The sequence below is a fragment of the Stegostoma tigrinum genome, unplaced genomic scaffold (genome assembly GCF_030684315.1).
Source record: "Stegostoma tigrinum isolate sSteTig4 unplaced genomic scaffold, sSteTig4.hap1 scaffold_55, whole genome shotgun sequence".
Classification (NCBI taxonomy): domain Eukaryota; kingdom Metazoa; phylum Chordata; class Chondrichthyes; order Orectolobiformes; family Stegostomatidae; genus Stegostoma; species Stegostoma tigrinum.
This window is the reverse complement of record NW_026728483.1, coordinates 629,628-751,523: the sequence shown is the minus strand read 5'-3', so window position 1 is coordinate 751,523 and position 121,896 is coordinate 629,628. Positions and strand designations below refer to the sequence as shown.

At 45.1% G+C, this 121,896-nt stretch overlaps 1 protein-coding gene and 1 long non-coding RNA gene across 5 annotated transcripts; both read left to right on the top strand.

The window, feature by feature from the left end:
* The first annotated feature begins 205 nt into the window (after window positions 1-205).
* On the top strand, window positions 206-56,817 carry LOC132208863 (utrophin-like). 4 transcript variants are annotated; one of them, XM_059644176.1, is made up of 5 exons: window positions 206-357; window positions 4,064-4,175; window positions 43,079-43,280; window positions 45,318-45,436; window positions 52,362-52,519. In XM_059644176.1, coding segments are annotated over exons 2-5 (330 nt in total). In that variant the 5' UTR covers window positions 206-357; window positions 4,064-4,174; the 3' UTR covers window positions 52,370-52,519. The 4 variants fall into 4 exon arrangements, 1 of the variants encoding a protein (XP_059500159.1); XR_009444967.1 differs by lacking the exons at window positions 206-357; window positions 4,064-4,175; window positions 45,318-45,436 and adding exons at window positions 20,109-20,413; window positions 22,080-22,208; window positions 56,665-56,817 and having other exon boundaries at window positions 52,362-52,447; XR_009444968.1 differs by lacking the exons at window positions 206-357; window positions 4,064-4,175; window positions 45,318-45,436; window positions 52,362-52,519 and adding exons at window positions 20,128-20,413; window positions 22,080-22,208; window positions 56,665-56,817.
* Window positions 56,818-58,437: 1,620 nt separating this feature from the next.
* LOC132208864 (uncharacterized) lies at window positions 58,438-115,196 on the top strand. Its single transcript, XR_009444969.1, has 3 exons — window positions 58,438-58,531; window positions 69,977-70,245; window positions 115,035-115,196. It is a non-coding gene; the product is annotated as an uncharacterized LOC132208864 (long non-coding RNA).
* The last annotated feature ends 6,700 nt before the right edge of the window (window positions 115,197-121,896 follow it).

The following is a 121,896-nucleotide window of genomic DNA, read 5'->3' as shown; positions in this document are numbered from 1 at the left end:
CATTGTCCATTGTTGTAAACAAACAGAAGTTTTTGTTTCCACAGTTGTTTGCAAATAGCCAATCAAGATCATAAAATAATGTTTTAAGATAATTTACAAAGCAAGGCAATTGAGGAAGATGTATTGGATGTATTGAACTCTCAACTACCTCTCTTAAGTTTAGGAATATCAATATTTTTCTTCTGAATAACTTTTGCAGATCTCTTCAAACAAGTAGCTGAACCCACAGATTTATGTGACCAACGAAGCCTGAGCCTTTTGCTTCACAATGCAGTCCAGATCCCTCGGCAGCTCGGTGAGGTACCTTCATTTGGAGGCAGAAACATTGAACCAAGTGTCTGCAGTTGCTTCCAACATGTAAGTGTGCTCTGCGCCAATTCAATAGGTCAAGCGGGTCTACTTGCCAGTGTGAATTTTGTGCTCATTTTTGGTTTGAATTAGTTCCAGAGGCCAACATGTACCACGACTAATCCAAGGCTATCATGTTTATAAATAGTCAATGTTTTTATTAAATTAATGATTAAAAACAATGTCAGAAACCCCAGTGATAGTGTATTAGATATCACTGAGGATAGCGGATGTAAACTTGACATAATAAGTCATGCAGCTGATCTTTTATTTCCCTCTCGGGCCAGAACAAAAACAGAGATTGATATTAAACACTTTGTAGAGTGGGTGAGATTGGAGCCTCGATCCATGGTCTGGCTGCCTGTTCTACACCATGTGGCAGCTGCTGAAACTGCAAAACATCAGGCGAAGTGTAACATCTGCAAAGAGTACCCATTCGTAGGTTTCAGGTGAGATGTGCAAACCAGCAGAAAGTTAGTGGGAGTTAGTTTTTAAAGAAAGCTTTAACTTTAGATGTTCTATTAGAAACTCGATCAGTCAACAACACAACTGAAATCATCAAAAATCCCAACAAACTCATGGACCAGAGAAGTAATTAGGACAAATTAAGTATCAACTTCTTTAACTTAATTTTTTGTGAGAGGTGAGTGCTGCATGCTTTTGGTATTTTGTTCACCGTTGCATTGATCACAGACACTGTGGCTCAGAATGGATTGTGACTTGACTTCCGGTTGGTTCTGTAATTTGCAATTATTGAGAATTTACAGAAAGGCCTTTTTATTAGTCCTGTAATCAGTGTGTGTGCATCCTATGAAAGTGATTGCTGTGTTGTTGCTAAATGATCGATAAAACTTCTTGTCCATAATTAGTAAATTAAATTGCATATTTGGACAGGATTTCTAAGGGGTAAATTGACCCTTTTCAGTTAACTATTCTCCTACATTTCTAAGATTGGCCATCTTGGAGAAGGTGCGTGTTACTGCCATTGATCTGATCAAACAACTCCCTGTCTAAGAAGAACTGGAGTGAGACCCCAACTGTGGATGAAACTATGACTGCCATAACTAAGTAAAGAGCAACAGCGACCCGGAGTCAATTGAATTCCATCTGAAGCTTGAGGAATGGTGGCCTAACTCTGAAGGCCAAGATCTGTTAGCTTTTCATGGACTATGAGGAACAGGGCAGGATTTCACAAAATCTTTAAGATGCCATATCTTATACAAAACTGAAGGAGAAATGTCAGATTGCTCAAAGAACCATGGGATCACCAGCCTTTCCATTGCTGGGAAGATTCTGGCAAGGTTACTTCTGAATAGGTTTATACCACCATGGCGAATGAAAACCTTCCATGCGAAGGGAACTTTGTGAAAATGTTGGAGACAGAGCAGGACTAATTTACAATAATGATTCCAGGGTTGAGATATCTCATTATGAAAATTGATTAGAGGAATTAGGACAGCTTTCCTCGAAGATGCTGAGACTTAGAAGAGATTATTTTGAATCTTGCAAAATCATTTGAAGTCTGGTCAGAGTAGACGAGGGGAAGACTTTCCTACTTGTGACAGAATTGAGAATAAGATGCAGAGGTTTGAAGTGATTGACTAAAGAAGTAACTGCAGTGTAAGAAATAGCTTTATCACAGTCTATAGAATGCATTACCTAGAGGAGGCAGTTTCAGTAAAAGATGCAAGAAAGCATTAGTTGATTAATTAAAGAGAAATAATGTGCAGGTTAAGGAAAAGGCACTAATTTGTGACATGTATTTGGAGAGCTAGTTCAAACATGATGGACCAAATGGCTTCCTTTTACTGTGATTTGAACCTAAAATTCATTAAAAGTAAAGTGTAATTGGCTCTGGGACACGGTGGAAAAGGATAAGGTAAACAGGACGTGTGTGATCGGAGACTTGATAGTTGGAGGGGCAGATAGGAGATTTTGTAGCCGCAATCAGGAATCCAAACACAGAACTTGCATGAATGAACAAAGAAGAGGAATCGATTCAGTTGCCTCCAGTGAAGACTGTGACCACACCTTCACCCGCTGTGGGAGAATCTGCCTGATATGAATGAACCAACCACCAATAGGTCCGCAACCAATAAGCACAACTTTCCTCACGTGTTCATCCAGTGCGAAGCACCAAGAGGAAGGCAGCCTTTTTCCTACATTTTGTCAGCTTGACCATTTGGGAAGAGAGCCCCCCTTCTCTGACATTCTGTTCTATAAAGATCAAATGTATTGGTTCCTGATGTTGCGTGAGGCCAGTGAACTTCCACAATTCTACCACACTGTTGCTTCCAAATCTATTTCTTTCCTTACCATCTCCTCGATGTTTCATCTTCTCAATCTACCGTCTGTCTGTATTTCTTCCGACTGTTGTTCAGAAAAGTAATTCCTTTCATCCCTTTCACTTCCAAATTATGTTTGTTCCTCACGGAAACTGGTATTCTGCTTCAGTTTATCTATTGCCTCGAAAATTCTGGACTAATCTGTAATTGACAGTGAGTTTCCTGTTAGCAGTGCTATTTATAAGAGGATTAACTGAACTTAACCACTTCAGTGCATAATTTAATATTGCCTTGCATAGCTCCAAAAATTTTAAGAGCCTGCTGTTTGTACTTTTATGTTGGTTTTCATGGCTATTTAGTTTCTGCTCATACATTTATGACTGCTTGCTGAGTATCAGAGTTTGGCTTCATGACAGGAATCTGAAGGCAATATTCTTTGTTTTGCACCATCTCATCATATTGATGACCTGCATTCTGTATGCAGTTCCATCCATTCATCTGTTGATAATTTCACACGACATTGATCAAGTCCTTCCATTTCATTATGACATTTTCCATTCTTGCAAGGGATTTGGCTATCACCGGTGAAGTTATCATTTGTTGTCCTTCGCTAATTGCCGTTGAACTGAGTGGATAGCTGGGCGGGTGGTTCAGAGCTACCTACATTGCTGTGGCTCTGTAGCCACATGTAGATCAGATGGGGTAAGGATGATCGAATACTCCCCGAAAGGACAAGAGTGGATCAGATGGATTTTTACCAACAATTGTTGATAGTTTCATGATAGCGTTACTGGAAATGACTTTTAGTTCTGGGTATTTTTGTAATGAAATGTAAATTTGACCAGCTACAGTGTTTGAACATGAACCTACATTCTCCAGAGCATCAGCCTGGGTCTCTGGATTTTTAGTTCAATGTATTTGCCACTTGCCCACTGTCTCTCAGCCATTATTACAGTTAATTTCTTGGCTTTTTTTTCTCTTTGCTTGGAGAACTTCCCTTCTGCCGTCTGAGCTGAAAATGTGTATCCTCCTCGTTTATTGTGGCCTTTACAGCTTCACATGTTACAATCGCTGCTCGTCAGATTTACCTTTTCCAGGAAGATTCTGGCAAGGTTACTTCTAAATAGGTTTATGCCACCGTGGCAGATGAAAACCTTCCATACAATGGGAACGTTGTGAATACGTTGGATGCAGAGCAGAAGCAATTTACAATAATTCCAGGGATGTGATATCCCATTATGAAAATCGACTGGGGGAGTTGGGACAGTTTTCCTCGACTTTGCTAGCATTTGTTTCTCCCCACATAATTTGCCGTTTCTTCAAAATAGAAAAAAATACATAATTTAACTACTTAACTTGCATTCCTTCGATGGTTAAAAATATCCAAACAAAAATGAACATTTCTCTTACTACTTGTTCTTCCTTTATAGGTACCGCAGCCTCAAACACTTGAATTATGACATGTGCCGAAGCTGTTTCTTTTCGGGGCGCACGTCAAAGGGGCACAAGTTACATTACCCAATGGTGGAGAACTGCACTCCAGTGAGTAATATATTATTCCACTTGATAGAATTGTTCCAATCTGTCGAAACTTAGGGATTTTACCATTTAAATACAATCTTCCCTCAAAGTTGAAGTAGTTTGCTAAAATGATAAAAGGCCAACAGCTTAAATCAGGCTTCAATACCAGAAATACAATATTGTGCAGAAGCTCTTTGATGTCAAGTTGAGGCTCAAGGAGGGATATGTCATCATGCCCACCCTTTTCTCCAACTTTGTCGCCACCATTCTTAATCTCATCAAGAACAAGCTTCCCAGTGACTTGGATAGGATGGATGGAAAACCTTTTCACCTCAACCACTTAAAATCACAGAAGAAAATGACACTGACCTCGCATATGGAACTTCAGTATGTGGTTCACAATGTCATTTCCACTCTCAGAAGTCTTCAAATCTCCCTTCAGGCTTTTGCAAAAGTATCCTTGAAAAGATCCTTGAGTTCAAGGCATGCATCGTTCAGCCTCTCCTATATGACTGTGAAACCTGGATAACATCCAGCTGCCACTTCAAGACCCTTTCAGCACAGTTTTGTCATGGATTCTCCACATCAGCTAGGAGGAAAAACCTCCTAGCATCAGCATTGACGCCATGATGATTTGAAACAAACCCCATTGGGCTGGCCATGTACTTGGGATGCCTAAGTTATGACTACCAAAGTAAATTTTTGCCAACTGATTTCAAAGACCTTGAAATGTTCCTTCAAGAAATTCTACATCGAGGTCAAAGTATGGGATATCCCCATTCAGAAGAAACCAACTTGGGGGAATCTCCTGTCTGAAGACACATACTTCTTTATGAACACAGGCAAGAAGTTGAAGTGTGGGAAAGGAACTGGAGAAAGGAATGCTAGTGTTCTCAAGGCCAAGACCACTTCCATCACCCTGAAAGACCTGCTAAACGTGTGGCTCTAGTTCAGGCTAATCAACCCGCACAGAGCTCATGACCCGTGATACGGAATTTCCTAGCTGGGCAATCATACTCATCAGCCAGTGATGGCTCTTAATATTGTGCAGAATATAATTTGATCTCAAACAAGTACTGTATGTAGCTTTGAGCATTGCTATGGAAAGACCAGGTTTTATAGAATAATCAGAATGGTGCAGCATGAGAAACTGGAATTAAGAGGAGGTAGGTGATACTTAATTTTTATTTGTTTCTGGGCCACTGGCATCGCTAACTGGGGCAGCATTTATTTCCCATCCTTAGTTAGCCTTGTAATTGTTGAATCATTGTAGTCCATGTGCTGTAGGTAGACTCAGTCAGTCGGGGGTGAATTTCCAGGACTTTGACCCAGTGATAGTGAAAGAACAGCAATATATTTCCAAGTTGAGATGGTGAGTGGCTTAGACACAGGGTCTTGTTGGTGGTGCTGTTCTCATATATCTGTTACCCTTGCCCTTGTAGCTGAAATTTGTCATAGGTTTGGAAAGTCCGATCTCAGGATCTTTTGCAGATTTCTCAGCGCATCTCATAGATGGTACACACTGCTGCTAATGAGCACTGGAGGGAGTAGGCTGCTTTTTCCTGGATGGTGTTGAACTTGTTGAGTGCTTTTGTATCTGCACCCATCTAGGCAAGTGGGGATTATTCCATCATTCTTCTGACTTGTTCCATGTAGCTGGTAGACAGGCTTGGGGAATCAGGAGGTGAGTTACTTGATGCAGTAATCCGAGCTTTGGGCCTGCTCCTGTAGCCACTGCATTTAAATAGGAAGTTCAGTTGAATTTCTGTTCACTGGTAAAACCCGGGATTTTGATAGCGGACAATTCAGTGATGGTTACACCATTGAATGTCAAGGGACAATTTATAGATTTTCTCCTACTGGAGATGGTCATTACCTGGTATTTGTGTAGTATAATTGCGACTTGCCACTTAGCAGCCCAAGCCGAGATATCGTTCTGGCCTTGTTGCATTTGGACATGGACAGGTTCAGTATCTGAGCAGTGGTGAATGATGCTGAATATTCTGCTATCACTGGTGAACATCCCCACTTCTGATCTTATGATGGAGACAAGGTCATTGATAAAGCAGCTGAAGATGGTTAGGCTTAGGACTGTACCTTCAGGACCTCCTGCAGGTGACCTCCAACAACCAAAATGCCTCCCATTAGGAGAGGCGATGACCTAATGGTATTATGACTAGACTATTAATCCAAGCACTCAGGTAATGTTCTGAGGACCTGGTTCAAATTCCACGATGGCACATAATTCCAGATTTTCATTGAATTCAAATTCCATTAAGAGTCTAATGATGATCGTAAATCCATTGCCAATTGTTGGAAAAACCCATCTGATTCACTTATGTTCTTTAGGGAAGGAAACTGGGCTAGGCCTGGTGTGGCCTACATGGAACTCCAGATATCAGTTAGGCAATTTGGGATGGGCAATAAAAGCTGGTCTAACCAGCAATGCCCTCTTTCCCATGAAAGAATGAAAAAGCATCGTCCTCTGTGCAGATATTATTCGAACCAGTGGTGAGTTTCTGCTGGATTCCCATCAGCTGCAGTTTTGGTAGCGCTCCTTGATGCCACACTCGGTCAAATGTAGCCATCCTTAGCTCACCTCCGGAATTCAACTCTTTTGACCATGTTTGAACAACAGCTGTAATGAAGTCAGGAACTGATGAGGTAGCAGAATTGAGGATTTTGTCTCGGGATCTGAGGGATGTGGCAAATCGAGATTTCCAGCAAGAATTTGACCAGTTGCTGCATAAAAAAGTGAACCAGAAGGTTAGATCCAAGGGGATTAAGGGTAGAATATTGGTTTGAATAAAGGCCTGGCTAACTGACAGATAGCTGAGGGTCAGGATAAATGAGTCTTTGTCCGGATGGTGAATTGTTACGAGTGGGGTGCTGCGGGGTTCAGTTCTCTGACCTCAACTATTTGTCTCTGCTTACATATCATTTGTATATGTTACAAAGTGTAATGTAACAGAATGCATGGATGATTTTGAAAGAGGTGGGAAAACAGCCTGTGATGTGAAATAGAACATCCACAGCTGAATATTGATAGGCGAGGAGAATGGGCCAGAATCTGGCAGGTGGTTAATGTGGATAAGCATGAGGCTTGCCTATTTTGTCCAGGAAAAAAAGGGCAAATTATTATTTAAATGGAGGGGAGATTCAAAGTGTGTCAGTGCAAAGTTGTCTGGCTGTCTTTGTGCATGAATAGCTGAAAGTTGGTATGCGGGTTAGGCATAGCACAAGGAAGGCAGATGGAACTCTGGCATTTATCACAAAAGGACTGGATCATTAAAGTAACAAAGTGTTTTTCCGAACACATTGGGTGTTGGTGAGACCAGAGTCTTGTGTCCAGTTTTGATCCCCTCACTGAGGATGAATGCGTTTGCACTGGAGGCAGTTCGGAGGAGGTTGAACTGATTGATTCCAGGGATGAAAGGGCTGTCATATGAGAAGTGGCTGAGTAGCTTGGGCTTGTACTTGCTGGTGTTGGAAAGAATGAGCGGGGTGGTTCTGATTGAGGTATATAAAATAGTAAAGGGGATTGAAAAGATTGGCATTGAGCAAATGTTCTGCATTGTGGGACATTCTTAAACAAGAAGCTGTAGCTATCGAGTGAGGCATGGCATGTACAAAATAGAGACGAGGAGTGGGTTGTGAATCTATGGAATTCATTGCCCCTGAATGCAATGGAGGCAGCACCAATCGACCGATTCAAGAAAGAAATAAATATGTTTCTGATGAAAAATAGGGAGAAAGGGCCATGGGGAGCAGGCAGGAGAGTGGAGTTGAGATCAGGAAAAGATCAGCAACCACGACTAACAAGATAAGTCAAGGACAGGATGAAAGCAAAAGAAAAAGCATAAAATGTGTTGCGGTTAGTGGGAAGCCAGTGAATTGGGAAGCCTTTCGAAAACTGGCAGCGGACAGGTAAAAAGGTAATAAGGGGGAAGAAGATGAAATATGAGGGCAATATTAATGAGGGTAATATTAAAAAAATTGCAGGAGTTTCTTTCAGCTATAAAAGGTAAGAGAGAGGCAAGAGTACAAATAAAGAGAACAAAGAAAATTACAGCGCAGGAACAGGCCCTTCGGCCCTCCGAGCCTGTGCCGATCGAGATCCTCTGTCTAACCTGCCATCTATTTCCTAAGGGTCTGTGTCCATTTGCTCCCCGCCCATCCATGTACCTGTCCATAAGACCATAAGACATAGGAGTGGAAGTAAGGCCATTCGACCCATCAAGTCCACTCCGCCATTTAAATCATGGCTGATGGGCATTTCAACACCACCTCCCCGCACTCTCCCCGTAGCCGTTGATTCCTTACGAGATCAAGAATTTGTCGATCTCTGCCTTGAAGGCATCCAACGTCCCGGCCTCCATGCACTCTGTGGCAATGAATTCCACAAGCCCACCACTCTCTGGCTGAAGAAATGTCGTCTCATTTCAGTTTTAAATTTACCCCTCTAATTTTAAGGCTGTGCCCACGTGTCCTAGTCTCGCCGCCTAACGGAAGCAACTTCCTAGCGTCCACCCCTTCTAAACCATACATTATCTTGTAAGTTTCTAAATCTCCCCTCAACCTTCTAAACTCTAACGAGGACAATCCCAGGATCCTTCGCCGTTCATCATACGTTAAACCTACCATTCCAGGGATCATCCGTGTGAATCTTCGCTGGGCACGAACCAGGGCTAGCCTGTCCTTCCTGAGGTGTGGGGCTCAAAATTGGATACAGTATTCTAAATGGGGTCTAACTAGAGCCTTATAAAGCCTCAGAAGCACATCGCTGCTTTTATATTCCAACTCTCTTGAGATAAACGACAACATTACATTTGCTTTCTTAATTATGGACTCGACCTTCAAGTTAACTTGTACAGAATCCTGGACCACACTCCCAGATCCCTTTGCACTTCTGATTTGCGAATTTTCTCACCTATTAGAAAATAGTCCATGCCTGTATTCTTTTTTCCAAAGTGCAAAACCTCACATTTACTCACATTCAATTTCATTTCCTGGACCACTCTTCCAAACTGTCTAAATCTTTCTGCAGCTTCCCCACCTCCTCAGCACGGCCTGTCTGTCCACCTATGTTCGTATCATCGGAAAACTTCGCCAGAATGCCCCCAGTCCCTGCATCCAGATCATTAATGAAAATGGTGAACAGCTGTGGCCCCAACACTGAACCCTGCGGGACACCGCTCGTCACTGGTTGCCATTCCGAAAAAGAGCCTTTTAACCCAACTCTCTGCCTTCTGTCAGGCAGCCAATCCTCGTTCAGCAGCCTCCCGTGAGGCACTGTATCAAAGGCCTTTTGGAAGTCTAGATCGATCACATCTACTGGGTTTCCCTGGTCTAACATACTTGTTACCTCTTCAAACAATTCTAATAGGCACGACCTCCTCTGACTAAATCCATGCTGACTTGTTTTAATCTGACCCTGCACTTCCGGGAATTTAGAAATGTCATCCTTGACAATGGATTCTAGAATTTTACCAACTACCAAGGTTAGGCTAATCGGCCTATAATTTTCCATCTTTTGCCTTGATCCTTTCTTAAACAAGGGGGTTACAACAGCAATTTTCCAATCATTTGGGACTTTCCCTGACTCCAGTGAATTTTGAAAGATCACGACCAAAGCCTCCGCTATTTCCTCAGCCACCTCCCACAGAACTCTAGGATGTAGCCCATCGGGGCCAGGAGATTTATCAAATTTTAGACCCTTTAGCTTTTCTAGCACTTTCTCTTTTGTAATGCCTACCGTATTCAACTCTGCCCTCTGGCTCTCCCTAATTGTTGGCATACTACTCATGTATTCCACTGTGAAGGCTGACGCAAAGTACTTATTAAGTTCTTCAGCTATTTCCTTATCTCCCGTCACAGGCCTTCCTGAATCAATTTGGAGCGGCCCAATATCTACCTTTGCCTCTCGTTTGTTTCTTATGTATTGAAAGAAGCTTTGACTATCATTTCTAATATTACGAGCTAGCCTACCTTCATATATGATCTTCTCCTTCCTTGTTGCTCTCTTTGTTATCCTCTGTCTGTTTTTGTAGCCTTCCCAATCTTCTGATTTCCCAGTGCTCTTGGCCACTTTATAGGCTGTCTCTTTTTCTTTGATATATTTCCTGACTTCCTTTGTCAGCCATGGCTGTCTAATCCCACCCCAGATAATCTTTGTTTTCTTTGGGATGAACCTCTGTCCTGTGTCCTCAATTACACCTATAAACTCCTGCCATTGTTGGTCTACTGTCTTCCCCGCTCGGCTCTGCTTCCAGTCGATTTTCATCAATTCCTCTCTCATGCCCCTGCAATTACCTTTATTTAACTGTAATACCATTCCATCCGATTTTGCCTTCTCTCTTTCAAACTGCAGACCGAACTCTACTGTATTATGATCGCTGCCTCCTACGTGTTCCCTTACTTTAAGGTCCCATGTGAGATCCTGTCCAAGTCTTTGCTGAAATCTGTTTTCACTGCATCAATTCCCATCTACACACTCCGTCACCTCTTTGAAAGGATCATCTAGGTTTGTGAGGCATGACCTCCCTCTGACAAAGCTATGCTGACCGTTGCTGATCAAACCCTGCTTCTTTCCAAGGAAATTAAGCCTGCCGTTCAGAATATTCTCCAATATTTTCCTATCTACTGATGTGATACTCACCAGACTGTAATACTCTGCTCTATGTTTGTCATGCATTTTGTTAAGTGGAACTATGTTACTTGTTCTCCAGGTAATTCTTCTGATTTTAAATTCACCGGATCACCTTACATGTCCCCAGTCTCTGTTAATTCTGCTCAGGAATTGTGTGCCGAAATGCTCCTTCTCACATGTAAAAGGTGATGTGAATTTCTCGTTTAACACCTGACAATTGCTGTCCAGTTCAAACCATACATTTTCCTCTTCATCCCTCATGAGACCTGGTTTTCCCTGGATTTTCTCTTTGGCTCTGAGACACTTGTAGAAGATTTTGAGATTCTCCCTGATCCTAATCCTGGTCACCAGCGTTCTGTTGCCCTCTATTTGTTCTCTTAATTGCTATGACAAGATCCCCCTGCACACTATACATCATCATCACGGTGGTTTCTCGCAGATGTGGATGACAGTCTCCCACTCTCAGGCTGAATCTACGGGTGGCTGTACAGACCGATGCAGCTACCGTAGGCTCTGTTGCACTTGGGGCAGAAGGTGGTCGTGGGAAGGGGTGAGGGCGTTGTTGATGTAGCTGCATGGCTTCCGCTGCTTCCAAATCAAGCCTCGAGGTGTTGATGCCTTCCCAGGTGCTCCTCAGGCATCGGACCGTCTTCAGCCAGTGATTCTCGGTGTCTGCAGGAATGTTGCACTTCACCGTTGAGGCCTTGAGTTTATCACCGAGTGCTTCCTCTGCACATCTGGGTCTCGCCTGCTGTTTTGAAGCTGGGATTAGAACATGCGGGGAGTCTCGTGTCAGTCATACAGATGAAGTGTCCAGCCCATTGTGGCTGATCGAGGATGGTCAGTGCCTCAGTGCTGGGGATGTTGGCCTGGTTGACGTTAGTGTGTCTACAGGGACTCTGTTGATTTATTCCCTTGATAACTGTTATACACCTCCCTTTTCCTTCTTATCTGATCCAAGAACAAAGAAAATTACAGCACAGGAACAGGCCCTTCGGCCCTCGAATCCTACGCCAATCGAGATCCTCTGTCTAAACCTGTCGTCTATTTTGTCAGGGTCTTTGCTCCCTGCCCATCCATGTACCTGTGCAGGTACATCTTAAAAGACCCTATCGTGTCTGCGTCTACAAGCTCTGCTGGCAACGCATTCCAGGCACCCACCACCCTCTTCCTAAAGAACTTCCCTTGCATATCTCCTTGAAACTTTCCTCCTCTCGGTTTGAACTCATGACCCCTTGTAATTGAGTCAATAACTCTGGGGGAAAAAGCTTCTTGCTATCCACCTTGTCTGTATCCCTCATGATTTTGTAACCCTCAATCAGGTTCCCCCCTCAATCTCCGTCTTTCTCATGAAAATAATCCTAATCTACTCGACCTCTCTTCATAGCTAGCACCCTCCATACCAGGCAACATCCTGGTTAACCTCCTCTGCACCCTCTCCAAAGCATCCACATTCTTTTGGTAATGAGGCGGCCAGAACTGTACGTAGTACTCCAAGTGTGGCCGAACCAAAGTCTTATACAACTGCAAAATGACCTGCCAACACTTGTACTCGATACCCCGTCCGATGAAGGAAAGCACACCATATGCCTTCTTAACCACTCTGTTGACCTGCATTGCCAACTTCATGGAACAATGGACCTTAACACCCAGATCTCCCTGAACATAAATTTTCAGGGAGAGGGGGAAGGCAGATTGAAGATGGACAGAGGGGAAGATAGGTGCAGAGGAGACAGACGAGCAATAAGGAAGGAGAGGATCAAATATGAAGGAAGGCTAGCTAGTCATATTAGAAATCACAGTGAAAGCTTCTTTCAATACATAAGAAACAAACATGAGGCCAAAGTAGACACTGGGCCGCTCCAAATTGATGCTGGAAGGCTAGTGATGGGAGATAAGGAAGTAGCTGAAGGACTTAATAAGTACTTTGCGTCAGTCTTCACAGTGGAAGACATGAGTAGTATGCCAACAATTAGGTAGAGTCAGGGGGCAAAGTTGAGTATAGTAGGCATTACAAAAGAGAAAGTGCTAGAAAAGCTAAAAGGTCTAAAAATTGCTAAATCTCCTGGCCCCGATGGGCTACATTGTAGAGTTCTGAGGAAGGTGGCTGAGGAAATAGCAGAGGCTTTGGATGTGATCTTTCAAAAGTCCCAGATGGTTCGAAAATTGCTGTTGTAACCCCCTTGTTTAAGAAAGGATCGGGGCAAAAGATGGAAAATTACAGGCCGATTAACCTGACCTCGGTAGTTGATAAAATTCTTGAATCATTGTCAAGGATGAGATTTTGAAATTCCTGGAAGTGCAGGGTCAGATTAGAACAAGTCAGCATGGATTTAGTAAGGGGAGGTTGTGCCTGCCAAACCTGTTAGAATTCTTTGAAGAGGTAACAAGTATGTTAGACCGGGGAAACCCAGTAAATGTTGTCTATCTAGACTTCCAAAAGGCCTTTCATAAGTGTCTCACGGGAGGCTGCTGAGCAAGGTGAGGGCCCATGGTGTTTGAGATGAGCTACTGGCTTGGATTGAGGATTGGCTGTCTGATAGAAGGCAGAGAGTTGGGATAAAAGGCTGTTTTTCGGAATGGCGACCAGTGACGATTGGTGTCGCAGGTTTCGGTGTCGGGGCCGCAGCTGTTCACCTTACGTGTTGATGATCTGGATGAAGGGACCGGGATCATTCTGGCGAAGTTTTCCGATGATACGAAGACAGGTGGACAGGCAGGTAGTACTGAGGAGGTGGAGAGGCGGCAGAAAGAGTTAGACAGTTTAGGAGAGTGGTCCAGGAAATGGCTGATGAAATTCAATGTGAGTAAATGTGGGGTTTTGCACTTTGGTAAGAGGAATACAGGCAAGGACTATTTTCTAAATGGTGAGAAAATTCGTAAAGCTCAAGTACAAAGGAATCTAGAAGTGTTGGTCCAGGATTCTCTAAAGGTTAACTTGCAGGTAGAGTCCGTAATTAAGAAAGTGAATGTAATGTTGTCCTTTATCGCAAGAGGGTCGGAATATAGAAGCAGCGATGTGCTTCTGAGGCTTTATAAAGCTCTAGTTAGGCTCCATTTAGAATACTGTGTCCAATTTTGAGCCCCACACCTCAGAAAGGACATACTAGCCCTGGAGCGTGTCCAGCGGAGATTCACACAGAATATCCCTGAAGTGGTAGGTTTGACATACGATGAACGGCTAAGGATCCTGGGATTGTACTCATCAGAGTTTAGAAGGGTGAGGGGAGATCTAATAGAAACTTAGGACATAATGTCTGCCTTGGAAGGGGTGGACGCTAGGAAGTTGTTTCCATGAGGCCGGGAGACGAGGACCCATGGGCACAGCCTTAAAATTAGAGGAGGTAAATTTCAAATGGAAATGAGATGACATTTGTAAAGCCAGAGAGTGGCGGGCTTGTGGAAATCATTGCCACGGAGTGCAGTCGGGGCCAGGACGTTGGATGCCTTCAAGGCAGAGATTGACAAATTCTTGATCTCACGAGGAATCAAGGGCAACGGGGAGAGTTCAGGGAAGTGGAGTTGAAATGCCCCTGAGCCATGATTTAAATGGTGGAGTGGACTTGATGGGCCGAATGGCCCTACTTCCACTCCGATGTCTTCTGGTCTTAAGTAAAAGGGGCGGACATGAAGCCAGTAGAGGTGAGTGTGGGTGTGGAGGTAGGGAGGGGATAGGTCAGTCTGGGGAGGACGGACAGGTCAAGGGGGCGGGAAGAGGTTAGTAGGTAGGGAATGGGGGTTCGGCTTGAGCTGGGAGGAGGGGAATCGGTAAGAGGAAGAACAGATTAGGGGACGAGCTGGGCTGGTTTTGGGATGCAGTGGTGGGAGGGGAGATTTTGGAGCTTGTGAAATCCACGTTGATAGCATTGGTCTGCAGAGCTCCCAAGGCTCAGTTAAGGAAGGACAATAAACACTGGTCAGTCAGTCATACATCCAGCAAAAAACGTTTATTTTTTTCAAAAAATAGGATGCACCTGTTAATCAAGTGGCAAAGCATTATCGAGTTTTGAGAAGATTTGTAGCTCAGGGTTGAGGTTCTGGATGTAAGATTGCTCACTGAGCTGGAAGGTTAGTTTGCAGACGTTTCGGCACCATTCCAGGTAAAATCATCAGTGAGCATCCGGGGAAGCGCTGGAGTTAGGTCCCGCCTTCTCTTTAAGTGTTCCGGTTTCCTTGGGTTGGTAATGTCATTTCCGGTTCCTTTTCTCAGAGGATGGGAGATGGATTTGGCGCCAACGTGTTCTCCCGAGTGTAGTCTGTGTGTGGCATGAACTGCCAGAGGAGTGACAGAGGCTGTTATACTCACAGTATTTAGAAGTCACCTGCAGGGACACATGAATAGGAAGGGGCTGGAGGGATATGGGCTACAGGCTGGCAAACAGAACTAGTCAGTTCCGGTATCTGGTCGGCCTGGAGGAGTTGGGCTGAAGGGTCTGTTTCCCTGCTGTACAACTCGACGACTCTGTCTCTCTCTCTCTCTCTCCCATTTTCTCCAAACCCACCCCCCGCCACACACACAAATCTCTGTCTCTCCATCTCTCTGTGTGTGCCTCACTCTATGTCTCTGTCTCTCTCTGTCGTCTTGTCTCTGCCACCTCGCTGTGCACTTCTGTCTCTCTCCTCTTTCACTCTGTCTCTTTGGTCTCTGTGTGCGCCCCTCTCTATCTCTCGTCTTGTATCTGGCTCCGTCTGTGTGTGCTTTTGCCGTTCTCTCCCCCCTTCTCCCTGTCTCCCTGTCTCTCCGTCTCTCCCTGTGAACCTCTCTCTGTCCCCTCTCCCCCGCCCCCATGTCTCTCTCTTTCTCTCTATCCGAGCCTCTCCACCCGCTCAGCAGGGAGCGTTGTGAGTTTTTTGAACGAAGTTTAAAAATCTCTATTTAAACCCAACCCATCCGCAATCAGACTGCATTTCTAATCCCCTCTCTCCCTCTCACACACACACACACACACACACACACAGAGTCTGACTCTTTCTCCCTCTCAGTCAATCCCCTTCCTCTCCTGTTCCGACTCACACCTTTCCCCCCCCGTCCCTCGGCGACGAGTCCGCTGTCTGGATCCCTTTTCCCGGGAGGGTTCTGAGGACCCAGCTGTTCGGCAACGGGGATCATCGCACCACGCTCCCGTACCCCTACAACCTCCTGTTCTCCAGCATGACCACCGGGCTGGGAGCAGGCATCCGGGCTGCTGGAGCGCTCGCTGCTCAGTGGCTCGGCCCTGCGCCGCCTGTGCCGGGAGCGGGGATCCGAGGTGGGAGAAGGCCTCTTCGCCCGGCGCCTGGGCACAGCTGCCTGGCACCGAGCCCGCGCTCCCCGAGCACCCGGCTGCGGGTCCGCGACGCCTTCCGTAGCTGAGCAGCCGACAACTATCTCCTACTGTAAGGTAAGCTGGGGTTGGTGGTTTGGGGTGAAGGGAGGATTGGGGACATGAGCACGGTCCCTGTTTCACATCCTGCGCCGCTCCTATCCCAAAGCGAGGGGTTGGGAATGGATGTTTTGGGGGTGAGAATTCCCCTCCCCGGGTGAGGGGAAGGCTGGGGACATCGGGAGGGTGTCTATTATCCAGCCTTGCACGGGTTTCCGTAGCCGACCAGCCTGCAGCTCTCGTACTACATGGTAAAGGGAAGGAGGCGGATGGGATGGGGTCGGGGTTGGAGGATAGCCGTCCTGGAAGTGATTGGACATGGGGAGAGTCACTATTGTACAGCCTAGTGACTGAGTGGCCTGCAGCTACTGCAAAAGGGTCGGATTAGGAGAGGGGTGTTGTAGGGAGGTTTGGGGTCACGGGCAGCGCCGCTTTCTGCAGCCGAACAGCCACTGCCACAAGATTGGATGGGAGGGGGTGTTTTAGGAGCGAACGGATGCCCCCTCCCCCTGCCGCTGTGGGAAGTAGGATCTTTATCGCACAGCCCTCCGTAGTCGAATAGCACCCCGGCGACAAAGTGAGATGACAGGAGGGGTTCCCGGGGATGAGGGAAGGACACAACCACTGTCAGTATAAGGTTAGGGGGTGATCATACCCCTTCCTGGGGCTGAGGGGAGCTCCTGATGCCAAGCGAACAGCCGAGATCGACCCGCAGCTCTCCGACCTCAAGGGGACCCTGTCTCAGAGGCTGGAGCATTTCCAGCCGGAGCTTGGAGGGAAAGGGTCATCGCACCCAAAACGGTACCTCGGGACTTTTTCTTCACAGATGCTGAGCATTTCCAGCAACTTGTGTTTGCATTTCCACCCGGAGGTGGGTTTGTGGAGAGACACCATGGGACGGGAATGGGTGTGGGGTTTGATGGGGCAGTCACAGAGACTGTTGAGAGAGAGAGAGAGGCAACCCCCGTGTCAGGGTTTGGAAAATCTCCGGCAGTTATTCATTTCTCTCTCAGCCGAAGGCGCTGCGTACTTTGGTTTCCTTTCCTCTTGTACTCTCTCCCCCTGTGAATAAAGCCAGAGTGAGTTTGTGGGCGGAGAGAGAGAGAGAAGGGACAGAAAGATGGAAATAAGGGAACATGACAAGGGAGTGAAATTAGAGCCAGCAGAGGTGAGAATCAGAGGGAGGGAGGAAGAGCAAGAAAACACAAACAAAGGAGAATGGGGGGTAACAAGGTGTTGATGCGGATGAACACAGCAGTACAAGCAGCATCAGAGACGCAGGGAAGCTGATGTCAGAGATGATGGGAACTGCAGATGCTGGAGAATCCAAGATAATAAAATGTGAGGCTGGATGAACACAGCAGGCCAAGCAGCATCTCAGGAGCACAAAAGCTGACGTTTCGGGCCTAGACCCTTCTTCAGAGAGGGGAATGGGGTGAGGGTTCTGGAATAAATAGGGAGAGAGGGGGAGGCGGACCGAAGATGGAGAGAAAAGATGATAGGTGGAGAGAGTATAGGTTGGGAGGTAGGGAGGGGATAGGTCAGTCCAGGGAAGACGGACAGGTCAAGGAGGTGGGATGAGGTTAGTAGGTAGATGGCGGTGCGGCTTGGGGTGGGAGGAAGGGATGGGTGAGAGGAAGAACCGGTTAGGGAGGCAGAGACAGGTTGGACTGGTTTTGGGATGCAGTGGGTGGTGGGGGGGGGGGAAGAGCTGGGCTGGTTGTGTGGTGCAGTGGGGGGAGGGGACGAACTGGGCTGGTTTAGGGATGCAGTAGGGGAAGGGGAGATTTTGAAACTGGTGAAGTCCACATTGATACCATATGGCTGCAGGGTTCCCAGGCGGAATATGAGTTGCTGTTCCTGCAACCTTCGGGTGGCATCATTGTGGCAGTGCAGGAGGCCCATGATGGACATGTCATCTAGAGAATGGGAGGGGGAGTGGAAATGGTTTGCGACTGGGAGGTGCAGTTGTTTGTTGCGAACTGAGCGGAGGTGTTCTGCAAAGCGGTCCCCAAGCCTCCGCTTGGTTTTCCCAATGTAGAGGAAGCCGCACCGGGTACAGTGGATGCAGTATACCACATTGGCAGATGTGCAGGTGAACCTCTGCTTAATGTAGAATGTCATCTTGGGGCCTGGGATAGGGGTGAGGGAGGAGGTGTCGGGGCAAGTGTAGCATTTCCTGCGGTTGCAGGGGAAGGTGCCAGGTGTGGTGGGGTTGGAGGGCAGTGTGGAGCGAACAAGGGAGTCACAGAGAGAGTGGTCTCTCCGGAAGGCAGACAGGGGTGGGGATGGAAAAATGTCTTGGGTGGCGGGGTCGGATTGTAGATGGCGGAAGTGTCGGAGGATGATGCGTTGTATCCGGAGGTTGGTGGGGTGGTGTATGAGAACGAGGGGGATCCTCTTTGGGCGGTTGTGGCGGGGGCGGGGTGTGAGGGATGTGTTGCGGGAAATATGGGAGACGCAGTCACGGGCGTTCTCGATCACTGTGGGGGGAAAGTTGCTGTCCGAGAAGAACTTGGACATCTGGGATGTGCGGGAGTGGAATGTCTTATTGTGGGAGCAGATGCGGCGGAGGCGGAGGAATTGGGAATATGGGATGGAATTTTTGCAGGAGGGTGGGTGGGAGGAGGTGTATTCTAGGTAGCTGTGGGAGTCGGTGGGCTTGAAATGGACATCAGTTACAAGCTGGTTGCCTGAGATGGAGACCGAGAGGTCCAGGAAGGTGAGGGATGTGCTGGAGATGGCCCAGGTGAACTGAAGGTTGGGGTGGAAGGTGTTGGTGAAGTGGATGAACTGTTCGAGCTCCTCTGGGGAGCAAGAGGCGGCGCCGATACAGTCATCAGTGTACCGGAGGAAGAGGTGGGGTTTGGGTCCTGTGTAGGTGCGGAATAGGGACTGTTCCACGTAACCGACAAAGAGGCAGGCATAGCTGGGGCCCATGCGGGTGCCCATGGCCACCCCCGTAGTCTGTAGGAAGTGGGAGGAGTCAAAAGAGAAGTTGTTGAGGGTGAGGACGAGTTCGGCTTGGCGGATGAGGGTGTCAGTGGAGGGGTACTGGTCGGGCCTGCGGGACAGGAAGAAGCGGAGGTCCTGGAGGCCATCTGCATGCAGAATGCAGGTGTATAGGGACTGGACGTCCATGGTGAAGATGAGGTGTTGGGGGCCAGGGAATTGGACGTCCTGGAGGAGGTGGAGGGCGTGGGTGGTGTCACGGACGTAGGTAGGGCGTTCCTGGACCAAAGGGGAGAAAATGGAGTCCACCTGGAGATGAGTTCGGTGGGGCAGGAACAGGCTGAGACGATGGGTCGACCAGGGCTGGCAGGTTTGTGGATTTTGGGAAGGAGATAGAAACGGGCCATGCAGGGTTGGGGAACACTGAGGTTGGAGGCTGTGGGTGGGAGGTCCCCAGAGGTGATGAGGTCATGAATGGTGTTGAAGATGATGGTTTGGTGCTCGGGTGTGGGGTCATGATCGAGGGGGCAGTAGGAGGTGGTGTCGGTGCATTGGCGTCCGGCCTCGGCGATGTAGAGGTCAGTGCGCCCTACTACCACTGCGCCACCCTTGTCTGCGGGTTTGATGGTGAGGTTGGGGTTGGAGCGGAGGGAGCGGAGGGCTGTCCGTTCTTCAGGGGAGATGTTGGAGTGGGTGAGAGGGGTGAAGAGATTGAGGCGGTTAATGTCTCGACGGCAGTTGGAGATGAAGAGGTCGAGGGAGGTTAGGAGGCCTGGGGGTGGTGTCCAGGAGGAGGACTTGTGTTGGAAGCGGGTGAAGGGGTCAGTGGAGGGAGGGTTAGGTTCCCGGTTGAAGAAGTAGGCATGGAGGCGAAGACGGCGGAAAAACTGCTCTCTGTCCAATCGTGACTGGTATTGGTTGATGTGTGGTTGTAGGGGGACAAAGGTGAGCCCCTTACTGAGGACTGACCGTTCGTCCTCAGTCAGTGGGAGGTCTGGGGAGACGGTGAACATGTGGCAGGGCTCAGTGTGGCTGTCTCCTCTGGGGTTGCTGGCTGTGGAGGCTGTGGGCGGAGCGATGAGGTCGTCGGCCGTGGGCGGGGTTCCGTCGGCAGTTGGAGTATCGGGGGAGGCGGCAGCAGCTGCGGTGAGGGTGGTGTGTGAGGTGTTGTATCTGTGGAAGTGGAGGTGGTGAGTGCAGCAGCGGTTCCGGAAGTGGTGTGGCCGGCGGAGGCGGATGTGACGTCATCGGTGGGGTCTCCGGCCGTGTCTTCATGTTCAATGGCGGCGGGGCAGGTACAGACTCGGGATTTGGGAGGCGCAGGAATCCTCTTGTGGGTGGCAGGGGCCCGTGAGTTGGTTGTACTTAGGATTTTTGGTGTCCAGTAAAGCTGAGTGGAACTGGGTGTTCAGTCTGTGGATCCTGCGGCGGATAAAAAACAGCAGGGGTCCTGTGCAGGTCTGGGAGAGGGAGGCTCTGAGCTGGGGCAGGCTGGATTGCAGTGTGTGGAGGTGCCGGCGCATGGCTGCGAGTGTCTGTTTCAGGAGTCGCAGGGAGAAACGCTTCTGAAGGGTCTGAATATTCTGGGTGTAGAGGTGATGTCAGCCTGTCTGCTGTGTTCATCTCCCTTCCTCCTTCCCCCCCCCCCACCTCGTCCTGCTCCCTTCTCCCCCCCTCGTCCTGCTCCCTTCTCCCCCCCTCGTCCTGCTCCCTTCTCCCCCCCTCGTCCTGCTCCCTTCTCCCCCCCCCCTCGTCCTGCTCCCTTCTCCCCCCCTTCGTCCTGCTCCCTTCTCCCCCCCTTCGTCCTGCTCCCTTCTCCCCCCCTCGTCCTGCTCCCTTCTCCCCGCCTCGTCCTGCACCCTTCTCCCCGCCCCCGTCCTGCTCCCTTCTCCCCCCCACCGTCCTGCTCCCTTCTCCCCCCCTCGTCCTGCTCCCTTCTCCCCCCCCTCGTCCTGCTCCCTTCTCCCCCCCATCGTCCTGCTCCCTTCTCCCCCACCTCGTCCTGCTCCCTTCTCCCCCACCTCGTCCTGCTCCCTTCTCCCCCACCTCGTCCTGCTCCCTTCTCCCCCACCTCGTCCTGCTCCCTTCTCCCCCCCTCGTCCTGCTCCCTTCTCCCCCCCTCGTCCTGCTCCCTTCTGCCCCCCTCGTCCTGCTCCCTTCTGCCCCCCTCGTCCTGCTCCCTTCTCCCCTCCTCGTCCTGCTCCCTTCTCCCCCCTTCGTCCTGCTCCCTTCTCCCCCCCTCGTCCTGCTCCCTGCTCCCCCCCTCGTCCTGCTCCCTTCTCCCCACCTCGTCCTGCTCCCTTCTCCCCACCTCGTCCTGCTCCCTTCTCCCCCCCTCGTCCTGCTCCCTTCTCCCCCCCTGTATTGATCTCATCTTTGACTCAATACAAAAAACCAAAAAAATGAAACCCAATGAGATGAATTTTGGATCAGTAATTATACATGGCATAATTTGACAGAAAATGCACTGTTGTTAAAATAATTAGCAATTCAACCAGAAAGGCCACTAATGTGAATCCTGGATCTGTGTATCATTTGAAATTACTTAATTGTATAGTTTTAGTATTTGACCACAAGATGGAGAATTCTGTTCAGGTGATGTTGTAGCCAGAAGATAGAAAGATGATAGAAATGTTTGGAGAGATATGGGCCAAGCACAGGCAGGTGGAACTAGTTGAGTTTGGGATTGTGATCAGCATAGACTGGTTGGGCCAAAGGATCTTTTTTCATGCTGTATGACTCTATGAAACTCAAGCTTAATTGTTCGAAACTCACATTCAGACATATCTAACCTTTATCATAATCTTACAGAAAGATAGCGACTTTATCCCTCAGAATTGCAGAGTCTTTAATTTTACATCCTCAAGACATTTAGCAGGGATAGCATGGATTATAGAGTGAGTTGAGTAGATTGGTTCATGATTAATTCTGAACTGAATTTGATTTATTTTACATTTTTAGACAACATCAGGTGAAGATGTGCGTGATTTCAGCAAGGTGCTGAAAAATAAGTAAGAAATATTTTGCCAAACATCCTCGCTTGGGTTATTTACCAGTACAAACAGCTCTAGAAGGCGAGAACCTTGAGACGTAAGTTTATTGATGTGAGATTTACTAATGTATCAATGCCCATTTGGGAGTTGACAAATATTGCAGCATTATTCATTCTGCAGCTTTGCAGGAGAGTGAGGTTGTCCATTTGCGCATATGTCAGAAGTAGACAAGACAAAAACAAGGGGGGCTTAACTGATATCATTGGTCCTCTCGCCTTCAAAACAGTGTAGTTACTCAGAGAGTACATTTGCTGAGGACTTGTTGATACTGTCACTAACGTGCAACCTTCCTTGATATCTTTCTCTGTCCTCCAGTTCTGTCTTTAAAAACTACAATCAATTACTCTCTCCTCAAAAGAAAAGAACCTTTGGCTGAACATAGAACAAAGAACAGTACAGGCCCTTCGGCCCACGATGTTGTGCCATCCTATTATCCCATTAAGATCAAACTACCCTGCATACCCTTCATTTTACTGTCCTTCATGTGCCTATCCAAGAGTCGCTTAAAAGTCTCTAAATGTATCTGACTCCATTACCACTGCCAGCAGCGCATTCCACACACCCGCCACTCTCTGTGTAAAGAACTTAGGTCTGACATCTCCCCTATTCCTTCCTCCAGTCACCTTAAAATTTCTCCCCCTCGTGCTAGTCATTTCTGCTCTGGGAAAAAATCTCTGACTATCCACTCCAGCTATGCCTCTCATCATCTTGTATACCTCTATCAAGTCACCTCTCATTCTTCTTTGCTCCAATGAGAAAAGTCCTCGCCCCCTCAACCCTTCCTCATAAGACCTGCCGTCCATTCCATGCAGCATCCTGCTAAATCTCCTCTGCACCCTCTCTAAAGCTTCCACATCCTCCCTGTAATGAAGCGACCAGAACTGAAGGCAATATTCCAAGCGCTGCTCCATCCCCATGAACGAATGCTGGATTCCAAATCTCTTTCCTCTTGATGCTTTAAATTCATTGCTGTCTTTCGTGTAATTTCATACTTGAATTCACCGGATCAACTTGCCCCTGCATTTCTGAGACGCTCACAGGGACCGGCCCCCGCAGCCCTCTCCCGCTCACGGCGATTTGCCTCCGCAGCCCTGTCCCCCTCACGGGGACGGGCCCCCACAGCCCTGTCCCCCTCACGGGGACGGGCCCCCGCAGCCCTGTCCCGCCCACGGGGACGGGCCCCCGCAGCCCTGTCCCGCCCACGGGCCCCGGCCCAAGCAGCCCTGTCCCGCCCACGGGCCCCGGCCCCCCGCGGCCCTGTCCCGCCCACGGGCCCCGGCCCCCCGCGGCCCTGTCCCGCCCACGGGCCCCGGCCCCCCGCGGCCCTGTCCCGCCCACGGGCCCCGGCCCCCCGCGGCCCTGTCCCGCCCACGGGCCCCGGCCCCCCGCGGCCCTGTCCCGCCCACGGGCCCCGGCCCCCCGCGGCCCTGTCCCGCCCACGGGCCCCGGCCCCCCGCGGCCCTGTCCCGCCCACGGGCCCCGGCCCCCCGCGGCCCTGTCCAGCCCACGGGCCCCGGCCCCCCGCGGCCCTGTCCCGCCCACGGGCCCCGGCCCCCCGCGGCCCTGTCCCGCCCACGGGCCCCGGCCCCCCGCGGCCCTGTCCCGCCCACGGGCCCCGGCCCCCCGCGGCCCTGTCCCGCCCACGGGCCCCGGCCCCCCGCGGCCCTGTCCCGCCCACGGGCCCCGGCCCCCCGCGGCCCTCTCCCGCCCACGGGCCCCGGCCCCCCGCGGCCCTGTCCCGCCCACGGGCCCCGGCCCCCCAGTCGGCATGGAGGAGTTGGACTGAAGGGTCTGTTTCACTGCTGTACAACTCTACGACTCTGTCTCTTTCTCTCTCTCTCCCATTTTCTCCAAACCCACCCCCTGCCCCACTCACACAATCTCTGTCTCTCCATCTCTCTGTGTGTGCCTCACTCTATGTCTCTGTATCTCTCTCTCTGTCTCTGTATCTCTCTCTCTGTCGTCTTGTCTCTGCCACTTCGCAGTGCACTTCTCTGTCTCTCTCTTTCTCTGTCTCTTTGGTCTGTGTGTGTGTGCGCCCCTCTCTGTCTCTCCTCTTGTCTCTGCCTCCCTCTGTGTGTGCTTCTGCCGTTCTCTCTCCCCTGTCTCTCCGTCTCTCCCTGTGACCTCTCTCTGTCCCCTCTCCCCCGCCCCCCTGTCTTTCCCTGTGTCTCTCTTCCTCTCTGTCCGAGCCTCTCCACTCGCTCAGCAGGCAGCGTTCTGGGTTTCGTTCGAACAAAGTTTAAAAATCTCTGTTTAAACCCAGCCCATCCGCAATCAGACTGCATTTCTAATCCCCTCTCTCTCTCACACACACTCTGTCTCTTTCTCCCTCGCAGTCAATCCCCTTCCTCTCCTGTTCCTACTCACGCCTTTTTCCCCCTCTCCCTCGGCGACGAGTCCGCTGTCTGGATCCCTTTTCCCGGGAGGGGCTGAGGACCCAGGGTTTCGGCAGCGGGGATCATCGCACCACGCTCCCGGACCCCTACAACCCCCTGTTCTCCAGCGGCCTCCAGCATGACCACCGGGCTAGGAGCAGGCATCCGGGCTGCTGGAGCGCTCGCTGCTCAGTGGCTCGGCCCTGCGCCGCCTTTGCCAGGACCGGGGATCCGAGGTGGGAGAAGGCCTCTTTGCCCGGCTCCTGGGCACAGCTACCTGCCTGAACAGCTGCCTGGCACCGAGCCTGCGCTCCCCGAGTACCTGGCCGCGGTACGCGACGCCTTCCGTGGCTGAGCAGCCGACAACGATCTCCGACTGCAAGGTCACAGTGGGGTTTGGGGTGAAGGGAGGACTGGGGACATGAGCACGGTCCCTGTTTCACATCCTGCGCCGCTCCTATCACAAAGCGAGGGGTTGGGAATGTATGTTTTGGGGGTGAGAATACCCCTCCCCGGGTGCGGGGAAGGCTGGGGACATTGGGAGGGTGTCTATTATACAGCCCTGCGCGGGTTTCCGTAGCAGAACTGCCTACAGCTCTCCGACTACAAGGTAAAGGGAAGGAGCGGGATGGGATGGGGTAGGCGTTGGAGGATAGCCGTCCTGGAAGCGAGGGGACATGGGGAGAGTCACTATCATACAGCCCTGTGACTGAGTGGCCTACAGCTACTGCAAAAGGGGCGTGGTGGGGGTTGGGTTCGGAGGGGGGTGTTGTCGGGAGGTTTGGGGTCACGGGCAGCGCTGCTTTCTGCAGCCGAACAGCCACTACCACAAGATGAGATGGGAGGAGGTTTAGGAGTGAAGGGATGGCCCCTTCCCCCGCGGCTGTGGGAAGTGGAATCTTTATCGCACCGCCCTCCGTAGCCGAATAGCACTCCGACGACCAGGTGAGAAGGCAGGAGGGGCTCCCGGGGATGAGGGAAGAACACAACCACTGTCAGTATAAGGTTAGGGGGTGAACATACCCCTTCCTGGGGCTGAGGGGAGCTCTTGATGCCCTGCGCCAAGCGAACAGCCGAGATGGAGCCGCAGCTCTCCGACTACAAGGGGACCCTGTCCCAGAGGCTGGAGCATTTCTAGCCGGAGCTCGGAGGGAAAGGGTCATCGCACCCAAAACGCTACCTCGGGACTTTTTCTTCACAGATGCTGAGCATTTCCAGCAACTTGTGTTTGCATTTCCACCCGGAGGTGGGTTTGTGGAGAGTCACCATGGGACACGAATGGGTGTGGGGTTGGGTGAGGCAGTGACAGAGACTGTCGAGAGAGACAGAGAGAGGCAACTCCTGTGTCACGGTTTGGAAAATCTCCGGCAGTTCTTAATTTCTCTCTCAGCCGAAGGCGCTGTGTGCTTTGGTTTCCTTTCCTCTTGTACTCTCTCCCCCTGTGAATAAAGCCAGAGTGAGAGAGAGTGAATTTGTGGTGGGAGAGAGAAAAGGGACAGAAAGATGGAAATAAAGGAGCATGACAAGGGAGTGAAATTCGGGCCAGCAGAGGTGAGAGAGGGGGAGAGAATCAGAGTGAGGGAGGAACAGCAAGAAAACACAAACAAAAGAGAATGGGAGGTAACGAGGTGTTCATGAGCATGAACACAGCAGGACATGCAGCATCAGAGGCCAGGGAAGCTGATGTCAGGATGTCTGCTGTGTTCAACTCACTCCCCCCACCGGCTTCTCCTCCTCCCCCCCACTCCCCGCTCCTCCTCCTCCTTCCCCCCCCCCGTCCTCCTCCTCCTTCCCCACCGTCCTCCTTCTCCTTCCCCTTCCCCCCCCCCGTCCTCCTTCCCCCCCCGTCCTCCTTCTCCTTCTCCTTCCCCCCCCCGTCCTCCTTCTCCTTCCCCTTCCCCACCGTCCTCCTTCTCCTTACCCCCCCCGTCCTCCTTCTCCTTCCCCCCCCCCCCCGTCCTCCTTCTCCTTCCCCCCCCACCGTCCTCCTTCTCCTTCCCCTTCCCCACCGTCCTCCTTCTCCTTACCCCCCCGTCCTCCTTCTCCTTCCCCCCCCACCGTCCTCCTTCTCCTTCCCCCCCCGACCGTCCTCCTCCTCCTTCCCCCCCCACCATCGTCCTCCTCCTTCCCCCCCCACCATCGTCCTCCTCCTTCCCCCCCCCCCCACCGTCGTCCTCCTCCTCCCCCACCCCCGTCCTCCTTCTCCTTCCCCCCCCCCCACCCCGTCCTCCTGCTCCTTGCCCCGTCCATTCATCCATTCCTTCCTCCCGTCAGGCCTCACTCCCCCCCTCCAGCCATCCATTCCTCCCTCCCTCCCTCCCTCCAGCCATCCATTCCTCCCTCCCTCCCTCCAGCCATCCTTTCCTCCTTCCCTCCAGTCAGTCAAAACAACAAAGCAAATTACACCACACGAACAGGCCCTTTTGCCCTCCAAGCCTGCGCCGATCAAGATCCTCTGTCTAACTTCTCACCTGTTTGCTCACGGTCTGTGTCCATTTGCTCCCTGCCCGTCCGTGTACCTGTCCAAATATATCTTAAAAGATGCTAATGTGTCTGCGTCGCCCACCTCCACTGGCAATGCGTTCCAGGTGCCCACCAACCTCTCTGTAAAGAACTTTCCATGCATATCTCCCCTAAATTTTCCTCCTCTCACTTGGAACTCATGACCCCTAGTAATTGAGTCCTCCGCTCTGGGTGGCAAAAGCTTTTTGCTGTTCACCCTGTCTATACCCTCATGATTTTGTCGACCTCAATCAGGTCCCCCCCAATCTCCATCTTTCTCATGAAAATAATCCTAATCTACTCAACCTCTCTTTGTAGCTAGCACCCTCCATACCAGGCAACATCCTGGTGAACCTCCTCTGTACCCTGTCCAAAGCGTTCACGTCCTTTTGGTAATGGACACAGTACTGTAAATGTGGCCGAACCAAAGTCCGATACAACTGCAACATGACCTGCCAACTCTTGTACTCAATACCCTGTCCAATGAAGGAAAGCATGCCATATGCCGCCTTGACCACCCTATTGACCTGTATTGTCACCTTCAGGGAACAATGGACCTGAACGCCCAGATCTCTCTGTTCATCAATTTTCCCCAAGACTTTTCCATTTACTGTATAGTTTGTCCTTGAATGTGATCTTCCAAAATGCATCACCTCGCATTTGCCTGGATTGAACTCCATCTGCCATTTATCTGCCCAACTCTCCAGTCTATCTATGTTCTGCTGTAACCTCTGATCGTCCTCTTCACTATCGGCTTCTCCATTCCTCCCTTATAAGGTGATTAGTCAAGACTTAGGAGGCATAGAATGGGTTAGCAAAATGCAGGGGATGGGGACAATTGAATTGTGGAGCTGGTTTAAGGAACAGATATTGCGTGTCCCTGATAGGCACGTCCCTTCAGGCAGGGAGGAAGCGATAAGCTAAGGGAACTGTGGTTAACTAAAAAAAACTTGTATCTCTTGTTAAGCAGAAGAGGGAGGCTGATGTGATGATGAGACCAGATGGTTCAGATGAGGTGATGGAGAGCTACAGATTAGCTGGGAAGGATTTAAAGAGAGAGTTAAGAAGAGCAAGGAGGGTACATGAGCAGACATTGGCAGGTAAATAAAGGAGAACCCGAAAGCTTTCGATAGGTATGTGAGGAATAAGAGGATGTCTGGGGTAGGCATAGGGCCAGTCCAAGACAGAAGTGGGAAGTTGTGTGTGGACGCTGTGGAGATTGGAGAGGTGCTAAATGAATATTTCTCATCTGTTTTCACTGAGGGACAGGAGAATATTGTAGAGGAGGTGACTGAGTTAGAGGCTACTAGAATTGAAAGGGTTAAGGTTAGGAAGGAGGAAGTGTTATCAATTCGACAACGTGTGAAGGTAGATAAAACCCCTGGGCCTGATGGGATTTTTCCGAGGATTGCCTGGGAAGCTAGGGAGGAGGTGGTGGAGCCTTTGGCCTTGATCTTGGAGTCCTCATTGTCTACAGGTTTAGTACCAGAGGAGTGGAGGATTGCAAATGTTGTGCCCTTGTTCAAGAGGGGTAGTAGGAATGACCCAGGCAATTATAGACCTGTGAGCCTTGGGTGTGTTGTAGGAAAAATTTTGGAAAGGATTATAAGAGATAGGATTTATAATCATCTAGAAAGCAACAATGTGATTGGAGATAGTCAACATGGATACGTCAAGGGCAGGTCATGTCTCAGAAACTTCATTGAATTTTTTGAGAAGGTGACCAAACATGTGGATGAGGGTCGGGCAGTTGGCGTGGTGTACATGGACTTGAGTAAAGCCTTTGATAAGTTTGCCCGTGGTAGGCTATTGGAGAAAATACAGAGGCACGGGATTGAGGGAGCTTTAGCCATTTGGATGAGAAACTGGCTTTCGGTAAGAAGGCAACGAGTGCTGGTTGATGGAGAATATTCAGCCTGGAGTCTGATTACTGGTGGTGTGTCTCAAGGATTTGTTGTGAGACCACTGCTGTTTGTCATTTGTGTAAATGACTTGGACGCAGGCAGTGGTGGATGGGTTAGTAAGTTTGCAGATGACACTAAAGTCGGTGGAGTGGTGGACATTGTGGAAGAATGTTGCATGTTGTAGGGAGACTTGGATAAACTGCAGAATTGTCCCTAAAGTTGGCAAATGGAGATTAATACGGAAAAATGTGAGGTGATTCACTTTGGGAGGACTAATAGGAAGGCAGAACACCGGGTCAACGGAAAGATTCTTGACAGTGTAGGTGAGCAGAGGGATCTTGGTGTCCATGTGCATAGATTCCTGAAAATTGCTACCCAGGTAGATGGTGCTGTTCAGGAGTCTGATGGTGTGTTAGGTTGCAATGGTAGAAGGATTGAGTTCCGGAGACGTGATGTCATGCTGCAACTCTACAAACACTAGTGCGGCCTCGGAATCGTTGGAACAAGTGCAGAGGAGGTTTACCAGGATGTTGCCTGGTCTGGAGCGAAGGTCTTGTGAAGAAAGGCTGAGGATCTTGGGCCTGTTCTCATTGGGGAGAAGGAGGCTAAGAGGGAATTTAATAGAGATAATACAAGATGATCAGTGGTTTAGATAGGGTGGACAGTGAGAGTCTTCTTCCGAGGACGATGACTTCAGCTTGTACAAGGGGGTGCAGCTACACATTGAGGGGTGATGGTTTTAAGACAGATGTCAGAGGTAGGTTCTTTACTAAGAGAGTGTTAAGGGCGTGGAATGCTCTGCCTGCCAATGTTGTTACCTCAGCCACATGAGGGGCCTTTAAACAGCCCTTGGATAAGCATATGGTTGACGATGGGGTCGTGTAGGGTAATAGGCTTAGATTAGTTCACAGCTCGGCGCAACATGGAGGGCCGAAGGGCCTGTTCTGCGCTGTGTTGTTATATGTTCTATTACAGTTCACAGATTACTCTCCCACACATTTTAGTGTTAAGTGTGAAGAGGATAATGAACGTCTGCAGAAGGACACAGAAAGTGTAAGTGAATGGACAAGGGTCTAGCAGATGGAGTGCAATGATGGAAAATGTGAGGCTATCCATTTTGGTGGCAATTCGGGCAAAATGGAGTATTACATAAATGGTGAAAAATTGTAGCATGCTGCTATGCAGAGGGAGCTGGGCAGCCTTGTGTATGAAGCACAAAACGTTTGCAGACGCAGCTGGTAATTGAGGCAACAAATGGAATAGTGTCCTTTATTGCTCGAGTGATGCAGTTTAAAAATCGGGAGGGGATGCTCCAGTTGTATAGGGTGCTGGTGAGGCTTGATGGAGAGTAGTTTGTACAGTTTTAGTCTCCTCACTGGAGAAAGGATGTACTGGCACTGGAGGGGGTGCAAAGGAGCTTCACAAGATTGATTCCAGAATTGAAAATGTTGCTGTATGGGGAGAGTTTGAGGAGACTACGATTGCACTCACTGAAACTTCGAAAAATGAGGGATGTTCTAATAGCAACTTTTAAAATTACGAAAGAAATACACAGGAAAGGAGCACTGAAGTTGGTTCCACTGATGGGTGAAAGTACATCTCCGGGGCACAGCCTCAAAATAAGGGTGAACAGATTTAAGACTGAGTTGAGGATGAGCTTCTTCATCCAAAGGGTTGTGAATCTGTGGAATTCTCTGCCCACTGAAACAGTTGAGGTTCCCTGGTTGAATGTTTTAAAGGCCAAGACAGATAGATCTTTGAACAGGAAAGGAATTGAGGATTATGGTGAATGGGAGGGTAAGTGGAGCTGAGTCCGCAAAAAGATCAGTGATGACCTTATTGAATGGCGGAGCGAGCTGGAAGAGACAGATGACCTACTCCTGCTTTATTTCTTATGTCCATATGTCCTTAGATTGCCATCCTTGTCATTCCTCCTTCCCTGGAATAGGGCAGATCTGAACGCTGATCAGTAGGTCTTTAAATAACTTCCACGTATCAAATGTCGACATGTACAATAAAAGCTCCTCCCAATTAATACTGCTCTGCTCCTACCTGATACTCCTTCCCCCAATTTAGTAGCTTCCCACAAAGTCCTGATAATTCATAGCTATCTTAAAATGTAAGAAGAGGCGATCACCTCGTTTGAAGAAGCTCCTGGTTCAGTGTTTTTCCCCATGTGGGAGTCAGCTACAGGTTTTCTTGTTCCAAGATTGGGGAGGAAATGGCCCAGTGGTGGTATTGCTGGACTGTTAATTCAGAGAGTTAGTTAACATTCTGGGGACCTGTGTTCAAATCCCAGCACAGCAGATGGTGGAATTTGAATTGAATATAAAAGAAAATCATGAATGTAGAATCTAATGATGACCATGAATCCATTGCCAAATGTCAGAAAAACCCACCTGGTTCACTGATGTCCTTTAGAAAAGCAAACTGCCATCCTTACGTGGTCTGGCCTACTTGTGACTGCAGACCCACAGCCATATGATTGACTCTGAACTGTCCCCTGGGCAACGAGGGATGGACAATAAACACTGCGTAGCTAGTGATGTCCTCCTCCCGTCAGCAAATAAATACAATTGGATTCTACGTCTTCCGATTGAAGATTGTTTCTTGTTCTCTCAGTAATTTCATCGCTTAGTCAGTTTCCCTCCTGCCTGTCTTTTTGGAATGTCACGTAGCCCTGCACATTTACCTCCCAGTGTTGATCTCCTTATAACCATGTCTTTGTAATAGCTCTCAAATCATGCCCGCCAACCTGTATGTGTGCTATTAATTTGTTGATTTTGTTCTGAATACAATGAGCACGTAAGCAAAGAGCCATTAATTTAGCTCTATAACTTTATTTCACCTCTTGACAGTATTTACAGCTGTTTTCTGTTTCTACATGCTGTCTTTTGCAATCCCACACTGAGTATTGTTATCTCAATAGTTCTTGAATGTCAGATCGTGTGTATTCCTGGGCGACTCTGCTCGTGTGGTCTGTGGAGTTGTGGAGGTCGCAGTTCTAGGACAGCCATTTCATAGGCCTCTGCTGCAGGTTAGAAGAAAAGACAATCTCTTGCTCTGAGCTCTGCAAACCAGGGCAATGTCAAAAAGGAAACAAGGTCAAAAGAATTTCAATAAGAATCTCAAAATTAACTGCTGAATTCACATAAGCATTCCGGGGATCGCCCAATGTAGTGGCCACAACATCCCACTTTCTATTCTTCACAAACAATCCAAAGGCTGAACTATCCGTATCCCTCTTAACGGTTATGTTTTTTGAGCTAATTTCTTGTTTCTAACTTGTGTGTATTTGTGGTGCCTTCTGACTTCTTGCATTGAGCAATTGATAAACTCACTCTCTCATTAATTTAGTAAAACCTGGTTTTATAGAATCCCCGGTGTGGAAACAGGCCATTCAGTTCAACAAGTCCGCAGCAACCTTGCAAAGAGCATCCCACCCAGACCCATCCCCATTCCCAACTTTATCCCTGTCAGCCTGCATTTCCCACGGCTAATATACCTAAACTACACGTATGTGGGCACTGTGGGTAATTCAGCATTCCCAATCCACCTAACCTGCACATCTCTGGACTGGTCAAAACAATGATTCAATATGAATTAGTTAGAATGCAGCTGTTAACAGCAATCCTCCGTCCCTGTGTTGGAGCGAGATTTAACATTCAAGATCCAAAATGATACACTTGAACAAGGTAGTTCAAAACAGCCAGCTCTCTGATTGAGGTTGTTGACTTGCTCGCCGAGCTGGCTTGTTTTCATTGAGACGTTTCGTCACCATGATGTGTGACATCATCAGTAGAGCCTCCAGCGAAACAATGTTACTCCACTCTGTCTGGAATTTATACTGTCCGGTCAGTTACCATGAGTACTGTCATTTCGGGTTTTGATCTGTATGGGTTTGTATGTGGGGGTCCAATTGTATCTGTTCGTTGGCTGCATTATGGGTGGAGGATCACGCCTCTCATACGAAACTGGGACAAGGTAACCATAGTAGCCCAAGCCAAGCATAGACCCGCAGAGGGATTCTCGAGGCATGGTTCTCCACCCATTCTCCAATCTCACATTCTTGGTCTCTTCAGTTTGAATATGATCACTCAACCATAGCCTTTATGACAAACAACGTAGTCTTAGTTCCCATAATCTTCAAACAGGACTGTCCAGACAGATCCACTTGTTCTCATGATTTCGTCTTCTGTTGGAGGGATTCTGAAATGTCTGCATTCTTCCTCAACTGAGCATTCCTTGCGTTCGTGGTTGACAGAGCTCTCAGCTGTGTCCAACCCATCTCCTACACTTTGGCCTCCCCCCTGATGATGTGCACTGGTCCTCAAAGCCCAACCCATCAATATCCACATCTAGAAGAACATCAGCCACGATTTCCAACAAGATTCCACCACCAGGCAAATATTCCCCTCCCCTCTCTTGTCAGCCTTCCGCAGAGACCATTCCGTCAGGACACCTCAGTCCACTCTTTATCCATTCGCAACACCTCCCCATTACCCGACAGCACTTTCCATGCCACCACAGAAGGCATAATATCTGTCCATTTACTTCCTCCGGCTTCATTATCCAAGGCTTCCAGGAGAAGCAGCGATTTACCCACACCACTCAATCTAGTCTACTGTATTCACTGCTCACAATATGGTCTCCCTCTGCATCGGGGAGACGAAACACAGACTGACCAACCGCTTGGCAGAACACCTATATTCTGTCCGTAAAAATGGCCCCAGGTTTCCAATTGCCTGTCACTTGAGCACTCCATCATGATCCCTGGGCAAAATCTCTGTCTCAGGCTTGCTGCAGTGCTCCAGTGAGTGCAAGCTAGAAGAAAAAAATCTCATGTTTGCGTTGCAGAACACCTCCGCTCGGTTTGCAATAAACAACAGCACCTCCCAGTCGCGAACCATTTTAACTCCCCCTCCCATTCCTCAGACGACTTGTCCATCGTGGGCCTCCTGCAGTGCCACAATGGTGCCACGCAAAGAGTGCAGGAACAGCAACTCATTCCGCTTGGGAGCCCTGCAGCCCAATCGTATCGATGTGAAGTTCCCAAGCTTCAAAATCTCCCCTCCCCGACTGCATCCCAAAACGAGCCCAACTCATCCCCTCCCCGCACTGCATCCCAAAACCAGCCCAGCTTGTCCCGCCTCCCTAACCTGTTCTTCCTCTCACCTATCTCCTCCTCCCACCTCAAGCCGCACTTCCATTTCCTCCTGACTAACCTCATCCTGTTTGCTTGACCTGTCCGTCCTCCCTGGACTGACCTATCCTCTCCCGACCTTCCCACCGATACTCTCCTCTCCACCTATCTTCTGTTGTCTCCATCTTCGGTCCGCTTCCCCGTCTCCCTCCCTATTTATTTCGGAGCCCTCTCCCCAACACCCTCTCTGATGAACGGTCTAGGCCCGAAATGTCAGCTTTTGTGCTCCTGAGATGCTGCTTGGCCTGCTGTGTTCATCCAGCTTCACACTTTGTTATCTTGGATTCTCCAGCATCTGCAGTTCCCATTATCTCTGGATAAAGGAGAAGATAGGTGGAGAGGAGACAGACAGGTTAAAGAGGCGGTGGATGGAGCCAGTCAAGATGAGTGTACGTGGGGAGTTAGGGAGGGGATCGGTCAGTCCAGGGAGGACAAACAGGCTAAGGGGGTGGGATGAGGCTGGTAGGTAGGAGATGGGGGTAGGGCTTGAGGTGGGAGAGTGGGTAAGTGGGAGGAAGGACAGGTTAGGGAGGTGAGGATGAGCTGGGCTGGTTTTGGGATGTAGGTGAGGAGGGGAAATTTTGAAGCTTGTGAAATCCACACTGATACCATTAGGCTGCAGGGTTCCCAAGCAAAATAAGTGGTACTGTTCCTGCAACCTTTGGGTGCCATCGTTGTGGCACTGCAGGAGGTCCAGGATGGACAGTCCATCTGAGGATTGGGAGGGGTAGTTAAAATGGTTGGCGACTGGGAGGTGCAGTTGTTTAGTGTGAACCAAGCTTCCGCTTGGTTTCCCTGACGTCGAGGAGGACCACACAGATAGTGGGAACTGCCGATGCTGGGGAGTCTAAGATAACAAAGTGTAGAGCTGGATGAATCAAGGGCTATGGGGAGAGTACAGGGAAGTGGAGTTGAAATGCCCATCAGCCATGATTCAGATGCCAGAGTGGACTTGATGGGCCAAATGGCCTTACTTCCACTCCTCTGTCTTATGGTCTTATGAACACAACAAGCCAAGCAGCATCATCCAGCTCTACACCTGTTATCTCAGATTCTTTTGTGTCCGATTCCTGACAAAAGATCTGGACCAAAAACGTCAGCTTTCCTACTCCTCTGATGCTGCTCAGCCTGCTGTGCTCATTCAGCTCGACACCTTGTTATCATGGAGACAGCACATGTTAGGTGTCTTTGCTACATCAAGTTTCCTGAGTGTCATAACCTATATGACAATGTGTATCAGCTCTGAACTTATTTGTATGTTGAAGCCATTCATGTAATTTGCATGTGAATAAATTTACATTTGGACTCTGGTGAAATACAAAGAAATCTAGACTTGTTTGAAAATTAAATCGACTTAATTAATTCAGTCATATAATTGGCATAAAAATATAAGAAATTAATCCTACTCAAAATCTTGGAGATGTGTTTGTTTGGCATTAGGGTATTGAAGGTGGAGATGTGGTCAATAAGTAGGAGCTTGATGTAGATGCCCTTGTTATCTGGACGTTCCAGAGGTGTGTGTAAAGCCAAAGAGAGGACATCGACGATGGATCTGCTGCATCAGTAGGTGAATTGCAGTGGATCAAGGTAATGTGGGAGGGTGGAGTTGATGTGACCCATGACCAACCTCTCAAAGCACTTCATAGTGATGAAAATGGATGTAAGAGCCACTGGGCAGCAGTCATTTGAGGCTTCTGGAAAAATTTGCTGACGTTCAGTGCGGGGATCTTAAAGCTTTAGCATGAACATCAGAAAATTGGAGAAGCCTCGAGCATATGAGTACAGGTAGCTGAGGGTAGGGAGGGCGGGAATTACAGAAATCAAAGAGGGCAAGACACAGAGAGAGAGAGCGAGAGAGACAGAGATCAGAGTGAAGAAATGATTGGCCTGGTAGGCAGTGGAAAATACATGATTTTCCATGGAACATGCAGACATCTTCGAAAAACAGGACATTGAGTTTTCAAAGTTTTGGAAATTAGTGTTATAGTTGATTTAGAGTGAATCAAATTGCTGTTCACACCATTGCCATCACCTTGCCCTTGTCAAGACAGACATGGATAAAGTTCTCAAAGCTGATAGAAAATTGAAAGCACTGGCATCCTGTGACGATGGTACGTTTCCTTCCTTTAAAAATAATGCTTGCAGCTTAATTGGCATAATAAAGAGCACAGGGGCTCTGCTTGACACTGCCGCCTCACGGCACCAGCAACTTGGGTTCAATTCCACCCTTTGACTATCTGTGTGGAGTTTGCACATTCTTCATGTGTCCGCATGGGTTTTCTCTGGGTGCTCCAGTTTCCTCCCACAGTCAAAAGACGTGCAAGTTCGGTGGATTGGCCATGCTAAATTTCCCAAGGAGTTCAGTGATGTGTAGGTTAGGTGAGTTATGGGTGGATGGGTCTCGGTGGGATGCTTTGAGGGGCAGTGTGGATGTGTTGGACTGACGGACCTGTTTCCACACTGTAAGGATTCTCTGATTCATGATTCTATGATTTTACTGAGCACAAAGGTACAATATTAGCCCGTCATATTTGTCTCACCTCTTGACACATTGACAAGAAAGCTTTAATTTCAGTTTCTGTGCATTTTCAATGTGTCTGCTGTCTCTAACAAGGCTTGACTGTATCTCCTTCTCTAATGCACATCTCCTGTCCCCTAACAAGTAGAGGTGTCACTTGCTTTTCATTCAGTACCATCAGTAAAACAATAGCCTCCATATTCCAAGATAATAAAATGTGAGGCTGGATGAACACAGCAGGCCAAGCAGCATCTCAGGAGCACAAAAGCTGACGTTTCGGGCCTAGACCATTCATGAAGCTTTTGTGCTCCTGAGATGCTGCTTGGCCTGCTGTGTTCATCCAGCCTCACATTTTATTATCTTGGAATTCTCCAGCATCTGCAGTTCCCATTATCTCTGATACTATTTTAGCCTCCATATTCTATCCAGCGGCTTCTCTTAACACTCACACACTGTTCTTTTTTTCCTCCAGGTATTGACCACTCATCATTTCTTATTCCTCTCCTCATCTCATCTCTCTCACATACGCTCTCTCGATCTCTCCTCTCCCTATTCTCCCCCAACACTTCACTCAGGCACAAACAGAAGTTCACAGTCACACTATGTTGCACATGCATATCCTATCCCTCGTGCACAAACATACTATCCACACACACTGACCGCGGACAGACACACGCGGACAGACACACACACACAGAGTCACGTTCTCACTCATTCATACTCCATACTGTCATACAATCATGCATGGTCTTGCACACATTCCGTGGCACACTTGCATGCCCTGTTCGCAGGATCTTTTGCCAATGTTCATACTCTCAACTACACACAGACACACACACACAAAACTCTCCCTCACACACTTGGGCTTACAAATTCACTTGCTCTCAAGCTCACTCGCTCTCACAGACACTCTCACTGCCTCATGCATGCTGTTACACTCGCTTTTGTGCTGACTCTCGTTTACACACTCTTGAGCACAGTCACTGGCGCACACATTCTGTCCTGCGCACGCTCACACTTTCGTGCACTGTCTTTGCACTCTTGAACACAATCATATGTTCACCTCTCTCTTGCACACAGTCAATTTGATTTAGAGTATTCATTATTACATGTGCCTAGGTACAGTGAAAAGTTCTGTGATGCATGCAGTATAGACAGATCATACCATACAAGGTGCATTAGTGAAATGGAACATAATGACAGCAACAGAGAAGATGCACAGAGAGCAAGATCAAAATTAGATTTAAAATTTTAAGTGTTCTATTCAGATGTCCAATAACAGTGGTGAAGAAGCTTTTCTGGGATCTGTTCACACATGAATACAAACTTTTTGACACCTTCCCTTCAGAAAAGGGTAGAAGAGAGTGTAATTGGCGGGTGAGAAAGACCTTTGATAATGTCAGTTGCTTTCCCGAGGCAGCAGGAAGTATAGGTGGAATCAATGAGTGGAAGGCTGATTTGCATGATGCACTGTGCTGTGTTCATGACTGTGGAGTCTGTTGTTTTCTTAGGAAGAACAGTTGCCAAACCATGCTATGATATGCATCCAGATAGGATGCTTTCTCTGGTACATCAATGAAAGTTGCCCTTTATATTTGAATTGCCTTAGCCTCCTGGGAAGTAGAGACATTGGTGTGCTTTTTTGCCCATTGCGACGATCTGGGTGGACCAGATTTTTCACAGTCATTGATGTGACTCCATTATGGCGTGTTAACCAGATCAACAATGTCATTAAAAATATCCTGAAGGAGGAGGACTGTAAGACGCAGCTCGATGTACACTTTGGTAAGATGAGTGATGAGGTCTTGCATCAAGTGTTCCGAGAGCTAGGCAGTGGATTAAATAGCAGAACCTCTAAAGTTGCAATCTCTGGATTATTCCTGGTGCCACATGCTGAGAAGGCAAGAAAAAGGGGAAGAAAACAGATGAATGCTTGGCTCAAGTGTTTGTGTTTGGGGAGGGATTTAGACACATGGATCTGAAGGACAATTTGTGGGGATGGTATATCCTCTACAAGTTGGCTGGTCTGCAGCTGAAGCAGAAAGGAACCAAAATCCTTGCACAAGGGTTTGCTAATGTGGTGAGGAATTTAAGCTGTCGGCCTCCAAGCAGTGGGCAATTGAAGAGCAGGTAATTCACTGAGGGGTGAGAAAATAATAATATAAAGATTATATTAGTGGATTTCAACTGCACAACATTAATTGAGATAACATAAAAGTTTGACTTGGGAAATAATTCTTTAAATACATTTGAGAGATTATTTAACATCACCATGTAGACGAGCTTGTAAGGGACCTACTTCTGGGACACAAAGGCAGTGTTCAAGGTGACAGTGGCTAAGTGCTTTAGTGATAGTGACCACGACAACAGACTTTTCAACATGGGAGAGGAGATCTGTTTAAAAAAAAATGTTTTTGGTTTGGGGTAAGGCATATTTGACTGAAACAAGGCAGGATCTGGGTGTAATATTTTGGGAAGTTAGTTGAGGGCGAATCTACAGCAGAAAAGGAACTGGGAGAGTAAAGGCCAGCTATGTTCCGTTTTGGGTGAAATTTATGATCAACAAGCCTGGAGAACCCTGGATCTTGAGGAATGTTCAGGACATGTTTATGACAAGTGCAAAGGGAGCAAATGAATGGATGACTAGTGACGTATAAAAATGAAGTGTGAAGATACGGTGGTGGCCAAGATTGGAAAGAATATCAAGATATTCTGCAGGCATATCAAGCAGGAGAATAACCAGGGAAAGAGTAGGGCCAATTAGAAACCGGGGTGTACGAAGGGTGATGGGGCAATCTGTGTTCAGAACTGAAGGGCATCGATACAGTCGACAAGTACCTCCCATCTGTCCTCCCTTCAAGGAGGAGCATTGATGTCTATAAAGCAGGAAGATGCAGTGTGAAATTGAAATTATTGGCTGGTTTAAAAGTGAACAAATCCCCACGCCCATATGAGTTGTTTCCAAGACTGCTGTGGGAGAAGAGAAAGAAAATCTCTTCAGAGATAGTAGGAACTGCAGATGCCGGATAATCTGAAGAAACAAGGTGTAGAGCTGGATGAGTGCAGCAGGCCAAGCAGCATTAGAGGAACAGGACGGCTGATGTTTGGAATCTGGACCCTTCTTCAGAAATGGGGCAGGGGAAGGGGATTCTGAAATAAATATGGAGAGAGGGGGAGGCGGATTGAAGATGGATAGCTGAGAAGATAGTTGGAGAGGAGACAGACAGTTCGAAGCGGCGAGGATGAAACCAGTGAAGATGAGTGCTGGTGGGGGGTTAGAACATAGAACGATACAGCGCAGAACAGGCCCTTCGGCCTTTGTTGTTGCACCGACCAGTGAACTAATATAAGCCCACCCCGCTACACCAGCCCATCAGCGCTCATCTGCTTACCCAAGGACTGTTTAAATGCCCCGAATGTGGCTGAGTGAACCACATTGGCTGGCAGGGCGATCCACGCCCTTACCAGTCTCTGAGTAAAGAACCTGCCTCTGACATCTGTCTCAAATCTATTATCCCTGAATGTGTAGCTGTGCCCCTTTGTACAAGCTGAAGTCATCATCCTCGGAAAAAGACTCCCACTGCCCACCCTATCTAATCCACTGATCATCTTGTATGTCTCTATTAAATCCCCTCTTAACCTTCTTCTCTCCAATGCGAACAGACCCAAGTCCCTCAGCCTTTCTTCGTAAGACCTTCACTCCAGACCAGGCAACATCCTGGTAAATCTCCTCTGAACCTTTTCCAATGCTTCCACATCCTTCCTGTAATGGGGCGACCTGAACTGCACGCAGTATTTCAAGTCAGGCCGCACTAGCTACATCTTTTAATATACTAGCACAGAGTACATCAGGTCCCAGATACCTATCGACCTTTAACCCCATTAGTTCCCCGAGCACCTCTTCTCTGGTGATATTTCTTGTCTGCTTTTTGCTCTTTGTTCACTAAATAGTTTTGAGATGGTATTTGTGCCTTTTGCTGTGAAGACTGACATGAAGCATTTATTTGTCTCATTTGCCATTTCCTGATTCCCCATTATTATTTTTGCAGCCTCCATTCTTTAAGGGATCTGCGTTCACTTTGACTTCTTCCTTCCTTTTCATTTGTTTAAATAAGCTCTTATTGTCAGTTTCTTTTCTATTTCTCGACTTTGAAATCTTTCCTTATTTCTGGTTTCCCACTAACCTTGGGCACTGACTGTTGAATTGGCAGAACATTGGAGAGAATGCTGAGGATATGGAAGTTTTGGTCTGGTGAATAGTACTCGACATGGTGCTGTTGCCCCCACTCCTGCTCAGGTGTCTCCCAGTTGAAATGCCAAATGGGACCCTGCCCATGCTCTTCACAGCTGCCCTGCAGCATTAAATGGCTGGAGGCAGGACATGGGGCGCCTCTTTGATGGAAGTTCTACCTTGTAGAACTCCTGGCCACTTAGAGCCCAGAAGAGTCTGAAGTTGCTGATGGCTGGATGGCAGGTCCCGGACGAGAGGTTCGGAGTGGTCGAGGGTTGTTCGGGGATGTTGAAACGTTGGATGAGAGTTTAAGGGCGTGAAGTGCCTTGGATCAGGCCAAGGGGCCTGTGGATGAGGATCCCCTACCAACTCAGTTTTTCGAGGCTGGATTGTGCATGTAAAGCTCACTGCCTTCCTGATTGACATCTATCTCCTTACGCAATAAATTGCCATCAATTGATCTCAGCAGGCCAAAGGATAGGCAGGCTGCTTGACAGTTCCCCAGAAGTTCCACACATGTACGCACAAGTGCCCTCCAGATTTTATGTGCTCCTTCCCACCTTTGTATTTGTGGGATGGGGCTGTATAATGGAGCTCGTACAGTGCTAAAACGAAGAAGTTATCCTGAACCTTGAAATAGGACTGGAATGATGCACCCAAATCTGGGACTAAACTTCAAGAGTAATAATTTTGGTAGTATTGAGTAATAATGATGAAATTTACCCAACCTGTTTTAGGATTGTGACATTTTATCAACAAATTTAGCTAATGCTATTTTCATTGGAGTACAGGGGATTAATAAGTAGTTAATGGAGACATAAAGGATTATGATTGGTTGGGATAAGATAAACGTGGAGAGGCTGTGTTCCCATGGCTGGTGGATGATGTTACAAGGAGAAGGGAATGCATTCATGTTTTGGGGAAAAGATGTAGGGCGATGTAGAGGGGAATTTTTTTCAAGCAGTGAACGTTCATGGGCCAGGATCTCTCTGCCTGTGAAAGGGTTAGAAGCCGAGAAAATCAACGATTTCACTCAGATGAATGCATATCTCTGGGAGCTTCATTCCTCATATTGCCATTAGATTTTATTTATGGAGGTTCTGTTGTATTTGGAGTGGTTCGATTGGCATTCCATGTTTTGACCATGTTTGCCAGATTTTGTTGGCATCATGTGAACTAAAATGAATTGATACTTGTTTAACTACTAATTGTTTTTGGTAGATGCTGTAGAACATACCATGAGTATGACAAAGGAGCAAAATTACAAGAGAAATCTAGTTCAAAACCGAGGTAACAGAGCGCCTTTTTAAAATGAACAAGAATGTGTGATTAACACACTTCATAGCTGCAACCTAGTGTGATTTAAATGAATGCTGATTACCAGCAGTGAAATAGGGGTTGTAAGATCCCCTATTTGAAACGAGTAAAGAGCCAATTAGTTTGTACTTTGGATTTGGGTGTAGTGAGAATGCACGTCGGTTGAAAGAGATGGATGTTTTAGTTTAAATTGTACTGAGTCCTGCTTCATAAATATAAAGGAGGGCTTCATAACATACAAAGCTACTGTTCCTCCACCATTGTTCTGCAGAAATTACTGAACCAAACGACAGAATATGACCAGCATCATAAGACCATAAGACATAGGAGTGGAAGTGAGGCCATTCGGCCCATCAAGTCCACTCTGCCATTTAAATCATGGCTGATGGGCATTTCAACACCACTTCCCTGCATTCTCCCCCTAGCCCTTGATTCCTTTTGGGATCAAGAATTTGTCGATCTCTGCCTGGAAGGCATCCAACGTCCTGGCCTCCACTGCAATCTGCGGCAATGAATTCACAAGCCCACCACTCTCTGGCTGAAGACGTGTCGTCTCATTTCAGTTTTAAATTTACCCCCTCTAATTTTAAGGCTGTGCCCACGGGTCCTAGTCTCCCTGCCTAACGGAAACAACTTCCTAGTGTCCACCCCTTCTAAACCATACATTATCACTGACGGTTCCCTAGTTAGATTTGACATCGTGCATTTGAGAAGGAAATGGCCTGTTTCCTTCATTCCAGAGTACTTTTGTGAATCATTGTATTTATTTCTAGGCCAAATACAGGAATTAATTTTATTTGATAGCTCAATAAGTTAAAACTGTAATCAAAGTTAGTTTTCTTCCTCCTTTGTAGTGGATCTGTTGGAGTTGCACACAGCGCAACGCGTCTTTGATCAACACAAATTGACACAAACCGAGCAACTTCTGAATGTGACTGAAGTAATCAACTGTTTAACGTCCATTTATGATGTTTTGGAACAAAACCACAAGGACTTGGTCAATGTGCCACTCTGTGTCGACATGTGTCTGAACTGGCTGCTGAACGTATTTGATACGTATGTATGATTTACACTTTAATGTAGTATGTTTAGATTCTCCTAAGGTGCATTTAAACTGCATCCGACATATTGGATTTTGATATGTACATGATCCGTTCAGTGAAGATGAAGATTGTCGACTGATTAAAATCAATCCTGGTATTGTTGACAGAAGGTTTCAGTATGTTCTAATTTCATTTCACTTAAACAGATAAAGTAGTTGAAAGTTTTAGCGATTTTTGTTTTAAATCGTAAAATTGAAACTGATATACTTTGGAATCCATTTGGTCAGATCTGTACAGGATCATGTAGACATCTTGACACTCTGATTGTAATGCTCTTCACGGTGACAAATGTTAGTGCTGGAGAAAGATGTGTATAAAGTACACAATATGAACATCATCCAGTTAATGTCAAGGAATAAACGGCCAGATGTAGAATAAATTTTTATGTGACCCTCAATCTCGTAGAGTCGTACAGCATAGAAACACTGTGTCTATGCCTCCCAACATACACCAAGCTGCACTAATCTCATTTATCGGCACTTGTTCCACAGCCTACTTGACCGAGCATTTTAAATGCTCATCCCAGATGCTTTTTAAATGTTGAGAATACCTGCCTCAACTACCCTCTCAGGCAGCGTGCCCCATATGTCTACCACTTTTTAGATGAAAAAGCTTTTCCTCAGACTTCCTCCAAAGCATTTAATCCTCACCGTAAACTTGTGCCATCTGGTCTTAGACACATGTGCCATGGAGAAAGGATTCTCACAATGTATTCTGCCTGTGCCTGTCATAATTTTCTTTGCCTCAATCAGATCCCAACCCCAACCTCAGCCTCCTCTGCTCCAAGGAAAACAAACCCAGCATACCAGTCTCTCTCATAACTGAGAATTTTTTACCTCGCCAGTATCTTGAAGGGCATTAACTGTGCCATTGTGGTATTTTCCAGACTAATTGTCGTTCAGCTTATCTCAGTCAGATTGTTTAGTAAACTCCATTCAGGAATAATGTTATGCACTTCACTTGGAAATGTATTAGGACTGTGACAGTATATTGGGGAATCCTTGCAAGCGGAGAGAATTTTATTTTCTTTCAGTCCAGGCTGGATACAATTCATGGACTTGGCAATGGACGTCCAGGGTTAAACTTTCGGTGTCCTCCTATCCACCCCAATCACCTTGAATTTACCGTTAATATAAAATTGAGCTTTGTCTGCATGAGATGTGTTCCAATATTAAATCGTTATTGCGACTGTCAATTTTGACATTCTTCATTAGGTGCGTACCCTTCATATTGATAGCAGCTCAAGCTGCTTCAGGATGTCAAAACCAAAATGTTGCCTTTTCCAGGGAAGTTGTAGATATTGAGCTGAAATTCTCGCTAGGGAGCACTGAACGACATGCACTATTTCTCAGTACCACCCTCATTAGTACTTATTCCCTTTTTCTACCTGCCAGACAGAAACTGGATGCTCCGAATTAACAACATGAAATTCTGAGTGGGTGTGTGGTGCTTCCACATTGCTCAATGCTCCTCTGCACCTCCAACTTGGGCACTAGTCCGCAGCATCTGCAGCCACACCCATCAGGAGCACCCCATGTCCACAGTTTTGACATGTGACATGTTCCAGCCTCAGCACATCATGGCACATCACAGATCTGCTTTCAGTAGTCTTCTGTACTTCATTACTGCATTCTGGATTGCAGCAGCCCCCCACATTGCAGTGCTACTGCCAGGGCACTTTTATATGCAGGGACAGGCACCCATTCGTGTATTGGGCCACGTTACACATCAGGACACCTTGCTTGAGCTCTCAACTCTCATTGTGTCCCTGCATGCATGCTAACAGCTCCTCTGCCTTGTCTTCATTTGCCTTGTCTTCTTAAGGTTTGCCCCTCCGCCACATCTGACAGACTCATAACGCTACTATGTTGATTAACTTTTTAGCATCGAGACCAAGCCAGACAGCTTGTCATGCTTGTCAGCAGTCATCAATCAAAGGAGTGGATGTGTTGCCGTTCAGCACCGTGATATGTTGATCTCACACCTGCAGTATGTGCCAGCTGCAGAAGCACAGAAGGCATTGCATTGTCTCCAACCACATGGTCATGCTTCAGGTTCCGAGGGGAATGGTCTCCAGTCAAGCGAGGCAGTTTCAGGCAGCAGATCGAGGTAACTCCAGGGCATTGTCTGATATCACTCGAGGGGCTTGGATGCAATCAGTTGGCTGCTCAGAATGACCATGGTCAGGACACTGTCGTCATAGGTTGTGAGAAGTCAAACATTGGACACCTCACTACCTGTGTTGGCTCTTTCTGCCCTACTGTGGGCTGTTTTTCCTGGAATGAAACAAAGGGAGGAATTGAGTGAGATGAAATGAGCTGGTGCATTTGTTAGTGCTCATGTATGTTTGGGAAGGGAGGTGAGGTCTCCTGGGTGAGAGCAAGAGGCACAGAGAATATACAGGATTAATAGCCTTGGGGCCTCAAGTAGACGAGAGCAAGTGAAGACAGACATTGAATGCTTTGGTGAGAATGGTATTACATGAGCTGTGCTGAAGGGTGGTGCAGAATTAGAGAGAGTGTGAATGTGAGGTAGCACAGACCAATGAGGATCCTCTTCCATTGGAGCAGAGGTCACTGATCCTGCAGCACTGCTGTATGGTTCTTTTGGTGGTTGAGACTGCATTGACACTGGACAGCCTCAGATGAGTCTGGCCGAATATTGTGTTGTGGCCTCCTGTGCTTGTCCTTGGGAAAGAGGACAGTCCTCCACTGCACCAATCCATCCACCAGGACCTCCAGGTCCCTAACTGTAAATAAGGTGCTAATTTCCCCTTTCCTGCCCTGTCTGGGACAAATGCTATGAACTGTACAAGGCAGTTCTGGATTCTGGGTATTTTACTGGTTCACAATAGCCTTTAAACATGGCACTAGTGCCAGTAATACCGGGATGTTTCAGTGGTGGCAAACACGTGCAGTTACGATGAGTGTAGAACTAACTAGCGTCGGCTGAGGGAGGCACTATAGGAGCATTGTTGCTAGTTATTGAATAGGTTTGCAACAACAGAGTGGGAAAATTTGTGAGGTCTTTTGGAAAGATACTGTCCTTGCAGTGCAATAAAAATAACACTGAACTAACATTCCAGTGTTTTAGACCTTCAGATTTCAGAACAGATTTAGACCATTCAGCCCATTGAGTGGGATCTGTCATTCTCAACCTCCTGTGTCCTCACTAAGCAAGAACATATCTATCTATGCCTGAAATCAACTCTGACTTGGCCTCCACAGCTTTCTGCATCAATGAGTTCCACAGATTCACAACTTTCTGACTGAAGAAATTCCTCCTCACCTCCATCCTGAAAGATGGTCCCTTTGACTCTGAGGCTGTGCCCTCAGGTCCTGGTCTCTCCTACTCGTGGAAACATCATCTCCATGTCCACTCTATCCAGGCCTGACTGACCTTCAGTGTGACCCCCTTCGTCCTTCTAAACTCCATCGAGTACAGACCCAGAGTTCTCAGCCACTCCTCACGTGACGGTGCCTTCATCCCCAGGATTATGTTTGAGAACCTCCTCTAGACCCTGACAAAGGCCAGCACACCCTTCCTTAGATAGATGGCCAAAAACTGCTCTTAATATTCCAAATGCAAGATAACCAGAGCCTTACACAGCCTCAGCAATACATCTCTGCTCTTATATTTTTGCCGTCTTGAAATGAATGCTGACATTGCATTTGCCTTCCCAACTGCCAACTGAACCTGCATGTTAAAAGAATCCTGAACTGGGGCATCTTTGTGCTTCAGATTTCTGAAGCCTTTCCCCATTTAGAAAATAGTCTATGCCTGTACTTGCCCATCTCTACAGACTCTCTGTGACCTCCCCACTTCCTCAACACTACTTGCCTCTCCACCTATCGAAATGTCATCTGCAGACTTAGCAACAACGCCCTGTGGACAACAATACCATCAGTTCCTTTGTCGAGATTGCTAATGTATAACGTGAATGGCTGTAGTCTGATCTCTGATGAGTGCGGAACTCCTGTAGTTGCTGGCTGCCATCCTGAAAAAGACCCTTTTATTGCCACTCTCTGCATTCTGCCAGTTAGCCGATCCTCTGTCCATGCCAGTACCTACTCCCGAACACCATAAGCTCATTTTTTATTTTGAAGACTCCTGTGTGTCACCTTGCCAAAGGCTTTCTGGAATTCCAAATAGATAAAGTTCAATGGCTCTCTTTGGTTTTGACTCACTGGTGACATTCCCAAAGAATCTAACAGAGACCTTCTCTTGACAAAGTTGTGTTTTCTCAGCCCAATTTACCATGTATTTCCAAGTATTGCCATGTACTTCCAAGCATTGTCCGGTCTCATCCTTAATATTAGACTCTGAAATCTGACCCAATGACCAGCGCCAGGCTAACAGGTCTGTAATTTCTCATCTTTTGCCTCCCTCCATTTTAAACAGAGGTGTTATATTTGCCATTTTGCACTCCTTTGGGACCCACCCTGACTCCAGTAACTCCTGCAAGATCACCAATCCCCGCATGGTCTTCTCACTTACCTCCTTCAGAACTCTGGGGGACAGTCCATCTGGTCCATGTAATTTACCATCTTCTTGGAATTATAGAATTCCTACAGAGCGGAAAGAGGCCATTGGGTCTGCACCATCTCCGCAAAGAACATCTCACCAAGACCCAGCCCTGTACTGTTTCCCGGCAAGCTCACATTTGCCACGGCTGATCCACCTTGCCTGCACATCTTTGGACTGTGGATGGAAATCAGAGCACAAGGCGGAGACACATGCAGACATGGAGAGAATGTACAAATTCCACACAGACCCTTCAGCTTCCCCTGTACCTTCTCCTTAGTGATGGCCACCACACTCGCTTCTGCTTCAGACTCCCTTAAAGTTCTACTACTGGTGCCTTCCAACCTCAAGACTGATGCAAAATACTTGTTCAGTTCCTCTGCCATTTCTTTGTTTCCCAACACTACTTATTTGGCCCCTCTTGAAGTTTTCTTTGCATTTTCAGGGGTGTTTACAATAACAATATCTACTTTATAGTGTTGACAAATGGATTGTTTAGATCATCACAGAAACAATAAGCAAAATTCGTCAGTATTCTCATTTAACAATTATATATATTAATATCACAGTCAATGCATTTCCATCAGGTAAGCACGTAGCTGGAACTTTCTAACCCGGCAGTTTTCACTTTTCTGTTCTTAACAAGAATACCTATTTATTACAACAGCATAGATTCTAGCTACAGACAGATATTTACAAACATTGGACATACATCTGTATGAATTAAAACTGTGAACCCCCTGTCAACTCATCTTCCTGCAGACAAACATAGAGTGGAGATGGATAAACCATGGATATTATAGGTGGAAAAAAATGCTAACTAAGTCCTAACTAAGTGGTCCCGGTTCACAGGATTTGCCAAGATGATCTTGAGAATGAAAAACAAATGAATAAATATCGCAGAGTGACTTATTATCTATTAAAGCATGTGTTGATGATATGGCATTGCTGTGATCATAAAATAGAACATTGTCCAAATTCCTGTGAGCATTACCGTAGTTTTCATTTGTATTCTCCATGTCGGGAATATATTTATTTGGTACTTCACTGACTAAGTGACCTTCGCTCATCTACAGTGTTCGGTTGCAAACAGCCAATATTTTATTATTCTAATTGAGTAACCATGGTTTGGAATTTTGTCATGGAAATGTATTTCACTTATGTTACTCTGCGTAATTGTAGCCAATCCTCCATTGGCAAAGAAACACACAACTACAGCAGTTAATAAAAGAAAGAACTGCATTTATGTAGCACATTTTATGGTCTCAGGCATTAAAAAGTACTTTATAGGCAGCTAAACTACTTTTGAAATGTCGTCACTGATGTAGCATAAGACAATGTGTAGTGTTTAAAATAGTCAGAAGTAAAGAAATATGAAATGAAGTAATAATAAAAATAGTGAAAAAATATGAAATTATGAATGTGAAGAAATATAAAATCTCCAGTCCCTTGCGAGTGGAGACATAGAATCAGGAGATGTAGAGTCAGTATGGAGCCTACCAGGGAGGAGGCCATTCTGGATCTGGTGTTGTGCAAACAACCGGATTTGATCAGGGACCTCGAAGTAAAGGAGCCGTGAGGAGGTAGTGACCATAATACAATAATTTTTGATCTGCAATTTGAGAGGGAGAAGGGAGAATTGGAAGTGTCAGTATTGTAGGAACTAGGGAGCTATGAGGGAGGAGCTGGCCAAAGTTCAATGGTTCAATACCCTCGCCGGGATGGCAGTGAAACAACAATGGCAGGTATTTCTGGATATAATGCAAAAGGTGCAGGATCAGTTCATTCCAAGGAGGAAAAAAGATCCTAAGGGGAGGCAGGGATGGCCGTGGCTGACGAGAGAAGTTAAGGACTCTATAAAGATAAAAGAGAAGTAGTATAACCGAGCAAAGATTAGCGGGAAGCCGGAGGACTGGGAAGCTTTTAAAGAGCAACAGAAGATAACTAAAAAGGCAATACGCAGAGAATAAAATGAGGTACGAAGGAAAACTGGCGAAAAATATAAAGGAGGACAGTAAAAGTTTTTTTTAGGTGTGTGGAAAAAAAAGGTTAAGACTAAAATTGAGCCCTTGAAGACAGAAACGAGTGAATTTATTTAATGGGAACAAGGAAATGGCACAAGAGTTGAATAGGTACTTTGGATCTGTCTTCACTAGGCAAGACACAAGCAATCTCCCAGATGTAATCGTGGCTGAAGGACCTAGGGTAATGGATGAACTGAAGGATATTTATATTAGGCAAGAAATGGTGTTGGATAGACTGTTGGGTCTGAAGGCTGATACGTCCTGATGGTCTGCATCCCAGGGTACTTAAGGAGGTGGCTCTAGAAATCGTGAACACATTGGTAATCATTTTCCAATGTTCTCTCGATTCAGGATCAGTTCCTGCGGATTGGAGGGTGGCTAATGTTGTCCCACTTTTCAAGAAAGGAGGGAGAGAGAAAATGGAAATTATCGACCGGTTAGCCAGACGTCAGTGGTGGGAAAGAATTATAAAATTAAATTGCGACTCATTTGGACAGCAGCAACAGGATAGGTCAGAGTCAGCATGGATTTACGAAGGGGAAATTGTGCTTGACTTATCTTCTGGAATTTTTTGAGAACGTAACTATGAAAATGGACGAGGGAAAACTCGTGGATGTAGTCTACCTGGACTTTCAGAAAGCCTTTGATAAAGTCCCACTTAGGAGATTAGTGAGCAAAATTCGGGCACATGGTATTGTGGGCAAAATACTGACTTTGGTTGTAAACTGGCTGTCTGACAGGAAGCAAAGACTAGTGATAAACGGGTCCCTTTCAGAATGGCAGGTGGTGACCAGTGGGGTACCACAAGGTTCGGTGCTGGGTCAGCAGCTGTTTACAATATACATTAATGATATAGATGAAGGCATGAAAAGTAATGTTAGCAAATTTGCCAATGACACAAAGCTGGGTGGCAGTGTGAAATATGAGGAGGATGTTATGAGAATACAGGGTGACTTCGACAGGCTAGGTGAGTGGACGGATGCATGACAGATGCTGTTTAATGTGGATAAATGTGTGGTTATCCACTTTGGTGACAAGAACAAGAAGGCAGATTACTATCGAAACGGAGTCAAGTTAGGTCAAGGGGAAGTACAACGAGATGCAGGTGTTCTTGTACATCAGTCAATGAAAGCAAGCATGCAGGTACAGCAGGCAGTGAAGAAAGCCAATGGCATGCTGGCCTTCAAGAGGAATTGAGTATCGGAGCAAAGAGGTCCATCTGCAGCTGTACCGGGACATGGCTTAGAAGGATGAGAAGGGGTCTGATTGAGACGTATAAGATTATGAAAGGATTAGACACTCTGGAGGCAGGAAGCATGTTTCTGCTGATGATTGAGTCCAGAACCAGAGGACACAGTTTAAAAATAAGGGATAGGGCATTTAGAACAGAGTTGAGGAAAAACTTCTTCACCCAGAGAGTGGTGGATATATGGAATGCTCTGCCCCAGAAGGCAGTGGAGGGCAAGTCTCTGGACACTTTCAAGAAGAGATAGATACAGCTTTTAATGATAGTGGAATCAAGGGTTATGGAGATAAGGCAGGGACAGGATACTGATTGTGGATGATCAGCCATAATTATAATGAACGGTGGTGCTGGCTCGAAGGGCCGAATGGCCTTATCCTGCCCCTGTTGTCTATTGTAAAAGTTAATTGTATAAGAATGATTAAGACGGTCCCTTTATGTATGGTGTTGGCAGCTTGTTCAGATAGGGAAAACAACACGGCTGATCTTGATTCTGCTCCTATTTGTTAGACAGAAGCCTCTTCGAGCAATAATTCTTGAATGTTGATGGGACGTTGAAACGCAGGTAGATTATCGTGATCACTTGTTGAAAATGGATAGCAGCTAGTAGTTCTCTTTCCACTCAACTAGTGACCAGTCGGCAATGGTCAAACAGTACGTAACCCAGAGATCACAAGCTCCCCTGAGACATGATGTCAGTTGAGTCTCATGAATAACTACCTGCAGATGGACTATCTGTAGATTAAACATGGTATTAAATCTCACATATACTGCTCTCAACCATTTCAATCAAAGTGTTTATCACTCGTTGCATCGAAACAGATCACACAAACTGAAATGGCATATGCACAAATACCAACATACAAGTTCTATATAGTGGCGTTTTGTTTAAAGTTGTATTTATTAAATGAAAGGGTGGAGTATAATCTTCACAAATCATATTAAGATGCTGTAGAAATCTATGGAAGTGAGAAATTTGTTTTTTGATTCAATACATGTCTGACAAATGACAATTCAAAGAGATCTTTGTTTCAGCTCGAGTGGGTCGCGGAGTCGTCCTCATTAGGGGCATTTAAGTGACTATTAGACAGGCATATGGAGGTTTGATAGACCTGAGGTTTAGGGTAAAAGTTCGGCAGAACATTGTGGGCTGAAGGGCCTGTACTGTTCAATGTTCTATGTATGTTATGCTGTATTCAAATAAGTAAAGTCAGTCATGACATTCTGCAACTTCCTTTTCCAGGGGTATGAGTGGAAGAATCAGAGTGCTTTCTTTGAAAATTCGCTTGACGTGACTCTTCAAGGATCATCTGGAGGAAAAATACAAGTGTCAGTACTAAATCTATCATTGCTGATACACATGTAAACTGTAGATTTAACTGTATGTAAACTTTGTTTAACAAACTAGCACACTCAATAAACTGACAAAAATTATACACCAGATGTTTACTGTATTCTCATAATCTCTGTGATGTCTGGTGAGGGTGCAAGTGAGAAGGCTCCCTGCCAGTAAGTTTTAGTTAAGGCAAAGTTGCTTCATTACTGAAGTTATTTATACTGTAAATGAAGGAGAACAGTGATGCATATATCCTGTGCATTATGTTCCTATTATTGAGTGTGTTTTTTTTGTGCGTGTGGACCTATTGATCGACTGGAATTTTTGATTACTCAGCACATTCCTGGTACCACGGTGCTGTTTAACAAAAGGTTTGCTGTATTAGTATATTTCTGTATTTAGTCACTGCCACTATGAATGTTAAGTCATAACTTGGTCTGTGCAGATCCTGCACAGTACATTCCTGCAAGATAAATGATGCGCTACATATGTATGATGCTATTGTTTCTCAAAGACACTAACCTTAGCTGCTGTTTTTGTTACCAATAATGTTTTCGTCATTAGAATACTGGGAAAAATATTCAGAAGTGCTGTATGACTCTACTGCTCACTTGCAGCAGTGATAACACTTAATGTGAGGGCATGTTTTTCCCCATTTGTTGTACTGTTTGTCAACAATGTATCTCACAAACTGATGGGCATATTTCATGAAAGCTGGTATGTATGGGTATGGTCAAAGGAAGAACTGATTAGTTTTTGACAGATCCAGATTTATTTCTCTTTTTTTAAAGCATCAGTTAAAATCGGTCGGATAGGCAAATGATCATCTTTCTGGAATATTGTTGATTGATTTCGAATGTTGTGGATTGTGTCAGCCATGACAGTAGAATTTGTCCCAACTATCAAAATATGAGCAGATTTTTGAGAGCAGATTATCAAATTGGCCTGAAGCTTTCTCAGTGAGATGGAAGCTTTTAATAAAAAGGATTTATTTTGTTAGCCTTGCTTTTACAAAGAATCAGTCAAGTGGAGAAATACCTCCAAGAAAAGCTGTGTAATTATAGACTCAAGGATGTTTGTTGCACAAGAGGAGGCCATGTGGTCTGTAGTTCCTGCACTACTCAACAAAGATCTGTCTACATTGAACTCACATGGCATTGATTTCCTTTTTGACTGTTTGGCCCGTAGCCTTGGAGTCTACGGCAACACAAGTGAACATCTAAATACTGCTTAAATATTCAGACACTTTCTGAATCAGTCACAGTTTCAGTCAGTGAGCTCGGGACTCCCACCACACTGGGGTAAATAGGTTCTCCTCAACTCCCCTCCCCTGTCTACGAATGGAAAAAGCAACTTCCAGTTATCCTTTCTAAGCCCTTCAAAATCTTAAACACCTTTACCAGGTCCCCTTGTCTGCTCCAATCTTGGCATCGGTCAGTTGGGCAGGTCAGTGGCAAATTGATATAGCCTGAAGAAGGAATAAGATAAGAGAGTACTTAATGTGGCAAAGCCTGTCATTCCCGATGGAGGACAGCAACGGCCGTCAGCAGTGAAGTCCACTGGCAAGGATGGGCGGGCCTGAGCCCAGCACAGGGGAATACGAGCCGTCACTGTGGAGCCCTCGTTCAGAGTGTCTGCAAACTCGTGGCTTCAGAAAGGACTGTAATGTTTGACTTTTTAAACTTTTGTTTTTATTTTTCTACTGTTATATTAAGAAGACTGTCGTGCTGAACTTGTTAACTTATTCATTTATTTTTCTAACATAGAACATGGAACGGTACAGCACAGTACAGGCCCTTCAGCCCACGATGTTGTACCGAACTTTTACCCTCATCCTAAGGTCTATCTAACCTCCACTCCTACCTTAGACTGTCATTCATGTGCTTGACTAATAGCCGATGAAATGCCCCTAATGAGGCTGACTCCACGACCCTCTCCAGCATTGCATTCCACTCCCCTACGACTCTGAATAAAGAAGGGTGGATAAATTTTCTACATCTGCATCTAAAATTTCGTACCGAGGTACTTTGTACCTGAGATGGCACCGTCTGAGGTGACATTGTACTCTTGTACCCTGTATTGAATACATGTGATCATAAAACCTAAATCTAAATCTAATGCATAGCAGGACACTGGGAAGCTTAGAGGAGAAAAGGGATCCTGGGGTACTTGTTCATAAATTCCTGAAGGGGTCAGGTCAGGCTAGTAAGGGTTGTTACAAAGACATATAGGACATCTCCGTTTATCAGTCGTGGCATAGATTGTAAGAGTGGGGAGGTCACTTTGGAGCTGTTTAAAAGTTTGGTTAGGCCACAGCTGGAGTCATGTGTGGAGTTTTGGTCACCACCCATGAGGAAGGATGTGATTGCACTGGAGGGAATGAAAAGGATGTTGCATGTGTTGGAGCATTTCAGCTGTGAAGAAAGGCTGGAAAAATTCAGATTATTTTCTGTGAAGCAGAGAACGTTTGGCGGGGTGAGTGGAGGTCCTGATAGAGGCATAGAAGATTATGAGAGGTATAGATAGGTTGAGTAGAAAGCTTTGTTCCCCTTAGTTAAAGCATCAATAACGGTAGGGCACAATTTTAAAGAGAATGACGGGAAATTTAGAGGAGCTTTGCGGAAAATCATTTTCACCCAGAGTGTGGTAAAGGTCTGGAATGCATTGCCTGGGAGGGAAGTTGAAACAAGAAACCGTACAACCTTTGAAAAGTACTTGGATGAGCACTTGTAATGTCATAATATTTTTGAGAATGGTCCAGTGTGTAAAAATGGGACTAGTATATGTCGCAGTGTATTTTTAGAGGTACAGCCTTAGTGGGCTGTAGGACCTCTTCTGTACTCTATGATTCCATGAGAACCCCCAGCCCAGGCAGCATCTTGGTTTTTTCAGTAATCTCCAGGATCACACACTTCATAGTGTGATCCCTTGCCTTGTTAGCCCTCCCGAGTTCGTTAGCTCACACTTTTCCTGGTTGAGTTCCAATTGCTGTGTCCCGCTGACCAGTCTGTTGATCTCCTCCTGAAGTTTATTCTTCCTGTCTGTCAACCAATTTGCCAATTTGCCTTTGATCCCATGGCTGTTATTTACATGACCATTCCACCGATATCCTCCTCACTGAATTCGTGATTTGCTAGCGACACGGTCATACAAATTGTGTTTAAGCCCAAATGAAGAATATACATGACGAACTTCAAGGGCCCTTGTGGCAAGCCCTGCACAACCCCACTGAAAGCAAACATCCTGTCAAATAGATATCCCTCTACCATCAATCACCCTGTGCTCTCTGCCTCAGCCAGTTTTGGCTCCAGTGTGCCTCTTTGCCTTTGATCCCGTTGACTGTTGCTTTCTTGATCAGTCTGCCAAGGGGGACTTTACTCAGTCAACATCAAATGCAGAAGTTCATCAATCTTCCAACATCTCCTTAAATTTGGATCAAATTTCTGAAATGTGACCTCATCTTAACAAATCCATACTGACTATCTCTGATTAATTCATGCAAGTACATTCTACCCCTAAGAATGCCTCTTTGTAGCTTCTCCAGTGCTGAGATTATTCTGACTGGTCTTTAATTTCCTGGTCTGTTTCTCTGTCCGTTTGATAATAGTGGGACAATGTTAATAGTCCTTCATGACTTCACGTGTGATTGACAAGGGTTTGAAAATTGCTGCCAGGGGCCCAGATATCTCCTCCCTCACTTCCCTCGCTAACTGGTATACGTTTCAGTTCGGCCTGCAGATGTATCCACTTTTAAAGTTGCTAAACCAGCTGCATCTCCCTATGTCTTAACCTCTGATGTTCCGAGGTCCTCTGCCCTGATATCTATACTTGCAGTGTCCTTCTCCGTTGTAAAGATTGACGCAAAATATTCATTGAGGACAGTGCCCATGTTTTCCAGGTCCACACAAAGATTACCTCTGTGAAATGAATGAGGAGATATCAGAGAGTTTTGAGATTTACAATCAAGAAAGACATTGACAAAATGACTTCCTTGGAGAATCATACAACATACATTGTCCATTGTTGTAAACAAACAGAGGTTTTTGTTTCCACAGTTGTTTGCAAATAGCCAATCAAGATCATAAAATAATCTTTCAACATAATTTACAAAACAAGGCAATTGAGGAAGATGTATTGGATGTATTGAACTCTCAACTACCTCCCTGAAGTTGAGGAATATCAATATTTTTCTTCTGGATAACTTTGGCAGATCTCTTCAAACAAGTCGCTGAACCCACAGATTTATGTGACCAACGAAGCCTGAGTCTTTTGCTTTACGATGCAGTCCAGATCCCTTGGCAGCTGGGTGAGGTAGCTTCATTTGGAGGCTGCAACATTGAACCAAGTATCCGCAGTTGCTTCCAACATGTAAGTGTGCTCTGCACCAATTCATAAGGTCAAGCGGGTCCACTTGCCAGTATGATTTTTGTGCTCATTTTCGGTTTGAATTAGTTCCAGAGGCTAACATGTACCACCACGAATCCAAGGCTATCATGTTGATAAGTAGTCAATGTTTTTATTAGATTAATGACAAAAAACAATGTCAGAAACCCCAGTGATAGTGTATGAGATACCATATCACTGAGGATAGCGGACGTAAGCTTGACATAATTAATCATGCAGCTGATCTTTTATTTCCCTCCAGGGCCAGAACAAACCAGAGATTGACGTTGAACGCTTTGTCGAGTGGATGAGATTGGAGCCTCAGTCCATGGTGTGGCTGCCTGTTCGACACCGTGTGGCAGCTGCTGAAACTGCAAAACATCAGGCTAAGTGTAACATCTGCAAAGAGTACCCAATCGTAGGTTTCAGGTGAGATGTGCAAACCAGCAGAAAGTTAGTGGGAATTAGTTTTTAAAGAAAGCTTTAACTTTAGATGTTCTATTGGAAACTCTGTCAGTAAATGATACAACTGAAATCGTCAAAAATCCCAACAAATTTATGGACCAGAGAAGTAATTAGGATAAATTAAGTATCAACTTCTTTACCTTAATTTTTGTGAGAGGTGAATGCTGCATGTTTTTGGTATTTTGTTCACAGTTGCATTGATCACAGACACTGTGGCTCAGAACGGATTGTAACTCGACTTGCGGTTGCTTCTGTAATTTGCAATTATTGGGAATTTACAGAAAGGCCTTTTTATTAGTCCTGTAATCAGTGTGTGTGCATCCTATGAAAGTGATTGCTGTGGTGTTGCTAAATGATCGATAAAACTTCTTGTCCATAATTAGTAAATTAAAATGCATATTTGGACAGGATTTCTACGGGGTAATTGAACCTTTTTGGTTAACTATTCTCCTACATTTCTAAGATTGACCATCTTGGAAAAGGTGCGTGTTACTGCCATTGATCTGACCAAACAACTCCCTGTCTAAGAAGTGAGACCCCAACTGTGGATGAAACTATGACTACCATAACTAAGTAAAGAGCAACAGCGACCCGGAGTCAATTGAATTCCATCTGAAGCTTGAGGAATGGTAGCCTAACTCTGAAGGCCAAGATCTGTTTGCTTTTCATGGACTATGAGGAACAGGGCAGGATTTCACAGAATCTTTCAGATGCCATATCTTGTACAAAACTGAAGGAGAAATGTCAGATTGCTCAAAGAACCATGGGATCACCAGCCTTTGCATTGCTGGGAAGATTCTGGCAAGATTACTTCTGAATAGGTTTATGCCACCATGGCAGATGAAAACCTTCCATGCGAAGGGAACTTTGTGAAAATGTTGGAGACAGAGCAGGACCAAATTACAGGAATGATTCCAGGGATGAGATATTGCATTATGAAAATTGACTGGGGGAGTTGGGACAGTTTTCCCCGACTTTCCTAGCATTTGTTTCTCCCCAAACAATTTACCGTTTCTTCAAAATAAAAAGAAATATGTAATTTAACTACTTAACTTGCATTCCTTCAAAGGTTGAAAATATCTAAACAAAAATGAACATTTCTCTTACTTCTTTATAGGTACCGCAGTCTCAAGCACTTCAATTCTGACATCTGCCAAAGCTGTTTCTTTTTGGGGCGCACATCAAAGGGACACAAGTTACATTGCCCCATGGTGGAGTACTGCACTCCGGTGAGTAATATAGTATTCCACTTGATAGAATTGTTCCAATCAGTGGAAACTTAGGGATTTAACCATTTAAATACAATCTTCCCTCAAAGTTGAAGTAGTTTGCTAAAATGATAAAAGGCCAACAGCTTAAATCAGGCTTCAATACCAGAAATGCAATATTGTGCAGAAGCTCTTTGAGGTCAAGTTGAGGCTCAAGGAAGAATGTGCCATCACGCCCACCCTTTTCTCCAGCTTTGCCACCGCCATTCTTAATCTCGTGAAGAACAAGCTTCCCAGTGGCCTGGACAGGATTGATGGAAAACCTTTTAACCTCAACCAGTTGAAATCGAAGAAGAAAATGACACTGACCTCGCATATGGAACTTCAGTATGTGGTTCACAATGTCATTTCCGCTCTCAGAAGTCTTCAAATCTCCCTTAAGGCCTTTGCAGAAGTATACTGAAGAATTAGCCTCAACCTTAAATTTGCCACCCAGGTTGATCGGGTTGTTAAGAAGGCATACGGTGTGTTAGGTTTTATTCATAGAGGGATTGAGTTTCAGAGCCATGAGGGCATGTTGCAGCTGTACAAAACTCTGGTGCAGCTGCACTTGGCATATTACGTACAGTTCTGGTCACCGCATCACAGGAAGGATGTGGAAGCATTGGAAAAGGTGCAGAGGAGATTTATCATGATGTTGCCTGGTATGGAGGGAAGGCGTTTTGAGGAAAGGCTGAGGGACTTGAGGCTGTTTTCGTTAGAGAGAAGAAAATTAAGAGGCGACTTAATGGAACCGTACAAGATGATCAGAGCATTAGATAGGGTGGACAGTGAGAATCTTTTGGCTCGGATGGCCATGTTTGACACGGGCCGGACATAGCTTCAAATTGAGGGGTGATAGATATAGGACAGAGGTCAGAGGTAGGTTCTTTACTCAGAGAGTAGTAAGGGCGTGGAATGCCCTGCCTGCAACAGTAGTAGACTTGCCAACTTTAAGGGCATTTAAATGGTTGTTGGATAAACATATGGATGATAATGGAATAGTGTAGGTTTGTTGGGCTTCAGGTTGGTTTCATAACATCGAGGCCGAAAGGGCCTGTACTGCGCTGTTATGTTCTGTGTTCGAACCTCAAGATGACTCAAATCCTTTACCAATCTGTCATGTTGTGGTCCATCTTTTCATCAAAATTAATAGAGAAATCCTCCCAAATGTAGAACATTTCCCTTAGATGGGACGCTCTCTCTCTTTTAAGGCTGACATCGATACAGAGATTCTAACATTACGTCCAATCTGCGAGTGGCACCTTTGGACTCCTAAGGATGAGAATGCTCAATTGTGACATCTGTGCTGATCGCAAGATCCTTGAGTTCAAGGCATGCATCGTTCAGCCTCTTCTATATGACTGTGAAACCTGGATAACATAGAGCTGCCACTTCAAGACCCTTTCAGCACAGTTTTGTCATGGATTCTCCACATCAGCGAGGAGGAAAAACCTCCCAGCATCAGCATTGACGCCATGATGATTTGAAACAAACCTCATTGGGATTGCCATGTACTTGGGATGCCGAAGTTATGACTACCAAAGTAAATTTTTGCCAACTCAAGGAAGGCATCTGAACAAGAAGTCGTCAAAGGAAGCATTTCAAAGACCTTGAAATGTTCCTTCAAGAAGTAGTACTTGGAGGTCAAAGTATGGATATCCCCATTCAGAAGAAACCAACTTGGGGGAATCTCCTGTATGAAGGCACATAATTCTTCATGAACACCAGACAAGAAGTTGAAGTGTGGGAAAGGAACTGGAGAAAGGAATGCCAATGTTCTCAAGGCCGAGACCACTTCCACCACTCCGAAAGACGACCTAAACGTGTGGTCAGATATGTGGCTCCAGTTCAGGCTAATCAACCCGCACAGAGCTCAGGACCTGTGATATGGAATTTCCTAGCTGGGCAATCATACTCATCAGCCAGTGATGGTTCTTAATATTGTGCAGACTATGATTTGATCACAACTGAGTACTGTGTGTAGCTTTGAGCATTGCTATAGAAAGACCATGTTTTATAGATTAATCAGAATGGTGCTGCATGAGAAACTGGAATTAAGAGGAGGTAGGTGATACTTAATTGTTATTTGTTTCTGGGCCACTGGCATCACGAACTGGGCCAGCATTTACTTCCCATCCTTAGTTACCCTTGTCATTGTTGAATCATTGTAGTCCATGTGCTGTAGGTAGACTCAGTCAGTCGGGGCGTATTTCCAGGACTTTGACCCAGCGATAGTGAAAGAACAGCAATATATTTCCAAGTTGAGATGGTGAGTGGCTTAGACAGGGTGTTGTAGGTGGTGCTGTTCTCATATATCTGTTACCCTTGCCCTTGTAGCTGAAATTTGTCATAGGTTTGGAAAGTCCTATCTCAGGATCTTTTGCAGATTTCTCAGTGCATCTCATAGATGGTACACACTGCTGCTAATGAGCACTGGAGGGAGTCGGCTGCTTTTTCCTGGATGGTGTTGAACTTGTTGAGTGCTTTTGCATCTGCACCCATCTAGGCAAGTGGGGAGTATTCCACCATTCTTCTGACTTGTTCCTGTAGCTGGTAGACAGGCCTGGGGAATCAGGAGGTGAGTTACTTGATGCAGTAATCCAAACTTTGGGCCTGCTCTTGTAGCCACTGCATTTAAATAGGAAGTCCAGTTGAATTTCTGTTCACTGGTAAAACCTGGGATTTTGATAGCGGACAATTCAGTGATGGTTACACCATTGAATGTCGAGGGACAATTTATGGATTTTCTCTTACTGGAGATGGTCATTACCTAGTATTTGTAAAGTATAAATGCGACTTGCCACTTAGCAGCCCAAGCCTAGACATCGTTCTGGTCTTGTTGCATTTGGACATGGACAGGTTCACTATCTGAGGAGTGGTGAATGATGCTGAATATTCTGCTATCTCTGGTGAACATCCCCACTTCTGAGCTTATGATGGAGAGAAGGTCATTGATAAGGCAGCTGAAGATGGTTAGGCTTAGGACTGTACTCTCAGGACCTCCTGCAGGTGACCTCCAACAACCAAAATGCCTCCCATTAGGAGAGGCGATGACCTAATGGTATTATGACTAGACGATTAATCCAAACACTCAGGTAATGTGCTGAGGACCTGGTTCAAATTCCACGATGGCACATAATGGAATTTGAATTCAATGAAAATCTGGAATTAAGAGTCTAATGATGATCGTAAATCCATTGCCAATTGTCGGAAAAACCCATCTGATTCACTTAAGTTCTTTAGGGAAGGAAACTGCGTGGCCTGGTGTGGCCTACATGGAACTCCAGATATCAGTTATGCAATTTGGGATGGGCAATAAAAGCTGGTCTAACCAGCAATGCCCTCTTTCCCATGAAAGAATGGAAAAAATATCGTCCTCTGTGCAGATATTATTCGAACCAGTGGTGAGTTTCTGCTGGATTCCCATCAGCTGCAGTTTTGGTAGCGCTCCTTGATGCCACACTCGGTCAAATGTAGCCATCCTTAGCTCACCTCCGGAATTCAAGTCTTTTGACCGTGTTTGAACAAAAGCTGGAATGAAGTCAGGAACTGATGAGGTGGCAGAATTGAGGACCTTGTACAGGGATCCGAGGGATGTGGCATATTGAGATTTCCAGCAAGAATTTGACCAGTTGCTGCATAAAAATGTGAACCAGAACGTTAGATCCAAGGGGATGAAGGGTAGAATATTGGTTTGAACAAAGGCCTGGCTAACTGACAGAAAGCTGAGTGTCAGGATAAATGAGTCTTTGCCTGGATGGTGAATTGTCACTAGTTGGGTGCTGCGGGTTCAGTTCTCTGACCTCAACTATTTGTAACCTATACAAATGATATGTAAGCAGAGACAAAATGTAACATAACAGAATGCATGGATGATTCTGAAATAGGTGGGACAACAGCCTGTGATGTGAAATAGAACATACACAGCGGAACATTGACAGGCGAGGAGAATGGACCAGAATCTGGCAGGTGGTTAATGTGGATAAGCACAAGGCTTGCCTATTTTGCCCAGGGGAAAAAAGGGCGAATTATTATTTAAATGGAAGGAAGATTCAAAGTGTGTTATCTGGCTGCCTTTGTGCATGAATAGCCGAAAGTGGGTATGCAGGTATAGCATAGCATAAGATAGGCAGATGGAACTCTGGCATTTGTCACAAAAGGACTGGATCATTAAAGTAACAAAGTGTTTTTCCTCATATATTGGGCATTGGTGAGACCAGAGTGTTGTGTCCAGTTTAGATCCCCTCACTGAGGATAGATACGTTTGTACTGGAGGCAGTTCGGAGGAGGTTTAACTGATTCCAGGGATAAAAGGGCTGTCGTATGAGAAGTGGCTAAGTAGCTTGCGCTTGTACTTGCTGGTGTTCGAAAGAGTGAGGGGGTGGTTCTGATTGAGATATATAAAATAGTAAAGGGGATTGAAAAGATGGGCATTGAGCACATGTTCTGCATTGTGGAACAGTCTCAAACAAGAAGCTGTGGCTGTTGAGTGAGAGATGGAATGTTCAAAATGGAGATGAGGAGAGGGTTGTGAATCTGTGGAATTCATTGCCCCTGAATGCAATGGAGGCAGCACCAATCGACCGATCCAGGAAAGAAATAAATATGTTTCTGATGAAAAATAGGGATCAAGGGCCATGGGGAGCTGGCAGGAGAGCGGAGTTGAGATCAGGAAAAGATCAGCAACCATGGCTAACAAGGTAAGTCAGGGACAGGATGAAAGCAAAAGAAAAAGGATAAAATGTGGTGTAGGTGAGTGGGAAGCCAGAGGATTGGGAAGCCTTTCAAAAACTAGCAGAGGACAACTAAAAAGGCAATAAGGGGGAAGATGATGAAATATGAGGGCAATATTAATGAGGGTAATGTTAAAAAAAAATTGCAGGAGTTTTTTTTCAGCTATAAAGGTAAGAGAGAGGCAAGAGTACAAATAAAGAGAAGAAAGAAAATTACAGCACAGGAACAGGCCCTTCGGCCCTCCAAGCCTGCGCCGATCGAGATCCTCTGTCTAACCTGTCACCTATTTTCTAAGGGTCTGTGTCCATTTGCTCCCTGCCCATCCATGTACCTGTCCATAAGACCTTAAGACAGAGGAGTGGAAGTAAGGCCATTCGGCCCATCAAGTCCACTCCACCATTTAAATCATGCCTGATGGGCATTTCAACACCACTTCGCTGCACTCTCCCCATAGCCCTTGATTCCTTTTGAGATCAAGAATTTGTTGATCTCTGCCTTGAAGGCATCTCACGTCCCGGCCTCCACTGCACTCTGCGGCAATGAATTCCACAAGCCCACCACTCTCTGGCTGAAGAAATGTCGTCTCATTTCAGTTTTAAATTTACCCCCTCTAATTTTAAGGCTGTGCCCACGGGTCCTAGTCTCCCCGCCTAACGGAAACAACTTCCGAGCGTCCACCCCTTCTAAACAATACATTATCTTGTAAGTTTCTATTAGATCGCCCCTCAACCTTCTAAACTCTAACGAGGACAATCCCAGGATCCTTAGCCGTTCATCATACATTAAACCTAGCATTCCAGGGATCATCCGTGTGAATCTCCGCTGGACACGCTCCAGGGCCAGTATGTCCTTCCTGAAGTGTAGGGCTCAAAATTGGACACAGTTTTCTAAATAGGGCCTAACTAGAGCCTTATAAAGCCTCAGAAGCACATGGCTGCTTTTATATTCCAACTCTCTTGAGATAAACGCCAACATTACATTCGCATTCTTAATTACGGACTCGACCTTCAAGTTAACTTGTAGAGAATCCTGGACCAACACTCCCAGATCCCTTTGCACTTCTGATTTGCAAATTTTCTCACCATTTAGAAAATAGTCCATGCCTGTATTCTTTTTACCAAAGTGCAAAACCTCACATTTACTCACATTGAATTTCATCAGCCATTTCGTGGACCACTCTCCTAAACTGTCTACATCTTTCTGCAGCTTCCCCACCTCCTCAGTAGGACCTGTCTGTCCACCTATCTTCGTATCTTCGGCAAACTTCGCCAGAATGCCCCAGTCCCTTCATCCAGATCAGTAATATATAAGGCGAACAGCTGCGGCCCCAAAACTGAACCCTGCGGGACAGCACTCGTCACCGGTTGCCATTCCGAAAAAGAGCCTTTTAACCCAACTCTCTGCCTTCTGTCAGACAGCCAATCCTCAATCCAAGCCAGTATCTCACCTCGAACACCATGGGCCCTCACCTTGCTCAGCAGCCTCCCGTGAGGCACTGTATCAAAGGCCTTTTGGAAGTCTAGATGGACAACATTTACTGAGTTTCCCTGGTCTAACATATTTGTCACCTCTTCAAAGAATTCGAATAGGCATGACCTCCCCTGACTAAATCCATGCTGACTTGTTTTAATCTGACCCTGCACTTCCAGGAATTTAGAAATCTCATCCTTGACAATGGATTCTAGAATTTTACCAACAACCGAGATTAGGCTAATCGGCCTGTAATTTTCCATCTTTTGCCTTGATCCTTTCTTAAACAAGGGAGTTACAACAGAAATTTTCCAATCATCTGGGACTTTCCCTGACGGATCTTTTGAAAGATCACGACCAAAGCCTCTGCGATTTCCTCAGCCACCTCCCACCGAACTCTAGGATGTAGCCCATCGGGGCCAGGAGATTTATCAGTTTTTAGACCCTTGAGCTTTTCTAGCACTTGCTCTTTTGTAATGCCTACCGTACTCAACTCTGCCCCCGGCTCTCCCTAATTGTTGGCATACTACTCATTTCTTCCATTGTGAAGACTGACGCAAAGTACTTATTAAGTTCTTCAGCTATTTCCTTTTCTCCCATCAATAGCCTTCCAGAATCAATCTGGAGCGGCCCAATATCTTCTTTTGCCTCTCGTTTGCTTCTTACGTATTGAAAAAAGCTTTGACTGTCATTTCTAATATTACTAGCTTGCCTACCTTCATATATGATCTTCTGCTTCCTGATTGCTCTCTTTGTTATCCTCTGTCTGTTTTTGTGGCCTTCCCAATCTTCTGATTTCCCAGTGCTCTTGGCCATTTTATAGGCTGTCTCTTTTTCTTTGATATGTTTCCTGACTTCCTTTGTCAGATGTCCAATAGCAGCGGTGAAGAAGCTGCTGTTGGGGAAATAGAGACATTGGTGTGCTGTTTTCACTCATTGCAACGATCTGGGTGGACCAGGAGAGATCGTTGGTGATTGACACTCTCAACTATCTCCACCTCAGCAACATCTCTCACACTGTCTGATGCAGGCACTCACACGCTCACATTCTGTCACCCATTCTGTCTGTCTGACTGTCTCTCTCTCTCTCCCTTATCGCCCATCTCTCTCTCTCTCTCTCTCTCTCTCTCTCTCTCTCTCTCTCTCTCTCTCTCTCTCTCTGTCCCTGTCTCCCTCCACCCCCGGCCCCGCCGACCAACCTCTCTGTCTTTGTCTCTCTCTCTCTCTCTCTCACACCAACTCATTGCTCAGTATTCCATGGTATCTCAATTGTTGGAAGAATTAACTTGAACTGAGCATGGATTTTCTCCCAATATAGTTATGACAAAGCAGAACCAATTCTGCCTTGAAGAAGAAAGGCAGGAGCCATAATAACTTGTGATTGTTTAGCTGAAGGAACCGTGCTGTGATATGCATCCAGATAGGATGCTTTCTGTGGTACATCAGTGAAAGTTGTCCTTGTGGACGCACAGAATGACCTTAGCCTCCTGGGAAGTAGAGACAATGGTGTGCTTTTTTGCCCATTGCAACAATCTGGGCGGACCGGTGAACCAATCTAAGCCCATCCCCCTACATGATCCCATTATCATCCATACCCAAGGACTGTTTAAGTGCCCCTAATGTGGCTGAGCTAACTACATTGGCAGGCAGGGGGTTCCACGTCCTTACCACTCTGAGTAAAGAACCTGCCTCTGACATCTATCTCAAATCTATCACCCCTCAATGTTTAGCTGTGCCCCCCCCATACAAGCTGACATCATCATCCTCGGATAAAGACCCTCACTGTCCACCCTATCTAATCCACTGATCATCTTGTATGTCTCTATTCAATCCCCTCTGAACCATCTTCTCTCCAACGAGAACAGACCCAAGTCCCTCAGCCTTTCTTCAGAAGTCCTTCACTCCAGACCAGGCAACATCCTGGTAAATCTCCTCTGCACCTTTCCAATGTTTCCACATCCTTCCTGGAATGGGGTGACCAGAACTGTACACAGTATTCCAAGTGAGACCGCACTAGCTTTTTGGACAGATGCAGCATGACATCACGGCTCTGGAACTCAATCCCTCTACCAATAAAAGCCAATACACCGTAAGCCGCCTTAACAGCACTATCAAACTGGGTGGCGATTTTCAGGGATCTACGTACATGAACACCAAGATCCCTCTGCACAGCAACACTACCAAGAATCTTTCCATTGACCCAATATTCTGCCTTCCTATTATTCCTCCCAAAGTGAATCACCTCACATTTATCCACATTGAACTCCATTTGCCACCTTTCAGCCCAATTCTGCAGTTCATCCAAGTTTCCATTGCAACCTGCAACATTCTTCCACATTGCCCACCACTCCACCGACTTTAGTGTCATCTGCAAACTTAGTAACCCATCTACCAATGCCTCCGTCCAAGTCATTTGTGAAAATGACAAACAGCAGTGGTCCCAAAACAGATCCTTGAGACACACCACTAGTAATCAGACTCCAGGCTGAATATTTTCCATCAACCACGGCTGGTTGCCTTCTTACTGAAAGCCAGTTTCTAATCCAACCTGCTAAATCTCCCTCAATCCCATGTCTCCATGTTTTCTCCAGTAGCCTACCATGTGGAACCTTATCGAAGGCTTTACTGAAGTCCATGTACACCACGTCAACTGCCCGACCCTCATCCACATGCTTCGTCAGCTTCTGAAATGACTCAGTGAGGTTTGTGAGACATGACTTGCCCTTGACAAATCCATGTTGACTATCTCCAATCAAATTGGTGCTTGCTCGATGATTATAATACCTATCTCTTATAACCCTTTCCAAAACATTTCCGACAACAGATGTAATACTCAATGGTTTATAATTACCTGGGTCATCTCTACTGCCCTTCTTGAACAAAGGCACAACATTTGCAACCCTCCATTCCTCTGGTACTAAACCTGTAGACAATGAGGACTCAAAGATGAAGGCCAAAGGCTCCACCACCTCCTCTGTCGCCTCCCAGGGAATATCAAAGTTTCGAAGGAACTGATGCGTTGTATCCGGAGGTTGGTGGGGTGGTACGTGAGCACGAGGGAGACTTTGTTTTGGTTGTTGTTGTGGGGTGGGGTGAGACGGATTTGTTGCAGGAAATGCTGGAGACACGGTCGAGGGCGTTATCAACCACTGAGCGGGGGAAGTTGTGGTCCTTGAAAAATGAGGACATCTGAGATATACGAGAGTAGAATCCCTCATCCTGGGAGCAGATGCAGAGTCAAAGGAATGGGGAAAGTGGATGAAATTGTTGCGGGAATTTGGTGGGAGTTGGTGGACTTGAAATGGATATTTGTTTCTTGGTGGTTGGAAATAGAGAGGTCCAGGAAGGAGAGAGGTATCAGAGATTGTCCAGGTGAACTTAAAGTTCGGGAGGAAGGTGTTGCTGAAGTGGATGTTAGAGCCCCTTGTGGGAGCACGAGGCAGTGCCGATACAGTCACCAATGTAACGGAGGAAGACGTGGGGTTTAGGGCCAGTGTAGGTACGGAAGAGGGAGCGTTCCATGTAACCTACAAAGCGGCAGGCGTAGCTTGGGCCCAGGTGGGTACACTGGCCACCCGCTTTGTCTGTAGGAAGTGGGAGGAATTGAAAGAGAAATTGTTGAGGGTTGTTCAAGGACCACAACATCCCCCTCCTCAATAGTCAAAAACGCCCTCAACCGTGTCACCCGCATTTCCCACAACTCATCCCTCATACCCGCTCCCCATAATAACTACCAAAACAGTGTCCTCCTCACCCTCACCTACCACCACACCAACCTCCGGATTCCATGCATCGTCCGCCGACACTTCTGCCATCTGCGATCCGACCCCACACCAAAGACATTTTTCCCTCCACACTTAGGTGACTCCCTAATCCGCTCCACACTCGCCTCCAGCACCCCCTACACCCAGCACTTTTGCCTATATATCCACAAATATTGTCAGCATAATGTTTAAAATTCACTTGTCCCAATACCTCCCCCCTCACCCCCATCCCAGACCCCAGGAAGAATTTCCACATCAAACAGATGTTTACCTGCACATCTGCTAATGTGGTATACTGTATCCGCTGATCCCTTTGTGGCCCCCTCTACATCGGGGAAACCAAATGGAGGTTTGGGGACTGCTTTGCCAATCACCTATGCTCAATGCATTAAAGAACTGCACCTCCCAGTCGTGAACTGTTTTGACTCTCCCAATCCTCAGATAGGATGTCCACCCTGGGCCTCCTGCAGTGCCACAACGATGCCACCTGAAGGTTGCAGGAGCAGCACCTCGTATTGCGCTTGGGAACCCTGCGTCTCCGTGGTATCAATGTCGACTTCACAAGCTTCGAAATCTCCCCTCCCTCTCCCGCATCCCAAAACCAGCCCACCTAGCCCATCCTGCCACCTCAAGCCCCACCCCCATCTCCTACTTCCTAACCGCTTCCCACCCCCGAGACCTGTTCGTCCTCCCCGGACAAATCTATCCCCTCCCTACCTCCCCACCGACACTCACCTCTACTGGCTCCATCTCCACCTCTTTAACTTGTCTGTCTCCTCTCCACCTATCTTCTCCTCTATCTATCTTCGATCCGCCTCCCCCCTCTCCCTATTTATTTCAGAACCCTCTCCCCCCCCCCCCTTTTCTGATGAAAGGTCTCGGTCCAACATGTCAGCTTTTGTGCTCCTAAGATGCTGCTTGGCCTGCTGTGTTCATCCAGCTGCACACTTTGTTGTGTCTATATCTCTTAAGAACCTCATTAAGTGAGCTCTAGAGAGAACTATGCAGGGTAGACTTTGGGTTTATCATTCTAACTTGCCAGCCCTGAAAGATGAAAGTTGGTTTATGTTGGATGTTTGTTTCATAGCTACGAAAGAGATCCTGAAAGGATTGTTCGTATCTTTTGTTGAGAATTTTACCCATTTAGTCACTCTAATCCTTCTCCTTTTTTAAAGTTTCCTTGGGAGTCATAAATTTCAAATATCTGCAGAATTTTATTCGGCTTGGCATTGGCTCTGCGTGATTCCCTGTTAATGGCTCCGCGACCTGCTAGCTAATTAGAGAATTTGTCATTGATGTGCCTGTCATAAAATCTTTAGTCTTATACTATATATTCCCAATTTCAGGAGAAAGTCCAGAGAGACTTTTTAGAGGAAAGGGGTTTAGAAAGAAAACTTAAGTTCTATAGATCCAAGTCATGAATAGTTGATAAATTATTTGCACTTCATATTTCCAGAACCTACCCCGGAAGAGAGAGCCCAGAGAATTGCCAAAGCTGTCCGCAAACAGTCAATAGAAGTGAAGGAAACTTGGGAGCAATTGAAAATCCATGCGAGCAACTGGCAGGAACAGGTGGAAAAGGTGTTGGAGAAACTTCAAGAACTGCAGAAAGCTCTGGATGATCATGAGGCTCATGTGATAACAGCTGAAGGGGTCCGCACTGATTGGCAACCTGTGGGTGAACTGCTTATTGACTCATTGCAGGATCACATTGATAAAACCACAGTAAGTGCAATTACATTACACTTCACTTATGAACAGATGTAACCACAATGTTGTATCGAGACGATCAGTAATATGAGTAGTGAAGTAATATTGATTGAATGGTTGTTAACTTAATTTGCAAATTAAAACTTCGTTGAGCATGCCTTCTGATGATATCACATCGGTAATATTAGTATAATTGAGGATTCTATTAGTCAGTGACATCAGCTGAGTTATCTGCTTGTTGCCATGTTATCAGGATTAAAGGTAAAGCCTTACCACGCCATTTGGCCACTCCTTAGAGAGATACAACTGGTTATGATTTAACCTGAAGATCACCATGCCTCAGGCAAGTAGAGCGGTTGAGGCGAAGACCCTTTGTGGTAAGGTCACTGGTGTGGCAATTGAGCCCTCTCTGCAGGGCATCACTCTGCATCACAAACCAACCGTTCAGCCAACTGAATTTGAATAGAGTTTAGGATTGGAGAGCAATCCATGCAATTCTATTTTTTTGAATGAATGTTTCTCACTGGGACTATCTCACTGGCAAACTTTTTAAAAGCCAGCTCAGCCATACAGGCGAGATCAGTTCCTGATCTCAGCTGAATTTTTTGACCTGGGGTGGGTCAGCGTTAGTTCAGTGATTGGAATGAATTCTCATGAAGTTAGCGAGAGGGATGCTACACGTGAATAAATCGATGTTTTGAAAAGCGGATGAGATATGAGCAATAGTTTAATTGATGTGGAAGACCAGCCACAATCATCATCAACGGTGGAGCAGGCTTGAGCGGCCATGCAACATTGTGCTGCTGCTATTTGACTTGTTGTGTGGAAAGGAAGGAAAATGGTCAAAGTGTCAAAAATGCTGAAGACCACATCATTCTACAACCTCAAAATTTGATTGTGTTCAGCATATTATCAGTACTGGTACCCCTCTTTCCTGGTCTATCATCTCAGCAGCTCGACTCTGCCCAAAAGCTGGTTACTTGTGACATTTTTGAAGGATCTTCCCAAGTCTGAAAATCATTTTTGCTTTTGTAGAATCAGAGTTGGCGTGTGGAAGGCGGTCTCCTGGCATATCATAGCTCTTTGAAATCACTCCCCAATTCGCCCCCCTCTGCTTGGCAATGACTTCAACCACTTATGTAATCTCTTTATTGGAGAGAAACTTTGAAGACATCTGAAAGGAGTATTAACGATCCCAGAATACAACTGAGCCTTATTAAGTAGTTAGTTCTGATGATCAAGAGCTTGATCAAAGAGGATTCTTTTAAAAAGTGCCTTAAAAGAGGAAATGTACAGAGGCTAAGAGGTGTCGGAAGTTCGTGAGTTTTGCGAAGATTTGTTGCTCAGGTTGAGGTTCTGGATGTGAGTTTGCTCGCTGAAGGTGTAGGAAGTCTCTTCTTGGGTTTGAAGCCTACACAATTAAATGTTTGGCAACCAGTAGTGGGCCGTTTGAAATCAAGAGTGGGCAAGAGGACATAATTAGACGAGTGCAGATATCCTGAATTATGGTTGGACTGGTGGAGATTACGAAAATAGCGATTGGCAGAGCCAAGGAACGATTTGTAAACAAAAATGAGAATTTAATAAAATTACTGTTAATACTGTCAGTCAGGTAGAAAGTACAGAGAATAGGATTTGGTTCAAGATGAGACTCGGGCAGTGGAGTTTTAGACGACATCAAGCTTTCAATGGGCAAATGTGGGACTCAAACAGGGAATGCATTGGAGTTGTCAGGTCCAGAAGTGAAGTAGTTCCAGATGAAGGTTTCACTGCTAATGAGCCAAGACAAGAGACAGGTAGGCAGTATTAAAAAGATGTAAAGAGACAGCTTTAGGGATTGCATGAATGTGTGGTCGGACGTTCATCGTGGGATAAACAAGATGCCAAGGTTGTGCTGAGACAAGCGTAACATAACATTGTTGCCAAGGAGGAGTAATGCAGTCCGTAGGTAGTGAACAGAGATTGGTGTGGGGACCACAAACAGTGGTCTTCCCACTTTTAAATTGTTATCTCTACGTAGTTGCGCAACTTTATGTTCTGTTCAAAAGGCTTTACTGACAAGAAAGCAGAAGTTAGCCATTTGTTTACTTGTCAATATATCTTGATTTTTCCACCATCTTCTCCAATTATGAACACAACATGTGCAGTGTACTAAGTGAACCATTCAAACCTTCAAAGGAAATGTTGAAATTGTGGAATATAAAGTTAAATTTATTTTATTGAAAATTAAAATAAATTACATGAAGGTTTGACCAAGACTGCAAGGAATTAGATGGAACACCAGATGAATAAAACAAGCAGTAGTAAGGTGGTATTAGCTGGATGTTCCTGAAGAAAGAGAACACAGCCAACCTTTCTTCCATCAGGGGGATTAATTGTGAGGTGTCAAACACAGTCGATTAAATCATTCGTTCTGTCCTTACTGCCAGACTGTACTATGAACATAGAACATAGAACATAGAACAGTACAGCACAGCACAGCACAGGCCCTTCAGCCCACAATGTTGTGCCGACCATTGATCCTCATGTATGCACCCTCAAATTTCTGTGACCGTATGCATGTCCAGCAGTCTCTTAAATGACCCCAATGACCTTGCTTCCACAGCTGCTGCTGGCAACGCATTCTATGCTCTCACAACTCTCTGTGTAAAGAACCTGCCTCTGACATCCCCTCTATACTTTCCACCAACCAGCTTAAAACTATGACCCCTCGTGCTAGCCATTTCTGCCCTGGGAAATAGTCTCTGGCTATCAACTCTATCTATGCCTCTCATTATCTTGTATACCTCAATTAGGTCCCCTCTCCTCCTCCTTTTCTCCAATGAAAAGAGACCGAGCTCAGTCAACCTCTCTTCATAAGATAAGCCCTCCAGCCCAGGCAGCACCCTGGTAAACCTCCTCGGAACCCTCTTCAAAGCATCCACATCTTTCCTATAATAGGGCGACCAGAACTGGATGCAGTATTCCAAGTGCGGTCTAACCAAAGTTTTATAGAGCTGCAACAAGATCTCACGACTCTTAAACTCAATCCCCCTGTTAATCAAAGCCAAAACACCATATGCTTTCTTAACAACCCTGTCCACTTGGGTGGCCATTTTAAGGGATCTATGTATCTGCACACCAAGATCCCTCTGTTCCTCCACACTGCCAAGAATCCTATCCTTAATCCTGTACTCGGCTTTCAAATTCGACCTTCCAAAATGCATCACCTCGCATTTATCCAGGTTGAACTCCATCTGCCACCTCTCAGCCCATCTCTGCATCCTGTCAATGTCCCGCTGCAGGCTACAAACAGCCCTCTACACTGTCAACGACACCTGCGACCTTTGTGTCGTCTCCAAACTTGCTGACCCATCCTTCGATCCCCTCATCCAAGTCATTAATAAAAATTACAAACAGTAGAGGCCCAAGGACAGAGCCCTGTGGAACCCCACTCACCACTGACTTCCAGGCAGAATATTTTCCTTCTACTACCACTCGCTGTCTTCTGTTGGCCAGCCAATTCTGTATCCCAGCAGCTAAGTTCCCCTGTATCCCATTCCTCCTGACCTTCTGAATGAGACTACCATGGGGAATACTATGGTTGTAATATTTCCTTTTTTAAAGGCTCAAGGTTAGACATACTTCTCATTTTATAAATTTTAAGAAGTTGGCTTATTGTCAAGTCATGGTAGGATTGAAAACATATGCTACAACTGTGTGAAGTCACAAGTCACATGACACCAGCTTATAGTCCAACAGGTTCATTTCAATTCACACAAGCTTTTGGAGTGCAGCCCCTTCATCAGGTGCAGTTCGTGAGGTGACCACACAGACACACAGCTTATAAGCAGAGAGATCAAAAGATCATAGAATTGGCCTGAGTGGAGTGTCAGATAATAACTCTTTCCAGGCGACCAAGAGTGTTAAAGGCAAGTGAAGTGTTTATAAAGTCAATGTCAGTGCTGTGTTGTCATGATAATCAGGCAGCGCAACAGGAATGTACAAGGTGACATCTCAGGTCAGACTCTGACTTGTAGTTTAGAGGCTTGTGTTCAGAATCTGTCTCAGAGTTTTAAACTTTATTTCAAAAGCAAGAATTTATAAGATACCACACTGACTGTAACTACAAGTTGTGTGCTTCTTCAACAAAATATCTGCAAATAAACAAACGTCCTGGATGAAGACTTATTATCTGACACTCCACTCACACCAGTTGTATGATCTTTTGATCTCTCTGCGTATAAATTGTGTGTCTGTGTGTTTTCCTCTCTGACCGCACGTGATGAAGGGACTGCACTTCAAATCTTGTGTGATTGCAAATAAACCTGTCAGATTATAACCTGATGCCATGTGGCTTCTGACTTTGTCCATCCTAGTCCAACACCAGCACCTCCACATTATAAGTGTTTGGAACCAAGTCATTGCAACAGGTACATGTCAAACATTTGACTTCGGAAGGATGCCTAGTGCCGACAAATTCATTAATAACAAAGGATTTCTCCATTATGCCATCTATCATAACATGCTGCGCCTCACAGTCATAATGAAAGGATGCCCACTTTAATTTAGCAGCGCCAAGAATAGTTACGGACATTTTTAGCATGGGAGGAGGCCATTCAACCTATTTTATCTGTACCAGCTCTCTCCCAGAGCAACAAAATTAATCCTTTTCTCGAACTCATTCCACATATTTCACAGAATTGAAATATATAGGTACATAGTTAAGAGATTTTAACATCAAGTGAGCAGTTCTCGCACTTCACCTTGTCACTAAAAATTGAACACGTGACTTACAAAGAGTGAGTCTTTATTTTGTTCTGTTGTGATGATGAAGAAGATGCAAGTCAAAGTGCTGGAACTGGCCTCTTGAACTTTTCAACGTGTATAAAATGAATTCTGTGCGCATCTACTAAAAACAGTTTTATGGAAGGAAAAGGTACCAAAGAAGATTTGGTGTATTGTACTTGATGCGATTATACTCCAACCTGTGAAAACAGAACTCTCCGACTGTGAGTGTTGAGATCTGAGAGGTTGCTATCTTGTTTGAATTTACATTGCTAAGTCTAGGCCTATTTTCCCAACAGCAAAATTGGTAATCCAGAAAGAAATGGATATTTCTCGCATTTGTTAGCTCTAAGTGTCTGGTCAAAGTTTGAGTACAGTTTCCTCATATACAGGTGCTTAACCTGCTTTTACAGTTTGAACATTTGTTGTGCCAATGAAAATTGTTTGAATGGTTTCACCTCCAGTTTTCTTCTTTCATACATATTTAGTTTTTTTCCATGGTAAGGACTGTCTGCAAAATCTGACATTGGGTTTTGAAAGACATCAGCCTTTATTTTGGAGAGATAATGGTAACTGCAGATGCTGGAGAATGCGAGATAACAATATGTCGAGCTGGATGAACACAGCAGGCCAAGCAGCATCTTAGGAGCACAAAATCTGACGTTTCGGGCCTCGACCCTTCATCAGAGAGGCTGAAGGGTCTAGACCCGAAACATCAGCTTTTGTGCTCCAGGGATGCTGCTTGGACTGCTGTGTTCATCCAGCTCCACACTTTGTTGTCTTAGAAGGACTGGGCTTGTTTTTGCTGAGGTTGAGAAGAGTAAGGAGGTGATTTCCTTGAAGTATGTATGATTCCGAATGGTCTTCATGAGGAATATGTAGAAAGATTTTTCCTCTCCTTTGGCGAGCGCTGAACTCGGGACACTTATGCAAAATTTGGACTTGCCACTTCAGGACAGATGAGCAGAGCATTTTTTCTCTGATAGTTGTATGACATTGGAACTAGCTGCCTCATAAGATGACAGAGTTGGGGTCATTGAATATTTTAAGGTGGACTTCGATTCTTGTAAGGCAGGGAAAAGGTCTTTGTTAATTGGAGTCATACCAAGCACAAAGGAAAACGTTTGTGATTGTTAGACATAGTCATTTCACCTCCAGAACATCTCTTTCAGCGTTCGTCAGGGCAGCATCCAAGGCCCAAACATCTGTGCTGCTTCAGCTTCTCTCTATAAAGTCAGAAGTGGGGATGTTCACTGATGACTCCACAATGTTCAGTACCATTTCCAACTCCTTAGATAATAAAGCAGTCCATGTTTAAATGCAGCAAGACCAGTATATTATCCAGGCTTAGGCTGATAAGTGCTCGGTAATATTTGCACCACACAAGTGCCAAGCAATGGCCATCTCCAACAAGGGAGATTTCAGCCATCATCTCTTGATATTTATTGCTGTTACCATCGCTGCATCCCCCACTGTCAACATCAGAGGTGTTACTATTAACCAGAAACTGAACAAGATCGGCTACATAAATACTATGGATTCAAGAACAGGCCACCCCGTTGCGTGCAGATGATTTTCGTCACTCCATTTTTACCAAGATTTAACTGGAAATTTGGGATTTGTCATATTTCTGAAGAGTCGAACAGCAGCATGCTTTTCTTTTCGTTAATTCTTTGTAATGTATTGCAATTAAAACTTCTGTTGCCAGAAAAAGAAATGATGTGGCTGAGCGACTTTTTTCGAATGTCTTGTGAGAAGTGCCATTCAGAGGTGGTCACATTGTTACCTTGTGATCAGCCTGGATCAGTCGGGCTGGATATGAGATGAGGCTGGGGGGTGGGAAGATTTTGAAGCAGGTACTTGAGAGAAAGCAGCCTCTCCCTACAGTCAAACCCTTCAACCCTGGCAATGTTCTTGTAAATCTTTTCTGAACCCTTTCAAATTTCACGACAACTTTCCTATAGCAAGGAAACCTGAATTGAATGCAGTATTCCAAAAATGGCCGAACCAATGTCCTTTGTAGCTGCAACATGACTTCCCAACTTCTATATTTAGTGCTGTGACCAACAAAAGCAAGCATATTAAACGCCTTATTCTCTACCTGCAACTCCACTTTGAAGGAACTCTGAACCTGCTCCCCAAGTTTGTTTGGCGACACTGTTGAGGACCTCACCATTAAGTGTATAAGTTCTGCCCTGATTTTGCCAACCAAAACCTAAAACCGTTTCTGCATTAAACCTAATTGTCTGCTATTTGCTTGGTGGTATATATAAAAAGGGAAGAGTTTATGCTTGTTCAGGCAACCCATACCCGACATCCAGAGGTTGATTTCCTAATGGCTTGAATTGGAACTGGTTAACAGATTGAGTTTTGGGATGCCTCAGGATGTCTTTATGTGTGATGTGCATCAGGCAGGTGTCAAATTGTAATTTCAAATACAGTTCTGCGTACAGATAGCATAAAGTAAGGAAGAAGAACAGGACTTAGTAGTGTTATCCTTCAAAGCCTTTTTGAGTTGTTTTGTCCTGTTTTGTTACTTACTTCTACATTTATTAAATCCACTTTTTTTTAAAGCATTCTTTCACAGGATGAGAGCACTGCTGGCAAGGCTAACATTCATTTCCCATCCAGGAATGGCTTGGTAGGCCATTTTGGAAGTCAGTAGAGAGTCAGCCATATTCCAGTGAATTTGAAGTCATATACCAGAATTGCTTAGGAAAGCAGATTCCCTTCCCTGAAGAATAGTTTAGTGAATTCAGTTTTCTGTCACAACAATTTATGATAGTTTCATCATCACTGTTAGTTTTAACTCGAGATCTATATCAGTGGATTTGGTGTACATGGACATCAGCAAAGCATTTGATAAGGTTCCCCACGGCAGGCACTTTCATAAAGTCAGGAGGTATGGAAATCAGGGTGACTTGGCTGTGTGGATTCAGAATTGGTTGGCTGACAGGATGTAGAGAGTGGTTGTAGATGGTAAATATTCTGCCTGGAGGTCAGTGCTGAGTGGTGACCCGCAGGGCTCTGTTCTTGGGCCTCTGCTGTTTGTAGTTTTTAGAAATGACTTGGATGTGGAGGTTGAGGGGTGGGTTAGTATGTTTGCTGCTGACACAAAGGTTGGAGGTGCCATTGATAGTATCGGGTTATTGCAGGCTTCAGCGAGACATTGACAGTATGCAGAGGTGGGCTGAGAAATGGCAGATGGAGTTCAACCTGGATAAATGCGAGGTGATGCATTTTGGAAGGTCGAACTTAAATGCTGAATATAGGATTAAAGGCAGATTCTTTGCAGTGTATAGGAATAGCAGGATCTTGGTGTTCAAGTGCAGAGCTCCCTCAAAGTTGCCACACAAGTGGATAAGGGTGTTAAGAAATCAGATGGTGTTTTGGCTTTCATGAACAGGGGGATCGAGTTTAAGAGCCGCGAGGTTATGCTGCAGCTCTACAAAACCCTGGTGAGACCGCACTGGAATATTGTCTCCAGTTCCGGTTGCCCTATTATAGGAAAGATGTGGAGGCTTTGGAGAGGGTGCAAAGGAGGTTTACCAGGTTGAGGAGGTTGACTGAGCTCGGACTTTTCTCTCTGGAGAGAAGGAGGAAGAGAGGTGACCTGATCGAGGTGTACAAGGTAATGAGAGGAATGGATAGAATCGATAGGCAGAGACCTTTCCCCAGGGCAGGATTGACTGCCACGAGGCATAGTTTTAAGGTGTTAGGAGGAAGGTATAGAGGAGATGTCAGAGGGAGGTTCTTCACCCAGAGAGTTGTGAGTGCATGGAATACTTTGCCAGTGGTAGTGGTGGAAGCAGAGCCATTAGTGACATTTAAGCAACTGCTGGACATGCACATGGACAGCAGTGAATTGAGGGGAATGTAAGTTAGGTTCGGTTATTTTTGGATTGGGATTATTCCACGGCACAACATCGTAGGCCGAAGGGCCTGCACTGTGCTATACTTTTCTATGTTCTATGTTGTGTGTAAGAGTCAGAAGCCCAGTTGTTAGTTGCTTGGCTCTTTAGCTCAGTAGCTACCCCTTAATTTTTTGATGGCCAAAAGTGGCTGGCAAAGCAGACTTGCAACTTGAAAGCATGATGACATTTGCCAGGATGTGAAGCATTGACCAACATGGTTTTTTGCAGATGTCTATTACTGCATCCATGTCTGTGAATGATTTGTGTAGCAGCCTTGAAGTTTTCACAGAGTCCTTCAGAACTTAGATGTGGACCTTGGCAACTTTAAAGAAGTCTAAAAAATATCAACACACATACATTTTGGCAATGACTGGTATGAATATCGATAGAGAGTGGATAGCCAGAGACTTTTTCCGAGGGTGAAGGTAGCTCTTATGAGGAGGCAGAGTTTAAAAGTAAGTGGAGGTAGATATAGGCAAGATGTGAGAAGTAAGTTCTTTACTCAGAGAGTGGCAGGAGCGTGGAATGCATTGCCAGAGAGGGGAGTGGAGTCAGCTTCATTAGGAGCATTTAAGCAGCTATTAGACAGGCATATGGATGATAGTATAAGGTAAGGGTGGAGGTTCGCTCGACGTTAGGTTGAGGGTAAAAGCTCAGCACAACACTGTGTGCTGAAGGGCCTGTCCTGTGCTGTACTGTTGTATGTTTGTATGCTCTATGAATCCGTAAGTAATTAATCTGCAAGTAGCTGACAGTGTCTTTAAATAACTCTGGCAGAGGGGTTATTCATGTTCCTGGTGATCATACTTTCAGCAATGTGTCATTGAAGGACTTTAAGCGTTGAGCTCTGATATCCCAGTATTGGCAATATCTGGCCTCCTCTACGTCATTTCATCAGGTATTTGCTGCATGCAACGTAGAATTGTCAGAGTAGCATCCATGGCAACTTGCATTTGATGTGTGCTCATGAGTCAAATATATAATTTCAGATCTCAAAACCCTTTGTGGCCCTTTAAAACCAGGCGGCAAGAATGCAGGCTTTACACCAAGCGTGATTATCTGAATCGTTTCCCTCCTACTATAAAGCTGACAGTGAGACTTCCGTGAGTTCCACCAGATGCTGTTTGCCAGTTATGACAAGAATTTCATGTAGCTTTTGACCACCTACATGAGGAATGGGTAACAAATGCTGGTCCTGTCAGTGATGTTCCCATCCTTGAAAATATGTGGAAATAAATTGAACCTAGTAGTTATCATTTCCTTTTACTGCGCCTTGTATTCTTTGGCAGATATTTATCCCCCTGTATTCATTGCAGAGTAGTTGAGAATGTGTTCCAATTGAAATGGTTTGTACTAACAGTTAGGAAAAATGTATCTAAAGATTTTTTTGAATGCAGGTGATTTAAACACCGTGCGTTTTTCTGCCTATCGGCCAGCAATGAAGATCCGCCGACTCCAGAAAGCGCTCTGTTGTGAGTACATTCACACATTGCAGAATTTGTAATCTCGTGCTGTGTTTTGTTGTGAGCTTCCTTGCTTGCCTGTTGTCAGATGTCATTGATTACAATTAGCTTGGTTTTGCAGTTGTTGAGACATCAGTTCGGCATGACCTTACAACCTTCCACTCAAAGGACGTTTGTGTATAAAGTTGCTGAAAATGCAATCTGATAAGGGCAGCCAGGCATCTTAGACTAGAGTGAATGAGGAAAGCAACAGGATGTCTTCTTAATGATTGGGAAACAACCACATGAAGGACTGAGGAGGACAGTGAATTAAAAGAGGAATGGTTTGTTTCAAATCAGGTACAGCAAAAGAAATTAAGAGAACGTGAGGAAGGTTGAAATTGAAAAGGCAAGTAATGGTTTATGTTCATTGGAAACCATCAACAACAAAAGTACAATGAAGAAAGTATTTGAGAAAATACAGAAGATTTCTTCAAATGAAAGGGAGACACTGTCTTCATGATGCTAATAGCACGGAGTGCAACTTTGGCGTTTAACCACATCATCCCTTGGCCTGAAGTCACTGTACTATTTACCCATTTTATAACAGAAAAATACTTTAATGATGAGTGTCATGGAGAATTTCAGCCCAGAATATAACCATATTCTGAGCAATTGCCACAACAGCTTCTATGACATGACTTTATAAAACATCCCAAAGCATGTCATAGGAGCTTGAAAGAGTAAAATTTGATACTGAGTACTGAAAGAGATCCGAAGGTAGATGATTAAAACCACATCAGAGGTAGATTTTAAGGACTGTTTTGAAGGAGGAAAGAACGATGCAGAGGTTCAGCAAGGTAATTCTATAAAGCTTAGGCTCCAAGAAGTTGAATGTAAAGCTTTCAATGATGGAACAGCACAAATTGTGTTGAGAGGCTGGAATTAAAGGCGTAATGTGCCTAGAGTGGCTATGAGCTGGACATTGTCAGGGGATGTGCATGCGTGTTGCCAGGTCAGGGAGGGATTTGAAAGCCAGGACAGCAATGTGAAAACCAAGGCACTGCTTAATTGTGAGCCATTGTAGATCAGAGTGCGCAGAGAAAGATGGGTGAATGGAACTTGGTGCGTGTTAAGACAGAGTCAATGGACTTTTAAATGATGCCATGTTAAAGAAAAGGAGAACTTGGGAGGCCAACTTGATATTCATCAGAATGGTCATGTTCAGAGTTAATCAATGCGGTAGGATTTCAGAACTAACGGACTTACCTGGGGCCAAATGTTGTGGATGTGAAAATAAGTAGACTTTGTGACATCAGGCCTATGTGGCCGGAATTTAAACTCTGGGTCAAAATAACAAAGGGGACAACGAAAACCAGTAGCTAGCAAGCAGACGTCCTTTCAAGGACCAAAGATAATGGCTTCGTTCTGTACCAGATTTAATAGATGGAAACTGTCCGGTTCTGTAGAGACAGTGGAAGAAATGAATGAGGGGGTGGTGAGATAGACCTGGGCATTGCCACCATGTCTGTGGAAAGTGCAGTGCATTCACAAGATATTGCTCTGGGGCAGTGTTCAGATGAGAAAAGGAGAGGGATTTTACTGATTTTGGCCAGACCTCGGTGATTCACACCCACGGCCATGCTGTCAAAGATTTGTGGAAGCCAGAAAAACTGAACTTGACTGTTTGCAGTAAATGTACAGCATTTCAGATGTCACTTGATCCTGCAGATTGACTCCCTAGAATCTGCTTGTCAAATGATTTATATGGCTAAAAGGTTCAAGTATGAGTTTGCGCTGTGGAACTCATCTCGCACCGAAACTGGCCAGTTGTTATATCAAGATTTGGAGAAAGTATTAGTTTTTTGAAGAATGTTCTGATACAGAGAGAGACTAATAGTTTCTTGAGAAATCGTGGGACATTGGCCAGGAAGTTAAACAGCAGTGGGGGGGAAAACAAACTTGACCTGAATCCTATGTTAAGTATATAATGGATTGGTTCGAGAGTGAGGATATCAAAAAATATTCTCATTTTTAAGATGAGACACTCGGGACAATTTGGGTAGGATGCACTTCTTGAAGGGACCAGAAAGGTACAGAATTATCCATTGGATGTGAAAAATTTGAAATGAAGACAAAACTTTTTGAGGCTGGGGTGGGGAAGAAATGAAGGTCCGATTTTGCTCATTCAACCTCTCCCATGACAAAATGCACTTGTATAAGATTGGTGACTATAAGATTGTTGACGGCACTTTAATGAAGAAAAATCAACATGGACATTTGTTCTGCTGCATATATAACATTAACATTCAATCTCTTGGCAAGGATAATGTGACAGGGCATTTGAAAAGCCAAGTTATTGTAATTTGAATTAAGAGATCAGGCTGTAGAACCTGAGATCAATCTCAGAATAAAATGTAACAACAGCGATAGATGAGGAACCTCTTCACTCACAGAGAGGTGAACTTTGTAATTCTGTACTCCAGAAAATGTGGCGCCTCAGCCAAGAAGTATGCTCAGAACGGGGATTGACATGCTGGGGTAGTCAGTGAAGCACTATTAATGTCACAGGATTAGTAATCCGGAGGCCTGGGACAATGCTGTAGAGTATAGGCTTAAATTCCACTGTAACAGCTGATGGAATTTGAATTCAGTTCAATATAATTTTGGGGGTAGGTAGGAATGTGGAGCCGACATTGCAGTCAAGTCAGCCACGACCTTATTGAATGGTGAAGCAGGCTTGAGGGGGCCAGTTATCCAACACATGCTCAAATTGATATAATCATAAACAAAGCTGGTCTCAGTGGTGGTAACACCGTCACTGTTACACTATTCACCGTTATAAAAACTTGACTCATTCACTGATGTTCTTTAAGAAAGGAGCTCTGCCATTCTTATTTGATCTCACCTCCATATGACTCCAGATCCACAATAATGTGGTTTATACTTAACTGCACTCTGAAATAGTCAAACAATTTGGAGGAACTATGGATGGGCAGCAAATACTGTCCTTGCTATTCCTGCTCCTTGTTGCTATGACCCTATATGCTCTAACATATTAACCAATTTCCTCTTTGAATCCATTTGAGGAGCAGTGTATATTTTGTATCGCTTGGTGATTCTCCAAGTATCTGATGGATTTTGCATAGTTCCTTCTACCTTCTAAATGTGAGCTCCTTCCAGTGTTTAACCTTTAAGGTAGGCAATCGTTCTCGAACCTTTTTGATTGAATGCCTGCATATTAATAGCAATCAGTAACCTATCTATTATTAATTGCATATTCATAATACAAAGGGCTACATGTAAAGAAGTGTTCTAATCATCTTTTTAAAAAGCTACTTCCTGACGGTTATCATGGAGATTAGATTAGATTCCCGACAGTGTGGAAACAGGCACTTCAGCCCATCCCCCTATAACCCACACACACCCCTGAACACTATGGGCAATTTAGCATGGCCAATCCACTGAGTCAGCACGTCTTTGGACTGTGGGAGGAAACCGGAGCACCCGGAGGAAACCCACGCAGACACAGGGAGAATGTGCAAACTCCACACAGACAGTTCCCTGAGGCTGGACTCGAACCCGGGTACTTGGTGCTGTGAGGCTGCAGTGCTAACCCGCTGAGCCACGGTGCTGCCCCGATGTGTGTATTTGCTTCTAACTGTGATATCTGTCAGTCCCTGGACTGGTGTTTGATACGGGCACTCATAATGTATATCCACTTGATCCAATTGCTCTTCTATTGTTAGCCTGATAAATCAAGAAAAGGTCTGGATCCTTTTGTATATTTTTCACATCACTATATAGTTGCGAGTTTCAAATTGCAATAAGTAAAAATTCATGACAAATAAAAGCATTCCAGAATTGTTTCGACTTGATGATAAATAGTGAATATCTGTTCTTGACTGCAGCTTTCCCGCCTATCAGTGCAGAGAGGCATTGCTTAGCAAGGTTGGAAGAGGAATATTACTGTTCCAATTAGTTACATTTAATTTATCACCATTGAAGCTCGCGTCAGTTAGTATGCTTTTTTCCAATATATTTAATCTCAAGTTATGACAGATGATTTGGTTTGTAGATCTCCAATTACCTCTCTACTGTAGAACCCAGTTTGGAAACAATTGATATAAGGCACTTATTGTACTGTCACTGATGCTGTCATTATACTACCAGAGTATGGCTGTAATGCTGAATTACTTTAGCCTGCCTTCATGAAGCAGTGCAATCTTTCCTAGATAAGGATGAGGGGAAGGTGCACATAAAAGACTGATTTATAAAATTGAGATTCATGGAATATATAGGTCACTATCAAATTTGGTTAAAAAAGATGGCTGAAGGACAGAAGCAGCAAGTTATGATAAATAGATTAGAAGATCGCTATTAGCAGTTTCCCAAGTATTAGGACACTGATTTTTGGAGATAGATACATGATTTGAATTTGGGAATATGGCATACAAAAGGCCCTTCAGCCAATCAAGTCTATGCAAACCTAACTGCACTAGTCCCACTTTGCAGCACTTGGAGAATAACCTTTAATTTCATGTGCTCATCCCAGCACTTTGTTAAAAGTTGTGAGCTCTCTTGTCTCAATGACCCTTCTGGGTAGTGCATTCCAGATTACCACCACCCTCTGGGTAAAAATATTTTCCTCAAATCCCCTCTACATCTCCTGCCCTTCACCTCATAATTGTGTCTCCTTGTTATTGACCCTTCAACTAAGGATACAGCTGCTTGCTAACCTTGCCCCTCCTAATCTTCTGCACCTCAGTCACGTCCCTCCTCAGCCTTCTCTGCTCTAAAGACGACAACCGGAGCTTATCCAGCCAGTCTTCATAGCTGAAGTTCTCCGCCCCAGGCAATATCCTAGTGAATAATCTCTGCACCCCCTCCAATTCAATCACATCCTTCCAACAGCATGGTGATGAGAACTGCATACAGTATTCCAACTTTGGCGAAACCAAAGTTCCATACAATTCCAACGTAACCTTCCAGCTGAAACCATCTGTGCCATGACTGATAAAGGCAAGTTCTCAGTCTGCATTCTTAATCATCGTGTTAACGTGTCCTGCCACCTTCAAGGTTCTGTGGACAAGCACCCCATGATCCGTCTGTGTCCCCTAAGCATCCTAGTGTCTTGCCATTCATTGAGTACCTCCTTGTCTTGTGACTTCTTCCGATGTGCATCACCTGATATGTTTCAGGATTAAATTCTGTCTGCCACTGATCTGCTCATCTGACCAACCCATCTATATCTCATTATGCTATATATATCACGAACAGTGAGGGACCCAATATGGAACATTGCAGTACGCCATTTGACACAAGCTTCCAGTCGCACAAACAGCCTTCTACCTCTGTGCTCTGTCTCTTACCACTGTGCCATTTTAGAACTACCTTGTCGCAACAGCCAGTGGTGCCAGATGTGTTTACCTTTATTATCAGTCTCACATGTGGGACCTTGTCAAAGGCGTTTTTGAAATCCATACAAACGACATCAGCTGCAATATAAGCATAGAGCACAGAAGCAGAAATAGGCCATTCAGCCCTTTGAATCTGCCCTGCAATTCAAAGAGACCATGGCAGAACAGTTAATTCTCAAGTCTACTTTCCTGCCTTTTCCCAATATCCGCTGTCTATCTCAACCTTAAATTTACTTAATGACCAGCCTCAATAGTCTTTTGTGGCAAAGAATTCCACAGATTTTCAACCCTCAGAGGGAAGAAATTCCTCCCAATCTCTGTCTTAAATGTGTGACCCCTTATTCCGTCTGGTCCTAGATTCTCCCACAAGGGAAAACAAACTCTCCGCATCTAACTTGTCAAGAATCTTCTAAGTTTCAATAAGGTGGCATCTCATTCTTCTGTATTACAACGAGAACAGACTCAATCTTCTTAACCTCCTGGAACTTATTTGAACTTCCTCCACATCCTTAGATATGTGTCCCAAAACTGTTCTCGGTGTTACAGCTGAGATCTGACAATTGCCTCGTACAATTTTAACAAAACCTCTATACTTTTATATTCCATTCCATTTGCCTTCCTCATTACCCAATGAACTTGGATACTTGCTTTTTGTGATTCGTAGACGAGAATATTTAAATCCCTCTGTTCTGTAGCTTTCTGCAGTCATTCTCCATTAAATAATAGCCAGCTTTTCTATTCTTCCTGCCAAAATACATTCGCTCAGATTTCCCTACATTATATTCCATCTGCTAAGTTTTTGCCCATTTGCTTAGCCTGTCAATATCTCTCTGCAGACTTTTTGATTATTCCTTACTAATTGCCTTCCCACATGGTTTTGTGTCATCAGCTACAGTATATTCTCTTTCCTCATTCAAGGCATTAATGTATTTCATAAATAATTGTGTCCCCAGCACTAATCTGTGCGGCGCTCCGCTAGCTGCAGGTTGCCAGTCTGCAAATGCCTCCCTGTCCCAATTCTGTCTTCTATGAGTGAGCCAGTCCTCTGTTCATGATAATATACGACAGCAACATCATGGACTATTATCTTATTAAGTAGCCTAATGTGTTATAGCTTATCAAAACCCTTGTGAAAATCTGGGCACCTACATACCTTGCAAAATTGTATCAAAATTGTGAAGTGTGACCTCACTTTGATGAAGCCATGCTGATCAGACCTTGCATTTCCAAGTGGAGATGAATTCTCTCCTCCAGAATTTCCCCAGTTGTTTCCCTCCCACTGATGTGAGATTCATTGGTCTGTAATTCCTGAGATATCTCTCTCTCGCTCCTTGAAAAATGGTACCACATTAGTTGTCCTCTACCAATTCCCCTGTAGCCAGAGAAGAATTGAAAGTTTGGGTCAGAGCCCCTGTAATTTCCTCTCATCTCTCATTGCAGCATACGATACAACCCCTTCAGACCTAGAGAATTATTTACTTTTAGGCCTGGCAAAGCCTCACTCCCTACGTCAGTCTGCTCAAGTACCTCAGTCCCTGTCCCCGAGTTCTCTACGTCCATCTTCCTCCTCTTGAATGTAGACTAAAGTGAAACACTCTACCAGTGTCCTTCTGTACGGTATAAAGTTTGCCCCTGGACCCTAATGGGCCCCATTCTTTCTCTGGTTATCTTCTTCCCCTAAATGTACTTGTGAAATATCTTGGGATCTGTCAAATTTTATCTTCATGTTTTTTCATGCGCCTGTTTCCTCCTAACTGCTTTAAGTTCCCTCTGAGCTTTCTATACTCCACTGGGGCCTCCATCATTTGCTCCCTTTGCACCTACTGAAAGCCTTTTTTTTGTTCTTAACCAATTCTGAATATTCCTACACATCCAGGGTTCTTTGTCTTGTTATGTCCAAATTTCATCCCAAAGAAAACATGTTGGGCCTGTGCTTTCCCCATTTTCTTCTCAATCACACCTTCACTTTCTACTGTAGAATTTGCCAGACGTAGCTGAACCTGTTCTACTTTGGTCAGATCCTGCTTTATTTTAATAGCATCTGCCTTCCTCCAATCCAAAATTATTTTTTTTGCAAACTACCATTTTCTTTTTCATAACAGTGGTTGTTATCACTAAATTCTGCCCACTACCACCTTAAACAACTTGGCAACTTTGTTCCCAAGAATTAGATCTGGGACTGGACTGTCCCTTGATGGACCTTCTATATGTTGACACAATAAACTCTGCTGAACGCGTATTTAGAAATCCAACTCCTCTTTACACTGTGCACTTTACACTCGATAACAAGGTGGTCATTATTTTAAAATGAAAGGCAGTAGGTTTAAAGGGGATTAGGGGAAAACCTTTTTCACCCAGAGGGGTCTAAAATGCACTCTCTGGGATTATAGTTGAGACGGGAAATCTCAGAATCTTTAAAAAGCACTTGACGTGTCATTACGTTCAAGGCTATGACCTAGTGTGTTGACAGTGGGTCTAGTGTATATAGTAGTATGTCCTTGATAGTGCAGACTCAGTGGGTTGAAGGGCCTCATATATTGTATGATTCACTGATTATGACTATCTCAAGCAATGTTGAGGAAGTTGAAATCCCCTGGTATAGTTACCATCTTATTATTGCACACCTCAACATGAGTAATAGAGCGTGAAGTTCCAAAATTTACCACGATTGCCAAGCTTGCAGGAGCCCAAACAATGAGGATGATTCTGATCAGCTGCAATAGGCCAACAGAATGGGAAATGACATGGCAGACAGAGTTCAATACAGCAAAACGTGAGGGGATCTGGGATACAGTGTGGTTTAGTCAGCAGTGGCCCTCCTCCTGAGTCAGAAATGTTGGTGTGATTCTCACTCCAAGACAGAAGGACCCAGTATTCAGTGCAGGAAAGCAAACTTGTGTGGTAATGAATCCTCAGCCTGGATCGACGGGTTAGGTTAGTGGCAGATATATCTACGAAATCAAAAGATGATAATTGCAAAGAGTGGTGATCTTTGCTCACTGTTCTGAGTTCGTGTTACTAGACCCGAAACGTTAACTCTATTTTTCCCTTCACGGATGCTGCCAGACCTACTGGGATTTTTCCAGCAACTTTGCTCTTGTTCTTGTTGTTGTTGATCAACTTGCATTGTGTTACCCCATATAAAATGTGAAATGTCAAAAGCAAAACAAAACGATGCATGAGGTGAAGCAGTTTAACTAAAGGGATAGTGGCAAACAATAAATACTCGAAAGATATTGTTCCAAAGAGTGTGTGAGGACTGAAAAACCCAGGAATGTAGGGGTCATAAAGCCATAAAATGAAGGAATGGAAGTAGGCTTTTTAGCCCATTGAATTTGCTTCACCATTCGATCAGATCATGGCTATCTCTGTTTTGAATATTCTTAGTAACCCAGCTTCAACAGGCCTCTGGAGTAGACAATTCCACAAAATCAAGCCCTCAGAGGAAATAAATTCATCTTCATCCCTGTCTTAAATATGTCACACCTTATTCTGAGATGATGCCCTTTGGTCGTAGATTCTCCTCCAAGAGGAACCAAACTTTCTGCATCGACACTAACAGGTCCCCTAAGAATCCTGTATGTTTTAATAAGGTAACCTTTTACTCTTCTAAATTCTAAAGAGTACAAGTCCAACCTATTTGACCTCCTTAGAAAGAAGATCCTTCTGTACCTAGAATCAACTTAGTTAACCTTCTCTGGACTGCCTCCAATGTTGACATTTCTTTCCTTTGATGAAGGGCCAAAACTATTTGCTGTGTTTGAGATGTGGTCTGTCTCGTACTTTGTATTGTTTTAGCAATACTTCCCTCTTCTTTTATTCCATTCCTTTTAAAGGCCAACAGGACACCTCCTTCTTAGTTGCTGAGCATGGTTGCTAACTTCTTATGATTCATGCACGAGGAGCTTCAAATTCCTCCTGCACTCCAGCTTTCTGCAATCTTTTTTCCATTTTAATAACATATAGCTCTTTTATTCTTCTTGCCAAAGTGCACAACCTGACATTTTCCACATTATATTCTATCTGCCAAGTTTGTGGCCATTCACTTTCCACGGAAACATAAGAAGTAGAATGAGAAATGGGCCATTTGGCCCTTCAGGCTTGCTTTATCATTCATTATGAATATATCCAATCATCCAACACAGTAGCCTGTTCCTCCTTTAACCTTATATCCTGTGATCCACTTAGTTCCAAGTGCTAAACCCAAACTCCTTTTTGAAACTGTGCAATGTTTTAGCATTGATTGATTTCTGTGGTAGTGAATTCTGTGGGCTCATCAGTCTCTGGGTGAAGAAATATCTCCTCGTCTTAGTTTAAGGGTATGAAGAATGACTGTGACTCCTTTGTTCTGTACATCCCTGCCATCAAGAACATCTGCCCTCCATTTGACTTGTCTAGTCCTGTAAGAATTTTAAGCTTCGATGAGAAGCCCCTTCATTCTTCTGAATGCCAGTGGTATAATCTTATCTGACGCAACCTCTCCTAATATGCCAGTCTGCCTTCCAGGAATCAGTCTGCTAAACCTTTGCTGCACTGTCCCTAGAACAAGAGTGTGCTTCCTCAGATAAAGAGGCCGAAACTGCACGTAATATTCTTGGTATGTAATGGTAGCGAGACATCCCCACTCCTGAATGAAAATTCTCTCACTATGAAGGCCCTTCTGCTATTTGCCATCTTTACTGCTTGCTGCACCTGCATGCTTACCTTCAATGACTGAAGTACAGGTTTGCCCAGATCTTATTCTACATTCCCATGTCTTAATTTATATCCATTCAGGTAATGATCTGCCTTTCCGTTTTTGCTCCCAAAGTGAATAATCTCACATATATCCGTGTAATACTGTATCTGTCTCACATTTGCCCAGTCATTCAGCTTGTCCCAATGACACTGAAGCATCTCTGCATCCTCCTTACAGCTCACCCTCTCATCCAGCTTTGTGTCATCTGCAGATGTGGAGATAGTGCATTTGATTCCTTCGTTTGAATAGGTGGGTAGCCGGAGTCTGAGCACAGATCCTTGCGACACACCACCTGTCTCTGCCTTTGGAAAAAGACCATTTATTCCTATCCTTTGATACTTGCTGACCAGTTTTATTTCCATCTCAGTATATTACGACAATCCCATGGGCTTTAATTTAAAGCACTAATCTCTTATGTGGGATTTTGTTAAAAGCCTTCTGAAAGCCCAAAGAAGCCACATCTAGTGGTTCCCCCCTCATCAACTGAATGAGTTACATCCACAAAGAATCCCAAAAGATTGTCAAGTATGATTTCCCTCTATCCCTTTCATAAATCCATGCTGTCCCTGTTTGATCTTGCCACAGTTCAGCTGTTAAATACTTTATAGTAAAGAGACCTGAAATTCCTCCACCCAGAGAATCCATTGTTCCTGGTATTATGGCAGGGTGTGGGAATGTCCTTCATCGCCTGAGGAGCCTGGTACCGCTAGAGAAACCGGGTTTCAAAACTTATGAAGAAATAGTAGGAATAGTGGCAGCTGAGAGATGAGCACCAACACAGACTCACAACTGCCATTGGTGTGAAAGAGCACTTCACTCAACAGCAAATTGCTGGTATAAATTAGTCGTATGCAGAAACTGCGGCAATAAAGGGCCCATTGAATGGGTGTGTTTGAGAAAGAAATATGAACAGTGTACAGCAAAAGTACTGAAAGTGAAGAGTAGGAAAAAAATCTACATGTAACAATGACAGCATGGATAATCTGCTAGTTTCACTGGGAGGACCATGGCTGGAAAAAAAATCAAACTCAGTTGGGTTGAACTAAGTTGCTTGTCAGATTCTGAAACTGATTCATTGGAAAATTCTAAAGAAGCGTGCAATTATTTTCATTGGGATCTGGGAGACATGGAGAAGACATCTGTCGAATTGAAAATCAAGTGTGAGAGTCCAGCAAAATGTTGCAAGGCAGGATCAGTGCCTCGTGCAATCAGACTAAAGCTTGAGGCAGAATTAAACCTACTTGACAGGGCTCAGAAAGGATTTCCAATGATGTTGCCAGGGTGGAGGATTTGAGCTATGGGGAGGCTGAATAGACTACTTTCCCTGCAGTTTTGGAGGCTGAGGGGTGAACTTGGAGGTTTATGAAATCATGAGGGGCATGGATAGGATGAATAGCCAAGGTCTTTTCCTTCGAGTAGGGGAGTCAAAAACTAGAGGGCATAGCTTTAAGGTGAGGGGGAAAGATTTAAAATGAACGTAAGGGTCAACGTTTTCCAAGCCGAGGATGGTGTGTGTAAGGAATGAGCTGCCGGAGGAACTGGCGGAAGCAGGTACAATGAGAATATTTAAAAAGCACTTGGATGGGTACATGAATAGGAAGGGTTTAGAGGATATGGGCCAAATACTGGTAAATGGGATTAGAAAAATAAGGATATTCTGTTCACGTAGATGAGTTGGACCAAAGTGTTCTGTTTCCATGCTGTACGTCTCTATGACACTATGACCATAATTGAGTGACACTGGTCAAGATGGGAATCCTTGAATCCAAAAATGATTGGCCCACACCTATCATTCCACTGATAGATGGAGTTATGCATCTGCACTGATTACAAGTTCGCTACTAATCCAGCATTATGCGCTGAGCAGTATGCTTTGCCTGTAATTGATGACATACTTGTTGGACCAGCTAGAGGTCTGCTTTTCAGTAAGATTGAACTTAGTCAAATCTATCTCCAGATGAATAGAGTTCCTGAGTCACGGAAATACTTGATTATTGTAACACGTAAAGTAGTATTCAATAACAAGAGATTTCCATTTGAAATCCATCTGTGCTTGGATTATTCTAACATGCCATGGATCAGATTTGAAGTGGATTGAAAGGAGTCTAGTGTTACCAAGACAATATTTTACTCACAGGGAGAACCTAAAAAAGAGCATCCTCACAAGTTAGATTTGAAGAAGTGAGGAAAAATGACTATGATTTTTAAAAATAATTTCCATACAATACTAAGGCCATATCATTGATGCCGTGGGATTATACAAGCCCCCTTCAAAAGTAAAAACTGAAGTTCACTGTGGGATGCTGTAAATCAGAAACTTAGAGATTGCTGAAGGATTTTAGATTACCTTTGCCAAATGAGTTGACAACGAACAGTCCCTATGTAGACATTTTCTACTTCGAGCAAGTAGGGAACACTCTGGCAACGGTAGGACAAATTAAGAGAGACAGTCAAAATGACCCACGACTACGTGAGTGGTGGGTGTGGTACTGCAAAGGGAGCAACCGGAACTGAAACCATTTGTCACGTGGAAGCTAGAACTATCTATACAAGGAGGAGGTCTCCTGTGGGGAATGAGGGTCATCACTCCATCACAGCTAAGGAAACGCATGTTAAAGGTCAGGATCGGGATTCCCGGAAGGTATGTTGCCTCCCTGGTGCCAGGGTCCGGGACGTCTCCGATCAGGTGTATAAGGTTCTAAAAGGGGAGGGCGAACAGCCAGAAATCGTGTTACGTATTGGCACTAATGATAAAGCCAGAAAAAGGATTGAGGATATAAAAAGTGATTTCAGGGAGTTAGGATGGAAGCTGCAAAGCAGGACGAACAGAGTAGTGTTCTCTCGTTTACTACCGGTGCCACGAGATAGCGAGGCGAGGAACAGGGAGCGGGTGCAGCTTAATACGTGGCTGCGCAGCTGGTGTAGGAGGGAGGGCTTCAGTTATGTAGACAATTGGGATGCCTTCTGGGGAAGGTGGGACGTGTACAAGATGGACGGGTTGCATCTGAACTGGAAGGGGACCAATGTCCTGGGTGGAAGGTTTGCTCGAGTAGTTTGAGAGGGTTTAAACTAGTATGGCAGGTGGGTGGGAACCTGAGCTGTATACCGGAGGTGAGAGTTGATGCAGGTGAGGCAATAGCAAGAGGTAGACCAGCTAGTGGGAAGGATTTTCCTGGGAAGGAACCAAGGGATCAGTTAAAGTGTGTTTGCTTTAATGCAAGGAGTATCAGGAATAAAAGTGATGAACTTAGAGCATGAATCAGTACCTGGTGCTATGTTGTTGTGGCCATAACAGAGACATGGGTTTCTCAGGGGCAGGAATGGTTGCTGGATGTTCCAGGGTTTAGAGCATTTAAAAAGAATAGGGAGGGGGGAGAAAGAGGAGGGAGTGTAGCACTACTAATCAGAGATGGTATCACAGCTACAGAAGCTTCCATTGTCGAAGAAGATCTGCCTACTGAATCAGTGTGGGTGGAAATTGGGAACAGCAAGGGAGTAGTCACCTCGTTACGGGTTTACTACAGGCCCCCCAATAGCAGCAGGGAGGTTGAAGAAAGCATAGGTCGGCAGATTTTGGAAAAGTGCGGACGTAATAGGGTTGTTGTAATGGCTGACTTTAACTTTCCCAATATTGATTGGAACTTCCTTCGAGCAGAAGATTTGAATGGAGCTGTTTTTGTAAGGTGTGTTCAGGAGGGTTTCCTAACTCAGTACGTTGACAGGCCGACGAGGGGAGAGGCCATTCTAGACTTGGTGCTCGGAAACAAGCCGGGGCAGGTATCAGATCTTGTGGTGGAGAGCATTTTGGTGATAGTGACCATAACTGCCTCACATTCTACAGAGCTATGGAGAAGGAGAGGATTAGGCAAAATGGGAAGATATTTAATTGGGGAAGAGGAAACTATGATGCGATTAGACATGAGTTAGGAAGCATGGACTGGGAGCAGTTGTTGCATGGTAAAGGCCCTATAGACATGTGGAGACTGTTTAAGGAACAGTTGTTGCGAGTGAAGAATAAATATTTCCCTCTGAGACAGGCAAGAAGGGGTAAGATAAAGGAACCTTGGATGACGAGAGCGGTGGAGCTTGTCGTCAAAAGGAAGAAGGTAGCTTACATAAGGTGGAGGAAGCTAGGGGCAAGCTCAGCTCTAGAGGATTACAGGCAGGCGAGGAAAGAGCTCAAAAATGGTCTGAGGAGAGCCAGGAGGGGGCACGAGAAAGGCTTGGCAGAACGGATTAGGGCGAACACAAAGGCATTTTACACTTAGGTGAGGAATAAGAGAATGGTCAAAGAAAGAGTCGGGCCGATCAGGGATAGCATAGAGAACTTGTGTGTGTGGAGTCTGAGGAGGTAGGGGAAGCCCTAAATGAGTTTTTTGCTTCTGTCTTTACGAAAGAAACGAACTTTGTAGTGAATGAAACCTTTGAAGAGCAGGTGTGCTTGCTGGAATGGAGAGAGATAGAGGAAGCTGATGTGCTGAAAATTTTGTCAAACATGAAGATTGACAAGCCGCCAGGCCTGGACCAGATTTGTCCCCGGCTGCTTTGGGAAACGAGAAATGCAATTCCTTCGCCACTTGCGAAGATCTTTGCATCCTCGCTCTCCACTGGAGTCGTACTTGAGGACTGGAGAGAGGCAAATGTAATTCCTCTCTTCAAGAAAGGAAATAGGGAAATCCCCGGCAATTACAGACCAGTAAGTCTCACGTCTGTCGTCTGCAAGGTGTTAGAAAGGATTCTGAGGGATAGGATTTAAGAGCATCTGGAAGAGCATGTCTTGATTAAATGCAGTCAACACGGCTTTGTGAGGGGCAGGTCATGCCTCACAAACTTTATCGAGTTCTTTGAGGATGTGACTAGAAAAGTTGATGAGGGTTGAGCTGTGGATCTGGTGTATATGGACTTCAGCAAGGCATTTGATAAGGTTCCCCATGGTAGGCTCATTCAGAAGGTCAGGAGGAATGGGATACAGGGGAACGTACCTGTCTGGATACAGGACTTGGATGAGGGGATTGAAGGATGGGTCAGCAAGTTTGCAGACGACACGAAGGTCGGAGGTGTCGTTGACAGTATAGAGGGCTGTTGTAGGCTGCAGCGGGACATTGACAGGATGCAGAGATTGGCTGAGAGGTGGCAGATGGAGTTCAACCTGGATAAATGCGAGGTGATGCATTTTGGAGGTCGAATTTGAAAGCTGAGTACAGGATTAAGGATAGGATTCTTGGCAGTGTGGAGGAACAGAGGGATCTTGGTGTGCAGATACATAGATCCCTGAAAATGGCCACCCAAGTGGACAGGGTTGTTAAGAAAGCATATGGTGTTTTGGCTTTGATTAGCAGGGGGATTGAGTTTAAGAGTTGTGAGATCTTGTTGCAGCTCTATAAAACTTTGGTTAGACCGCACTTGGAATACTGCATCCAGTTCTGGTCACCCTATTGTAGGAAAGATGTGGATGCTTTGGAGTGGGTTCAGGGGAGGCTTACCAGGATGCTGCTTGGACTGGAGGGCTTATCTGATGAAGAGAGTTTGACTGAGCTCGGACTTTGTTCATTGGAGAAAAGGAGGAGGAGAGGGGACCTAATTGAGGTATACAAGATAATGAGAGGCATAGATAGAGTTGATAGCCAGAGACTATTTCCCAGGGCAGAAATGGCTAACACGAGGGGTCATAGTTTTAAGTTGGTTGGAGGAAAGTAAAGAGGGGATGTCAGAGGAGGGTTCTTTACACAGAGAGTTGTGAGAGCATGGAATGCGTTGCCAGCAGCAGTTGTGGAAGCAAGGTCATTGGGGACATGTAAGAGACTGCTGGACATGCATATGGTCACAGAAATTTGAGGGTACATAGATGAGGATCAATGGCCGGCACAACATTGTGGGCTGAAGGGCCTGTTCTGTGCTGTACTGTTGTCTGTTCTATGTTCTAACTTTGGATTGTTGGACTCAAAGCATTGGCTTTGTTTTCTCTTCACTGATGCTGCCAGACCTGTTGAGTTTTTTTGTTTCATAATCAAGCTTCTGCTTTTGAACATTTCAGCCTCCTGGTCGTTCTTGGAACTGAATAGCCTTCCCACTTATTTTTATGTCATCTGCAAACCTGGCAATAGTATGTTTGCTTCAAGTATATAAGTCAGTAATATTTTATTGGCAATAAGTATGGATCCAGCACTGATCCCTGTGGTACTCCATTAGTTACACCTCCCTTCAGCCCAACTAACACTTCCGCCATCTACGATCCGACCCCAGCACCCAAGACATTTTTCCATCCCCACCCTTGTCTGCCTTCCGGAGTGACTCCCTTGTCCACTCCACACTCCCCTCCAATCCCACCACACCCAGCACGTTCCCGTGCAAACGCAGGAAGTGCTACACTTGCTCCCACACCTCCTCCCTCACCCCCATCCAAGGCCCCAAGATGACTTTCCATATTAAGCAGATGCTCACCTGCACATCTGTCAATGTAGTATACTGTATCCACTGTACCCGGTGTAGCTTCCTCTACATTGGGGAAACCAAGCGGAGGCTTGGGAAGCGCTTTGCAGAACACCTCCACTCGGTTCGCAATTTCGTTAGAGAGAAAAAGTTTGAGAGGTGACTTCATTGAAACATATAAAATAATCAGAGAGTTAGAGCCTTTATCCTAGGATGGTGACGGCGAGCACGAGGGGGCATAGCTTTAAATTGAGGGGTGAAAGATACCGGACAGATGTCAGAGGTGGTTTCTTTACTCAGAGAGTAGTCAGGGAATGGAACGCTTTGCCTGCAACAGTCGTAGATTCACCAACTTTAGGGACATTTAAGTCGTCATTGGATAAGCATATGGACATACATGGAATAGTGTAGGTTAGATGGGCTTCAGATCAGTATGACAGGTCGGCACAGCATCAAGAGCCGAACGGCCTGTACTGTGCTGTAATGTTCTCTGTTCTATAAACACGTGCACCCCCCAGTTGCGAACCATTTTAACTCCCCCTCCCATTCCTTAGACGACATGTCCATCATGGGCATCCTGCAGTGCCATAATGATGCCACCCGAAGGTTGCAGGAACAGCCACTCATATTCCGCTTGGGAACCCTACAGCCCAATGGTATGAATGTGGGCTGCATGAGTTTTAAAATCTCCCCCTCCCCCACTGCACCCCAAAACCAGCCCAGCTCATCCCCTCCCCCCACTGCATCCCAAAACCAGCCCAGCTCATCCCCGCCTACCTAACCTGTTCTTCCTCTCACCTAACCCCTCCTCCCACCTCAAGCCACACCTCCATTTACCACTTAGTAACCTCATCCAGCCTCCTTGATCTGTCTGTCCTCCCTGGACTGACCTATCCCCTCTCCACCTCCCCACCTACACTCTCCTGTCCACCTATCTTCTCCTCTATCCATCTGCGGTCCGCCTCCCGCTCTCTCCCTATTTATTTCAGAACCCTCTCCGCATCCCTGATGAACAGTGTCGGCCCAAAACTTCAGCTTTTGTGCTCCTAAGATGCTACTTGGCCTAGACAATAAAATGTGAGGCTGGATGAACACAGCAGGCCCAGCAGCGTCTCAGGAGCACAAAAGCTGACGTTTCGGGCCTAGACCCTTCATCAGAGTTTATTATCTTGGATTCTCCAGCATCTGCAGTTCCCATTGTCACTGCTACTTGGCCTGTTGTGTTCATCCAGCTTCACACTTTGTTATCTTGGATTCTCCAGCATCTGCAGTTCCCATTATCTCTCCCTTCAGCCCAACTGCCTATTTTCTATTCTTTGACCAATTCTGAAAACATGCTAATATACTATCCCAAAATTATGTGTTTTTTTTCTTATATTAGGTAAACTTAGGGCGATATTTTTTCAAGTGCCATTTTAAAATCCAAACACAATACTTCTACTGGTTCTGTTTTATCCATCCTGTCTGTTACTTACTCAAAGAATTTTTAAAAAATTGTCAGGCACAATTTCCCCACCATGAAGCCATGCTGACTTTGCTTGATTATATTATCTACTTCCACAGTTATGGACTAGACCAAGTCCCCAACAAATATGTATCAAGGAGATAACCTAGACTCCAACTTTTATTTAAAGACAAGTCTAGGGTGCTGTGTTCTAGATGTAAATCGATTCGGCACACCACTCAGATTTAAGCAAAACCACTTTCCCCCTAGTTAAAATGCAGACAAAAGAAAGAAGAATTGAGATTAGTTTAACTCTACTGGAAAACTTAATTGAATAATATATTACTTAACTACCAAACAACAACTGTTCCAATATAATAATATCCCATAAACACACCTTGGCAAAGGCAAAGACAGTAAAACAGATTGTCTCACATGATTCTGGTCACAGAAAGAGAACCCCTGCTTTTAGCTGTAACACAGAGAGAGATGGGGAGATATGGAGAGAGATAACAGCTTCCACGGCCAACTTCAAACCTCAACAACTGTCGAAATCTAAACTAAAACCTTGGTTCTGTGGGAGCCTGACATGACCCATTCATACTGAGATAGTAAGAACTGCCGATGCTGGAGAATCTGAGATAACAAGGTGTCGAGCTGCATGAACACAACAGGCCAAGCAGCATCAGAGGAGCAGGAAAGCTGATGTTTTGGGTCGAGCCCCTTCTTCGGAAGTTACCCATTCATGCTGCTTTTGTTGTTACAACTTCAAAAAATAAAACCCCAAGGCCTCTCGGGCCTTTAGAGAAGAACACAAACCAGGACAAAATACACCTCTTAAAGCCATAGTATTGCCAGACCACATGACCTGCTGTTGCATCTTTTATAACAGACTGCAATATTTTCCTAATGAGAGGTTGCCTATTTTTTGTCATCCTTCCTTTTCATATGAAGTTGTTACATTGGCAGTATTCCAATCTACTGCTTGAAATGTTCCAGATTCCCGGGATATTTGGAAGATTACTGCTAGTGCATCCAGTATCTCTGTAGCTACATCTTTTAATATCCTAGTGCAGGGTACATCAGGTCCAGGATACCTATTGACCTTTAGCCCCATTAGTTTCCCGAGCACCTTTTCTCTGGTGATATTTCCTGTCTGCTTTTTGTACCTTGTTAAGTAAGTAATTTTGAGATTGTATTTGTTTCTTTTGCTATGGAGACTCATATGAAGTATTTATTTGTCTCATTTGCCATTTCCTGATTCCCCATTATTATTTTTGCAGCCTCCATCCTTGAAGGGATCTGCGTTCACTTTGACTTCTTTCTTTCTTTTCATTTCTTTAAATACGCTTTTGTTGTCTGTTTCTTTTCTATTTCTCGGCTTTGAAATCTTTCCTTATTTCTGGTTTTCCACTAACCTTGGGCACTGACTGTTGAATTGGCAGAACATTGGAGAGAATGCTTAGGATATGGAATTTTTGGTCCGATAAATAGTACTCAACATGGTGCTGTTGCCCCAGCTCCTGCTCAGGTCTCTCCCAGTTGAAATGCCAAATGGGACCCTGCCCATGCTCTTCACAGCTGCCCTGCAACATTAAATGGCTGGAGGCAGGACATCAGGCGCCCTCTTGGATAGAAGTTCTACCTTGTAGAACTCCTGGCCACTTAGAGCCCAGAAGAGTCTGAAGTTGCTGTTGGCTGGATGGCGGGTCCCCGACGAGGGGTACGGAGTGGTTGAGGGTTGTTAGGGGTTGTTAAAAGGGTGGATGAGCATTTAAGAGCGTGAAGTGCCTAGGATCGGGCCAAGGGACCTGTGAATGATGTTCCCCTACCAACTCACTTTTTCTAGGCTGGATTGTGCATCTCAACCTGACTGCCTTTCTGATTGACATCTATCTCCTTACGCAATAGAGGGGATCCCTTAAATTGCCATCAATTAGTCTCAGGAGGTCAAAGGATAGGCAGGCTGCTTGACAGTTCCCCAGAACTTCCACACATGTACACACAGTGCCCTCCAGATTTTATGTGTTTCTTCCCACCTTCGTATCTGTGGGATGGGGCTTTATAATGTAGCTCATGCAGTGCTAAAACAAAGAAGTTATCCTGAACCTTGAAGTAGGACTGGAATGATACACCCAAATCTGGTGACTAAACTTAAAGAGTAATAATTTTGGTAGTGTTGAGTAATAATGATGAAATTTACCCAACTTGTTTTAAGAATGTGACATTTTATCAACAAATTTAACTAATGCTATTTTCATTGGAGTACAGGGGATTAATAAGTAGTGAATGGAGACATAAAGGATTATGATTGGTTGGGGTAAGATAAACGTGGAAAGTCTGTGTTCCTATGGCTGATAGATGATGTTACAAGGAGAATGGAATGCATTGATGTTTTGGGGAAAAGATGTAGGGGGATGTTAGGAGGAATTTTTTTAAAGCAGTGAAGGTTCATGGGCCAGGATCTTGCTGCATGTGGAAGGGTTAGAAGCCGAGAAAATAAATGATTTCAGTCACATGAATGCATATCTCTGGGAGCTTCATTCCTCATATTGCCATTAGATTTTATTTATGGAGGTTCTGTTATATTTAGAGTGGTTTGACTGGCATTCGATGTTTTGACAAAGTTTGCCAGATTTTGTTGGCATCATGTGAACTAACGTTGAATTGATACTTGCTTAACTACTAATTATTTTTGGTAGACGCTGTAGAACATACCATATGTATGACAAAATAGCAAAATTACAAGAGAAATCTCGTTCAAAACCGAGGTAACAGAGCATCTTTTTAAAATTAACAAGAACATATAATTAACACACTTAATAGCTGTGGCATAGTGTGATTTAAAAGAATGCTGATGACCAGAAGTGAAATAAGGGTTGTAAGATCCACTATTTGAAACGGAGAAAGAGCCAATTAGATTGTACTTTGGATTTGGATGTAGTGAGAATGAACATCGCTTGAAAAAGATGGATGTTTCAGGTTAAATTGTTTTGAGTCCTGCTTCATAAATATAAAGGAGGGCTTCATGACTTACAAAGCTACTGTTCCTCCACCATTGTTCTGCAGGAATTACTGAACCAAACAACAGAATATGACCAGCATCACTGACGGTTCCCTCGTTGGATTTGACATGTTGCATTTGAGAAGGAAATGGCCTGTTTCCATCATTCCAGAGTACTTTTGTGAATCCTTGTATTTATTTCTGGGCCAAATACAGGAATTAATTTTATTTAATAGCTCCAATAAGTTAAAACTGTAATCGAAGTTAGTTTTCTTCCTCCTTTGTCGTGTATCTGTTGGAGTTGCACACAGCACAACGCGTCTTGGATCAACACAAATTGACACAAAATGAGCAACTTCTAAATGTGACTGAAGTAATCAACTGTTTAATGACCATTTATGATGGTTTGGAACAAAATCACAAGGATTTGGTCAACGTGCCACTCTGTGTCGAAATGTGTCTGAACTAGCTGCTGAACGTCTTTGATCCCTATGTATGATTTACACTTTAATGTAAGTTTAGATTGTCCTAAGGTGCACTAAACTGCATGCGACATATTGGATTTTGATATGTACAGGATCAGTTAAGTAAATGTGAAGATTGTGGACTGATTAAAATCAATCCGAGTATTGTTGACATAAGGTTTCAGTATGTTCTAGTTTCATTTCAGTTCAACAGATAAAGTAGTTGACAGTTTTAGCGACTTTTGTTTTAAATCATAAAATTGAAACTGATATACTTTTGATTCCATTTGGTCAGATCTGCCCAGGATCATGTAGACATCTTGACATTCTGATTGTAATGCTCTTCACGGTGACAAATGTTAGTGCTGGAGAATGACATGTATAAAATACACAATATGAACATCATCCAGTTAATGTCAAGGAATAAACGGCCAGACGTAGAATAAATTTTCATATGACCCTCAATCTCATAGAGTCATACAGCATAGAAACACCATATCTATGCCTACCAACAAACACCAAGCTGCACTAATCTCATTTGTCAACACTTGGTCCAGAGCCTACTTTGACCTAGCATTTTAAATGCTCATCCCAGATGCTTTTTAAATGTTGAGAATACCTGCATCAAAAACCCTCTCAAGCAGTGTGCTCCATATGTCTACCACTTTTTAGATGAAAAAGCTTTCAGACTTCCTCCAAAGCATTTAATCCTCACCTTAAACTTGTGCCATCTGGTCTTAGACACATGTGCCATGGGGAATGGATTCTCACCATGTATTCTGCCCGTGCCTGTCATAATTTTCTATGCCTCAATCAGATCCCCACCCACACCTCCGCCTCCTCTGCTCCAAGGAAAACAAACCCAGCATACCAGTCTATCTCATAACTGAGACTTTTTAACCTAGCCAGTATCTTGAAGAGCATTAACTGTGCCATTGTGATATTTTCCAGGCTAATTGTCGTTCAGCTTATCTCAGTCAGATTGTTTAGTAAGCTCCATTTAGGAATAATGTTATGCACTTCACTTGGAAATGTATTAAGACTGTGACAGTATATTGGGGAATCCTTGCAAGCGGAGAGAATTTTATTTTCCTTCAGTCCAAGCTGGATATAATTCTAGGACTTGGAGATGAAAGTCCGGGGTTAATCTTTCGGTGTCCTTCTCTGCACCCCACGTGACCTCCAATTTTTCATTTGTATAAAGTTGAGCTTTGTCTGCATGAGATGTGTTCCAATATTAAATCATTTTTGCGACTGTCAATTTTGACATTCTTCATTTGGTGCGTACCCGTCATATTGATTGCAGCTCAAGTTCCTTCTGAATGTCAAAACCAAAATGTTTCATTTTGCAGTAAAATTGCAGACATTGAGCTGAAATTCGCGCTAGGGAGCACTGAAAGGCATAGATTATTTCTCAGTACCACCCTCATTAATAATTATTCCCTTTTTCTACCTGCCAGACAGGAACTAGATGCTGAGAATTACCGAAATGAAATTCAGAGTGGGTGTGTGGTGCTTCCACATTGCTCAATGCTCCTCTGGACCCCCAACTTGGACACTAGTCACCAGCATCTCCAGCCACACCCATCAGTAGCACCCCATGTCCACAGTTTTGACATGTGGCATGTTCCAGCCTCAGCACATCATGGCACATCTCAGATCTGCTTTCAGTACTCTTCTGTACTTCATTGCTGCATTTTGGATTGCAGCAGCCCCCCTCATTGCAGTGCTGCTGCCAGGGCACTTTTATATGCAGGAACAGGCACCCATTCGTGTATTGGGCCACGTTACACATCAGGACACCTTGCTTGAGCTCTCCACTCTCATTTTGTCCCTGCATGAATGCTAACAGCTCCTCTGCCTTGTCTTCATTTGCCTTGTCTTTTTATGGGTTGCCCCCTCTGCCACATCTCACAGACTCATAATGCTAGTATATTGATTAACTTTTTGTCATCGAGACCAAGCCAGACAGCTTGTCATGTTTGTCAGCAGTCATCAATCAAAGGAGTGGATGTGTTGCCGTTCAGCACCGTGATATGTTGATCTCACACCTGCAGCATGTGCCAGCTGCAGAAGCACAGAACGCGTTGCATTGTCTCCAACCTCATGGTCATGCTTCATGTTCTGAGGGGAATGGTCTGTAGTCAAGGGAGGCAGTTCCAGGCAGCAGATCTAGGTAACTCCAGGGCATTGTCTGATATCACTCGAGGGGCTTGGAGGCAATCAGTTGGCTGCTCAGAATGATCATGGTCAGGACACTATCCTCATAGGTTGTGAGAAGTCAAACGTTAGACACCTCACTACCTGTGATGCTGCTTGGCCTGCTGTGTTCATCCAGCCTCACATTTTATTATCTCTACCTGTGTTGGCTCTTTCTGCCCTGCTGTGGGCTGTTTTTCCTGGAATGAAACAAAGGGAGGGATTGAGTGAGATGAAATGAGCTGGTGCATTTGTTCGTGCTCATGTATGTTTGGGAAGGGAGGTGAGGTCTCCTGGGTGAGAGCAAGAGGCACAGAGAGCATACAGGAATAATAGCCTTGGGGCCTCAAGTAGACGAGAGCAAGCGAAGACAGACATTGAATGCTTTGGTGAGAATGGTATTACATGAGCTGTGCTGAAGGGTGGTGCAGAATTAGAGAGAGTGTGAATGTGAGGTAGCACAGAACAATGAGGCTCTTCTGTTGGAGCAGGGGTCACTGATCTTGCAGCACTGCTGGATGGTTCTTTTGGTGGTTGAGACTGCATTGACACTGGACAGCCTCAGATGAGTCTGGCCGAGTCTTGTGTCATGGCCTCCTGTGCTTGTCCTTGGGAAAGAGGACAGTTCTGCACTGCACCAATCCATCCACCAGGACTTCCAGGTCCCTAACTGTAAAATAAGGTGCTAATTTCCTCTTTCCTGCCCTGTCTGGGACAAATGCTATGAACTGTACAAGGCAGTTCTGGATTCTGAGCATTTTACTGGTTCACAATAGCCTTTAAACATGGCACTAGTGCCAGTAATACCAGGATGGTCCAGTTACGATGAGTAGGAGAACTAACTAGCATCGGCTGAGAGAGGCGCAATAGGAGCATTGTTGCCAGTTATTGAATAGGTTTGCCACAACAGCGTGAGAAAATCTGTTCGGTCTTTTGGAGAGCTACTGTCCTTGCAGTGCAATAAAAATGACACTGAACTGATTCATTCCAGTGTTTTAGACCTGAAGATTTAAGAACAGAATTAGACCATTCAGCCCATTGAGTGGGATCAATCATTCTCAATCCCATTCTCCTGTGTCCATACTAAGCAAGAACATATCTATCTATGCCTGAAATCAACTCTGACTTGGCCTCCACAGGTTTCTGCATCAACGAGTTCCACAGATTCACAACTTTCTGACTGAATAAATTCCTCCTCATCTCCATCCTGAAGGGTAGTCCCTTTGACTCTGAGGCTGTGCCCCCAGGTCCTGGTCTCTCCTACTCGTGGAAACATCATCTCCATGTCCACTCTATCCAGGCCTGAATTCCCTTCAGTGTGCCCCCTTCATCCTTCTAAACTCCATCGAGTACAGACCCAGAGTTCTCAGCCATTCCTCACATGACAGTCCCTTCATCGCCAAGATTATGTTTGAGAACCTCCTCTAGACCCTGACAAAGGCCAGCACATCCTTCCTTAGACAGATGGCCAAAAACTGCTCTTAATATTCCAAATGCAATATGACCAGAGCCTTACACAGCCTCAGCAATACATCTCTGCTCTTGTATTTTTGCCGTCTTGAAATGAATGCTGACATTGCATTTGCCTTCCCAACTGCCAACTGAACCTGCATGTTAAAAGAATCCTGAACTGGGGCATCTTTGTGCTTCAGATTTCTGAAGCCTTTCCCCATTTAGAAAATAGCCTATGCCTGTACTGCCACTTCTCTACAGACTCTCTGTGACCTCCCCACTTCCTCAACACTACTTGCCTCTCCACCTATCGAAATGTCATCTGCAAACTTAGCAACAACCCCCTGTGGACTACAATACCATTAGTTCCTTTGTCCAGATTGCTGATGTATAACGTGAATGGCTGTTGTCTGAACTCTGATGACTGTGGAACTCCTGTAGTTGCTGGCTGCCATCCTGCAAAAGACCCTTTTATTGCCACTCTCTGCATTCTGCCAGTTAGCCGATCCTCTATCCATGCCAGTACCTACTCCCTAACACAATAAGCTCATTTTTTTTATTTTGAAGCGTCCTGTGTGGCACCTTGTCAAAGGCTTTCTGAAAATCCAAACAGATAAAGTTCAATGGCTCTCTTTTGTTTTTACTCACTGGTTACATTCTCAAAGAATCTAACAAAGACCTTCCCTTGACAAAGTTGTGTTTTCTCAGCCCAATTTAACATGTAGTTCCAAGTATTACCATGTCCTTCCAAGTACTCTCCGATCTCATCCTTAATAATGGATTCTAAAATCTGACCTAATGACCAGCGTCAGGCTAACAGGTTTTTCTCGTCTTTTAATTTCTTGTCTTTTGCCTCCCTCTATTTTAAACAGGGGTGTTATATTTGCCATTTTGTACTCCTTTGGGACCCACCCTGACTCCAGTAATTCCTGAAAGATCATCAATACCTGCATGGTCTTCTTACTTATCTCCTTCAGAACTCTGGGGGGCAGTCCATCTGGTCCATGTAATTTACCATCTTCTCGGAATTATAGAATTCCTACAGAGCGGAAAGAGGCCATTGGGTCTGCACCATCTCCGTCAAGAACATCCCACCAAGACCCAGCCCTGTACTGTGTCCCGGCAAGCTCACATTTGCCATGGCTGATCCACCTTGCCTGCACATCTTTGGACTGTGGATGGAAATCAGAGCACCTGGCGGAGACCCGTGCGGACATGGGGAGAATGTACAAATTCCACACAGACCCTTCAGCTTCCCCTGTACCTTCTCCTTAGTGATGGCCACCGCACTCACTTCTGCTTCAGACTCCCTTAAAGTTCTACTACTGGTGCCTTCCAACCTGAAGACTGATGCAAAATACTTGTTCAGTTCCTCTGCCATTTCTTTGTTCCCCAACACTACTTATTTGGCCCCTCTTGAAATTTTCTTTGGATTTACAGGGGTGTTTTACAATAACAATATCTACTTTATTGTGTTGACAAATGGATTGTTGAGATGATCACAGAAACAATAAGCAAAATTCATCAGTACTCTCAATTAACAATCATATAGCGCAGCTGAACACGTGGCTACGCAGCTGGTGTAGGAGGGAGGGCTTCAGATATGTAGATAATTGGGATGCCTTCTGAGGAAGGTGGGACCTGTACAAGAAGGACGGGTTGCATCTGAACTGGAAGGGGACCAATGTCCTGGGTGGAAGGTTTGCTCGAGTAGTTCGAGAGGGTTTAAACTAGTATGGCAGGGGGGTGGGAACCTGAGCTGTATACCAGAGGTGAGCGTTGATGCAGGTGAGGCAGTAGCAAGAGGTAGACCAGCTAGTGGGAAGGATTTTCCTGGGAAGGCACCAAGGGATCGGTTAAAGTGTGTTTGCTTTAATGCAAGGAGTATCAGGAATAAAAGTGATGAACTGAGAGCATGGATCAGTACCTGGTGCTATGATGTTGTGGCCATAACAGAGACATGGGTTTCTCATGGGCAGGAATGGTTGCTGGATCTTCCAGGGTTTAGAACATTTAAAAAGAATAGGGAGGGGGGAGAAAGAGGAGGGGGTGTAGCACTACTAATCAGAGAGGGGATCACAGCTACAGAAACTTCCATTGTCGAGGAAGATCTGCCTACTGAGACAGTATGGGTGGAAATTAGGAACAGCAAGGGAGTAGTCACCTCGTTAGGGGTTTACTACAGGCCCCCCAATAGCAGCAGGGAGATTGAAGAAAGCATAGGTCGACAGATTTTGGAAAAGTGTGGACGCAGTAGGGTTGTTGTAATGGGTGACTTTAACTTTCCTAATATTGTTTGGAACCTCCTTCGAGCAGAAGATTTGAATGGAGCTGTTTTTGTAAGGTGTGTTCAGGAGGGTTTCCTAACGCAGTACGTTGAGAGGCCGACGAGGGGAGAGGCCATTCTGGACTTGGTGCTCGGAAACAAGCCGGGGCAGGTATCAGATCTTGTGGTGGGAGAGCATTTTGGTGATAGTGACCATAACTGCCTCACATTCTACATAGCTATGGAGAAGGAGAGGATTATGCAAAATGGGAGGATATTTAATTGGGGAAGAGGAAACTATGATGCGATTAGACATGAGTTAGGAAGCATGGACTGGGAGCAGTTGTTCCATGGTAAGGGAACTATAGACATGTGGAGACTGTTTAAGGAACAGTTGTTGGGAGTGATGAGTAAATATGTCCCTCTGAGACAGGCAAGAAGGGGTAAGATAAAGGAACCTTGGATGATGAGAGCGGTGGAGCTTCTTGTGAAAAGGAAGAAGGTAGCTTACATGAGGTGGAGGAAGCTAGGGTCAAGTTCAGCTCGAGAGGATGACATGCAGGCAAGGAAGGAGCTCAAAAATGGTCTGAGGAGAGCCAGGAGGGGGCACGAGAAAGGCTTGGCAGAAGGAATCCGGGAAAACACAAAGGCATTTTACACTTAGGTGAGGAATAAGAGAACGATGAAAGAAAGAGTAGGGCCGATCAGGGATAGCATAGGGAACTTGTGTGTGTGGAGTCTGAGGAGGTAGGGGAAGCCCTAAATGAGTTTTTTTGCTTCTGTCTTTACGAAAGAAACGAGCTTTGTAGTGAATGAAACCTTTGAAGAGCAGGTGTGCATGCTGGAATGGATAGAGATAGAAGAAGCTGATGTGCTGAAAATTTTGTCAAACATTAAGATTGACAAGTCGCCAGGCCCGGACCAGATTTGTCCTCGGCTGCTTTGGGAAGCGAGAAATGCAATTGCTTCGCCACTTGCGAAGATCTTTGCATCCTCGCTCTCCACTGGAGTCGTACCTGAGGACTGGAGAGAGGCAAATGTAATTCCTCTCTTCAAGAAAGGAAATAGGGAAATCCCCGGCAAATATAGACCGGTAAGTCTCTCGTCTGTCGTCTGCAAGGTGTTAGAAAGGATTCTGAGGGATAAGATTTATGACCATCTGGAAGAGCATGGCTTGATCAAATACAGTCAACACGGCTTTGTGAGGGGTAGGTCATGCCTTACAAACCTTATCGAGTTTTTTGAGGATGTGACTAGAAACGTTGATGAGGGTCGAGGTGTGGATGTGGTGTATATGGACTTCAGTAAGGCATTTGATCAGGTTCCCCATGGTAGGCTCATTCAGAAAGTCAGGAAGAATGGGATACAGGGGAACTTAGCTGCTTGGATACAGAATTGGCTGGCCAACAGAAGACAGCGAGTGGTAGTAGAAGGAAAATATTCTGCCTGGAAGTCAGTGGTGAGTGGGGTTCCACATGGTTCTGTCCTTGGGCCTCTACTGTTTGTAATTTTTATTAATGACTTGGATGAGGGGATTGAATGATGGGTCAGCAGGTTTGCAGACGACACAAAGGTCGGAGGTGTCGTTGACAGTGTAGAGGGCTGTTGTCGGCTGCAGCGGGACATTGACAGGATGCAGAGATGGGCTGAGAGGTGGCAGATGGAGTTCAACCTGGATAAATGCGAGGTGATGCATTTTGGAAGGTCGAATTTGAAAGCTGAGTGCAGGATTAAGGATAGGATTCTTGGCAGCGTGGAGGAACAGAGGGATCTTGGTGTGCAGATACAGAGATCCCTTAAAATGGCCACCCAAGTGGACAGGGTTGTTAAGAAAGCATATGGTGTTTTGGCTTTCATTAACAGGGGGATTGAGTTTAAGCGTCGTGAGATCTTGTTGCAGCTCTATAAAACTTTGGTTAGACCGCACTTGGAATACTGCGTCCAGTTCTGGTCGCCCTATTATAGGACAGATGTGGATGCTTTGGAGAGGGTTCAGAGGAGGTTTACCAGGATGCTGCCTGGACTGGAGGGCTTATCTTATGAAGAGAGGTTGACTGAGCTCGGTCTCTTTTCATTGGAGAAAAGGAGGAGCAGAGGGGACCTAATTGAGGTATACAAGATAATGAGAGGCATAGATAGAGTTGATAGCCAGAGACTATTTCCCAGGGCAGAAATGGCTAGCACGAGGGGTCATAGTTTTAAGCTGGTTGGTGGAAAGTATAGAGGGGATGTCAGAGGCAGGTTCTTTACGCAGAGAGTTGTGAGAGCATGGAATGCGTTGCCAGCAGCAGTTGTGGAAGCCAGGTCATTGGGGTCATTTAAGAGACTGCTGGACATGTATATGGTCACAGAAATTTGAGGGTGCATACATGAGGATCAATGGTCGGCACAACATTGTGGGCTGAAGGGCCTGTTCTGTGCTGTACTGTTCTATGTTCTATGTTCTATGTTCTATAGATATTAATATCACAATCAATGCATTTCCATCAGGTAAGCACGTAACTGGATCTTTCTAACCCGGCAGTTTTCACTTTTCATTTCTCAGATTTCACTCTCAGACAGAACAGTTGATGTTGTCACACTGTTCATTAAAAATAGCATCCACTGTATTTTTCCCCATGTTGTAGCTCGTGGATTTGTGTAACCTTCATGTATAGAATCTGTGTTCGTTTTCAAGGAATTTATTACTTTCGTGATTTCAGGCGTTACATTCAGAAGGGTACCATGCTGCAATTCGAGCCTGCTGTTTCCAGAGTAATCCCAATGTGGAAGATTTTGAAAAGTATGTAAATTTCCCTAATTTACCTGCCTTTTAGATCCAAACTGATGAAGACCACGGCCCAGGTTTCTGTTCTTAACAAGAATGCCTATTTATTACAAATGCATAGATTCTCACTACAGACAGATATTTACAAAGATTGGACACATATCTGTACAAATTAAAACTGTAAGGCCTCTGTAAACTCATCTTCCTGCAGACAAACTTCGAGGGGAGAAGGATAAAACATGGATATTAGAACATAGAACATAGAACAGTACAGCACAGAACAGGCCCTTCAGCCCACAATGTTGTGCCGACCATTGATCCTCATGGATGCACCCTCAAATTTCTGTGACCATATGCATGTCCAGCAGTCTCTTAAATGACCCCAATGACCTTGCTTCCACAACTGCTGCTGGCAACGCATTCCATGCTCTCACAACTCTCTGCGTAAAGAACCTGCCTCTGACATCCCCTCTATACTTTCCACCAACCAGCTTAAAACTATGACCCCTCGTGCTAGCCATAACCATAACCATATTATAGGTGGAAAAAAATTCTAAGTCAGCTGTTCAGTGGTCCCTGTTCACAGGATTTGCGAAGATGATCTTGAGGATATAAAACAAATGAATAAATATCCCAGAGTGACTTATTATCTATTAAAACCTGTGTTGATGATATGGCATTGCTATGAGCATAAAGTAGAACATTGTCCAAGTTCCTGTGAGCATTACCGTAGTTTTCATTTGTATTCTCCATGTCGGGAACACAGTTAATTTGTACTTTACTGACTAAGTGACCTTTGCTCATCTACAGTTCAGTTGCAAACAGGCAATATTTTATTATTCTAATTTTGTAACTTTGGTTTGGAATTTTGTCATGGGAAATGTATTTCACTTATGTTACTCTGCGTAATTGTAGCCAATCCTCCATTGGCAAAGAAACACACAACTACAGCAGTTAATAAAAGAAAGAACTGCATTTATGTAGCATATTTTATGGTCTCAGGCATAAAAAGTACTTTATAGGCAGCTAAACTACTTTTGAAATGTCGTCACTGATGTAGCATAAGAAAACATGTCGTATTTAAAATAGTCAGAAGTAAAGAAATATGACATAATAAAGAAATAACAAATAGTAAGATATGAAATTATGAATGTAAAGAAATATAAAGTCTTCAGCCCCTTGTGAGTGGAGACATAGAATCAGGAGATGCAGAGTCAGTATGGAACCTACCAGGGAGGAGGCAATTCTGGATCTGGTGTTGTGCAACGAACCGGATTTGATCAGGGACCTAGAAGTAAAGAAGCCATTAGAGGTAGTGACGATAATATGATAAGTTTTAATCAGCAATTTGAGACGGAGAAGGGAGAATCGGAAGTGTCAGTATTGTAGTTGAACAAAGGGAACTATGGAGCTATGAGGGTGGAGCTGTCCAAAGTTCAATGGTTCAATACCGTAGCAGGGATGGCAGTGGAACAACAATGGCAGGTATTTCTGGATATAATGCACAAGGTGTAGGATCAGTTCATTCCAAAGAGCAAGAAAGATCCTAAGGGGAGGCAGGGACGGCCGTGGCTGATAAGGGAAGTTAAGGAGTCTATAAAGTTAAAAGAGAAGAAGTATAACATAGCAAAGATGAGTGGGAAGCCGGAGGACTGGGAAGGTTTTCAAGAGCAACAGAAGATGACTAAAAAGGCAATACGCAGAGAAAAAAATGAGGTACAAAGGAAAACTGACCAAAAATATTAAGGAGGATAGTAAGGATAACAAAGTGTGGAGCTGGATGAACACAGCAGGCCAAGCAGCACCTCAGGAGCACAAAAGCTGACGTTTCAGGCCCGGATGAAGGGTCTAGGCCCGAAACATCAGCTTTTGTGCTCCTGAGATGCTGCTTGGCCTGCTGTGTTCATCCAGCTCCACACTTTGTTATCTTGGATTCTCCAGCATCTGCAGTTCCCATTATCAAGGAGGATAGTAAAAGGTATGTGAAAAAAAAATGGTTAAGACTAGAATTGGGCCCTTGAAGACAGAAAAGAGTGAATTTATTATGGGGATCAAGGAAATAGCAGAAGAGTTGAATAGGTACTTTGGATCTGTCTTCACTAGGGAAGACACAAGCAATCTCCCAGATGTAATGGTGGCTGAAGGACGTAGGGTAATGGATGAACTGAAGGGTATTTATATTCATCAGGAAATGGTGTTGGGTCTGAAGGCTGCTAAGTCCCCGGTACCTGATGGTCTGCATCCCAGGGGAGTTAAGGAGGTGGCTCTAGAAATTGTGAACGGATTGGTAATCATTTTCCCATGTTCTACAGATTCAGGATCAGTTCCTGCAGGTTGGAGGGTGGCTAATGTTGTCCCACTTTTCAAGAAAGGAGGGAGAGACAAAACAGGAAATTATCGACCGGTTAGCCTGACGTCAGTGGTGGGAACGATGCTGGAGTGAATTATAAAAGATGAAATTACAACTCATTTGGATAGCCGTAACAGGATAGGTCAGAGCCAGCATGGATTTACGAAGGGGAAATTGTGCTTGACTAATCTTCTGGAATTTTTTGAGGATGTAACTATGAAGATGGACAAGCGAGAACCAGTGGATGGAGTGGACCAGGACTTTCAGAAAGCCTTTGATAAATTTCCACAGAGGAGATTAGTGAGCAAAATTAGGGCACATGTTATTGGGGGCAAAATACTGAGTTGGATTGAAAATTGGCTGTCTGACAGGAAGCAGAGAGTAGTGATAAACGGGTCCCTTTGGGAATGGCAGGCGGTGACCAGTGGGGTACCACAAGGTTCGGTGCTGGGACTGCAGCTGTTTACAATATACATTAATGATATAGATGAAGGCACTAAAAGTAATATTCGCAAATTTGTCAATGACACAAAGCTGGGCGGCAGTGTGAAATGTGAGGAGGATGTTATGAGAATACAGGGTGACTTGGACAGGCTAGGTGAGAGGACGGATGCATGGCAGATGCAGTTTAATGTGAACAAATGTGTGGTTATCCACCTTGGTGGAAAGAACAGGAAGGCAGATAACTATCAAAATGGAATCAAGTTAGGTAAAGGGGAAGTACAACGAGATCTAGGTGTTCTTGTACAGAAGTCAATGAAAACAAGCACGCAGGTACAGCAGGCAGTGAAGAAAGCTCATGACATGCTGGCATTCATAACAAGAGGAATTGAGTATAGGAGCAAAGAGGTCCTTCTGCAGCTGTACAGGGCCCTGGCTTAGAAGGATGAGAGGGGGTCTGATTGAGACGTATAAGATTATTAAAGGATTCGACACTCTGGAGGCAGGAACCATGTTTCCGCTGACGGGTGAGTCCAGAACCAGAGGACACAGTTTAAAAAAAGGGGTAGGCCATTTAGAACAGAGTTGAGAAAAAAACTTCTTCACCCAGAGAGCGGTGGATGTATGGAATGCTCAGCCCCAGAAGGCAATAGAGGCACAAGTCTCTGGATCGTTTCAAGAAAGAGATGGATAGAGCTCTTAAAGATAATGGAATCAAGGGTTATGGGGATAAGGCAAGAACAGGATACTGATTGTGGATGATCAGCCATGATTATAATGAATGGTGGTGCTGGCTCGAAGGGCTAAATGGCCTACTTCTGCCCCTGTTGTCTACTGTAAAAGTTAATTGTATAAGATTGATTCAGACGGTCCCATATTTCTGGTGTTGGCAGCTTGTTCAGATAGGGAAAAGAACATGGTTGATCTTGATTCTGCTCCTGTTTGTTACACAGTAGCCTCTTCGAGCAACAATTCTTGAATGTTGATGGGACGTTGAAACGCAGGTAGATTATCGTGATCACTTGTTGAAAATGGATAGCAGCCAGTAGTTCTCTTTCCTCTCAACCAGTGACCAGTAGGCAATGGTCAAACAGTACGTAACCCAGAGGCCACAAACTCCCCTGAGACTTGATGTCAGTTGAGTCTCGTGAATAACTACCCGCTCATGGACTGTCTGCCGATAAAGCATGGTATTAAATCTCACATACACTGCTCTCAACCATTTTAATCGAAGTGTTTATCACTCGTTGTATAGAAACAGATCACACAAACTGAAATGGCATATGCGCAAATACCAACATAGAAGTTCTATATAGTAGCATTTTGTTTAAAGTTGTATTTATAAAATGAAAGGGTGAAGTATTAATTTTCACAAATCATATTAAGGTGCTATAGAAATCTATGGAAGTGAGAAATTTGTTTTTTGATTCAATACATGTCTGACAAATGACAATTCAAAGAGATCTTTGTTTTAGCTCGAGTGGGTCGCGGAATCGTTCTCATTAGGGGCATTTAAGTGACTATTAGACAGGCATATGGATGGTAATATAAGATAGGGGTGGAGGTTTGATAGACCTGAGGTTTCGGGTAAAAGTTCGGCACAACATCGTGGGCTGAAGGGCCTGTACTGTTCGATGTTCTATGTATCTTATGCTGTATTCAAATCAGTAAAGTGAGTCAGTGACATTCTGCAATTTCCTTTTCCAGGGGTTGGAGTCGAAGAATCAGAGTGCTTTCTTTGAAAATTGTCTTGATGTGTCCATCCAAGCGTCAACTGGAGGAAAAATACAAGTGTCAGTACTAAATCTATCATTGCTGATACACATGTAAACTGTAGGTTTAACTGGAGGTAAACTTTGTTTAACAAACTAGCACACTCAATAAACTGACAAAAATTATTTCCCAGATGTTTACTGTATTCTCATAATCTCTGTGATGTCTGGTGAGGGTGCAAGTGAGAAGGCTCTCTGCCAGTAAGTTTTAGTTCACGCAAAGTTGCATCATTACTGAAGTTATTTATGCTGTAAATGAAGGAGAACAGTGATGTGTATATCCTGTGCATTATGTTCCTATTATTGAGTGTGTGTTTTTTTTGTGTGTGGACCTATTGATCAACTGGAATTTTTGATTATTCAGCACATTCCTGGGACCACAGGTGCTGTTTAACAAAAGGTTTGCTGTATTAGTATATTTCTGTATTTAGTCACTGCCACGATGAGTGTTAAATCATAACTTGGTCTGTGCAGAATGTGCACAGTGCATTCCTGCAAGATAAATGATGCGCTACATATGTATGATGCTATTGTTTCTCAAAGACACTAACCTCAGCAGCTGTTTTTGTTCCCAATCATGTTTTCATCATTAGAATACTGGGAAAAGTATTCAGAAGTGTGGTATGACTCAAGTGCTCAGTTGCAGCAGTGATAACACTTAATGTGAGGTAATGTTTTTGCCCATTTGTTGTTCTGTTGGTCAGCAATGTATCTCACAAACTAATGGGCATATTTCATTGAAAACTGATACATATGAGTATGGTCCAAGGAAGAACTGATTAGTTTTTGCCAGATCTAGATTTATTTCTCTATTTTCTAAAGCATCAGTTAAAATTGGTAGGAACGGCAAATGATCATCTTTCTGGAATATTGTTGATTGATTTCGAATGTTGTGGATTGTGTCAGCCCTGATAGTAGAATTTGTCATAACTATCAAAATATGAGCAGATTTTTGAGAGCAGATTATCAAATTGGCCTGAAGCTTTCTCAGTGAGATGGAAGCTTTTAATAAAAGGATTTATTTTGTCGGCCTTGCATTTCCAAAGAATCAGTCAAGTGGAGAAATGCCTCAAAGAAAAGCTGTGTAATTATAGACTCATGGATGTTTGGTGCACAGGAGGAGGCCGTGCGGTCTGTAGTTCCTGCACTGCTCAACAAAGTTCTGTCCACATTGAACTCACATGGCATTGATTTCCGTTTTGATTGTTTGGCCCATAGCCCTGGGGCCTACGGCAACAGAAGTGAATATCTAAATACTGCTTAAATATTCAGACACTTTCTGAATCAGTCACAGTTTCAGTCAGTGAGCTCAGGACTCCCACCACACTGGGAAAATAGGTTCTCCTCAACTCCCCTCTTAGCTTTCTACCTGTGAACTTCAATCTGTGCCCCCTGTTTATTGACATGTCTACGAATGGAAAAAGCAACTTCCAGTTAACCTTTCCATGTCCTTCAAAATCTTAAACACCTTCACCATGTTCCCTAGTCTGCTCCAATCTTGGCATCGGTCAGATGGGCAGGTCAGTGGCTAATTGATGTAGCCTGAAGAAGGAATAAGATGAGAGTACTTAACGTGGCAAAGCCTGTCGTGCCCGATGGACGTCAGCAATGGCAGTCAGCAGTGAAGTCCACTGGCAAGGATGGGCGGGCCCTAGCCCAACGCAGGGGAATACAAACCGTCACGGGGGAAGCCTCGTTCAGAGTGTCTGCAAATTCGTGGCTTAAGAAAGGACTGTAATGTTTGACTTTTTAAACTTTTGTTTTTATTTTTCTACTGTTATACTAAGAAGACTGTAGTGCTGAACTTTTTAACTTATTCATTTATTTTTCTAACATAGAACGTGGAACGGTACAGCGCAGTACAGGCCCTTCGGCCCACGATGTTGTATCGAACTTTTACCCTCATCCTAAGGTCTGTCTAACCTCCACTCCTACCTTATATTGTCATCCATTTGCTTGTCTAATAGCCAATTAAATGCCCCTAATGAGGCTGACTTCACTACCCTCTCCGGCATTGCATTCCACTCCCCTACGACTCTGAGTAAAGAAGGATGGATACCTTTTCTACTTCTGCAACTAAAATTTCGTACCGAGGTACTTTGTCCCTGAGATGACACCGTCTGAGGTGACATTGTACTCTTGTACCGTGTATTGAATACATGTGATAATAAAACCTAAATCTAAATCTAATGCATAGCAGGACACTGGGAAGCTTAGAGGAGAAAAGGGATGCTGGGGTGCTTGTTCATAAATTCCTGAAGGGGTCAGGACAGGCTAGTAAGGGTTGTTACAAAGACATATGGGACATCTCCCTTTATCAGTCGTGGCGTAGATTCTAAGAATGGAGAGGTCACTTTGGAGCTGTTTAAAAGTTTGTTTCGGCCACAGCTGGAGTCGTGTGTGGCGTTTTGGTCACCACCCATTAGGCCTTGTTAGCCCTCCAGAGTTCGTTAGCTCACATTTGTCCTGGTTGAGTTCCAATTGCTGTGCCCAGCTGACCAGTCAGTTGATCTCCTCCTGAAGTTTATTCATCCTGCCTGTCAACCAATTTTAGATCCAGTGTACCACTTTGCCTTTGATCCCATGGCTGTTATTTACATGACCATTCTGTCGATATCCTCATCATTAAATTAGTCATTTGCTTGCGACACGGTCATGCATCCTGTGTTTAAGTCCAAATAATGAATATACTTGACAAATTTCAAGGGCCCTTGTGGCAAGCCCTGCACAACCCCACTCAAAGCAAACATCCTGTCAGATAGATATCTCTCGACCGTCAATCACCCTGTGCTCTCTGCCTCAGCCAGTTTTGGCTCCAGTGTGCCTCTTTGCCTTTGATCCCGTTGACTGCTGTTTTCTTGATCACTCTGCCAAGGGGGGCTTTACTAAGTCCACATCAAATGCATAAGCTCATCAACACTCCAATATCTCCTCAAAAAAGGATCAAATTTCTGAAACGTGACCTCATCTTAACAAATCCATACTGACTATCCCTGATTAATTCATGCAAGTACATTCTACCCCTAAGAATGCCTCTTTATAGCTTCTCCAGTGCTGAGATTATTCTGACTGGCCATAAATTTCTTGGTCTGTTCCTCTCTCCGTTTGTTAATAGTAGGACAACGTTAATAGTCCGTAGAGTCAGTAATTAAGAAAGCGCATGTAATGTCGTTTATCTCAAGAGGGTTGGAATATAAAAGCAGCAATGTGCCTCTGAGGCTTTATAAGGCTCTCGTTAGGCCCCATTTAGAATACTGTGTCCAATTTTGGGCCCCATGCTTCAGGAAGGACATTCTAGCCCTGGAGCGTGTCCAGCGTAGATTCACACGGATGATCCCTGGAATGGTAGGTTTAGCGTATGATGAACGGCTGAGGATCCTGGGATCGTACTCATTAGAGTTTAGAAGGTCGAGGGGAGATCTAATAGAAACTTACAAGATAATGAATGGTTTAGAAGGGGTGGACGCTCGGAAGTTGTTTCCGTTAGGAAGGGAGATGAGGACCCGTGGGCACAGCCTTAAAATTAGAGGGGGTAAATTTAAAACTGAAATGAGACAACATTTCTTCAGCCAGAGAGTGGTGGGCTTGTGGAATTCATTGCCGCAGAGTGCATGGAGGCCGGGTTGTTGGATGCCTTCAAGGCAGAGATCGACAAATTCTTGATCTCAAAAGGAGTCAAGGGCTGCGGGGAAAGTGCAGGGAAGTGGTGTTGAAATGCCCATCATCCATGATTTAAATGGCGGAGTGGGCTTGATGGGCCAAATGGCCCAACTTCGACTTGTATCTTGTGGTCTTAAGGGGCTGGACATGAAGCCATTAGAGGTGAGTGTAGGTGGGGAGGGAGGGAGGGGATAGGTCACTCTGGGGAGGACGAACAGGTCAAGGGGGCGGGAGGAGCTTCGTAGGTAGGGAATGGGGGCTTGGCTTGAGCTGGGAGGAGCGGATGGGTAGGAGGAAGAACAGATTAGGGAGGTGGGGACGAGATGGGCTGGTTTTGGGATGCAGTGGTGGGAGTGGAGATTTTGAAGCTTGTGAAATCCACATTGATAGCATTGGGCTGCAGAGTTTCCAAGGCTCAGTTCAGGAAGAACAACAAACATTGATCAGTCAGTCATACATCCAACAAGAAAACTTTATTTTTTTAAAAAAATAGGATGCATCTGTTAATCAAGTGGCAAAGCATTATCGAGTTTTGAGAAGATTTGTAGCTCAGGGTTCAGGTTCCGGATGTAAGATTGCTCAATGAGCTGGAAGGTTAGTTTTCAGATAATTCGTCACCATTCCAGGTAAAATCATCAGTGAGCCTCCGGTGAAGCGCTGGAGTTCGGTCCCGCTTTCTATTCAAGTGTTTAGGTTTCCTTGGGTTGGTGATGTCATTTCCTGTTCTTTCTCTCAGAGGATGGGAGATGGATTTGGAGCCAATGTGTCCCCCCTAGTGTAGTTTGTGTATGGAATGAACTGCCAGAGGCTATTATACTCACAGTGTTTAAAAGTCACCTGCATGGACACATGAATAGGAAGGGTCTGGAGGGATATGGGCAACATGCTGGCAAATGGAACTAGTCAGTTACGATATCTGGTCGGCCTGAAGGGTCTGTTTCCCTGCTGTACAACTCTGCGACTCTGTCTCTTTGTCTCCAGACCCACCCCCCGCCACACACACAATCTCTGTCTCTCCATCTCTGTGTGTGTGCCTCACTCTCTGTCTGTCTGTGTCTCTCTCTCTCTCTCTCTCTATCGTCTTGTCTCTGCTATCTCGCTGTGCACTTCTCTGTCTCTCTCCTTCTCTTTCACTGTCTCTTTGGTCTTTGTGTGTGTGTACCCCTCTCTGTCTCTGCCTCCCTCTGTGTGTGCTTCTGCCTTTCTCTCTCTCCGTCGCTCCCTGTGACCGTCGACCCCCCACCCACTCTGCGCCGCCCCTCCCCCCGCCTTTTCCTCCATCTCTCTTACTCTCTATCCGAGCCTCTCCACCCGCTCAGCAGGGAGCGTTGTGAGTTTCTTTGGAACAAAGTTTAAAGATCTCTGTTTGAACCCAAGCCATCCGCAATCAGACTGCATTTCTAATCTCCCCCCCCCCCCTCTCTCTCTCTCTCTCTCTCTCTCTCACACACACACACACAGTCTGTCTCTTTCTCCCTTTCAGTCAATCCCCTTCCTCTCTTGGTCCTACTCAAGCCTTTTCCCACCCCCGACTCTGCCTCGGCGATGAGTCCGCTGTCTGGATCCCTTTTCCCAGGCGTGGGCTGAGGACCCAGCGGTTCGGCAGCGGGGATCATTGCATGCCATATGCCTTCGAGACCACCCTATTGACCTGCGTTGTCACCTTCAGGGAACAATGGACCTGAACACCCAGATCTCTCTGTTCATCAATTTTCCCCAAGACTTTTCCATTTACTGTATAGTTCGTCCTTGAATTTGATCTTCCAAAATGCATCACCTCGCATTTTCCCGGATTGAACTCCATCTGCCATTTATCTGCCCAACTCTCCAGTCTATCTATGTTCTGCTGTAACCTCTGATAGTCCCCTTCACTATCGGCTTCTCCATTCCTCCCTTGTAGTGCGATTCGGCAAGACTAAGGAGGCATAGAATGGGTGTGCAAAATGCAGGGCAATGGGGACAATTGAATTGTGGAGCTGGTTTAAGGAACAGATATTGCGTGTCCTTGATAGGTACGTCCCTGTCAGGCAGGGAGGAAGCGATCAGCTAAGGGAACCGTGGTTTACTAAAAAACCTGTATCTCTTGTTAAGCAGAAGAGGGAGGATGATGTGACGATGAGACCAGATGGTTCACATGAGGTGATGGAGAGCTACAGATTAGCTAGGAAGGATTTAAAGAGAGAGTTAAGAAGAGCAAGGAGGGTACACGAGCAGACACTGGCAGGTAAATAAAGGAGAGCCCGAAAGCTTTCGATAGGTATGTGAGGAATAAGAGGATGACTTGGGTAGGCATAGGGCCTGTCAAAGACAGAAGTGGGAAGTTGTGTGTGGACGCTGTGGAGATTGGAGAGGTGCTAAATGAATGTTTCTCATCTGTTTTCACTGAGGGACAGGAGAATATTGTAGAGGAGGTGATTGAGTTAGAGGCTACTAGAATTGAAAGGGTTAAGGTTAGTAAGGACGAAGTGTCATCAATTCGACAACGTGTGACGGTAGGTAAAGCCCCTGGGCCTGATAGGATTTTTCCGAGGATTGTCTGGGATGCTAGGGAGGAGGTGGTGGAGCCTTTGGCCTTGATCTTGGAGTCCTCATTGTCTACAGGTTTAGTACCAGAGGAGTGGAGAATTGCAAATGTTGTGCCCTTGTTCAAGAGGGGCAGTAGGAATGACCCAGGCAATTATAGACCTGTGAGCCTTAGGTGTGTTGCAGGAAAAATTTTGGAAAGGATTATAAGAGATAGGATTTATAATCATCCAACAATCAACAACTTGATTGGAGATAGTCAGCATGGATTCGTCAAGGGCAAGTCGTGTCTCACAAACGTCATTGAGTTTTTTGAGAAGGTGACCAAGCATGTGGATGAGGGTCGGGCAGTTGGCGTGGTGTACATGGACTTGAGTAAAGCCTTTGATAAGTTTCCCCATGGTAGGCTCTCGGAGAAAATACAGAGGCACGGGATTGAGGGAGATTTAGCCAGTTGGATTAGAAACTGGCTTTCGGTAAGAAGGCAACAAGTGGTGGTTGATGGAGAATATTCAGCCTGGAGTCCGGTTACGCGTGGTGTGCCTCAAGGATCTGTTTTGTGACCACTGCTGTTTGTCATTTGTATAAATGACTTGGACGCAGGAATTGGTTGA

Bases quoted from the DNA above. Each gene is read 5' to 3' on its own strand.
- LOC132208863 (XM_059644176.1), top strand. The intron at 43,281-45,317 runs GTATGTATGATT...TCACACCTGCAG, and splicing joins CTGCTGAACGTATTTGATAC to TATGTGCCAGCTGCAGAAGC.